We start from the raw sequence: 144,179 nt of genomic DNA, 5'->3' as shown, positions 1-144,179 counted from the left end.
ATGAAGAAGGAGGATTACCTTCAAATTCTTCAAGATAACCTAATGTCATCAGCCTGAAGATTCGGTCTTGGGCGCAGTTGGGTGTTCCAACAGGACAATGACCCCAAACACGCATCAAAAGTGGTAATGGAATGGCTAAATCAGGCTAGAATTAAGGTTTTCGAATGGCCTTCCCAAAGTCCTGACTTGAACCCCATTGAGAACTTGTGAACAATGCTGAGGAAACAAGTCCATGTCAGAAAGCCATCAAATTTAACTGAACTGCACCAATTCTGTCAAGAGGAGTGGTCAAAGATTCAACCAGAAGCTTGCCAGAAGCTTGTGGATGGCTACCAAAAGCACCTAATTGAAGTGAAAATGGCCAAGGGACATGTTACCAAATATTAGCGCTGCTGTATGTATATTTTTGACCCAGCAGATTTGATCACTTTCTTCTGTTCACCCATAATAAAGTCATAAAAGAACCAAACTTCATGAATGTTTTTTGTGACAAAGAAGTATCTGTTCCAATCACTCTATCAGAGAAAAATCAGAGTTGTAGAAATAACTGGAAACTCAAGAGAGCCATGACATTATGTTCTTCACAAGTGTATGTAAACTTTTGACCACAACTGTATGTATACTAAGAATGTAACAGTATTTGTATTCGTCTCGTACCGTTACGATACGGGCATCACGGTTCGGTGCATGCAGTCAGACCGGGAATACGTTTGAGTTAAAAAAAAAAAAAATGTTAAACAGTCCTCCTGTACCACAGGGGGCAGCGCCTTAACCAACAACTGACATTCCGGGAAAAAGAAGACAGACAAAACATACGAAGAAATAGTTATCATTGATCTCTACTAGGAAAGTTATGGTGACTATAAAGAGTGGGAACTATTAAATGCAGTTTTACTGACACTTTTTGAAGTATACTTTCAAATCACGAAATGTTCATTGTGTTTTAGCCCAAGTGTGAAATAATTGAAAAACGGAGTATTTTTGTACTATTTCAAGAGATGCTTTTTCAGTTTTGGAACAATTTGCTCGTTTTATTCTATTTTAGCCAATATAAAAATATATCCTATATGTGGCAGTGTAGGTTCACTGGTAATACTTTACATTTAACTGTGTGTAATCAAACATCGAAAATTGGAGTATTTTAGTTTTACAAAGTTACCAAGGTTGCCAGCTGGCGAGTGCTGCCTGACTTTAACTGTTACCTCAGTCGATCCCAACAAAAAAGGGTATGTTGTCTATTTTTGCACAAAAATTGTGAATTAAAGAATGTTAGAACAATGAAAACAAAAATTCACAATTTTGATGATTTCTTCTACTGTATTTATTCTGCACTTCTTAATTTTATTTCCACTTTCCAGCATATAGAGCTGCCCTTCATCTATTGTATTTTCAGTGCACACAAAAATCTGTTATATTTTAGTGAAAAAAATAGTTTTATTTTTAATTATGTTGAAAACAACTACCAATAAGATCAATTTAGGACAGGAATACATGTTATGATTAGATATTGCACTGACTGAAGGACTATAATAATTGTGATGAGTTTGGAATTTATAGGTCTTAACAGTTTTTAAATAATGAACGATGGATGGGTTTTAGATATTTTTTTCTTTTCGAAATTTACATGCTACAATCCTGATTTGGACCCCCTAAAAACGGTCCCACTTTTGTTTAAACGCTATTGTTGTGCTGAGTATTACTTCCTGAAGCATAGTGTTGGATTAATGCAGCTCCTAAAACTAGCTAACTGATTGCCACATAAACAACAATAAATCTTCAAGTTGTCCTTGATGTCTATTGCCCATCCCGTTTATAAACAACTGCTTGTAACAACTGGTGAAACCACTTTGTCTTGATACTTAGGCATATGAGTTATTTACAAACAGCACAAAAAAGCAAACCACACAGTTCAATTTTGCTGTCAGTTGTAAAACTGAATTACTGTACTACACTTGTTTTTTTTTAACCTAATAATGTGGTGAAAATCCCCACTGTGCACACACCCTTGCAGATGAGGTTTTATTCAAGGAGAAATAGAGTTGGTATTTGTTGGCGTTACACTAATCTCTCATATTAAAATGGGATTCCAGCACCCGAAAGTGCAAAAAAGTATGATTCCCTCACGTCTATTAAAAACAATGTTATGAAAAAATGGAAAATTGTTTATGACAGCCAGTGCCATCAACTTCAAATGTAGAAAGTAACAAGAGTGCCAGAAATCAAGTCTCTAAACACAATCATGCAGAGAACCAGAGCGTCCGAGCCAGCCGTGCTCCGCCCACAGCCCATACACCCCCGAGATGCACAGTGTCCGTTGGGCAGAATAAACCCAGCCTTTAGCTAATGACATCTCGTTTCGCTATAGTGGAATAATGCACTCTCATTTCTGGAGACTCATAACTTCCACACTGTTTAAAGGATTGTGAAGCTGTGCAAATAAAAGAAAAGCTAGCTGCATCATAACCAGTGATCAAGAACAAGCAATCCTGAACAAAAGTTGAGCGTGTGTAGCACATATTTAGTCAATGGCATGTACACACAACAGTATACATTTGGTCACTTATTTTTTTTACATTTTGGGCTTGGTGTTGCAGTCGTAGAACAATCACCTCTGCCCAGAACAGTATCTATACAAATCTGTTCTCAAAAATGCTGCACTATACAATTATTTAAATCACACTTCAACTCTGCCCAGAACATTATCTATACAACTCTGTTCTCAAAAATGCTGCACTGTACAATTATTTAAATCACACTTAAATAAAATCAATAGAGGCAAGTTTCCGAGGTACTTCCCCTTTACTTCTGCATGTCTGCAAGCAACTTCCGTTTTAGAATTTCTCCATCCAAAACAACAGCTGGAGCAACATTACTCATCAAAGTCCCTTAAAAAAGACAATTTGGAAATACTGGATCCATCTGGCATCATCACGACAGGGAAGGACAACATGTTCATGAAGGCAGATGTGGAACCAAGCTCGTGCCACCACAAAGACCGGGTGTTTTTGAAGCCATGCTGCCCCTGTGTTATGGAAGGTATGTTCTTCCTACCCTTGCATTTTTATGTGTCCGGTGCTCAAAAAAATACTAAAGCTAAAATCTTGCGCATGAAATGACTTGTTGCCTTTGATATTGTTATTATGATGATGACTGTAATTATGATGACTTTTAATATTATTTACTACAATTACTGTATCTGCTGCTAGCCTGTTGCTAATCAGAACGTGTAGATGGCAAAATTATGTCAACACATAAACGCAAGTGTTACAAGTTTTTTGTTCCTTTGCTTACAGGTGGAAAACGCTGTTAGGCAAGGGAAAATAAGTTGATGTGCCTCACAACAACACTTACTGTACGTTGACGGACATATATCGAGACTACATCGTTCTACCTTGGGGCAGCCGAGAGGCTGGGTCTGGAGACGGTGGCTCGCCTCGCAGCGGACCGTCAGCTTGATCCCGAGATCCAACAATGAGCTTTTTAACTGCAGCAACTTTAACATACGCTGTTGGAGCTGGAATTACTGAGGACAGCGGGACAAAGCTCGTCTGAAGGCTGTAATGTCGGGTGAAAGTTTGGCGAGGCTCTGGAACTCTGCTATCTGAAATCAAATTCTCGTACGCTATTTTTCCAATAACTTTATAAATTGTGATTTATACACCTGTTTTGTACATGCACCAATCGTTTTAAATAAAACAAGAAATGGTATCATGTTGTCCAAATGTTTTATTGTGATCAATAAATGCAATAAAAAAGAATGACATACTATTTTTCTTTAAATGTACATACCTTGTAGTATTTCCTTGTAAATACGAAATCAGTGTCAGCCCTTTTGCATTTGGCAAATGTAACATAATTTGTAATTTCACCTCATTTTGGTCACTCAAGTGGCAGGCGTATCGATCTACAGTATACCTCACATCATCACAGGCTGACAGGTTGTTAGAATTTTGTCCATGAATGATCAACGAAGTGATAAGAACCATCATTCAATCTCATCTACGTCTCATCTAAATCGTTCTGAATCCCTTTTTGGAGATTCCGTGGGTTCCTCTGGCTTTATTCTGGAGTTTTAACTTTGTCAACACACTGCTAACTTCAACCGCAACTCATGAGGTTTTTTTCTAAACCCGCAGTTCGAAGCAGAAATTTTCCAAGATGGCGTTGCCCATATTTCGCTCAGAAAACTTGTCTACTCATATATGGAATTGTTGAGGTTGAGTGCGTAATTGCAGCAGCAAAAGGCAGCGGCGAATGTCATTTGCTCAACGATTAAATAATTGTCTTGAATTCACAGTACCCTTTTGGAAGTAAAAGCTCAATTTGGTTACTAAAAATCCATTCAATTAGCCATTTACAAATAATTCATATAACTGTGTTTAAGCTATATAAAATAAATAAATTAAAAAAAAAAAAAAAAAAAGGATTGGATTGGATACTTAACAACCGTGTATCTCACTGGCAATGATGATGATATGATGACGATACCCAAGAAAAAGCAGAGGGGATTTCATCACACCAGAATACAGAGGAATAAATGAAAAGGAGTTTATTATTCATCACAACGTTGGCGTTGCGAAATAGTGAACACAATATATCCATTTGCGTCATCCTAACATCTCCGTCCTCTGTCATTGCCGACATTAAGTATTGAGTTTGTACCAATCCTGGTCCACACCTTTTGAATCTCAGCAGCTTTAAGATGGAGCTTTTTCATTCCATATTGGCTTAATGGATAGGGTTAAATTGCATGTCGAATAAGGGTTGTCAAAAGTATCAAAGTATCGATACTGAAATGTTGTATTGGGATATATTATTGCAAAAGTATCAATAAGGATTTGTTTTTGCACTACCACAGGTCATCAGACGTCGTGGGGAGATTTGATTTTACACTACTCTTGATATTAATGGAAGACAAAATTTGCATGTTTCTTGTTAACTCATCGGGTGCCATTAACGGCACTAGGCGTCCAATAATATTCACTGGTTTGCCCCTCCGAGTCAAAAGGGATGTCTGTCGTTGTCAATGGCGGGCAAAAAATTAATTTTGGATCACGTGTTAACTTTAGAGTAGGTATAGGTCACTTACTGTTGATTTTTGGTCACTTTTTGTACATTTTGGTCAATTCCTGTGGATTTTAGAGTATTTTCAAGTCTTTTTGTTCAGTTATCAATTCCTGTTGATTTTGGGGCATTTCCTGGTGACTTCCTGTTGATTTTGGGACATTACCTGGTGACTTCCTGTTGATTTTGTGTCACCTGTTGGTTTTGCGGCACTTACTGGTCATTATCTGTTGATTTTGGGTCACTTTCTGATGGTTTTGGGCCATTACCAGATTAGAAATTTTTGATAAATCTGTAAAACACAGCCAACCTTAGGTGAAATCAATAAGGAATTGCGTGAAGAAATTTTTGACTTTTCACTGGCCTTAAGGCCATTCGAGTCATGATTTACGACTTCACAGAAATGAATCACACACCGTAAGAGTTTGAGATGTTTGAAGTGATGTATAATTACTTCTTCAATTTCTGAGAAGAGGAAAAATGTACATGTGACAAATGAATAATAATGATTCAGTACTGTAATGTATTCCACATCAATCAGATCTGATTAGCGCAAACCATATGGCAATCCATGCATATGGCTACTACTACAAATGTGTATGCTTAATATCTAATTTTTAAAAAAGAGAGGGAACCTACAACGTGTCCTCCTATATCCCAAATGAAAAAATGTCTCCACATTGTAAAAACTAAGCCCAAGTAGCAGCTATTGTGAAGTTTAAGTGTGTTCTCCTGACTGCACAGGTTGTAAGTGGGACACAGGCAGACTTAAATTAAAGAGAGGGACAACAGTTGCATGCATGCACAAAACATTGAGGCTGGTTGCCTAGTCACAGCGGAACAAAGCGCTGCATCCTGGTCCCGCAGAGATGCTGACTCAACCCAATCCCTCAATTGCAGCCTGCAGTTGGCCTCCAGGAACACGGTCTGACCCACATAAGTCCATGTGAAGCATAGTCTTGCCAGTTTGTCATAATACCTTACTGGAAATGCAACTAAAACAATGGTTAATATGGGCCCTTTGTAAATTTGCCCACCCCATCAGACGTAAATTTATATAAAAATTATGTCAACTGTTTGTGCTACATCTGTACTACAAAAAGGTTCATTTGTGCTGCTATCATTTTTGAGCTATTTACAATTCTTTTATAGGTCAAGTGAGGTCAACCAGTCTCCCCAATATGATCTGAACTGGCAAAAATGGTGCCATTCGTTTGTGCTGTAAAATGTTTCTTTCATGCTGCAGTGGTTTTGTAGATACGGTGATTACAGTACCTTTTTACAGTATTGTGGGGACTTGGTACACCTCCTGGATGTCGTGTAGGTCCACTGACGGGTGAAGAGAGCGTGTAGCGGGGATAGGATGCTTAAAAAAGAAGTTTACTTTTTTTTTTTAAAAAATGGTTAAAATGGTTAAAAGTATCGCTGAAAATGACCCGGGAAGTCCTCTTGTTGAAATTCCCCCGGGAGACTGGAGTTAGAACAAGGTAAGAGTCTGTGCGAGGCTGCGATATGTGGAGCCAATCAGCTCACGATATCAATCCACTCTAATTTGTTCTATAGTTTGTCAATCAGCATAGGGCAGGTTGCGATTGTACGTAGCCAATTAGCTTTTGGATTACGGCCACTCTTATTGGTCGACTCGTCTGATGATAATAATGGAGAGGCTGCAATGGTGCGCAGCCAATCAACTCACGAGATAAAGCCACTCTTATTGGCAGTCTCATCGGTTGGAGAACCTGCAATGGTGCTCATTAGTGCTCTAATGTGTCAATCTCACAGCAGGAACCAATCACATGCAATGCATGATTGCCCGTGGGTATGTATAAAGCCCGAGTCATGTTTGCCTTGCTGCGAATCAATGTCTCCTGCGCTTCAAAATGAAACTACGCGTATTTTTTTCATTTTTATTTTTTGATGAATACTTTTTAAAAACCCTGCGATGCACTGAATCCTCTAAAAGTGAACCACGAAGTCGTGAGGCATCACTTGTATTATGTTTTTATTTGGTAATGATGTCAAGGTTGACCTATAAAAGAATTGTAAATATCTGAAAAATGATAGCAGTACAAATAAAACTTTTTACAGCACAGACCAACACAAACGCAGCACAAATAATTGACTTAATTTTTAGATATCTAATTTGCTTCTGATAGGGGACAAACTTCACGGAGGTCGGCATGTGAGCTCCACTTCAAAGTACGAACAATGATGTGACTTCATGAAAAACTAAAACCGGGGACTAACAGCAGTACTTAAGACTCTTTTCACGTGAGTCATGCAGTTCCAAGTTGAATTATCCATCGGAGCAAGAATCATTTTAATTTGTCTCAGGTTGGCTGGTCTTTGCAGCTTGCTATTAATTGAGTAAATTGCCTTCATTTTACCCTGAATGTACGGTACGTTTAATCGCCATACACTCCGCAGACAAAGGCGGGGGGAGACAGATGTGCGGCCACAGGCTTTGAGCCCATGGCTAGTGACCACACACAATCACCTCCAATTAACTCACACCAAAAAGAGAAAAACAGAGCAAACAGACAAGGCTAGATATTTTATATTTATAGGTGTACAGCCAAGGCTCCACTACTGACCCTTTCCATTCATGGTTCACCTTAGAGGGCAGTGCTTACACAATGGCTGTATCCTGGCAAGAGGTTAGGTAATATGCTATTTTGTTAAGACAATATTTGCCTGTGCAACACAGTTCAGGTAAGCTACCTCGAATGGCAAGAATAGTGTCAGTACAAATTTTATATTGAACCGTTCGATACGCCCTCTTCAATTCAATACGCTAAAACATTCGATCCAAATGATAAAGCTCCCAAAATGTATTTTCCGAATTTTTTTGTCGTCCCTCTCGCTAAAATGTCTGGCGCAGCTTTGCCTTGAAAAAAAAAAACTATGCCGCCAGCAGCCCCACTCCTCCCCCAAACTGCATGAAAGGTGGAAGCTGTGGCACACATGGATCATTGCTCGTGAGGAAAGATAGAAACTTAAGGAGGCGGCTTCCTTGCTTCAATATCGTACAGATCCATTGTTTGGCAGCATTTTGGGTGAGCTTGAATGCTATCCCCACTCGTACATATTAAACAGACTGTCTTTACGGATACGTACAACAAAGTCCGGCTATATCCTGTTGCCGACTTGGCTGCTACCAACAACCTCGCTATGACAACAGACATGTTAAGACCATGGGTAACAGAGAGCTAACTCACTGTTACATGATGAACAATGAGTGGCAAATTAAGAGCACTGTACTTCAAACTCATCCTGTTTATGAAAGTCGATTGTCAAATGCTGGTGTTGTGCAGTAATGAGCAGATGTGACTTCTGTGGCGTTTGTTAACTTTTTTTAATGCCCGACAACACTCGCATGCATACACTAGATATTATCAAATAGCAATCTAGATGTGCTACGTTAGATTCCCCCTAAGTCCCATGTCATTGGCTGCGTGAGCCCAGAGTGATCATGGAACACGTAGGCCATGTACTACATCAATGAATTAAAAACCGCCATGACTGAATGGAAGTTAAGCAGTGACTATAGATAATGCTACAAATATTGTTAATTCAGTATGTAACACAAATGGACTCTGACCACAAATAGGATGTTTTTCTCATGTGGTAAACATACCTGCTAAGAGAGTAATAGTAATTAACAGTGTGCCCCGCCTCACTTTACAAACTGTAAAGGTAGTTCTCAGCACTTTTGTACAGAAATTTCTTCAGATCAGTAAGAAGTAGGCACATAAATATTATGCACTATAATGCATGTTTAGTATATGATGGCATTGCTATTTTTGCTTGTTAGCAAAATAACAGAAAGAAAAAAAACACTTGTATTTTTTTGTTTCAGAGCATTAAATGTATTGAATCGAAAATTGTGTCCCTCGTATCGAAAATCCTACCGAACAATGTCTTAATGTTGCATCCCTAGTTGAAACTGCCTCCAACTGTAGAATGGAAGCAGGTGGGAAACAGGAGGTGAAAGGCTCATTAGAGCACTCCTCCCTGTAAAAATTAATTTACTGCTCTAGCATGTAGGGGTGGAAACCTCTTGCACTCGGGTTAGGCTTTAAAAGTACGGTTTAAATTGAATTATTATTATATTCACCGATTAAGATACATTTTCATTTTCCACAGCACAAGTGAGGAGCCCTCACGACACACTAGCTAGCTAGTTTGGATATGATAACACTGGGGAACACAATTGTTATTGTTTTAGGTCTAACAGCGGTTTTCAACTCATTTGAAGGTGAGGATTCCAAAACTGAAGTCTTTTCTCTATCATGTCAAGTTTATTTTAAAAACTGTAACTCATATATTACTGTGCACTCATTTTCCAGTCTCCCCCAGTGGTCCCTAACCTTTTTTGCACCACGGACCGGTGTGATGTGAGCCTTTTCTTTCACAAACCGTATGGCAGAAAAATGCAGTAATTATATAATAACAAGACTGTGCTAAAAACGAACGTGAAAAGCAGGGAAAATGTAACTCACTAGACATTGATCCAACTTTTTTTTAACAGCGGCCTCTCCTAAAACTTGACAGCAAATATCCTTAGCCGCTGGCATAATAAGTGAAAGGTTTCTTGGCTGTAGCATTACGGTTCACCACGAGGTATGATGCTTTCAGTGCATTGACTTTTGGTGATGAAGTGGCCCTCACTAATTGTTTCTGTCCTTCGCGTGCTCGCGCTTTTTTGTTTCAAAGATTCCAAAGGCTAATCCATTATTCTAGGATGCTTAGTCTCTATGTGCCGAAGCAGCTATGAAGGCGCCATTATCTCGTTTGCTAACTTTTGGCCACATATTATGCAGAATGGACTTAGCGTAGGCTCCTCTTCTGACTCGTCAGATGGCCTTTTCCTTGTAAAGAGCTGTCCAAAGACGTTTGTTTTCCAGTCATCTTCGCTAGCGTGTCGGCTTATTATTTCCGGGAACAAATCTGATGCACCTCCGTCATGATCGAGGACATGCGCACATAGATATAATTTTTTTTTTTTTTTAAATGCTAGCTTTTTTTTTCTACGACAACATCATATCCAATTTTATGATTATATCTATTGACTAATCCGAGCAAAACGACCGGAAGTACCCCGTCCGCCATTGCTGAGGTGTGCCACCCGCAGCACACAGCCAGCAGTAGGCAGCTAATGTTACTGTTTACACTGACTGACGCTAGGCTGCTACTGAAGAGTGTAAACATCCCAATAATGGCGGCCACCACTAGAGGGCTACGTCCACATATTTCTATTCGAACTAGCCAACAGAGTAGGCTGGAAGGTGTGTCAAGAGGCACAGGCCAGAAAGTGGTCGTTCATAAATTATGTATTATTTCTGTGTAGCCCAGTAGCATATACGCCACGGACAAGTACCGGTCCCTGGCCCAGTGGTTAGGAACCACTGATCTATCAAATGTTTACATTTGTGTAACTTCCCAAAAACTAGAGGTTACACTTAACATATAACAAACCAATTAATTAACAATGTATCTTACATCCTGAGAAGCTTTCTATGTGTGATATTGTTCTGAAGGACATGGTTCCTTCCTTCCGATCAATAATTCAAGGTGTTGTTTGAGCGGTGAGTAAATAGGATCCAGATCTAATCGGCTAACGTGACCTCCATTATGGCATCGCGAAGGTCATCGATTGGTGGCCGACCATCAGCATACCTCAAGTACATTCGGCAGCAGCTCATTTTAATAAGCCTCGTTGCTTGTCAATGGAGAGTTGAGTACATGAAGTGTACAAAGATGGATATATTAGCGCAGTAGCTTAAGTGAAACTATTTAAAGATTGTTTTAAGAGCGCTCCACAGCTAATGCAAAACATCAAACAGGTAATGAGTGACATCATATAAACACTAAGTAAAACAACTAACTGTTCTATTTCTTAGTTTGGAAGCTTGGAAGCTTATGTGTACTTTTCCATGCCAGGTTTAATCAGAGTTCTCGAGGAAATGGTCATCTGGACTCTGTAAGGAAAACTTGTCTTAATTGTTAAAACTAACACTAACAACCTGCGCTGTGTTCTCACAGGGTCGGCAGTCTGCGCCATTTTGTTGTCAAGCGCGGGAAGACTGAGGAGAAAAACAACATGAACTTGCATCAGTGGATAAAGAACAGAGGTGGGCAGAGTCGCCAAAAACTTTACTCGGGTAAGAGTAGCGTTACTTCAAAATAATATTACTCATTTAAAAGTAGTCACCCAAACAATTACTCAAGTACAAGTAAAAAAATAAATAAATAAAAAAGTATTCATTGAAAAGAATACTCAGTAACATTGTAACTGCTTACAATGACAGATTTTTTTTTTTTATTAATGGTATTGTTTTCTCAGCACAACTTCATCTATATGAACTGTTAGTATTATACTCTACTATATACAGTGGGGCAAATAAGTGTTTAGTCAACCATTAATTGTCCAAGTTCTCCCACTTGAAAATATTAGAGAGGCCTGTAATTGTCAACATGGATAAACCTCAACCATGAGAGACAGAAGTGAAAAAAAAAAAAAAAAACAGAAAATCACATTGTTTGATTTTTAAAGAATTTATTTGCAACCCATAGTGGAAAATAAGTATTTGGTAAATACCAAAAGTTCACCTCAAGACTTTGTTATGTACTTTTAGTTGGCAATAACGGAGCCCAAATGTTTTCTGTAACTCTTCACAAGCTTTTTACACACTGTTGCTGGTATTTTGACCCATTCCTCCATGCAGATCTCCTCTAGAGCAGTGATGTTTTGGGGCTGTCGTTGAGCAACACGGACTTTCAACTCCCTCTACAGATTTTCTATGGGGTTGAGATCTGGAGACTGGCAAGGCCACTCCAGGACCTTGAAATGCTTCTTACGAAGCCACTCCTTTGTTGCCCTGGTTGTGTGTTTGGGATCATTGTTATGCTTCAATTCCCTTGCTGATGGAAGGAGATTTTCACTCAAAATCTCTCGATACATGGCCCCATTCATTCTTTCCTTTACACAGATCAGTCGTCCTGGTCCCTATGCAGAAAAATAGCCCCAAAGCATGATGTTTCCACCCCCATGCTTCACAGTGGGCATGGTGCAATTCAGTATTCTTTTTCCTCCAAACATGAGAACCTGTGTTTCTACCAAAATGTTCTATTTTGGTTTCATCTGACCATAACACATTCTCCCCAGTCCTCTTCTGGATCATCCAAATGCTCTCTCGCGAACCGCAGACGGGCCTGGAGATGTACTTTCTTCAGCAGAGGGACATGTCTGGCAGTGCAGGATTTGAGTCCCTAGCGGCCGATGTGTTACTGATAGTATCCTTTGTTACTGTGGTCACAGCTCTCTGTAGGTCATTCACGAGGTCCCCCCGTGTGGTTCTGGGATTTTTGCTCACCGTTCTTGTTATCATTTTGACGCCACAGGGTGAGGAGGGAGGTGAAAGTCCGTGTTGCCCAAAGACAGCCCCAAAACATCACTGCTCTAGAGGAGATCTGCATGGAGGAATGGGCTAAAATACCAGAAACAGTGTGTGAAAAGCTTGTGAAGAGTTACAGAAAACGTTTGGCCTCCGTTATTGCCAACATAACAAGCCTACCTAACAAAGTATTGTATGAACTTTTGTTATTGACCAAATACTCATTTTCCACCATGATTTGCAAATAAATTCTTTAAAAATCAAACAATGTGATTTTCTGGGTATTTTCCCACATTCTGTCTCTCATGGTTGAGGTTTACCAATGTTGACAATTACAGGCCTCTCTAATATTTTCAAGTGGGAGAACTTATAATAAGTACAATAAGTGGTTGACTAAATACTTATTTACCCCACTGTACTAGTGTAACCTATTAAATGACCATATCAGGCCAAAAAGACCACCAAGAAAATTCATCAAATTCACACCAGAACAACACTACTGTATGAAACATTACCCATCCAAAGAGCATGTATGCCCTCTAGTGGAGAAAAAACATTGTTACCTCTGATTGGTAAAATGGGAGTCATGCGGTTATTGTTGCAACGTCTCATTGGTGAAACTGAAACAGCCACTGTCGGTATCTCTGGCAAAAATAAAGTAATATGTTGAATAAATAAATAACTAGTGTCGGCCAAAGTAGCTAGTAAGTGTATTGATTCTTCACGAATCTACTCAAGTAAAAGTAAAACGTGGTAAAATTACTCTAAGAAGTACATCTATCTCAAAAGGTTACTCAACTAAAAGTAACGGAGTAATTTTAATGTGTTACTACCCACCTCTGATAAAGAGGTTATACCTAGTATTGTTAAACTTTATAATCCTGTGACAGTGAACAGAAGAGAGCCTGTATGAGCTGCCTTTTATTTCAACCCCCGCTTCATATATACAACACCCCCCCCACACACACACCCCTACACCACCCCTGAATCCGATGAAATATGCACAAGGCAAACAGAGGTGGGGTTGATGCACGGACCTTGCTCCTCTATGACTAACCGCTACACGTCCAGTACCATTACTTATTCATAAGGCATGCCGTGTAAGTGCCGGAGTGGCCTTGCCCGCTTCCCTCCACCCCCATCAGGGTACTTTCATCACACCCCTGTTTACATTTCAACCACCATGAGAGGAGTGATAACAAAAAAGGATCTCCAATTAGTTACAGTGTCCAGAGTACTGGCTAGACAGTGATCATACTGGAGGTACTGATAAAAACACGAGCTGTGGAAGTCATTGGCCTGTGCTGGTAATCATCCAAGATTATTAGAGGAGATGAGTTGAATATTTTTTTCAGAGAGTCTCCCTGTTGGATGTAAAACTAGGCAGACTGAGAGCGGCGCAATAAAGGTTTAGTTAGATAAAAGACCCTGTCTAAGTAACGGGCTATTACAGGGATTATTTTGCTGTCGTGTAACAAAGTGCAGTGAACTTTCAGTGTCACTGGTGATGATAGACATCCAACCATGTGGCTCTTTTTTATCCTTCTGCTGGGAATTTAAATGAGTTTGTCACTAGTTGACGTTCAAACCATTTCAACTGGTAGGCGTGGCAACAAATGAACATTTGTTCAAGCAGTTCAAATGGATTGAACATCTATCGCTGTCAATGGTAGCCAATTACCTTAATTTCCCGAATATAACGCGTTTTTTCCCCCAAAATCAACTCGTCACCATTTTGTTTCGGTAATACTTCACTCTAATCGGCCGAATGATTTCGTCTGTTAAATTCAGCTTTTTTCACTCTTCATAAAGCACAGAATTTAATTTCTTGAACTCATTTGAGTCGACGTTAATTGCAGCTCCGCAACTCGGACCATAACAAACGTAACAACACAGACTTTCTGTGTCCGTCAACTATATCTGTCCCTTGGGAAACTCAAACCCAAATAACAATAGTTCCTATTGTTACTGTCGTGTTGACAGCGATGAGCTCTCGCGGATTTCCGACTTACGTTCTCACTTTCATTTTACCGTATCAATCCATGGAAGAAACATTTATTCATCATGATGAAACGAGCAAGTTATACAGCAGCCTTTAAAAGAAAAGTCACATCTGTTTTGTTTTCTCCTAGATTCTGGTAAGTTGGAGAAGTTGTCAAATCATACTATTACCGTAAATATTGTCAGTTTATGGTAATGTTTTGAACTAGCAATGTGCTATGCTTGTGCTGTGTTTCACCAGTCAGTAAAATGACATTTCTGTATCTGTACACGAGCTCTGTTTTCTTCTATTTATTGGTGCTAAAATTAGGGTGCTCGTTATAAACGGGTACAATAATTTTCCCTAGAGTTTACAAGTAAATTTGGGGTGCGCATTATACACAGGTGCGCCTTATATTCTGGAAATTATGGTAAATGCCTCAAAAGTTGAACAATTTATCAAATGAAAAACATAGCAAAATGACGAAACACTAAGAACTCACCAAAAATGGGAGTATCACAATTCCTCGAGGACAAAATACTAGGGTGCGCGAGGGGCAAAAATGCAAGTGAGGAGGAACACGACAACTGTCAATGCGAACCTCGCCGACCGTTGACAGCCACCAAAATTCGAAGCGCGTGCCCTCCTGGGGTGGCCAATCAGTGGCGATGATGTCATCCTGTGTGGACCAATCCATGCGGTGTCGATCAGCTGATGAGTAGTGCATGTCACGATTGGAGGGGAATCAATTTGGGAGTCTCAGCGGACAGGCGAAAACATGAGTTTAACGGCCCAGGCCGTCACACCCCCCACCTCAAAAACAATAATATACCCTCTCAATAGCCGTACATAAGCGTCCTAAGCTACAGGGGTGTATGCTCTGGAAAGAGCATCAGCAACCCTTTCAACCCATTAACTTTCTTGTGACAAACTTCAAGGTTAAAGTCCTGTACCAACAGTAGGGGTGTGACAAAATATCCAAATGGTGATATATCGTGACACTTTGTATCCCCAAAGATTATCGATGTGCTTCTGTCAAGAATCGAGATATGGTTTTAAAAAGGTGTCAATGTCTAAAAAATAGGGCTGTCAAAATTAACGCCTTAACGGGCGGTAATTAATTTTTCAAATTAATCACGTTAAAATATTTAACGCAATTAACGCATGCGCGGAACGACCCTCTCAAGCATTGCCGCGAACAGACTACAATGACGCCGTTTGAAGTATATTGAGAGCTCAGGGCAGAAACAGGCAAGTGGAGTGGACGCAGGTGTTACCGGCACCCGCCAAGGGGTCCGCTGTTATTTTCAATGTGACAAGCATTTTCAGATTGAGCAGTGAGGAAGAAAGTGGTCAAGCGAGAGAGGGAGCGAGAGAGTAGAGAAAGTGCGCAGTTAGCACAGGCCAGAGTGCTGTTTCCCCACATGCAACGTTTTGTTAACAAAAGTATTCACAAAACGCCATCTAACGCCTCTCGGTGTTTAAATGTACGCCGCCATGTTCCTCAGGAGGTAATCGGACGAACCAAGCCATCTGACGTCAATGAACTAACATGACTCGCTGGTCCAATAGGGTCCATAGCACTACCAATTTCCTAACAGGATGTATTGGTAATGCAGATATATATTGGCGCCACGCTATTCAATGGGTTACGCATTACCATCTCTTCAACAATTGCTATAAATATTGTGGCATGCAACATGGATAAGTATAACTAAAGATGATTATTTACTTAACACCATGTATTGTATTCAACGCAGAGAAGATATATGCTTTGCAGCAACCACTGTGACTCATGGTGCTCACATTCCCATCATGCATTTGGGCAGTTAAGAACATTCAAATCGCTACAGTATCATTTAGTGAAAGCACAACAAAAATAATATTCCTATCTCTCAAAAATAAAATAATGTTCACAAAAAGAAAAGCGCTCAATGCAAAGAGATCTGGCATTCCCAATCAAAATAGCTATGCAAAATAATACACTATTCAAACATTAAGTTTAGCTAAAAAAAAAACACTAGATGGCAATATTTAGTCACAATATACAAACTGAAAATTACTATAACTTGTACTCACATTTATCTTTTATGAATTAAAAGTCTTCCTATCCGTGGATCCCTTTCACAGAAAGAATGTTAATGTTAATGCCGTCTTGTGGATTTATTGTTATAATAAACAAACACAGTGCTTATGTACAGTATGTTGAATGTATATATCGGTCTTATCTTTCTATTCCAACAATAATTTACAGAAAGATATGGCATGTTTTAGAGATGGTTTGAATTGCGAGCAATTGTGATTAATTACGATTAATTAATTTTTAAGCTGTAATTAACTCGATTAAAAATTTTAATCGTTTGACAGCCCTACTAAAAAATAAATAAATAAAAAGGAACCAAGAAGTTGCTACCAAAATCTTCCACCATAATAATATCTCAGTTAACTCTAAGGCTGCATTGATGGTGCTCGACGCTCAATCCATTTAGACTAGAAACGTTCGTTCATTCGAAACCAGAGCATTCACAGTCATTCTGTCCGATTTTCAGGGCATTTACAGGTCACTTGCTGTTCATTTTAGGGCATTTACAGGTCATTTCCTGTTGAGTTTGAGTCACTGCCTATTTATTTGGGTGACTACCAGGTCACTTCCTTTTATGTAACGCAAAATAAAATGGGAAGTGACCCATAAAATACTCCAAATTCAGCAGGAAGTAACTGAAAAATCAACAGGTAAATGACCTTAAATGGCCCAAAATTACCTCATTGCCTGGCGTCGGCTGCCACTGATGGCCATAGACTTTCAATCCGTTTGAAGTGGGAGGGATGGCAGCGAATATTCGTTCATTCGCTGCCACCCTCCCACTTCAAATGGTTTGGACGTCTACTGGTGATAAACTCATTCCAATTCACAGCAGAAGCTTGTTTTTCTGTTTATTAGTCGTTTGTAGAATATCATAGAATGATTTCCTGACCAATGTATCGATAATCGTTGTATCGCCATATCGTCAGATCATCGTTATCGTGAGCTTTGTATCGCAAATCGCATCGTATCGTGAGGTACCAAGAGGTTCCCACTCCTAACCAACACGGACCCCTGCATCAGTCACTGGTTGTAATTCCGCTTCTGTCTAAGAAATTCTAAGGAGTTGTGATCCGTATACACGGCTATTGGGTGCAGAATGGACTCCAAGTACACTTCAGAATGTTGGCGGGCCAATAACAATGATAGGGCTTCCTTTTCAGTAGTGCTTTAATTGAACTGGCGGGCACTTATTTTTTTTAATTTTTATTTTTTTAAATAGCAAATGGGATGCTCAATACTTTTCGGGTCATCCTGCAGCAACACTGCACCAGCGCCACTGTCGCTTACATCAACCTCGAGCTTAAAAGGACAGGAAAAATTTGGAGCTGCCAACACAGGGATACTGCAAAAGAGAGCCTTGCAAGAAGAAAATGCATGTTGACAGGTGAGTGACCAAATAAACGGCACTTTGGTGCTAGTTACACTAGTGAGTGGGGCAGCCACATCAGCAAAATTTAGACAAAAACCACGATAATATCCTGCCATACCTAAAAACCCTCACAGCTCCCGCCTGGTCGTTAGTGCTGGATATTTTATAATGGCCGGAATTTTTACCTCAACAGGACGAACTTGACCTTGCTCAACCGGTTTTCCTAAATAAGTAAGTGTGGCCATCCCAAATTCACATTTGGCAAGATTCAAGGTAAGATTTGTCCCCTTAAATCGATGGAAAACCTTCTTCTCGAGTCCCTGAAGGTGTCCGGACCAAGTATTAGTGTCAAAATGGGAGGCTCAACTTACAGGCTAAAACAAGAATTAAATGGCCAAGGGCCTGGAAAAACACCTGGTTAGCTAATGAGCCTGGAAGGAACTAATTCATTTCAAATACTTTCCAAAATGAAGCCTAGACTATAGTCTAAAATCTAGTTTGAAGTCCAAATTCTAGTCCAAAGTCTAGCCTAAAGTCTAGTCTAGCCTAATCTTTAAGGTAGGGGTGTGACAATGTATCAAAAAGGTGATATTGTATATCGCGATACTTTGTAGCCCAAAAGTTTATCGATAGCTCCCACCAAGAATCAATATATAGGTTTTTAAAAGGTGTCACTGTTAAAAAAAAAAAAAGTTTCTAACTTGCTACCAAAATCGATTAGAAGTATTGTCTACGTTACCTCACTGACCATCATTGACGGAATGAGACATCAAATTCATTTTAACTTGATTGGAAGTCTAGTGACATCAATGGCGCGGAAAGTAGAGCATTCAAAGCCATTCTTTTGAGGGCATTTATAGGTCACTTCCTTGTCATTTTAGTATTTACAGGTTACTTCCTGTGGATTTTGAGTCACTCCCTATTCATTTGGGGACATTTTCGCATCACTTCCTTTTCAGTAACCCAAAATAAACTGGAAGTGACCTGTACATGCCCCAAAAATCAACAAAAAGTGACTTGTAAATGCCCCAAAAGGAAAAGGAAATGACCAAAAAACAGGAAATGACGTGAAATGCCCAAAAATGAACTCATTGCCTGGCATTGGCTGCCACTGACGGCCATAGACATACAAGTCGTTTGGATTGGGTCTACTAGTGATAAACTCATTCCAATTCACAGCAGAAGGATGAAAATATTCTTTTTTATGTTTATTAATTGTTTTGTAACGTATCCTATCCTCCGATTTATCAGTTCAATAATCACAGCCAGCCTATCCCAATTCAAATGGATTGGACGTTTTTCGATGTTAATGGCAGCCAATGAGTTAATATTGGATATTCATATTGCCACTTACTCTATAAACTTATTATGCATGTTGGTACCATTATTCTAATGAACTCAGACAACATAATGTCACCCAATTCAAGGCATGTTACAGACTATATTAAAATATGAAAGCATCGCAAAGCTAAACAGAAATCTCCATAAGTGAGCACTTCATTTAAAAACCACTGGCATTAAAGTAAGTGGGAGGATTCATTGTCGGAGAGTAAACAAAGCACTTTGACAAGCTAATACCGCTTCCTCCTGTTTCTGTAACACAAAGAAACAGATCACAAATGTGAAATGCCCGTGGCGTTTTACATGAACTATTCAATAGCAATCATCACCATGGTATTTACCATAGCGTGGCTATAATAATAGAGAAAAATATATTAAATGGTTTAGTTTACGTCACAGCTCACTAAGTGTGATAGCAAATATGAAAATTGAGATGAAAACAAAAGAACTAGAAACTGAATTTATGATGACACACTATGTTTTTTTTGTTGGTTAATTAAAACATTAAATATACTCATCTGTGTTTTTCAATTTAAGTAGATGCCGGTGTCCCAGATGAAAATCCACAAAAACGCAAACTCAACACAGGAAATCTTCAAACGAGATTACAGTTTAACCCAAAATTTGTCCACTATAGAGCAGACAAGGTAACCACTAGGGATGGGATCCTCTGGGTACCTCACGATACGATTATACAGCTCGCGATAACGATCTCACAATATGGTGATATAACAATTAGCGATACATGGTCAGGCAATAATTCTACAATATTGTACTTTATAAGTAATAAACAGAAAAAAGTGCTTTTCATCCCTCTGCTGTGAATTCAATTGTGTTTATCACTAGTAGACTTCCAATTAATTTGAACTGGGAGGGTGGCAGTTCATTTGCTGCAATCCCCCCCACTTCAAATAGATTGAAGGTCTATGAAGGTCAATGGCAACCGATGAGTTTAATTTTGGGGCATTTCGGGTCCTTTGCTGATGATTTTCAGTCACTTTCGGCTGATTTTGGGCCATTTCTGCGTCACTTCCTGATGATTTTGGGTTAGTGACCCGGGAATCTCCCCAAATGAATAGGCAGTGACTCCAACTCAACAGGAATTGTGCTGTAAAAGCCATAGAGTGAGATATGGGGAGGGTGGGTCAGAGCCCACCCTGGTGGCCTAAAGAATGCCATTGCATATAACTGACTTTCCAATTAATGAACTTAAAAGGGAAGTTCAGAATTTTTGACATAAGGCTTAATATTCAAGTTAGCAGGGGTTTAATCGGTGGAGTTAATTTGAACAAATTCCATGCAGTTTGTTAGTTATTACTTAGTTTCAGGGCTCCGAAGCGCGAGTCAATGGTCAACTCCACTGACCAATTAAGCCCCCACCAACTCTAAGATTAAGCCAAGTCAAAAATTCTGAGCTTCACCTTTAAATTAAAGACCTAGCCGTTAAAATGTTGTCTATAATGGTGTCTATAAAAGTCATAAAGCAATAAAACAAACAACAAAAATGAATACAATGAAAAAGAATCCTGCAAAGTATTCCACAACGGGTCAAATTTGTTTTACGAAATGATCATGTGACTAGCACCTCAGATACACTCTCCTTTGCATTTGCTTAACCAAAACTACACCTTAGGTGGTGAGGTGGATATTTAGAATTTATTTAATCCTAAACTTTTAAAAGCTTCAACAACAACTGAGTTTTAACCGAGGATTAAACACAAACAGTGTCTAATTTTGTGAAGTCCAAGTAAAATTTACTTGAAGCACTGGCAGATAATTTCACTTATTTCTAGTAAATTCACTCTGAAGACAAGGGAATTTAACTAGTTTTGAGGTGTGTTTTTGCAGTGTATATCATTATAAAATTAACTTACAATATATATTTGTAAGTTACTTTTATTGCTGACACTGAGTTTTACAGTCATAAACATGTTTTGCCCCCCCCCCACCACACACACACACACACACACACACACACACATAAGAAACTCCGCCTATGTTACCTGCCTTAAAATGAACAGAAAGTGACCTGTAAATGGCCCAAAAATCAGAAAGACTAGCTGTGAATCAGTGTTTTTTGGGCAGCCCTTTTAATTATCATCTTTTCTCAGTCTTAGTCATATTTTAGTCATCTCAAAATGTGTTTGTCTTTGTCTAGCTTTTGTTGACAAACACTCAAAACTCATTTCGTCTAGTTTTAGTTGACGTTTACTAAAGATATATTCGTCTTTAAAATAAAAATAAAAAAATGGTAACTCCAAAAATAAATAAATCAAAGTTTTCCAACTATAATGAATGAACATTGACAGACAAGCACATATTGTAACATCTAAAAGGACAACGCAGACCTGGTGATAATACACACTCAGCAGGAAAACAGTACATTGATTTCAATAAATTATACCCACCCGGACGCCACGAACTGTATGTAAAAAAAGTTGTCTGAGAGTTTAGGAGGACACTCGCCATTAGCATTAGCCTAATGCTAACGTGAATGCTATGCTAACACTACGAGTTACATTTAGTGTGTGATGAGCACTCAGCACAGACCTTTAAAGGCTACAGCCACATTACATATTCTCTCTGGCGAAGATAAGAAAATAAATCTTAGTGTGTGTAGGCCTTGAGACTGGACAGGACATTGCACTGATTGGGGGGAAAAAAAAGCAAAAACTGCAAAAATTGGATTAACCTTCAGAAAAATGGTATATGCACAAATATGTTTTTCTTAAAACCCAGGTTAAGGTATCAAATTATGGTCTCAAACTATGGTGAGAGTTTCAAAGTAAGGTTTAAAACCAAGTTTAGCATTTCAAATTAGGGTCTTAAACAGGGTTGCATTTTCACAGTAGTGTTTTATTAAAACAATTTACTTTCAAATTAGCGTCTTAAACCCTTCTATCAAACATTAACCCTAGCATAACACCAGGGTAAGGGATTCAAATTAGGGTCTTCATCTAGGATTAGTGTTTCAAAGTAGAATTTAAATCACAGTTTAGTTTTTGTAATTAGGGGTTCAAACCAGGGTTAGGGTTTCAAATTAGGGCAGGATCTTAAACTAGGGTTAAGGTTTGAAGGTACGGTTTAAAACCCAGTTTTGGGTTTCAAAGATGTGTTTATTAAAACTAGGGTTAAACTCTCAAATCAGGTGGTGGTAGCAACTTGTTTGTTCTTTAAAAAAAAAAAAAAAAAAACTGACACCTTTTAAAAAAAATATATCAATTCTGTGGAGGGACACATCAATAACCTTTTAGGACACAAAATATCATGGTGAATCACCATTCAGATATATTGTCACACCCCTAGTAACCACGACTAAGTCTTGTCTACATTATTTTCTAGGCGTAACACAAAACAGATTAGTCAAACTGGAAGTCAATGTAGGCAGTAGTGATACCGTCACAGAAAAGAAGTTGTCCAATATTGGAGTTTCTACTGTAACATTTGGCAATGCCAAAGTAATACATCTGATGGAGATAAGTTGTGCATGTTCACTGCAAAGAAAATATTCCGCTTGAGTTTCTCTCCTATAGGCCAATGTAGGTCACATTTTCCTCCAACTGTGCCTCTTGAGTGTCTCATTATGAGGCTAGGCTGGCCCAATCTCTGGATGCCACTAAACACAGAGCTCGCACTACCTCATGGGACGCACACATGTACTCCAACAGAAGTTGAGCCAGGGAAGCCTCAGACATGTTACCATACTGCATCACTGTCTGGAACCTGCATGGCCACTGTATCCCCAAAGCCACGCCTCATCGACCCTGCCTCAGGCCCGACCAGACCTGTGATCCAACCCAGACCCGGCTGACAAGTCTACTCTTCGTCCTCATCAGCTGCTTGAGATCTTGCTCCAGTTTTCACTAACCCCAATCGCTCTCATAACTACAGTCTCCAGCTTGAGAGCAGGCTTTGCCGCCTGCGTCCTTGCCATCGCCATCTGCTTGGTGGGCCAAAGGAAAGAGAGAGGAATAGCTGTGTGTGTCTGCCAGCCAGCAAAGCAGCCTCGCAAAAGGCTGCTGCATCCAAAAACCCTGCGCCGTGCCACAGATCCTTAACACGCTGTCACAGCGCAGTCCAGCGTGATTGATCTGCTCCATTTAGTTGTAGCAACCAAATCTAGAGGAGGCCTGGTCATTCTTTAGCCCCTTGACTGCCCTCGCATTACAGTCGCTGGGACTTCCCAGTTAGGAACCTGCCAGCTGGCTCAGAGACCTTAGATGCTTGTCTATTTTTGGGGTTTCAGTCCTAAACAAGACTTACATGTAAAATGATGATGCAGAGAGTCATCACTTGTGGTTCTCTTTTTAAGAAACAATGTATAACTGTCAAATTTAGTTCAAAGATGAGATTGTATAACATTTAAATAACTTTAAATATCTTTAACTCATTGCTTGCCATTGATGGCAAAAGACGAACCAGAGTTGCTTTAAAAAATGAACTGTTTTTACACTGACCACACAGTAACTTAGACACATTATCACTTCAGAAACTGCACTGTTTTAAGTATTTTGTGGATTATTAAAATCTGAAGGGTGGGACGTAAAATGTCCATGGCTGAAACGAAAAAAATGTTTACACAAGGAGTTTTCAGACCAAGTAAAGCATACTGCTTTGTGACGATGTGGCTTTAGCGTTGGATGTCATTTGAGGTCGACGTGATTTGTTGTCATAGATGCAACATTAAGCTGAAACGTAAGCCTTTAAACTTTAACTCTGACCACTGAGGCAGCCTTTTAGTTGAAGGCTAGAATTGAGAGGAGAAATGGACTCGTGAGGTGAGTGGTTGTAGGGAAAGTTGCGTGTCCTCACACGTCAATATTTAAAAAGATCAGAGCTTTTTCCTCTTCAACTTTCGGGGCATCCTTTAGGACACTTTGGACATGTTTTTCTTATACCAGCACACTCACCTCTCTCGCTCGCTCTCTGTCGTATATCCAGAGTCTGCTGTTAAAAGCTGTGCAGGCGCCTTTATCATCTATCCAGTTTTCCCTGACGGACAGAATAATGGATGTTAACATAAAGATGGAGGTCTGTTGAATGAATTGTAATTTATTTTCACTGTATTCTCTCCCTTTCTTCACCAGAGCTGGAAGACTCACTGCCGTGTGACAAAGAAAGCAAACTCTTGATCCGACTGAGGAAGTTGGAACGTGCGTCTGTGAGCCGTCCAAAGACCACCATCATGGGAATTTTACGCGAAAGCTTGGCTCGGAGGATTGTGGGAGTGCAGTGACAGTTGGGGGACTTTTCTCATGTGAAAATGACCCAGTCATGCCATAGAAAAACACACCACTCCAAACAAAGAGCAACCATGACCTGATAATAAGGCACTCTAAGTTTGATCATGTTAAAACGTAGTGGCACAACCCTATTTTTTTTGCCTTTTCTCTATTCAGAACGCGCAATGTGGCCCAGCATTGCTCGGGTTTGTGTAATGTGAACGTAATAGAACCAAATGGCAGATAAAACACTTTCATTAGAGATGCAGCTACAATGTAGTAAAAGGACACCATAAATATCAATATATAAATACCAATCGCTTTTCCATCACTGTGTACAGTATTCTGGCGAGCAACATTGAGAAAAAAGAGCAGCAGTTTTTATTTTTTACACTTGCTGCTCTTATGCGCCATAAACCACGCCAACCCAAGAGACAGCACCTTTATTAAACAGAAAACACCAGAATATAACAATGGCAACCACCATCTCAGTCATGGTTACCACAACTACTCATGAACAATTGCAGGCGTGACACATAATAAATAACAATCGCTACAGTGTGACTATCCAGCTGAAACAAATCCCTTAGTAATATTCCGGAAAATTGTAGTTTGAAAGCTTGAAAGCCAACTGTGACGTTGCAATCCCGAGAGATGCGTCTTTTGCACAAAAGACGGCATTGTTGCCTCCACAATCAGGGATTTTCCATGCTAATTTTTATGGCTGGGACGATCTGCTTTTGTCACGATCCGATCCGTATCCCGATACCCGTTGGGCGATCCGATACGCATGGCAATACTTCAACTATGGCAACATATCTTTGAAAATTTATGAAACCAGAGGCATGCATCTCAATTTAAACTAGATGCCATTTGAAATGTATTCTTTATATGGCGGAAAACACTGACAAAACTGAAAAAGCAGTTTCTGCTCTTGCACTCCTCTTTAAAAGAAACTGCTGTACTTTAAGCCAAAACAACTGTTGTTTTTGATACAACAATATGTCTATATGCTGCCATAGCAGATTCATGGTGCATGAAGCCCCCGAACTATTTTTAATTTGTCTGTTTTACCCTGAAAACCCCCGTTTACAGATGTCGCGCAACCGCTTTTGTTTCAACCCAGCCATAAATCGAAGGTAATCAATGATATTTATTATTCAAAATGTCTGTCATTTTTAGCTCAGAATCATTAATTGATGTCTTATATTTAGCTTAAAAAAAAAAAAAAACACTAAAAAATTATTCACTCACATATTTTGAACTTTTAAACTATGTCACAGTGAAAAAAAATGGCGTTTGGAAAAAATTCACGGATATGTACTTCATAACTATCGCTAAATTATTATTAATTATTAATAATTATTATTAAGTATTTTTTTTTTTATTACCGTTACATTTTCTCCGATATGTTAGATGATAGATAATAAATTAAAGGGTTTAAAAGGGTAAATATATGAAAAAGAAAATCTCAACCACTCCTTGATGTCTGCGGTTTCTGCATCGCGACCCTTGTTATATTACCATGTTTCACCCATAAAATCTCCAAAAAATCCAGCTGTGGCCATTCACAGCTGTGTTTTGACACTCAGTGATACATGCTACATGAAGTTTTTGGATCGAAACAAGGTAAGTACGTGATAATATCTCGTTAAAGTAATGGCGTCTGTAATTCTGCTCTCGCATACTGACACCTCCAGATAGGGTTTTGCTGTTTAATTTTATTTATTTATTTATTTTTAAACATCTCCTGTTCAAAATTTTCCCCCAGAAAATTGAGATTTTAAGCTTTCCAATGATGTATCACACATGCATATCGGACAATTTTGAAAGTTGGCTAAATTGGGGGTCTCAGAGCGGAACTTCAAGTCACCTGAGTGTTTTCCGCCATCTATTCTTTTTCCTTTTTTACATAGAATAGTGCATTAACTGCTGCAGCGACTGTTCCCGTGCAAAATAGAATAAAACCTTTTTAAAACAATTCACCTTTTACACAGAGTCCCGATCCGATACCGAAAAAAAAAAATGTTAAAAAGATAAATTTAATTAAGTGTTACTGCCCCACTGAATTATTTTTAAATAAGAATAACATAGAAAAATACTTGCCTTTATTAAATGCTTCATTAAGTCAGTCCACTCAAATCCGATAACGTTGCTGAGCACACTGACACACACAATGAATCTCCACTCACACTACCGCAAGTGTTTAAACAAGCTCAACGATGCGGCATCTTTCAAGTATAGCGCTCCCAGGCTTCTCTGGCAACATCAAAGCCTCAACAGCTGTCACTCATCGTTAACTTTAACAAGCAATCCGCGCGTGATCGGATCGGGTCATCTCTAGTTTGTTGGCTTGTGGCCGGCGCTGCGTTGACATAAAGGATTACGATATATCTCCAGATGATATTTTTTCCCAGCTCAACTAATTTTGGGAGTTTCCAATTAATCTTCCGTACCAAATGGTAGACAATTGCACGAGTCACTATGATCCAAGTCACAAGTAAGTCCCGAGTCTAACCTGCTGTGGACAATTCAAGTCAAGTCACGGGGTGATGTTTAGTCGAGTCATAAGGTTACGTCGAGTCAAGTTGAGTCGAGTCTTGAGGTCAAGTCAAGTCAAGCAGAGTCACAAGGTTGTAAAGACATCGTCAAGCGTCAAAAGGTCCAGTCGAGTCAAGTCGAGTCACAGGTTGTTCCATGAGGGCATGGCGAGAGCAGCCAAGGTGACCAAGCAGGTCACAGTTAAGTGGGAACCAATCCACGATCCAAGTTTTTCAAGTCAGCTTGTCAAGTCTTGACTCATTGTCTCATGAGTTAAGCTGAGTCATGTCTTGGGTTATTGCCTCAAATCGAGTCGAGTCTCGAGTCTCAGACCCTCCCAGCTCAAGAAAGTCAAATCCAAGTCTACATTTTTTTCTTCAAGTCCGAGTCATCAAATTTGCGAGTCCACTCGAATCAGAGTCCCTGTGACGCGAGTCCAATTGTCTGCTAAATGGAGACCCACAGAGATTAAAACCATCTAAGAACACTCTCAGAAACATTATGTACAACTGTGTAAAATTTCGCCAAAGTCCGCCCAGCCGTTTCGGAGTCCGTTGGGATCGAACACACACAGAGACAAAGTTCCCTTTATATTTTAGAATATAGATTCCAGTATGGTTAATTACTCCACCCCCCCCCCCCCCCCCCCCCAATTCCCTAGAATATAATCACGACCATTACACAAGCAGCAAGGTAATGCGAGCTCCTATTTTGACTTGGGTGATGCTAACCATGCTGCAAAGTAGTTTCAAGCGTATTTCTAACAGTGACATCTCATCACGGCGCAGTAGAAAATGGTCCTGAAGTTGAATGAGACTCGAACAAAAGCAGGAGGGAATTAGCGCATGTGAGGCGCATTTCCAGAAAGTGTTTATGTTCTTCTTAAAGCCTTTCTCTGGCAGAAGCGATTACATGAACGTCTCCTACTTATTTGTTTTCATCTGAACATTTGGCTGAGGGGTTTATCCATCTTGACAAGCACATAATATGGCTTTTGGTGCTGTGAGGGGAAAAATGAGCGAGATTGGAAAAAAACGAGAGAGCTGGAGAATCTGCGAATGTTAAAACACAGGCTCTATGGTGTGGTTTTATCACTTTTCTTGCTCTTCCTCTCTTTAACTGCACGCTAAGATGTGTTGAAAGATCACAATAATCCCCTCAAAATGACATTAGTCCTTACTTTCCTCTTTTGAGTAGGTGGAATGTATCCGAGCCAAATTATTGCAGACACTCTAGGGTGTTGGGAGTGATGAGATAAACACAAAGTTCCCAATGTAATTTGATTAAGTTGAAAAAGTATAAATATGGCATGTTTTCGGGATGCCATGCTAAGCCAATTAGAGACCCTACAGTAGTTAAATTTCACCTCATGGGATAGTTAAAACGGGATGGAAAAGGCTTAAAAGTCCTTGCCGGGTTACCTTTCCCGGTACTTCGACTACTAGCAAGTAGTGGTACAACAATTCCAGCTACATGGCTCAGGAAATCATTCTAGGGTAGTCTACAATACAACTAATAAACTGAAAAAACAAGCTATTTACATCATTCTGTTGTGAATTGGAATGAGTTTATCACTAGCAGATATCCAGTCCGCTTGAACTAGGAGGGTGGCAGCAAATGAAATCTTGTTCTTTCACTGCCATCTCTCCCACTTCAAACGGGTTGGACGTCTTTCGCTGTCACTAGCAACCAATTACATTCAATGAGTTGATTTTACAGCATTTCAGGTAATTTTCAGTTGATTATCGGGCACTTCCTGTTCATTTTGAGATATTTACGGGTAACGTCTTGTTGATTTTGGAGCATTTACAGGTCACTTCTCATTGATTTTGAGTTACTGAACAGGATGTCACTTGAGAATGTCCCCAAATGAATAGGAAGTGACTCAAAATCAACAAAAAATAAAGCTGTAAATGCTGAAAAAGGAACAGGAAGTGACCTGTGGTTTCAGTGCCATTGTCGGTGATACACGTCCAATCCAGTCAAAATTAACTGGATGTCAAGCACTGTCAATGGCAACCAGTGGGCTAACGTAAACACTATTCTAATGCAAGATTTTGGTAACAACCTGTTGGTTCCTTTTTAGAATGATATATCAATTCGTGGTGGGAGCATATCAATCACCTTTTGGGCTATAAAGCATCGCAATATTTCAGCTTTTCAATATATTGTCACACCCCCAGTGAACATCTGATTTTTTTTATCCAATGAATCTAACAATAATGGAACGATCCAGTCATTTTGATTATTTGCTTCTAAACACGTGATATACTGTATCTTTGGAATTAAGTGCCGTCAATGGCACCCCAAGAGTTAAAGACAACCAGATGATCTAGGTTTCCAATCCATTTTGACATTGATTAGACGTTAATCGCCTTCTATGGCAGTAGTTTTTTTTTTTTTTTTTTAAGGACATGTTCTATTCATTTTGGCTTATTACCTGTTAACTTCTGTTCAGCAACCAAAAGCCAAAAGTGACCCGGAGATCAATTCATTGGCTACCATTGAGGGCCCATTGACATCCAATCCGTTAGAACTGGGAGGGTGGCATTCGTTCATTCGCTTCCAACCTTTTCCGCTTCAGACGGATTGGACGTCTACTAAGGGTGTAACGGTACATGTACTTGTATTGAACCGTTTCGGTACGTGGTGCTCGGTTCGGAACGGAGGCGTACCGAACGAGTTTCTGACGTAATGTAACCCTTACTTTTCGAGGCTGTGAGTCGATTGGGTTACAGTTTCTTTGCGTAGATTATATTTACTCCGTCTTCTCTACTATAATGAGGACCACCACGGTAGGACAGTATAACCCAGAAATGTCAATGGCACCACAACGTGACCGCCGTGAGAACACAGTGAAACACGGGCGTTAAAGTCAATCAGCCAATGCACACCCCAGTCGCAATGCGGCCGCGTGTTAGACGCGTCCCAGAAGCGGCTCAACACGACACACGCGAAAAGAACGGCAGAGTTTATTATTTGACGCGAGACGCAACCCTCCTGCGTCAATACTACTACCGGTAGCTAGGATCGGGAAGACGAAGTCACTCGTGTAAAAATATGGTGGATCCGGTCGATTTACAAACTAATATGCAATTGTAACCCACTTTTTGAGTCCATCAGATCTCTCGAGTTGTAGATCGGGGCTCAGTTGACTTGTCTTTTTTGATTTACTGCTGTCTCCTCTCCTATAATAATAATAACCAACACAGCCCCGTGTTCAATACAAAACCCTCCTACCTACCACAACAAAACAAGTAGGAACTAATATTCACATAGGAACTAAAGTTATACTACATAAAATATACAAAATAAATGAATACTACATCACGTTTGTAAAATATAAACACATAATAAAATAAATAATAGCCCATTTAAATAAAATAAATTGAAATGAGCTAAAACACCTATAATTAAATAATAAGAATAATACACAGATTCTGCTTACACAATTTTATTAATTTCTGTGTGGCGCTTTAACTTGAGAAAATCCACCAATACAGCTTTTGAAAACCGTTCATGAAAATAAATAAATAAAAAAAAATTTTTTTTTTAAAGATTCACTGAGGCATTTCATTTGTAAAATACATGTTAAAATTTTTGTCATCGGGATTGCTTTTCTCTTTAGCACAGGACTACTTTTTTCTTCTTTCGGAGAGCAAGCTGACCAATACGCGTGGTCTGAAAGGCAAATTGTTGTTGGATTATCTTTAAATGCCTGCTACTTTTTGAGCAGAATTCTAGCTTTGTATAGGCTAATGTTCCAATTGTTGAAAGCACAAAGGTGTGTAATAAACAACTAGAACATTTATATGTTGCATTTTGTTTTCTTACTGTACCGAAAATGAACCGAACCGAGAGCTCAAAACCGAGGTACGTACCGAACCGAGATTTTTGTGTACCGTTACACCCCTAACGTCTACTAGTGATAAACCCATTCCAATTCACTGCAGAATGATGAAAATAGCTCGTTTTTCTGTTCATTAGTTGTTTGTAGAATATCCTAGAAAAGGGGTGTCCAAACTGGTCCTCAAAGGCAGTTGCGGGTGCTGGTTTTTGTTCCTTATAATCGAGGACAGACAGTTTAAGCAATGACATTTCTGCTTATACAGCAACTGACTGCAACCAACTAATTAACAGTATACTTGTAAGACACCAGAATGGTTAAAAGGTCTCGTCTTGGTTTTGGAATGAAATCTAGCACCCACTGTGGCCCTGTGTGGAATAGTTTGGACACTCGTGTCCTAGAATTATTTCCTGACCCATGTATCGATAATTGTTGTATCACTACATCGTGAGATTATCAGTATCAAGCAAGTTATTCCACCAGACTTTCATTTTCATTTGGATTGTCCTCGGACACAATGACTCAGCAACTTGACCACTACTTGAAACACATTTCAAAATAGAGCATTACAGAATAGTTGTCTCCCTTCTTACCAGTGAGCATTGCAGAAAGAGCAGCAAAGTGTTCATTTCAACTGGATCAAATAGAAAGTCTGCAAGGCTGGCGTGTTCAGGGACTCAAAATAATAGACCTCACTTTTTTTTCTTGTGCTTTCCTTCTACCGAGTTACCTGCCCTACTGCGTGTCTGACACTGTCCTTGCAACAGGCCACACAGGCTTGTATGAGTGTTTCTTTGTGTTAGCTCATCCACTTTCCTTGGTGTGCAGACATGTTGGATAATTAGCCGCCTTATCAGACTGGGACACGGCCATTCTCCCCTCTCTTGACAGGTCATGCAGCCCAAGACCAGCAGGAGGTAAGGAGCAGGGGAGGTGTTGTGATGATAAGGCCACACGAGAAGAGACAAGCAGCAAAGAGAGAGAAAAAGAGGAAGGAAAAGAGCCGGAGTTAGCGAAAGATGGAGCAGTTAAAAAGGGGGAGACAGCTAGGCCCCGCAAGGACAGAGCAGCTGCTCTGGCCTATCAGTTCTTCCATGAGATGTTGGCACTCATTAGCATAAATTCAAATGACAAATGTGGCCCGCTTTGGCAAAGACTAATTAATTCACAGAGGGGGGAAACTCACCAGAGTAAGAATTCAAATCATTCAATGCCAAAGGCTTGAACAAGTGCTGAGAGAGATGATGCAGACCACTATTGTGTTTTGGAATTAGAACCGATCCTTAACATGAGCTGAAAAGGTTTTCGTTGCGGTATTTACATGTTTTAAAAGTCAGTGTGTCATTGTACACTCAAGAGTTGCTTTTAAAATAATACTCTACTCCACATAATATGTCAACTTTGGTGTTATTGAAGTGACTGAATTCAGTATATTTCCTCATATGTAGACACACTCATGACTTCTTGATTTGTAAGAGGAACAATAGGCTGGAAAGGATTGCTTTGCTTTACAGTGACAGTTTATGTGCAGCAGCAGGGGTAGGATAAGAGCGCCCCCTTGTGTTAACATGCAGGTTGATGTAATAAAAGTTAGAGTTGAAGGAAATGTAAATACCATTAAAATGCACAACATAAATTCTAATTTCGTCTCACATATTGTCATGAAGTGATTGATATGATAAATAACAACATCCAATTTTTTGAATATTTCCACTGTACTGATTTAAAAAAAAAAAAAAAAAAAAAAAAAAAAAACATTCTCCAGTAACTTAAGAGGTTGGAAAATGAGCCAAATAAAGACGAAACAAAGTTCCAAGTAGTTCTTTTCATGTTTTGTTCTGAATCTAAATTGTTTTTTTACTAGTATCCTTCCAAAATAGCGAGTACAACAAGTTATGAATGGTAAGAAACAAGTTTAATATTTACCGTCAATTTGCAAGGTTTTTTTTTTTTTTTTTTTTTTACACCAGCATGATAACGTAGTGTTCACAATTATAAAACTCTTTTTTTCTTTTTGTAACCAAATGTTCGCTAAAATGTTCCGTTACAAGCAAATACTTACTGTTTGCGTTTTGATGCATTCTATTCTTGTTGTAGTCGATGATTTAATTTGACTAAAACAGTTTTGCCCACGCAACAAACCAAAATGAAGTCCATGTCTGCTATGTTTTTGCTGCAACAACAAAAGTAAATGAACAGGACGGACTCATAAATACAAATTAACAATTGGTAAACTTAATCTTTTCCAGAGCAGGTGAGGCAACATAACTTTGAACGGCCATACAACGATACCTACTCCACTACAACAGGCCCAGGCATCAGCAGTGAGTCTTTCTCTGTGTTAGTTTGATTATTTTCAATACATGACTTCATATTGATATTATAGGCTACAGAAATGCATTTTTGCTGGTAGTATGCCTTGGGAATTCTATAAGAAGAAAAAAGTGTACCCTGGCTTAAAAAAGTTTGAAAAACACTAGTCTAGAGAGGAAAGGCACATTTTAGTGGTAGATTTTACTCATTGTATTGTTTATTAAACAATCAAAAGGAGGAGAAATTTGCGTAATGCTAACTGTGACCTGAAGTAAACCAAAGTTTCGGTCAAGTATCGCCTAGTTGTAACGTGTGCGGCTTCTTTGCAATGTTCCTGGTCAACCATCCATCCATTTTGTATAATCCTCATCTTGTTCAGATGAGTTGGAGCATATCCTATTTAAGGTGAAACGTAGACCCACCACTGGTTGCCAGTTAATCACAGTTCTCAGGTCGTTGCGGAAGATGACTGCAGGAAATATAAAGCTTTATAACTCCACAATCATAATTCATCAAATTAGAAAGAAGGAACTTTACTGGAAGGCGATAGACTACTTTAGGAAAACAATCAGATGTCAAATTGAAGTTCCTAATTGAATATTAAAGTTCTTTGAAATTAAATGACATTATTCTTGTACTATGGAGAAAAGGTTATGGTAACAGGGGTGCATGAAAAATCATATTTTTAATGTTTATTGAAACCCATGATTAGGGGTGGGACAATATATCAAAAAGGTGATATATCGCAAAACTTTGTAGCCCAAAAGGTTATCGATATGCTCCCACCAAGAATCGATATATCGTTTTAAAAAGGTTTCATTGTTTAAAATTAGGGCTATCAAAATTATCGCGTTAACGGGCGGTAAGTATATTTTTTAAATTAATCACGTTAAAATATTTGACACAATTAACGCACATGCCCCGCTCAAACAGATTAAAATGACAGCACAGTGCAATGTTCACTTGTTACTTGTGTTTTTTGGAGTTTTGTCAGCCTCTGCTGGCGCTTGGCTGCGACTGATTTTATGGGCTTCAGCACCCATGAGCATTGTGTAATTATTGACATCAACAATGGCGGGCTACTAGTTTATTTTTTGATTGAAAATTTTACAAATTTTATTAAAACGAAGGAGGGGATTTTAATATAAAATTTCTATAACTTATACATTTATCTTTTAAGAACTACAAGGCTTTAACAGAATATTAATAATGTTAATGCTATCTTGTTGATTTATTGTTATAACAAACACAGTACTTATGTACTGTATGTTGAATGTATATATCCATCTTGTGTCTTATCTTTCCTTTCCAACAATACTTTACAGAAAAATATGGCATATTTTAGAGATGGTTTGAATTGTGATCAATTACGATTAATTAATTTTTAAGCTGTAATTAACTCGATTAAAAATTTTAATCGTTTGACAGCCCTTTTTAAAATAAATAAAATGAAATAAAATGCAATTTTTAAAAAAAAAATTAAAAACGGAACCAACAGGTTGCTACCTAAATCTTCCATTAGACTAGTGTCTACGTTAGCTCACTGGCTGACATCCAATTAATTTTGACTGAATTGGACGTCTAGCTGAAAGAGCATTTACAGCCAGTCTTTTGTGGGCATTTACAGGTCACTTTCTGTTCATTTTAGGGCATTTGCAGGTTACTTCCTGTTAATTTTGACCCCCTTTCTATTCATTTGGGGACATTCTCGAGTCATTTCCTTTTCAGTTACCCAAAATCAACAGAAAGTCACCCAAAAATGCCCCAAACGGGAAAATAAGTGTCTGAAAATCAACAGGAAATGGAGTGACATCCCCAAAAATGAACTCATTGCCTGGCATTGGCTGCCAATGTCAGCCAAAGACTGCCAATGAGTTTGAATTGTGAGGGTGGCAGCTTCAAATGGATTGGATGTCTAATAGTAATATACTCATTCCAATTCACAGCAGAAGAATGAAGAGCTTGTTTTTATGTTTATTAGTTGTTTTGTTGAATATCCTAGAAGGATTACTTGACTCATGTATTGCTAATTGTATCGCTATACCATGAGATTATCGTTATCGTGATCTTTGTATCGCAAATAGTAACGTGTCGTGAGGTACCCAGTGGTTCCCACCCCTACAGGGCAGTAGTGGTTGAAAAAGCCTTCTCCAGAGTACTGAATATATTGTATCTGATACCACAAGTGTCACGGTAAATGATCCATTAGAATGAGATTATAGCTCTCATGACTCTGTTCCCTGACCCAATTTGGGTAATCCTCTTGTTTTCTCTTTGCAGTGGAGTTAGAACATCTGGCCCTCATCAAGTTTATGTGTTCCTGGTCGTCTCGGTCTCTCAGCCTTCGCTTTGTCTACATCTTTATGTCTGTCTCCTCATCCTCCCTGGTCCAAAAGGCATGAAGCTCAGCCAGGTGCAACCGTTTGCAACAGCGAATCCCCCCCCCCGTTGAAGAGTTTAACAGTTGCCCGAGAGCCCTCCCTGCTAAAGCAGGCTTTTCCTGCACCATAATTACATCAAAACAGAACATGTTGTGCAGCGTGAGGACTATTTATACATCCTATCCCGAGAGCCAGCTTTCGCTCCTTCTGTTTCCAAGGAACATCTTTCGGCGCGTGTGTGCACAAGGTGGAAAGAGGCAGTGGTTAGCAGGAGCAATGTGATTCTCCAGGTGGCATGAGGGGGGCCCATTGCCACTGCCCATTACCAATTATCCCTAGACTCCTTTACACCTGAAAAAAACATTACAACTTGGCCAAATCGCTGGACAAATGTGCGGCGCTCTTGGTTTTGACAGCAGTGGACAGTTTAAAGGATTTGAAGCAAACCCCATAACCAACTGCTGTTTGAAAAGCCACAACTATTATATAGGGCTACTATTCATATCTTCAGGATCATTTCCACATTGGAACTGTTCGAAACTACAGCATGTTCCTTGTTGTGCAGATCTCAAAAGCATGCAATGTTCCCAGCACTGATGGGCAATTATGCAGTCATTTTATTTATTTTAGACTTGAGGCAATGACATATTCACATTCTCATGATTCGGAATGACGTCTAAATTGATACAGGTATCAACAAAGACGCATCTTCAGTTCTTGTCCCGATATGATTTCCGATACAAGGCTCACGATAACAATTATCTCAAAATATGGTGATATAACGATTATCGATATGTGGGTCTGGAAATAATTCTACAATATTTTACGATACAAGTAATAAAAGGAAAAACAAGCTTTTTTCATCCTTCTGCTGTGAATTGAAGTGAGTTTGTCACTAGGAGACGTCCAATTCATTTGAAGTGGGGGTAGAAACGAAGGAACATTGGTTCATTTGCTGCCACCCCTCCCACTTCTACACAATTGGACACCTATTGCCGTCAGTGACAATTAGTGCTGCAACGATTAATCGATTAACTCGAGTAATTCGATCTGAAAAAAAAAAAAAAAGACTTCAATTTTTCTGCTTCAAGTATTCCTTTAGTTAAAGTGGCATTGTAATGGTTTGTTTTGAAAGTGTTTGCATTTAGTTTTATTGATTTGGGTGGATACACTGCCCTCTAGTGGCAACAGTGAATATGACATAACTCATTTCACATGGCTGAATTCAGTTGCTCCTTGTTAAGACCACCATAAGCTAAGTTTTTGTTTGATCTAATGTTTTTTAATTAGGGCTGTCAAAATTATCGCATTAACGGGCGGTAATTATTTTTTTAAATTAATCACGTTAAAATATTTGACGCAATTAACGCACATGCCCCGCTCAGACAGATTTAAATGACAGTACAGTGAAATGCCCACATGTTAATTGTGTTTTATTGAGTTTTGCCACCCTCTGCTGGCGCTTGGGTGCGACGGATTTTATAGGCTTCAGCACCCATGAGCATTGTGTAAGTAATTATTGACATCAACAATGGCGGGCTACTAATTTATTTTTTGATTGTAATTTTTACAAATTTTATTAAAACGAAAACATTTAGAGGGGTTTTAATATAAAATTTCTATAACTTGTACTAACATTTATCTTTTAAGAACTACAAGTCTTTCTATTCATGGATCGCTTTAACATAATGTTAATAATGTTAATGCCATCTTGTTGATTTATTGTTACAGGGTGACCCAAAAAAAAGTTTACACTGTCATAATACAACTTAAATGCCATGTTTATTCATCTTAGAATTAGAATTTAATCACAAATTATACATTATTGTAAAGAACATGTACAGTACACTCTATTTTTCAATGTGTCCTCCCTTAAGTGTCACAACAGCCTCCAGGCGCCTGCGGAACGCTTGACAGGTCTTCTTTATGTAGGATGCTGTCATCTTTTCCCAAGATCTAACAATGGACCTCTCCAAGGCTGCCACAGAAGTTTGTGGCTTCTTACAGGCACTGTCCTCCACAGTTGCCCATATGCTATAATCCAGGGGATTGAGATCTGGACTCTGGGGTGGCCACATATCACCTTGTCAATCAACTTTTTGGTCCGCACAGATCGGGTTTTCCAGACCCAGGTTTTCGCGAGGCTGTTCCAGTATCTTTCAGCTTCTTTTTAACTTTGTAGACTGCACATCTGGATATTTTCAGATTTGCTGCAATCTCAGTAGGTGTCAGACCGCCACGCAGCAATTCAGGTACAACTAAAGTTTTCTTCATTTTCAGCAGACGCACAGGAATTGTAGAGACGAGAAATTACCAGCTACATTGAGTGACCTTAATGAATCACTTAAGCATGACAACCTATTTAGATATGTTTCAATGGCTTTTAAACAAGCAGTCAACTGAGTGTAAACTTTTTTTTGGGTCACCCTGTATAATAAACAAATACAGTCCCTATGTACCCTATGTTGAATGTATATATCCATCTTGTGTCTTATCTTTCCATTCCAACAATAATTTACAGAAACATATGGTATATTTTATAGATGGTTTGAATTGCGATTAATTGCGATTAATTACAATTAATTTTTAAGCTGTAATTAACTCGATTAAAATTTTTATTCGTTTGACAGCCCTATTTTTAATGCATTCGTAACTTAGTAGAATATTAAATTTAGCCGTTTTTTAATGAGAATATGTGTATGAACCATTTCTTAAGACCATTGTTAAAAAAAAAAAAAAAGTTTGCTCTGTAAGTTAGTCAATTGTTCTTTTTTTGTATACCATTTAAAGCTCAGCTCATGTATTTTATTTTTTTTCTGTTCCTTATCCGATTACTCAATTATTCGAACTAACAAGTTCATTGATTATTCGACTACTAAAATAATCGATAGCGGCAACCCGAGCAGCGAGTTTAATTTTGGGGCATTTTGGTCATTTTCTGTTCATTTTCAGTTGCTTCCTGTTAATTTTGGGGCATTTATGGGTCACTTCCTGTTGATTTTGGGTTACAGAACAGAGGGTGACCCAAGACTCTCACCAAATGAATACGTAGTGACTCAAACTCAACAAGAAGTGACCTGTAAATGCCCAAACATGAACAGAAAGCAATCTGTAAATGCCCTGAAAATCGGAAATACTGGCTGCGAATGTTCTGGTTTCGATTGAACAACTCTCACAGTCTAAATGGTTTGGGCATCTAGTCTTGTCAATGGCAGCAGTTCAGTTAACGGCGACACCATTCTAGTGGATCATTTTTGTAGCAACTTGTTGGTTCCTCTTTATTTTTTTTATACAGTAACTCCTGTTTAAAACAGGCAGGAGCATACTAATAATGTCTTGGGATACAAAGTATCACGATATACCCCTATTTCAGTATTATTCTGTCACACCCCTAATTGTATGTTCATGTTCCAGTGGCATTGATGGCAATAGATGTCCAATCCATTTTAAAGGAAAGGGCTGTCAGTGATTATCCCAGTTCAAATGGATTGGACGACTATCGTCCTCGATGGCAGCCAATGAGTTAGCTTTAATGTTGCTTCAAAAATTGTTAAGCAGTAGAAGGTTAGTGTTGGTTCCTCAGTTTTAGTGTTGTTAATTGTAGTATGTAAAAGATACTATGCGCCTGATTTAAAACCAGTTCAACTCTGGTTGGTCTATCACCGTAAATGGCAGCCAGTGACTTAAGCAAATTGTAAAAACCAAACCTTTATACTGTAAATATGGACTTGCTGTGAAATAAAAAATAAAGCCTTGCTTTATGACACGTCAACATTCATCGATGATTATACCGTTTACAAGTCCAACATTTTCTCGCCTTTTACAATGCTATGTTTAGCAAACCATTAGCTTTTCTTGGGAAAAATGAAATAATTAGAGACAAAGCCTACCTTCCTTGGCGCGTTCCATTAAGACGGCACCATCCACTTTCGACCAAAAGTAACGAAATAAAATATAATAATCATTATGAACTTCATAGAGGTGCGTTTTCTTACTCTTGTCGGTTTCGGTCTTTGCCTGCAAAAAAGGCTACTTCATTTGCAACAACACCATAAAAATTACATGTACTAAAATTCACTATCGGAAAAAAAAGATTTTAAAAATCTCGTCAATAGGTGATATTTTAATTCCGTGTCGTGTAATGTGATTACCTCAGGTTAAAGGTCATAACATCACCAATAAAAATGCATGTAATTTTTCTTTTATTTTGATCAAGAGAAAAATCATTGAGTTGAAAAGTTTCAACAAGCAACAATGTCTTTCCTTAAATTTTTGGGTGCCACTGATGGCAACAGACGTCCAATTCATTTGAACTGAGAGAGTTTGTAATCAATGATCATGTTTCAGTCACTCAGTGACATTGATGGCAATAGACCCCAATCACCAACGTCACACAATCACGTGCTCGCTGTATTGTGCCGCCATATTGTCCGTCATTGTGTGTCAGTATTGTCAATGCTCGTAGTTTCTAAAGGGGTGATTCACTTGCAAATTATGGAAGCCCCGGTGCTTTCAGACGCTGTAAACTCATTGGATGAGTTGCATAAAAGCCGTTATTTGGAAAAGCTTCGGTCGATCCAGTCGCCAGATCCATATTTGATCCTCAAAACGATGTTTCCTCCTGTCCCGTGAGTCAGAGCTCGTCCTGAGACCACAAAATTTCCAATCATACTCCAGTTTATGTCACGATGAGGAGTCGGGTACCCAAAATCGGCACCGGCCCGAATATAAACCGACATTTGGTCAGCTGAGCATCACCGTTGTCACGATTGTAAAATGAAACTTGATCGACAATGGGCCGGTGTTTGCCGAAAAATAGCTGCCCCGCGTGAAATGCCCCCCCTGACGGGAGCGCCTATTTATAACGATTTATTGACATGAAAACATCAAATGTTTTCATGGACGCTTTACAGTAATGGATTTACGACTGTAAGATCAGTTTTAAATAATTAAAATATATACAAAATATTAGTACTGTATTTTATTAACAAATCGTGGACTGGGCCACATAATCATCTTTGAACAGAAATGTATTAGTCTACAGGTTTTCACGACCATATCCCAGTGACAATCACACATAGGGTTGCCACCTTTCAGAAATAGAAATAAGGGACGCCTCCCACGCGCCCAAAGCCTTACGGACGAAAAAAAAAGGCGCATCCCCAAAACTCCTAAAATGCATAGAAATGTATCTATTTTTAGATGAGAAAAATGTATTGTGCACTATGTGGGCATGACAGTTTCCTTGCAGCAGACTGTTGTTTTTTTTCTGCAGGTTAGTGAAAACGAAGTTAAGAATATCGTAATTAACATTTGTGTTGTCGGCACTGAATCCGGTCATGTGACCAATTGAGAAGCCAAATTTCATAAGGGAATTTTCCAGGAAAGCTAACTTCCAGCAGCTGACTCGTCTGCATTCTCTATGAAGTCCAGCATTTTGTTGGTGACCCCAGACTCTTGACTGAAGTACTGGACAGCAAGGGGAAACATCTTCCTGCTCAATTTATTCGAGGCATCAGTCTGTATGGAGAATGGGATGGGTGATGTTAAGATCTTGAGCACACCACCCACTGCCTTTGGACCCAGGACTTGTTTCAACAGTGCCTCTTGCTTTGTTCTCCCCAAAGTCATTTTCTTCACCATTTTGGAATCACATAAAATCATCTGATTGAGCATGTGTCCAAAGTCATCACTATTGTAGCTCTGGCCACGTTTTACTGTGTGCTATACCTGTGTCACCTCAGCTGCAGTAATTTAGAAGGTAGGAGTGGGATGATGTCAAATTATTGCTTTGATTTTGGTATTACTATTAATCAATCAATAGATAGTATATATTCACAGTAGGACTATTTGTTCAGTGTTTATTTGCTGTTAATCTATTAGGAATAATTCCAAATGAGGATCATTAGTTAGCATAACAAAATAAGATGTTCTTTATGAGTACATAAATTCATTCCATATTGATTGATAAGAAATGCATGTTAAAAAAAAAAAAAAAAACATTCCTGAAAAAAACATTCCTGAAAATAATCAACCATAGTAGCAACTGAAATAGCCTAGCTATGTTCCCATCAATGCAAGATGTATAAAGGTAAAATATAGCCTATATGTTATCCATATACAAGAGCAAAATAACATACCAGATCAAGCTCAGGGGATGTTTCAGGTACAAAGAATTGTGACGAAGGCTCTTCTGGGATCTCATATTCCGTTTGTGGAGGTCCCCTGCAGCATGCTGTTTTACACCTCCGTGAGACAGTGCAAAAACTTTCCTGCCTGCCTTGCAGTTCGCTTTATAGTCATCATCAGTGACTATCAAGCCACGGGTTACCAGAGTCTTCCCACTCCAGTCTATTTTTTGGAGATGTTTCCTCTTTTGAGGATGACATGGGGTGTCCTTAGCATCTGGTGTTGAAGACATCTTTGTTTTGAAAACGCGCGGGGCGGTGCACTAAACAGAGCGAGCGATGTAACGAGGCAACGAACCCGGAAGTGGAGCGCAGTGCAGGGCAGACAGCAGTGGGCAGGCAGATAACTATCTTGCTGTCTTTAATATCTCCTGCCGGTTTTGTTCATTATTGTTGGCTCAGTGTTCACTCATGAGCGCAGGTGTGTGTTTCTCTGTGCCAGACGTGTATGGGCAGGGCGAACCGCTGCCCGCCCCTCTTCGCCGCCGGAGCCGCGGGTTGTGCGGGGTCGCCCCATGGGACAATTGTGAAATACGGAATAAACTGCGTTCCATATTGGTTCAATACGGAACGCAACTTTTAATTCCCAATTACGGAATGATTCCGTATTTCAAGGGACGGGTGGCAAGCCTCATCACACAGGTATGACATTTATTAGTTCAAGCAGAGTAAAATAATACATGTTCACGGTACAAGAAAGTCGTTTCCATGTGGGCGCTCCCGTCAGGAGGGACATTTCACGCAGGGCGGCTATTTTTCGGCACAACACCTGTTGTTGCGCTCACCTTCTTGCTGCGCAACCGTGGCGACGAGCTTCGCAGTCTCCGTCTAATGATGTCTGCGATCATGTTGGCATCATATTCATGTTTTAGCCGCTGTCTGACGGCTGTCGACACAAAGGCATCATGGACCGAAATAAACAAACCGTGCTGCTTTCGAGATTTGCCATTTTAACAATGGGCACACAGCAACTACTAAAATGACTGTTTATCTTCTCTGTTACTGCAACCAACCGCCACACATGCCTTCACCATTTTGATTAATCAACGTTAACGATTGTCAGGAAGGTTTTTGGGTTCGTTTACTAGGCGGTGATTCCTTAGACAAGCAGAAAAACACGCAGTAATAGGAGGAATGTACGAAGCGGTAATATGTAAACACGATGAGCTGACGGACAATATGGCAGCACCGGTCAGGGGGGCGGAGTTGTGACGTCACGTGATTGGGGTCTATAGGCGTCCAGTCCATTTGAATTAAGAGGGACTGGCAGCAATTTATAGATATTTGATATTCATTCATTCATTCATCTTCTGAACCGCTTATCCTCACGAGGTCGTAGGGGTGCTGGAGCCTATCCCAGCTAACAAGCAGGAGGCGGGGTTGAAGGAAGTGGTTATGTTGAATAAGTCCGCAGTATTTTAAAATAAGTAAATAAAAATGTCTGTACAATGAGAATATCGATTAAACTAAATAACTGTGCAGTAATCTTAACATATTGCTGTGGCTGGCCAGCATACGTCAATTCACATTGACGTCAAGCTTTGTGAACCAAACCAGTTTTCGTATGTTAATTGGACTTTACATGTCGCTTCTTTCATAATTCATATACGTACAAAATATACTGCGCTTTCGGCTGCTTCCACAAATAATGTTAAAGCAGACAACATAAAACAGCAAAACACTCATTTCAAGCACTTGCTGTCACAAATGCAGATGGTTCAATTGTATATAAATATGTCACTTAAGGCAATGTCTATTGCGCTGCAGACTACCAGTCAAAAACAGAAACAAGCTGTTGAATATAAATCAAAGAATCTCTCCCATTCTTCATGCCAGCACCTCAGGCAGCACAGAAGCTACCGAGCACAGTAAATATGATTGAGTTAGAATGTGGGCATGCTAAACCAACAGCACGTGGAATTAAAAAAGAAAAAAAATGAAGATCATGCCGCACTTATATTTACACTGTAAATGTTTGGCGTTATGAGATCGAACATTTTAATTCTGTGGGCCTGCTTGTTTTTGACAGTTCTGATGAAAACTTGGAAGCTCAATATTTCCCCTCAGTTTGGGTCGCTCCAACATGATAAAACACAGCATAATGAAATGTGGCCATGGTATGCTGTGCTTCGGGATGCCCTGCTGAGACGCACAGAGGTGGGAAGTCTAAGAATCTCAAGAGGGAATGGTTTCATAGCTATGCTGACTCTTTGGATTAGGAGTCTTTCAATGGGCATCGTCTGCTATCACTCTGACATGGTGTTGCTCTTGCCTTTGGCACATATCCATCCCTTCAGACACTCCTGCAACACACACATCATGCATCTAACTTGCCTTCCTCCGACCTCGCCGTTGTGTCTGACACAGCACCCATGATCCTTTGCCTGGCGGGCTGCGAGCTGCCAGGCTGACAGGGATGAGGCGTCTGACATGTGACGCCGAGAGACAGGATCAAATGTGTCATCGTCTTCTCAAACAAAGAAAGGAAGAAATGAGACATTCCTTTCTGAACCGTAAGACCTGGAACATCCTTGACACTCAATGTTTTTTTTTCTTGTTTAATCACGTTCACCGTAGGCTTGGTCCCTATAGAAGTAATGTGGGTCAATAGTCACATCTTTTCCTCATATTTTTATTTGTTCACATTATGGAAGGAATGAAAAAATAAGTACAAGGAATTCTTTACGTATAAAAATTTCCTGCAAGAGAATGACAACTTTGCCAACTGTTGACTTCATTATTTATTTGTTGCAACGGCCAGCTTTTCAAACTGTAGAAAAATAAAACCTCATAAAAAGAGTTGGTTATGTCAACTTAAAAATCTTTAGTTGGCATGACTCAGTCGTGGATCAGTATGAATAGACCCCCCTGAGTGGACCATCTAATACGGGTGGGGGGTTCAAGTGGAATTTTTTTGCGGGCCCGTCCAGACAACCGGCTCAGGCTGGCAGAAATATTTCAACACTTAAACACTATCCTACAGCCCCGTGCGTCATCTTACCTTTCTGTTTGACCCTCCCCTCGCCCACCCGGGTGCCCCCTAAGTTCTAAGTTCCCCCTGTCATGACTAATAGATTTTATTAAGTTCTATTGAATTAAGTTACTTGAAATAAAAAAATGTTATTCATACTATTAATACATACGCACATTAATACATATATCAATAATTTGTTAATTATTGAATTAGTAATATTGTCAGCTTGATTCAATGAGTTGAATTAACTTGCATGATCAAGTTTGTGTGCCAAATTGAAATTTCTGAGTAAATTGAACTTGAAATTATCATTTGTGTAAACTTCACTGTTGGTGCCTCCAGTTGAGCAACAAGGCAGTATGCCATGGTGTTTAGCTACCCCCATCCAAATTTAAAAATTACTTGACTTGAAATTTCAAGTTCTACCTTTTTTTTTAACAGTATAGTGAACTGGCAAACAGATAGCAGTCAGTTCAGCTAACAATATGTGAAAATCATATCATAGATCATATACATACTGTAGTAGCCTATTGAAGCCAGTTGAAAAATTGCAAGAAATTGATATTTGGGTCTCAATGAGGTTTTAAGTAGAGCTACACTATACAAAGGCAAAAAGGGGGAATGTGATTTTAAAAAAATACTTTGAAAAAGCAATTTATTGAAAACAACAAATAAACTGAAATAGGCTGTTTATCATCTGATCAAAAATTTAAGACCATCGCTCAAAAAATAAAAATCTCTCTACAACAGAACAAAACATTTTCTTAGTAGTACTTAGCAATGAGTAGCTCCACAATTCTTGTTAATTGCTTCAAAAAAAATCATTTGGGTCGCTTGATGTAAGTGTTTACAGGAGGCTAGTGGGAACATTGCTCCCAGTGGTAAAGATGGCTTCATGAAGGGCATGGACCGCCTGGCCATTTTCATAAACTTCCCCTCCCGAATGTTTTTCATGGGATTTGAATCATGAGGAAAATGCAGGATGGTCCAAAAAAGTGATGTTATTCTCCCCGAAGAAGTTCTTTGTTGAGCGAGCACTGTGAACTACAGCGTTGTCCAAATGGCATGTTTACATGTTGGTTTAATTTCAATCCTTTCGTTCCAAATCTGGACTCAGATAGCACATAGAAAGATACTACCATGCCTGTTTAAAGATTAAAGTGACACATTGCGGTAGAAAATGCTATGTAAGTAACTTTTACCATTGTCATTGTCCCAATAATTATTCTTTTTATTTTACAGTTTATTGCCCCCCCCCCCAACTTTGAAAACTGATCTCCACCCCTGTCCTGTATAATGCCCAATGATTAGCTACGGACCTTTAGTAATTCTTTGTTTAGCACCCAACCTCTGTATTAATTGTAGCGCTTTCGCATGGAATAAGCATATCTGCAAAAAAGTATTTTATTGACATGGTGCAGCGTGTCTCAGTAGTAGTCGTCCCCCAACCCAGTTGTTCTGGATTCGATTCTCTGCTCTGATAACCATGATGTCTAAGTATCCTTGAGCAAGATACAGAACCCCACGTTGCTCCTGGTGCTGCATCACCAGTAGGTAGATAAGGCTATAGTGTCAAAGCACTTTGATCGCCTCAAGGTGGAAAGGCAATACAAGTGTAACTATTTACAATTTACCGTTATGGCTACCAAGGGAATCCCTTTTAAATCTCTTATGGACTGACCAGACACCCATGGAGCTGTCTGAAAGTACATTGGCCTTCTGCAGAACCTTCTTTTGGGCTTTTTCACTTGACTCTGCCGTTTCATTTTCTTATTTGCTTTGTTAATTCTTCACAGGGTGCCATTCAAAGACTTCTGCTGGGTGTGGTTTTGGCCATTTTTGCCTGACTGCAACTTCCTCCCAGTTTTTGCTGAATGATGGCTGATATCCATGAACAAGTTTTCCTCCTACATTTTTCCATAATGTTCATTCATACTGAAGTTTCACTTGAAGTGAATTATAATCACACCTTAACACATGTACCATTAATTCTTTCTAAAAAAGCATTTGTACAAATAAAGACCTCCCATTTGGTAGGCATCCTGCCATCTGCAGTTGAGTAAATAAAGGGCCACCATTTACAGAAATTCAGCTCAGAATCTCCGTCCAATGTGTCCTATAGTGTCCAGAACTCTGCTCTGCTAACAGACCACACATCCACATGTCAGTTCTTTATTGTTCCTTCCACTGTGGTAATGGAAACAGTCAATGTGGCATGGAGGAGAGGAAGCGGGGGCCAAGGGCAGCAGGCCCCAGGGCCCTGGATGGTCCCTCCACGCTTGGCATCTCATTACTCTCTTTTACTAAGTCAGAACCTGTCTCTCTCACTTTCTGTCCACCATTATGAGGTAGGGAAAGCCGCACTATAGTTAAAACACATCCACTGAAATGGAAGGAAATCCCGGACATGTCGAGCACATTTAGAAACATACTTGAGGTTTCAGAAAAATTGGGATCACCTCATCTCAGCGTAACATGATGCCGCTTCTATTAAAAAGTAGAGGACTCCATATGGAAGCCATTGTGGAGCTTGTGCATGCACATCAAAAACAAAGCAACTCCAGTCTGGGCGCTAATGAGGCTGACCGTGACGTGCTTACGTTGTTTTCCTGGCTTAGGTAATAGCAGAGGGGTTTCGTCCCAATGGCGATTGCTGTAAGACTGCAAAGTAAGCTCAGCTTCCCCCAAAATGTCAAAAAATAAGTGATCAAATGTATACTGTTGTGTGTACATGTCATTAACTAAATATGCACTACAGCGTGCTCAACTTTTGTTCAGAATTTGCTACTGATAACTGGTTACGATGAGACTTGATTTTCATTAATTTGCAAAGCTTCACAGTTAGTAGCAGTTCCTGGCACGGGCTGGTTGGGCGGTCGCCCTTTGCAGCAAATTGTGAGGGGGCGCACACACGAGGTGCACTGGAGTCTTGTCTACCATTATAATTGGTGCTACCGAGCGTTGCCCCCTGCATACTGCTACTACAGTCTGCACTCAACAACACAAGAACGAGGTGGGATTTCATTAGGACAGTTAACAGTAGAGATGTCCCGATCGATCGGCATCCCCATCGATCGTGTCCGATCACGTCATTTTCAAAGTATCGGAGTCGGCAAAAAAATATCGGCCATGCCTTTTTTTAAATATATATATATACAGTGCCTTGCAAAAGTATTCGGCCCCCTTGAACCTTGCAACCGTTCGCCACATTTCAGGCTTCAAACATAAAGATATAAAATTTAATTTTTTGTCAAGAATCAACAACAAGTGGGACACAATCGTGAAGGGGAACAAAATTTATTGGATAATTTAAACTTTTTTAACAAATAAAAAACTGAAAAGTGGGGCGTGCAATATTATTCGGCCCCCTTGCGTTAATACTTTGTAGCACCACCTTTTGCTCCAATTACAGCTGCAAGTCGCTTGGGGTATGTTTCTATCAGTTTTGCACATCGAGAGACTGACATTCTTGCCCATTCTTGCTTGCAAAACAGCTCGAGCTCAGTGAGGTTGGATGGAGAGTGTTTGTGAACAGCAGTCTTCAGCTCTTTCCACAGATTCTCGATTGGATTCAGGTCTGGACTTTGACTTGGCCATTCTAACACCTGGATACGTTTATTTTTGAACCATCCCATTGTAGATTTGGCTTTATGTTTTGGATCATTGTCCTGTTGGAAGATAAATCTCCGTCCCAGTCTCAGGTCTTGTGCAGATACCAACAGGTTTTCTTCCAGAATGTTCCTGTATTTGGCTGCATCCATCTTCCCGTCAATTTTAACCATCTTCCCTGTCCCTGCTGAAGAAAAGCAGGCCCAAACCATGATGCTGCCACCACCATGTTTGACAGTGGGGACGGTGTGTTCAGGGTGATGAGCTGTGTTGCTTTTACGCCAAACATATCGTTTTGCATTGTGGCCAAAAAGTTCCATTTTGGTTTCATCTGACCAGAGCACCTTCTTCCACATGTTTGGTGTGTCTCCCAGGTGGCTTGTGGCAAACTTTAAACGAGACTTTTTATGGATATCTTTGAGAAATGGCTTTCTTCTTGCCACTCTTCCATAAAGGCCAGATTTGTGCAGTGTACGACTGATTGTTGTCCTATGGACAGACTCTCCCACCTCAGCTGTAGATCTCTGCAGTTCATCCAGAGTGATCATGGGCCTCTTGGCTGCATCTCTGATCAGTTTTCTCCTTGTTTGAGAAGAAAGTTTGGAAGGCCGGCCAGGTCTTGGTAGATTTGCAGTGGTCTGATGCTCCTTCCATTTCAATATGATGGCTTGCACAGTGCTCCTTGAGATGTTTAAAGCTTGGGAAATCTTTTTGTATCCAAATCCGGCTTTAAACTTCTCCACAACAGTATCTCGGACCTGCCTGGTGTGTTCCTTGGTTTTCATAATGCTCTCTGCACTTTAAACAGAACCCTGAGACTATCACAGAGCAGGTGCATTTATACGGAGACTTGATTACACACAGGTGGATTCTATTTATCATCATCGGTCATTTAGGACAACAGTGGATCATTCAGAGATCCTCACTGAACTTCTGGAGTGATTTTGCTGCACTGAAAGTAAAGGGGCCGAATAATATTGCACGCCCTACTTTTCAGTTTTTTATTTGTTAAAAAAGTTTAAATTATCCAATAAATGTTGTTCCACTTCACGATTGTGTCCCACTTGTTGTTGATTCTTGACAAAAAAATTAAATTTCATATCTTTATGTTTGAAGCCTGAAATGTGGCGAAAGGTTGCAAGATTCAAGGGGGCCGAATACTTTTGCAAGGCACTGTAGAAAAAAAAAAAAAAATATATATATATATATATATATATATATATATATATAAATTATTATTATTATTTTTTTTTTTTTTATTAAATCGTTTTCTAATTGTATTAAATGTTACAGACATAGTATGTTACACTCATCCAGAGTATTTAGTTTAGGCTTAGGGGAGGGTTATCAAAAATATCCCAATAACGGCGGCAATTTATTTATTTTAAAAATGTGTCAGGTTAAAATATTTAAAGCTATTAACATATGTGCTGCACGACCCTCTCACAAAATGTCGCGCTCAATCAGTAATGACGCCTTTTACCTATATAGAGAGATTAAAGGCAGCGCAAAATGAGTAGAGTGAGTTTTGGCAGCCTTTGGAGCATTTCTTCAGTTGGCTAAAACTTTGCAATCTGTCTCCCTATGATTAGAAATATCATGGGAAGCAATGTGGGGAAGCAAGGTGGGAATTGATCTTTGACTTAACACCTTCAGTTATTTCCCAAAGCAGAGAAGATATATCCATTGGTAGCACGACGCACAGTCATGGTTTTACTTCCCATCATGGTTCCACTTCCCCATCATGCATTGGGACATGGCTGCAGTATCATTTACTGAAAGCTCAACAAATACACTAGATGGCAATATTTAGTCACTATATACAAAGTTACAAGTCTTTCTATCTGTGGATCCCTCTCATAGAAAGAATGTTAATAATGTAAATGCCATCTTGAGGATTTATTGTCATAATAAACAAATACAGTACTTATGTACTGTATGTTGAATGTATATATTCGTCCGAGTTTTATTCATTTTTTTCTTAATGCATTGCCAAAATCTATACGATCGGGAAAAATTATCGGGAATGATTGGAATTGACTCGGGAGCAAAAAAAAAAAAGCAATCAGATCGGGAAATATCAGGATCGGCAGATACTCAAACTAAAACGATCAGGATCGGGTCGGGAGCAAAAAAACATGATCGGAACAACCCTAGTTAACAGTGTTATTAACCTAGGGTTGACTTTGATTCTTATTGAGTAAAGAATCTTGAATATTTGACATAGTTGTATTCTTCAAGTCGTTCAATAGACTAGCCGTTTAATTTACTTCATTTAGAGCCATGCTTTTATTTTGGGAAATATTCTTGTGAATTTATTTCCTGTTCATACGTTGGCTCCTTCAATGACAATAACAGTACGCCTTGGATAGTAAATTAAAGGTACTGTACATATATCGTAAACATTCCCTCACAATAGCAGGTGGAGGAATAGCTATGTTTTTGTGCCAGCTTTTTTTTTGTCCTCGATTGTTCACCCTCGTAATTTCATTGTCGTTGGCTTATCTTTATCGGCTACAGCTCATCACGTCAAATAATGAATGTGAACAGTAAATGTAGTGGCTTGACGGGAAATCGCGTGCAAATGTTCACTATAGTTGGTTTATAGTTAAAATGATGTGTTTTAACGTTTAATAAGGGAACCACATTAAGATGTCTGTCTGTTATTCACCAAATACAAAATGTATGTACATGTACGTATACACAACTGCATGTGAGCCCATTAAAGTATTCGTTTTCCAATCCTGTCCTCTCTAACCGGAGTCCCTGTGGTGGTCAACCCATCCGAGCCAATTAGACACAACTAGAATCTTCTACACCTTTGTTCATGATGTTAAATTCATATTCTTGTGTACTTACATTGTTGTGTACTTTCAACTGGTTTGATAATAAATGTAACATTCTTAAATACTGTGTTTTGGTCATTGGGTTGCGCTATTATGTGCTGTATTTTGTGGGTCAACCGTTATTGGATTTTGCCAATGTTTTTTTTTTTTTGTTTTTATTCTTTTTTTGCGCCAAATCATGCAGGCTAGGACTGCCACCGTTGACAGTACTATAAACAGTGTGGACACTGTGCGTCTCCAGAGTTGAGAGTGGTAAAGGCTGGGTTTATCCCGCCCATCGGACGCTGATGCCCCTTTCCCACTGAAACTAGTGGGTCAACGCGCGTTTTTTCCAAGCCGTTGCAACCCACTAGCAACTGGCATTTGGCACCTTTCCCATTGACGAAAAAAAAGCCGTGTCTTTTTTTTTTTCTTTTTCACGCGTCTAACCCCCCCACCCCTCCTCAGCCGTGCGTAAGATTATGTGACGTCACCACGCAAAGATGAACGTAGACAAGTGCGACCAAATTCATTCAGTTCAAGGAAGTAAGCAATGCAGAGCAACATGGAAGCCTCCTTTCCGTTTGTGTTCTCTGTTTTCATGCTTTTTACTGCCCTCAAAATGGTCGAAATGCAGCAAAGGATCAACACTCTGCTTGTGCTGAGGCAACGTAGGCGACGTGAATTATTCTTCTTCTACTAGCTTTATTGTTAGCATCAACGTAACTACGGTTGTGGGGCGTGTTAAATGGGAGGCGACTGGCACGTTGTTATGACGCATCACGTAGGAGGCTACGTCACCACGTAGATTAGGGTGTATACTGTTGACCCGGGGTTTTGCTTTCACACTGCATGACGATCAGAGCCGAGGTGATTTTAACGCGGGTCGCTTGGCGGGTTAATTGACACGGGTCGAGGCCGGTCGCTGCACATTTCCACTGCCACCGATGGCGGGCAATTCAATCAGTTGTATTCATATTTCGAGATCTGCTTGCTTTTAAAATTGCTGCGGTGGCAACATACAGTAGATGTTAATCGTGCAGATTTATAGTAGATAAGACATGCAGGGCAAGCCCTTGGCAGCCCAGGCACGGTGCCCCGCCTCCAGGGAGGGGGATGATGGAGAGCAAACAGCTAATAATTAATACCCTGATTACACAAGCTGCAACAACACGGGAAGACAAACCTACACACAGCCGGGTGGGAACCTGACCAAGACTGATAGCGCGGGAGCAGGCGAGTACACACACAGATGCACAAACACGCACCTCCTGAAAGTAATAAAGGGAAGCACTCACACAATTATCTCAATGACATCCACATTCCCACAGTTAAACCGTAGCACGGCGCAATAAACCCGTTTGTTGACGTGTTGTCCTGGGCTGGTGTTTGAATTTTCACAGCATACACAAGCCAGATTCTGCATTAGCGTTTGAAACAAGGATGCATTTCAAGTAAATCAAGCAAAAAACTGATCAATCCATGTTGGAAAAAAAGCATGAAATCTGTTTAGTTTGGATCAGTGGCGGATGATGGTCTTACAGTGAGGGGAAGCTCAAAGTTTTTCCAAATTCAAATTTGTTCCTTTTCATTTGATTCGTTTCTGTTCATGATCGAAGTCTCAGTAGATACCATAACACAAACGAGAATAAAAGAAGTTAACCACTGATTTTTATATGTTCACAATGAAACACTCTGTAAACACACACTTAACTTTAACGATGAGTGGTGAACGGGTCGTAAATGTTGGTCGTAAAATAAAAACCTTTGATTAAAAAAAAAAAAAGTGATGACACAAGTAGTAGCTGGACTACACAGCTAATATTAGTGGCAGATGACCAATTGAATTCTTAACAACAACGGAGTAATATTTTGAATTATCTATCCCTCTATAATTATATATGAATGTAACTTTGTGTGGGTGTGTCCATTCTCTATGGACAGCTGGGTGGATTTTGAAGAAATTTTACACAGTTGTACTTTATATTTCTGGGAGTGTTCTTAGATAGGTTTGATCTCTGTAGGACTCCATTTAATGTGGAAAATAAATTTAAAACTCCAAAAATTGGCAAAGAAAATCCCTGATTGTGGAGACCACAGCGCTGTCTTTTGGACAAAAGATGTGTCTCTTGTGATTGCAAGATTGCAGTTGGCTTTCCAACTTTACGGTTTCATGTACAAATTTAAATGTGCTGTGATGGTAATTGTGGCTTTGAATACTTCACAGCAAGATGCTGGATTTCAACAAAATGTACATTTTCTGAAATATCCTTGTGAGGATAAGCGGCTCGGAAAATTAATGAATGAATTGCCTAGGGATTCATTTTGGCTGGATATTCATACTGTAGCGACTTATTTATCACGTGTTGATATTCAGACTGTAGTGACTAATTTATCACGTGTTACACCCGCAATGGTTCATGGGCAGTTACGGCAACCATGACTGAGGATGGTGGTTGCCGTTATTATGCTCTGGGGTTTTTTGTTCAATAGAGGTGCTGTCTCTTGTTGAGGCGTTGAACCTTTAAGCCTTAGCAGGCTTAAAAGTTCCTTTAAATAATATTCTCCTATGTTTATCATTTATATTAGGCCTTGTGGTCAAAAGGCACTGTAAAAGGAATATACAGTACTTTAAAAATATTACTCGAAGCAACAACAGCAACAACGCCATAGTCAAATAGGTAGATCAACTCGACGGACATTTGACCTGTGATAACACTTGGGGGTGTGGTTGCCATGTGCATGCTCGGTAGCACTTTCATTATCAATTCGATGTGGAGGCCAAATCAACAGAACGCAGGGTTATACCAAGAGTACAATACAATTTTTTTTTTTTCTCCCGACAAACATCTGTTCCACATTTTTGCCCAGCAGAAATGCACAATTGAGTTGTTAAATTATGCATCAATATAAGGGATGTGGCAAAATATTGAAATGGTGATATATCATGATACTTTGTATCCCAAAAGGTTATTGATATGCTCCTTCCAAGAATCAAGATATTGTTTTAAAAAGGGGTCGCTGTTTAAAAAAAAAAAAAAAAAAAAAAAAAAAGGAATGAACCAACAAGTTGCTACTAAAATGTTCCACTAGAGTAGTGACTCTGTTAATTCAGCGGCTGCGAGTGACAGCTGTAGACGCCCAGTCCATTTGGGAGGAGCGAATGAACGTTTGTTCATCCTAAAGCAGATAATTCATTGCTAGTCTTTCTAATTTTGGGGGCATTTACAGGTCACTTTTTGTTCATTTTGAGCATTTACATGTCACTTCCTGTTGATTTTGAGTCACTTCCTATTCATTCAGGGAGATTCCTAAGTCCCTTCTTCTGTAACGGAACATCACCGGCAAATGAGCTGAAATGCCCCGAAATGAAACTCATTGGTTGCCACTGACCACCATATATGTATAATCCGTTTGATGCTCTCGCGAAGAATCGATATGTCGTTTTATAAAGGTGTCACTGTTTCCTTCAGATAGTGTTCATGCTTGCTCACTGGCACACTGCGGACAACGGTGAGCAACATCAGATGTGTACACGGAGGCCAGACACCAGTATCACGCCTCTTCAAAACTTTGGATCATGGCAAGTTATACGGCTTATTAAAAGTATGAAATTAGAGCAGCAATTTTGATTAGTTTACTTTTAATACAGTATAATTGATTTGGCCTACTTAAAATGAAAAAGACCTTGTTGTTCATGAGATGTGTACTATGTTACAGTGGGGAAAACAAGTATTTGATACACTGCCGATTTTGCTGGTTTTCCCACTTGCAAGCCATATAGAGGTCTGTAATTTGTATCAAAAGTTCTTTTCAACTGTGAGGGACAGAATCGAATACAAAAATCCAGAAAATCACATTGTATAATTTTTAAATAATAAATTTGTATTTAACTGCATGAAATAAGTATTTGATACATTACCAACTAGTAAATATTTCGGCTCTTTGTTCTTTTTTAAGAACCTCTCCTGTTTTCCACTCATTACCGGAAGTAACTGCACCTGTTTGAACTTGTTACCTGTATAAAAGACACCTGTTCACATGCTCAAACAAACAAACTCCAACCTCTCCACAATGGCCAAGACCAAAGAGCTGTGTAAGGACATCAGGGATAAAATAACAGACCTGCACAAGGCTGGGATGGGCTACAGGAAAATAAGCAAGCAGCTTGGTGAGAAGGTAACAACTGTTGGAGCGATTATTAGAAAATGGAAGAAGTTCAAGTTGACGGTCAATCTGCCTCGTTCTGGGGCTCCATGCAAGATCTCACCTCGTGGGGCATTACTGATCATGAGGAAGGTGAAGGATCAGCCCAGAACTACACGGCAGAACCTGGTCAATGACCTGAAGAGAGCTGGAACCACAGTTTCGAAGAAAACCATCGGAAACACATTACGCCGTCATGGATTAAAATCCTACAGCGCACGCAAGGTCCCGCTGCTGAAGCCAGTGCATGTCCAGACACGTCTGAAGTTTGCCACTGACCATCTGGATGATCCAGAGGAGCAATGGGAGAAGGTCATGTGGTCGGAGGAGACCAAAATTGAACTTTTTGGTCTAAACTCGGCTCGTCGTGTTTGGAGGAAAAAGAAGGATGAGTACAACCCCAAGAACACCATCCCAACCGTGAAACATGGAGGAGTAAATTTCATTCATTCATTGTTTTTTGGGGCTGCTTCTCTGCAAAGGGTACAGTATGACTGCACCTTATTGAGGGGAGGATGGTTGGGGCTATGTATCGCCAGATCTTGGCTGACAACCTCTTTCCTTCAGTGAGAGCCCTGAAGATGGGTCGTGGCTGGGTCTTCCAGCATGACAATGACCCAAAGCACACAGCCAAGGCAACTAAAGAGTGGCTCCGTAAGAAGCATCTTAAGGTCCTGGAGTGGCCTAGCCAGTCACCAGATCTGAACCCGATAGAATATCTATGGAGGGAGCTGAAAGTCCGTGTTGCCCGGCAGCAGCCCCGAAACCTGAAGGCTCTGGAGAAGATCTGCATGGAGGAGTGGGCCAAAATCCCTGCTGCAGTGTGTGCAAACCTTGTCGAGGACTACAGGAAACGTTTGGTATCTGTAATAGCAAGCAAAGGTTTCTGTACCAAATATTAAGTTCGATTTTTGTGATGTATCAAATACTTATTTCATGCAATGAAATGCAAGTTTATTATTTAAAAATTATACAACTTGATTTTCTGTTTTTTTGTATTAGATTCCGCCCCTCACAGTTCAAGAGAACTTATGATACAAATTACAGACCTCTACATGCTTTGCAAGTGGGAAAACCAGCAAAATCGGCAGTGTATCAAATACTTGTTCTCCCCACTGTATATGTGACAGTCCTGCTTTAACCATAGGAGAGTCCTGATCACACTATATCACTCCCGCATTAAAACTGTTCAGACAATATGGACACTCGATTCCTGTTCTTTGTGTCTGAGCAGATACACTGCAAAAACACACCTCCCTAAAACTAGTTAAATTCCCTCGTTTTCAGTGTAAATCTACACGAAATAAGTGAAATCTGCTAGTGCTTCAAGTAAATTTTTACTCAGATTTCTTGAAGAAAAATAGCTCGCGGAAAATTAGCTTAAAAGACATATCATATTTTAAGCAATAAATTAGTGTATTTAATCTTTAAAAAGCTTTGAAAAGTCAGGAAACGTTCTAAATTCAAGAATAGATATTGTTCAAAACATTATTTGAAAGCATTTTTCTAGACACCTGTCGCTCATTGCGTCACGTTGCAGAATGGCATAGAAAACAATTTTTTTGGTCTAATTAACTAATTAACTAGACTAGTTCTAAAATTAGATGTTACTTAATGTAGCGTTTGCAAAGATTGGCAGTGGAATGCTGTGTCAGTAAATCAGCAGAGGAAGATATTAATTAATACTGTAGCGCTTGCAAATATTGGCAGCAGAATGTTGCTTCAGTAAATCAGCAGAGGAGCCAGACTCACTTTTCTCCACCAATGAGAGCGTCGCGTTGCCGTATCGAAAGCACCAATGGGAACGTCACGTTGCCGTATCGAACACACCAATGGCAGTGTCGCGTTGCCGTATCGAACGCATCAATAGGAGCGCTGCGCTGACATATCATTGCGGCGCTAATAGAGAGTAGTCCTATTGGCGCTACAATACGTTTCTGTTGAATTTTATTTTTTTGCGCTTCATAGATTTTTTTTGTGCGCTGAGTGTGTGCAAAAAGTGCGCGATTGCGCACGCGAACAGCTTAGAGGGAACATTGATCATGAGGTACCCGGAGGTTCCCACAGCGAATCAGTAATGTAGTACAAATGAGAAAAACAGTGAACATTTGCTTTCCGGCTTGACTTCTATTGTATGCCCCTGAATTCTCTAAAAGAAATACATCAGCAAAATCTCTCTCCCTCCCCCAAAAAAATCTAAATTTGTGTAGTATGCGTTATTTAGAGAGAAAATAATCACTCAGTTGTGGAATGACCCATTTACAGTATTTTTTTCTCCCTCTGTATTTTATGGTATGATATTTCCTTTCAAAAACATACACGTACTGTATATACAGCCTGGGGTAATTTAGTTCAATCATAAAAAAATAAATAAAACAATGCGTCCCCATGGGCGTTGCTTAAATGGTGTGAGAAAAGATGTCTCACATTATCCTGGTGTCCTCAGGCAAGGCTGTGAATGAGACTCAAGTCAACCTTATCCCGCGTGTCCTTTTCCCGCTCCGCCAGTGGCGTACAACCATCATTCACTAACACGCGCTTGTTTGTGTTCATTTGTCTCTCTCCGATACCACCGTCGGCTTTGCCCCTTCGGATGTACTTGTGAAATGAATTGTCTTCGAGAAAGTCACAGCATCTGGCAGTGATTGCGATGCCACGGGTGGGATGTGCGAGGCTTGTTGAGTGTGTCACAAGGAGGACAGGGCTGATTAACCTTGCTGGTCTTGAGGGGAAGACACATTATGGTGAGCCAAAACGAGGGGTGGGAATCTTTGGGTACCTCACGATAGGATTTGCGATACTAGGCTCACGATAACGATAATCTCACAACAATTATCGATACATGGGTCAGGAAGTAATCCCCAATATTTTACTATACAAGTAATCAACAGAAAAACAAGCTCTTTTCTTCCTTCTGCTGTGAATTGGAATGACTAGTTGACGTCCAATTCTTTCGAACTGGGATCAAACGGATTGGACGTCTATGGTGGTCAATGACAATCAATGCCAGACAATGGGCTCATTTTGGGGCATTTCACACATTTCCTATTGATTTTCGGCAGTGTTGTTAATCTTACTGAAAAAAAGTAATTCATTATAGTTACAAATTACTTCTCCCAAAAAGTAATTGCGTTAGTAACTCAATTACCTGAATGTAAGAGTAATTAGTTACTTGGCAAAGTAATTGGTGATAATTACTTTTTTTTTTCCTTAAAAAAAAAAAAAAAAAAAAAAAAAAAAAAAAACATTGGCCACACACAAGTTTTTTGTGAAGGTTTTTGGTACAATTGGCCCGAGCCCAATTCTTTACCCTAATTTACCCTTTACCCTGAATCAACTGTTAAAAGTTGTTAAAATTGCTCCCATTATTGCATTTGTTCCCTTCTCTCTACTTTCGACATATGAAAGTTTTAAAACTGTTTCATCATTTAAAGATAGATTCAAGTCAAGATTTTGCCGATTTAGAAGTATTTTAGATAAAAAGTTACTTAGGTTCGCTAGGAAGGTTCTCTACAACAGAGCCGTCCTAAAAAGTCTACTGCTTTAAGATGGCGGCTGTCTACTAACGCATTTAGTGCCATGCAGTGTTGTTAATTTTACTTTAAAAAAGTAATTAATTACAGTTACAAATTACTTCTACCAAAAAGTAATTGCGTTAGTAACTCAGTTACCTGAATGTAAGAGTAATTAGTTACTTGGCAAAGTAACTAATGATATTTTTTTTTTTTCTCAAAAAAAAAAAAAAAAATAAAAAATAAAAAACAACACACACAGGTGACACAATGTGAAGCTTAAAGGGTTTGGGGGACAATTGGCCCTAGCCCAATTCTTTACCCTCCACTTAACTAGACACAAGGGTATTGCGATAACTAGCTAGTAACCTTTGCGATGTGTGGAAGTCATTTAAAGTTGTGAATCAATCGTTAAAGTTGTTAAAATTTCTCCCGTTATTGCATTAGTTCCCTTCTGTCTACTTTAAACATGTGTAAGTTTTAAAACTGTTTCATCATTTAAAGATAGATTTAAGTTAAGATTTTGCCGATTTAGGAGCATTTTAGATAAAAAAAGAAATTACTTCGGTTCGCTAGGAAGGATCTCTACATCAGGGCCTTCCTGAGAGGTCTACTGCTTTAAGATGGCGGCTGTTTACAAACGCATGTAGTCCTTAAAACATGTTGGCAATGCAGCAGTGTCTGTCATTTGCATCTAGTTCTATAATATGATATCTACCGTGTCATGTGAGTGTAGTTTGTCGGCTATGGCTGCAGTCAGGTATTATTGGAGCCACCTAGCATCGCGGTGTCAACGGCGTCTTCCCCACTCCTGCTCTGCTCTCGTCCCCGTGAGTCCGTTTCTCTCAGACTTTTTTTTATTCAAACAACTTAGTAACGCATAGTAACGCACGCCTTTCCCGCCTCAGTAACGGTAACGGCGTTGCCAAGATGAGAAAAGTAATTAATTAGATTACTCATTACTGAAAAAAATAACGCCGTTAGTAACGCCGTTATACTGTAACGCCGTTATTAACAACACTGATTTTCGGTCACTTCCTTTCCCTTTTGGGACATTTTCAGGTTACTTTTTGTTGATTTTGGAGCATTTACAGGTCACTTCCTGTTGAGTTTGGGTTACTGAAAAGGAAGTGACTCAAGAATGTCCCCAGATGAAAAGGAAGTGACTCAAAATGTAATTGACTAAATGTGCGCTAAAACGCGATCAACCTTTGTTCAGAATTAGCTTCTTGTCACTGGTTACGATGTGGCTTGTGCAGCTTCATAGTCCTTTAAACAGCGTGGATGCTGTGCTTCTCCAGAGTTGAGAGTGACATCGGCTAAAGGCTGTGCTTTTTCTGCCCAGTGGACGCTGTGCATCTCTGTGGGTCTATGGGCAGAACTTGGCTGGCCCGGACACTCTGCTTCTCTGCATGATGATTGGATGATCTGTCCGAGGCTCAATCCCTTTTTGATTGACAGTGAAATGAACGAATCAACGATCTTGTGCTATTAACATAAACGGGACACTTCCATTCTTTTGTTCTGAGTTGAACCGGAAACTTTCATCATCATGGTAGCGACACTTTTTTTTGTTAAAAACGACTAGCGAAAAATCAAGCTTATTTCTGGTCTTTTTTTTTTTCTATTGTAGCTGCTTGTGTATGGAGACCTGACTTCTGACACTCTAGTTTCTTTCTGTACCGAACAGCGGGTTCCGCTGAGCCCCTTCACAGTCACAAAGAACTCACAGGCTGACTTCCCCTTATTGAAAGACCAACATCCACCACTGGATGAAGACTATTTTTAGGTCAATGATGGCTCTAAAAATTCTCGACTACAAAAATAGTTGTCGATTAGTCGATTTATCGTGGCAGGCTTATGGCCCTCTGAAGGAAATCACGTGACTCCCAACAAAGATGAGTTTGACAATCCTGATTTGAAATATTTACATGGTAGAAAGCCATTTAGAAAATGTTCATTTGCGTTTAATGGTTACCGCTTCATCTGTCATGTTACCTAAGACTAGAAAATATACTTCCAGCAGAAAAAAAAAAAATTGTTGTCAATTTACCGGATGGAAACCTAAATGATCACAAAGAAAGAAAATCCAAGAAAATCCAATAAAGCTAAAAAGACATTTCTTTTTGTTATTTTTTTTTTCTGGAACCACAGCAGAGTTTCTCAAAGGAGCAATGTTTCACCATCCAGGATAAAGGGGGATGTGAACACTCCAGTCGATGGATTCAATGCAAAAAAAATGTTTGTTTTCATCTTTGGAATCAGGAAAATAAATCATTTGTACAGAGTCTGTTGTATTAATTAACAACACCCAATGTTCCCCCGTGGTTCCTGAATGCTTTGAAGATTTCTCCACAATAGAAGGAGAGACTTAACCATGTTTGCGCGGTGGGGGATGAAATCCTGTGATTGGATCACAATGCCACATGTTGTCTGATTGCAAGCGCAGCAATTGTGTCATAAAAAGCAAGAAAAAGAAGAGAAGCCTCTCGGGAATCCGATGAGGAAAATGCTGCCAAACTGCTCGCCGTGGACTAGTTAAGCTTTCCTCCTTCACTTGAAGATAGTGAGATCTTCTAATCCTCTGTTCATTGTCAGAGTTATGTGAGACTGGTCGACTACAATAGTATGTTTGACGGCAATGGAGGGAGGTTTGCCAAAGAGGGCCTCATAAGTTAATAGGCCGGTTTTGAAGCTGACGGTTAAATCTTGGCTAGCATTATCTAATTCAGCTTTTTTGAAGATAATCTTGAGAAAAAATGCAAATGAATGACAACATGACGAACAAGAGAGATGAACAACAGCAAAGGCCTTAAAGCAAGCGGAATTATCAGCGAGATGAAGCAGATTTATGTTGAGAAGCGCAAGGGCGGATATCCCAGGGGGGTGACACGTCCCCCTCTTTAACTAAGCTGCCCCCCCTAATAATTTGGGACACAATAAGTAATTTTGGAGCTGTAGACTTAATTCAAAGTAAAATCTTTTCAGTTCTCATTTTAGTTACGCAATAATATGCTATTTAAATATTAGAAATTTTCTCCCTTCTCTGAAAATGGTTTAGTCCACTTCACACGGGAGAGGCTGAACTCCGTACCGTGTGCCTATAGCGCAGAGCTGCAGGATCGGGTGAGACATTTACTCACAAACACAGTCACGCAAGTTCTATAATATCCCATGAACTAAAATCTCAAGGTTCAGACTATCTGTATCATTTCTCATGCATTCTTCAAACTTCTACTTTCCATTACTGATCAACTAAGCTAAAAGCTAATAATAGCTAAGCATAAGGTGACAGTCGGAGACAGAGGAGAGAAGCTGCCTATAATGATTTATTTCTGTCACTCTAAACAGCTAACAGTCTGGATATTGTTATCTGAAATAGATCAGATTTTGAATTTATTTCCAAGAAGGATTTATTATATTAGGTATTAATGGTTTTTGTCTCCAAGGGAAAGGAGCCCATCTACTACCTGATCAGTCTTAAGACCAGATGAAAATTTTCAAGAATTTGCATTTTGCACATTTGGATCTCAATGAAGTTTTAAGTAAAGCTTTAATATGCAAAGGGAAGAAGGGAAAGCGCGATAAAAAGCACTTTGAAAAAGTCAAAACAACGAAGAAACTAAAATAGGCTGTTTATCACCTGTTCAGAAATTTAGGACCATAGCTTTAAAAAAATAACAAAAAACTCCCAACATATTGAGGGGCGTATCTAGAAAAATACTGACGGGGTGATAAGAGGAGGGCAGGAGTTATTTGAGGGTGGCAAATATTTCATGATGGTATAATATATAATCGTTTCTTAGGACAATGATACGATTTTCTGCAACAATTCGATTCAAAGGCCTTGGGTTGATTTAATAAAAAATGATGAAGCCATTTAACCAATTTACTTAAATAAAAAATACAAATCACTTTTGATGTGGATGATAATTTTGTTGAACATTTTTTTGTTTTACAAAATGGCGTATCTTAAAACAATAATTTTGCATTCTGTTGGAATTACATTCAATTGTGCTTTACAAATTGATATAAGATCCAAATGGATTTATTCTTACTCCCCTCGTGTTAATACATGGCAGATGTGTACATATATTGAATAAAGGATGGCTAAGAAATCGTACATAGACAGTACAAAAAAGTCACCTTTATAAACTGTTATAGAGAAACTTGCTTCATATGTTTTTTACATTATTATAAAGATCCTAACTGACACCACTACTTGATTGATAGCAGTAAGTGTCAAATTTAAGCTTTCATCGGTGTCAGCTGGTCCATCAACTGGGGTGGCAAGCCTATCTTTTAGGGTGGCAGTTGCCCCATGATGCCACCCTGCTGGATTCGACCCTGTATATGATATATATAAAGACATATACTGTATATTATAACAACAGTACATACTTTTTAGAAACATTGCCACGAGTCTTATAACTAACTTCTATCATTGTCCCCCCCGATATTTTTTTTGGTTGTAAAACTTTACTGTTTATTGTCCCCCCCCCCCAACTTTGAAAACTGATCTCCGCCCTTGTGAGAAGGCATGAGAGTTTTGGACAATATTCTTCCAGGATAAATGTTACGTAGCCTTGAGAGTGTCAAAAGTAAACAAACTCTGCGGTGGATTTTGCCGCATAAAAAAGCAGCTCCTATTGGCTGGGTAATCTTTGATCCAGTGGATGACATGTTGCCTGAGGTAAACATTGCCCCGACACAAGCAGCCAAAAAAGAAAATGAGATCAAATTTTCTCAGAGAGCACTCTCATATGCAGGTGCCTGCTTGCCAACGCCAACCTTTACTCCAGCGAAGGAGAAGAACAAAACAGGAACTTCGTAGGTATTTTAAGAATAGTGTGTTAGTGCCAAACAACAGCCAAGCAGAGTGGGAAGTGGAAATTCAATAACTCTTCGCATCGGGGGTGGGAAAAGTGCAGCGGTTTTCCTGAAAGGCCAGTTAACTCATTCGATGACATTGACGGCGATAGACGGCGAATGCGCTTGAAATGGGAGGGGCTGGCAACGAATGATCACTTGATTGAGTGAGCAGGAATTTGAGTTTTTAGAACTGCAACTTGCTCAACATGCTAAACACAAAAAATTATATAAAATAAAATTACATTAACTCACTGGCTGCCATTGACTGCAATAGGCGTCCAATCCATCTAAACTGGAAGGATAGATTGGATGTCTCCTAGTAACAAACTCATTTAAGTTCACAGCAGAAGGATGAAACGTGCCACGTGAATGGACATCCATCATCGTCAATGGCGCTGAAAGGGTTAAAAAACATAATAATGTAAAAATGAATGAACAAAAGATTAAATAATTGGAGGAGTGAGCAGACTCTCACCTAAGCAGCCCAATTGAAAGCATCGCCATACTCGTTATAGTTGGACTCAATGGATAAAACAAATGAAAAAACTTATATATATAGATATATATATATATATGTGTGTGTGTGTTTATACGTATATACTAGTATATATTTTTTTTTTTTTCCTGACCTCATGACGCCAAAATTGAATCATCTTTTCCATTTCATATTCAAACATATCTTGCAAGATTGATAATAACCTGGTATTCGTTCTCAAGTTCTTAATTCCATTTATGATCTCTGTGGCTTTTGACCTCACGACCCCAAAGTTTAATCACCAGTTCTGTTTCATATTGCAACATATTCAGCAAGTTGGTTAATAACCCCTTTATTCGTTCTTGAGTTATCACTAAATTCCATTTCTGATCTCTGTGATGTTTGACCTTTGACAGCATGACCCCAAAACTGAACAAAAAAATATGAATACAGAGATTTTTGAATTGGAACTGGTTCAGTATATTTAAAAAATGTTTTGCAAGCAAGAATGTAAATTACTAGTTAGCTTTTTTTCCCCCATTGAACAATCGACCCTATGAAAGTGTTTCCGGTTGAACTTAACTGCCAAACAAAAGAGAGTTAGACAGTCCTATTCAGAGGCGGAACTTAGGGGGGTCCTTTGGGTGCGAATGGACTGGTTTGCGGGCATAAAATGGCCGTGGTTGACCACGGGGAGGGTCAAACAGACAGTTAAGATGATGCGCGGAGTTGTAATATAGTGTTTAAGTGTTACAGTATCTCTGCAATCCACATGGCTAGTAGTTTGGAGTGGCCCCCCCAAAAAAATTCCCACTTCCACCTAGGGTTGGGCATCGTGCATCGATGACATCCGGTTCTAACACTGCCGTTCGAATTGTTAAAAATTTTGATTCCATGTTTCGATAATCTGACAGCCTAGCGCAAAAACATTGCTGCCGAAAACCACAAAGAAGAAGCCACAACAAGCGTGAGTTTGTGCTTTGCAACTTGATTACAAACATGGACACGGTGCGGCGGCGGTTAAAAGTTGAATGAGATGAAAAGTTAAAATGATGGACGGATGGATAAATGGATGGATGGACTATTTTACGAATGTATATATATATATATATATATATATATATATATATATATATATATACAGTAGGTATCTATATATGGCGGAAAACACAGACAAGGCTGAAAAAGCAGTTTCTGCTCTTGCACCCCTCTTTAAAATAAACTGCTGTATTTTAAGCCAAAAGAACTGTTGTGCCTAATAGAACAATATGTCTATATGCTGCCATAGCAGATTCATGCCGCACTAACGCCAGTAACACACTAGAAACGTCAACGTCGCGTCATCGATCCCGCCGCGATAACGCACCAGTGACGCTCGGCGTCAATTTCCATAGGACGCGTTTCACGAGCAGTGCGTCTGTGGAGCGGCTCGATCTGTTCACGCGAGGATTGCAAGATCGCGCGAGAATAGCGGGTATTTAAAGGTAATAAAACAACAACACTTTGCCTTTCAGACCCCGCGTACTGGCCAGCTTTCTTTTTGAAAGAAAGAGGAAAAAAGAAGTGCTAAAGCAAAAAGCAATCCCAATGACAAAGATTTTAACATGTATTTTACAAATTAAATGCCTCAATCATTTTTTTTTCTTATGAACATTTTTCTAAGCTTTATTGATGTTTTTTCTCAAGTTAAAGCACCACGCAGAAATTAATAAATTTAATTGTGTAGCAGGATTTGTGTATTATTCGTATTAATTACCGGTGTTTTAGCTCATTTCAATTTTTTTTATTTATATAGTAAGTTACGATTGCATATTATTTTGAAAATCGACCGGATCCACCGTATTTTTACACGAGTAATTGTATTTTTTGTTGTTGTTACAGTCTCATTTTCTCCGATATGTTAGATGATAAATAATCTATCCAAACAATGAAAAATTGAAAAAAAAGGTTTAAAAGGGTGAATATATGAAAAAGAAAATCTCGACCACCCCTTGATGTCTGCGATTTCTGCATCGTGACTCTTGTTGTATGACCATGTTTCATCCATAAAATCCCCCTAAAATCCACCTGTGGCCATTCATGGGTGTGTCTTGACACTCATTGATACATGCTACATGCAGTTTTTGGATCGAAACAAGTACGCGCTAATATCTCATTAAAGTCATGGCGTCTGTAATTCTGCTCTCGCATGCTCTCGCCTCCAGTTATGTTTTTTAAACAGCAAAACCCTTTAAAAAAAAAAAAATGCCCTCCTATTCAAAACTTTTTTTCCCCCGGAAAATTGAGACCTTAAGCTTTCCAATGATCTATCACACATGCATGTTGGACAATTTTGAAATTTGGCAAACTTGGGGGTCTCAGAGCGGAACTTCAAGTCACCTGAGTGTTTTTTTGCCATTTACAAGTTAAAAATAGCCCAGTAAGAAGTTCATATAACTAAAAAAAAAAAAAATCAAGAAATTAAGAAATTAATAAAAACTATGCAATTTTTTGTACCCTGCCTCTTAGAAGAATCGGAATCAAAAATCGTTCGGAACCAGAATCGTTCAATCTCAAACGATGCCCAACCCTACTTGCCCCCCCCCACCCACACACACACACACACACACAATGGAAGATCGTCTTGAAGGGCCTACAAAAGTGTGAAGATGCCTGCGATCCTTTGTCCACGAGCACCTCATTACCCCTGCCCCGTTGGATGGTCCACTCGGGGGGGTGGGGGGGGGGGTGCTTTGGGAGACTATGACACAACAAGACGAGAATGTGATTCAATCTGATGAGAACAAGATGAAAATGCGCCGTTACTGTCATATGTTTACAATGGGTGAAATTCTCTTATTATGTATGTGTAGTTAGACAGCCTATATCATAGCAGTTTTTGGTTGTGTCACTCATGTAACGTGCTGCGCTCCACCATCCACACTCACCGGTGTCCTCTCCAGGCTTGTTTGTTTTGAAACACATGGTAAGATTTGCTTTCCTATCTTGCCAAGAGAGGATATTCAATGTTGCTTTAGCCTTTAAAGGTCTGTTCTGAGAAATCATCATACACAAAATGTAACTTGTAGCGCTAGCATAGCATTCAAATTAGCATTATCATCAACTCTAGCATGGGAAGCGTCCTCTTAATCTCTCTGACAATTTTTTGGCATTGTCCTTGTAGAGGCTCCAATATGTGCTCATCTCTCTCTGTTCATTCGAAATTGTTGGAAACCTTCCTTTATTTTTCTGACTAATTTTTTTTAAAAGTTTTAACAGACAAAAACATGTTGAGTAACTGTTGACTAAAACTAGACGAAATGTGTATGCGATTTCGTCGACTAAAACTGGATGAAGACGAACAGATTTTGAAATTATTAAAATATGACTAAAGCTAATAGGTATTTTTGTCCAAAAGACTAAGACAAAAATTAAAAGGGCTGCCAAAAACAACACTGGGCGGTTGTCCCGAAGGGGCCCACCAAAAAAATTTCCACTTGCACCCCACACACAGACATCGGACGATGGTCTTGAGGGGCCTGCGAAAAAATGTCCTCTAGCACCTCCCCGGGCCCTCCCGTTGGACGGTCCACACGAGGGGGGTCCCATTTATGCTCATCGGACCTTGTTCACATTTCTTCCGCCACTTGTCCTATTTATAACGCATTAAACATCTCTCTATCATTGGCAGTGAATGAGTTAAGTGAAGTAAGATTCCTTCTACAGGCCCCCAAAAAGTAAAGAAGAGTGGATGAGCAACTGAGTTATCAGCATGCTGTGGTAAGCTACTAGTGACATCTCCAGCAAATATAATTAATCACAAAAAGTTGCTGCAAAACATCACAAAGACAATAACAGGCCGGGGTTGAGGAGTGGCAAGGAGAAGGAGGTCGCATCTGAAACGGGAGCTAAGAATAGTCGTGTCTGCGGTTGTGTGTACATACATGCACATACGTATATGCTTATCCTTTCCCTTGTGGGTATCTGTTGGAGAGCAGAAATGCAGCCACGAGCCATCAGCAGCCAGGTCAGATTAGGTTGCTGTCGTTGGCCTTTGTGCTGATAAACACAGCAATGAGTGGCACCTCCCAACCACCACTTCACCCCGGTCATCCCACACTTGTCAGCCCTCCACCGGTCAGATAGGCTTTGACAGTTAAGTAAGAGATAAAGGGGAACGTCAGGCTATGTGTGTGTGGTTTACTTGTAACAGATGAGGGTCAGAGAATGAAGGAAGAGCCCTTGGACAAAGGGGAAGGGGAAATTGACTGGCGCATTAGTCGGTGTCTTCCTATCAGTGGCTTTAATGAGAAGAGACAAGGGATCTCTTGGTTGTGGGGATGACCATGGGAACGTGGACACACAGGAGCAGGACACAACTGTCCAAAACAATTTGCCTTCTTTGTCTCAATGCCCCCTCGCTGTTGTCTTCAAAACAGTTCCTCACTGAATTTAAAGCGTTCCAAAATTTACAGTGGTGTTCTGTAGAGTTGCCCGATATTAAAGGGTAGTTGATAATATCGGCCGATTAAAGCATTTTAAAATGATATCGGATAATATCGACATCAGTTTTGGGCCAATTTGCATGTTTTGTGAGCCATATTTGATATGGCAATGTCTTATTGGCATTTTACATTTGCACTTGGTCCAAAAAAACCTGATTCATCTTGTTTTACCGTCAGCGGTCGCCACAACAAATCACTTTTCTCCATCTAACCCTGTTCTCTGCATCCTCTGCTCTCACACCAACTACCTTCATGTCCTCTTTAACTACATGCATTAACCTCCTGTTTGGTCGTCCTTTAGACCTCTTGCCAGGCATATGTAAATTCAGCATCCTCTCCTCAGGACATGCCCAAACCATCTCAGTCTGGCCTCTCTGGCCTATCTCCAAATCCTCTAACATGCGCTTTACCTCTGATATGCTCATTCCTGATCCTATCCATCCTCGTCACTCCCAAAGAGAACCTCAGCATCTTCATCCCTGCCGCTTCCAGCTCTGCCTTCTTTCGTTTCGTCAGTGGTGTTTTCACCAGACCAAACAACATTGCCGGTGTCACCACAGTTTTATAAACCTTTCCTTTCATGTTAGCTCAAACCTGTTTGCACTATTGTGATTTAAAAATAATACTAAATGTAGTGGCACTTTTTCCCCATAACTTCAGTTGAAGTTGTTCATCTTTCTCAGAATGTTTATTTAGAAAACCTTGAAGTTGTTACATCTATCATTATTAAAGCATCCAGTAGGGCAACACAATACAATTAGCCATAATATATTAAATGCACGACCGCATATATCGGTATCTGATTTTTGGAGTTTTGGAGACAACATCGGGATATCGGTTAAAAAGTAATTATCGGACAACTCTAGTGTTCTGACTTATACGCTACCAGACTTGCAGTTTATAGAGATAGGAGCCTAACTTTGCTATGTGACTCATACCCTGCCAACCCACCCAGTTCAAATGGATTGGACGTCTCATGCTGTCGATGGGGAAACCATCATATTTCACACAATTTAATGCTTTACTCAGGGGTGTCAAGCTCATTTTTGGCCAAATTGTAGTTTTTGTTTGCCTTTGGGGAGCCATTATGTCAGCCAACTAGGGCCTTTTTTTTTTTTTTTTTTTCTAGTTATCTTTGAATCTTTAATTTTCATTAATGTCGCTATGAATTTGGTTCAAGTATTAAACTTGCTACTCTGTCTTCACCTACATCAGTCTTTGTGAAATCACTGTGTTGGCCCTTGCAACAAAGGTTGGCCCAGAATCTCTTCGGGAGTTCGTATCAGGGGTAGAGTTCAAGTTCGTCCTGTATAAACTGATGTAAGCATCAATTTGCTTTGTGTACTGGCACGCAGACATACTGGAACGGAAAAGGGCCTTCCCAAAACTGCACAAAGTCACAAGACCAAAGTCGTCCAAAATGTCTACAAATGCTGAAGATCACTTTGTTTTTGAAAGCCTTGTTAAAAATAACACAAAAAACATTCCTCATCACTCAGTCGTGTTCATTTGAGGGTTTTACGGTGTTCTCCTTGCAAGCCAATTAATATTTAATACCAAGCTCATCACCTTTTCACACTCATCACTGATGATTAGCTTTGCTGAATAAGCGTGACAGGATAGTCTGCTGGATAGATACATTCAGTCTGTCAACAAGTATCATTTCAGGCAAGATGAGACCCATGTCAAACACTGACTTTCTTTATAAAACGCAGCTGCATCTGCTAACGCTCTTATTGAACTGGCAGCACAAGAGCGTAACCTTCCCTCTGCGTCCCATAAATGTGAAAATTGTATGCTTAAGAAATATTAACGTCACATTCAATCAATCATTATTACCCGAGTAGGGGGGAAATCCAATTTGAGGTGTAGCGGTATTAGCAATTTTTAGCTTTGACAATGTCTGCATGTAGCACTTCTAAAGTGTGTAGAACAAAAAGAATCCTTTATTGCTTGTCAAAATATTTGGTTTATTTGGTCCTGAGGAAATGTTTTCAATTCAGTGAACTTATTCTCAGTGGGTGACTGTGGGAACTTTGGAAAAGCCTTTGTCTCCATCTATAGGCTGACCTGTAAAACTACAATTGAGTTCAAGTACAGCTTCACAGCAATTAAATTGTAGTTTTAGGCAAATTACATCTTTCTTTTATTAGGCCATTGATAGAGAAAGAGGTCCAATCAATTTTGACTAGAAGGATAGGCAGTGAATAATCAAAATGGATTGGTTAATCACCGACAATTGCGTACAATTAGTTAATGTATATTAAGCCGTTATGTAGTTTTTACAGAAGCGTATTGCTGCCACTCAAAAGAAAAAAAAAAAAAAAAGTCATGGTTTTTACATGATAATTATCGTTTTTACTTGATAGTCATCACGTTTTTACATATAGTGTCTCGTTTTTACATAATCTCCCTAATTTTACAGAATAGTTTTCACATATTTCACATAATTATCATGTGTTTACATGATAGTATCACGTTTTTACAGATGTTGTTTATAAATAATAGTTTAGGGTGAGCATATTTTGATTTCCAAAAAAGAGGACACTCGGCCCGGCCTCAAGAGACTTGAATGTTACTCGAAGTTCACTCAGATGCCTACGTATATATTTAAAGTGTGGCTCCTCCGTCTGGAAAGGACGTTTCATATATATATATATATATATATATATATATATATATATATATATATATATATATATATATATATATATATATATATATATATATATATATATATATATTAGGGCTGTCAAACAATGAAAATTTTTGATCGAGTTAATTACAGCTTAAAAATTAATTAATCGCAATTTATCGCAATTCAAACCATCTATAAAATATGCCATATTTTTCTGTAAATTATTGTTGGAATGGAAAGACACAAGATGGATATATACATTCAACATGCGGTACATAAGGACTGTATTTGTTTATTATAACAATAAATCAAAAAGATGGCAGTAACATTATTAACATTCTGTTAAAGTGATCCATGGATAGAAAGACTTGTAGTTCTTAAAAGATAAATGTTAGTACAAGTTATAGAAATTTTATATTAAAACCCCTCTTAATGTTTTTGTTTTAATAAAATTTGTAAAATTTTCAATAAAAAAATAAACTAGTAGCCCGCCATTGTTGATGTCAATAATTACTTACACAATGCTCATGGGTGCTGAAGCCTATAAAATCAGTCCCACCCAAGCGCCAACAGAGGGCAGCAAAACTCCATAAAGCACAATTAACAAGTGGGAAGTTCACTGTACGGTCATTTAAATCTGTCTGAACGGGGCATGTGCGTTAGTTGCGTCAAATATTTTAACGTGATTAATTTAAAAAAATTAATTACCGCCCGTTAACGCGATAATTTTGACAGCCCTTATATATATATATATATATATATATATATATTAGGGCTGTCAAACGATTAAAATTTTTAATCGAGTTAATTACAGCTTAAAAATTAATTAATCGTAATTAATCGCAATTCAAACCATCTCTAAAATATGCCATATTTTTATGTAAATTATTGTTGGAATGGAAAGATAAGACACACGACGGATATATACATACAACATACTGTACATCAGTACTGTATTTATTTATTGTAACAAATCCACAAATGGCATTATTAACATTCTTTCTGTTTAAGTGATCCACGGATAGAAAGACTTGTAGTACTTAAACGATAAATGTTATAGTTACAAGTTATAGTAATTTTATATTAAAACCCCTCTTCATGTTTTCGTTTTAATAAAATTTGTAAAATTTTCAATCAAAAGTAGAGTTAATATAATAATAATAAAAATAACAATAATAAAAAGAGTGAAAAGTTTTACGTGTATTTTGCATAGCTAAATTGATATGGAATGCCAGTTTATTTTGCATTGTTGTTTAACTGTGTCAGAATAGGGCCTCGTTACTATAGACTGAAGTGCTTTTCTTTTTAAGAACTTTTTTTTTTTTTTGAGAGAGATAGGAATATTATTTTTGTTGTGCTTTCACTAAACGATACTTATGTTTGTTGTGAAGGAGAAGCTTATGCCAATGAACGGCGCGGTCCAAAGAACGCCTGTGTCCACTCGCCTTTACTGTATAACATATACTGTATCTGTACATATCTTACCCAAAATAAAACAAGAGACACATAATTGCCACTAAAAGAAAGAAAACTTACCGAAATATGTGTGGCGCACAAATAGCAATTTGCAATGCATTGTGAATACAGCATAAACGTCTCACAACTACTAATTCTCCCACGTTTAGAAGACATGAGTATGGAACGGCGCTGCCCCCAAGCGGCCGGTGGCATTCTCTTCACTCTTAATGTCCATAAACAGCCTCATTGTAATGTTTGAGGCAATATGCCAGCGGGTCATTCATTGCAAGCGTTAATTGCGTCAAATATTTTAACGTGATTAATAAAAAAAATTAATTAACGCCCGTTAACGCGATAATTTTGACAGCCCTAATATATATATATATATATATCTCCATACAGTGTATAACATACATATAAGACAGATTCCAACTACATTTCCAATAATGCCTAGCTCACTGACAATTACCCTATTAGCGAGCACCGGTATCCGAGGCTAAATCAAACATTGCTATAAAAGTTTACAATCATCGGCAGCGCAACGATTAGACACCAAATGGGACTTTACAGATCACACCAGTACAAAGCTCCAACTGAAGTCAACAGTTGCCGAAAAGTAGGTTTAGCAAGTGCACATACCGATAGCATTTGAGCTCCTGTCGTTGCGAAGGTTTGTTTGTGAATGACACAGTCATAAAGCCTATCTGTTACAGCGCACGCTTGCGCAAATTTGTAGACAAAGTAGAATAAAGGTATTTTTATCTTAATTACTCTTCTGGGTACTTGAACAATTGATTATAAACATATTGATCGTAATAAAAGTCTTAACAACCGGGCAGGTTCTCTGGGAACACGTCACAGGCAGCACGGTACCGTAGTATTCTGTGCAAAGTGTCAGTGAATTTAAACACATGCTAAATGGTCCCCTTGTAAAATAATAAAACCCAGACATGTTAATGAATTTATAAAACCCCGCCGAACACCACGGACAGAATGTGAAAAGTGGACATGTCCGGGCAAAAGAGGACGTTAGGTCACCCTATAATATTTATCACGTTTTTACATGAGACTATCACATTTTTACATGACATCACGTGTTTACATAATAGTTATCATGTTTTACATGGGAATTGTCACTTTTTTTATATGATAGTATCACTTTTTTACATGATAGTAGCACATTTTCACTGTCACGGTCGGGGAACATAGAGGACCCAAATGCAGAGAAACAAGGAGGCAAAAACACAAAGTACAAACAAAATGCTGGGGATCACAAGGCAAGGTTAAAACAAAACTCTGGAGTACTAACATAAAACAGGAATCAAAAACTTACTTGAGCAAGGATCAGCTCGACGGCTTGGACACTGATATCGACACTGGGATAGACATAGACACAAGCGACAATGATGCAACAAAGACTGAAAGCACATGGGGTGCTTAAATACAGACATGGGGTAACGAGACACTGAGGCACAGGTGGTTGAAACAAGAGGCAACGGATTGGTCAACACACAAGGAGCAGGCCTCAACAGGTGAAATCCATCACATGACAAGACACGCTAGGGCAGAGAAGCAAACTCAAACCATGACATTCACATTATGTATCACATTTTTACATGATAGTATCATGTTTTTACGTGACAGTTATCACGTTTTTAAGTGATAGTCACGTTTTTACATAATTATGTTTTTTATGTGATAACCACATAATTATCATGTTTTTAGATTAATTACGTTTTTACATGATACAATCACATTTTTACATGATATCACGTTTTTATATGATGCTATCATATTTTTACAAGATAACTATCACAGTTACATCGTAGTTATCACATTTTTACATCCTGTAAAAACGCAATAACCATCTTGTAAAATCTTGATACTGGACTATATATATTTTTTTTTTGGGTGGCAGCATTACGCTTCCGAAAGTTTTCATTGACTGACACTCAGGGGGAAAAAAAATATGTTTATTTAAAACAAACATGTGAGATAGTTCAGGAAAATTTTAATACATTTTTTTGTTGTTGTAAGTCTGGAATAAATGCAAAGCAAAGAACAACATACAATACACAACGAAAGACAAAATATTTGTTGTCGCTATACATTTTTATATACAGTGTATGATTATATTTCAGGCCTTTATAGTGTGAAGATTTTTTTTTCTTGCATATTGTCTATGTTTACACGATAATTAAAATCCGGGGGCAGCAAAAGAAGACAAGTTAATCAAACGGTGTAAGTATAGACATCACCATGACAACAAAACACAGCATCGTCTCCAAAGACTGATACGGAGCGTTTCAACTCTGCTGTTGTGTATCTCAGCAGTTAATCAAGGTAAAAAGGACTGTCAGTAACAAATATAGTGCCATAAAATAGCTCAGGAAAGTTTGAGAGATGATTATAAACTGAGGTGTACATGAATGTCAAGCTTGATTATATTGTATTGTTAAGGTTTTCAGAGAACTGTATAAGGAAAACTGATATACACATTACAAAATATAACCTTGTGTTTGTGATCATTTGTAATTGTGATATGATTCCACCCACTGACATTCTTTTTACTAACTCCTGAGGAAATAAGTTATTTTGGTCCAGAAAAAAACTAACAAAATAAGTTTAGACTATTATGTCTGAAAACATGTACTGTATTTTATGTTATTGTTTATCCTTTATTTTAATCAAACATGAAAATACAATCAATTCTGGAAAAGACAAGGCCTTGTTCAGACTGGCAGCCAAAATAGGATTTTTAGTCCATCCAGATTGAAACTGGATGGCTGTTTTGTAGTCAAAACAGTCCCAAAGCACAGAAATTAGATTTTTGCGACATGGATTGAAACCACCTTTTTGAAGTTGGCCCCTCCATCAGACTCAAATTAAATTAAATTGAGAAAATGTTGTCACTCGTTTGTGTTACGTTTGTGCTGTATGACATTTCGTTTGTGCTGCTATCATTTTTGAGATATCTACAACTTTTATAGGTCAACCAGCCCCCCAATTTGATTAAAAATGGCAAAAAAAAAATGGTGACAAGCGTTTGTGCTTTAAAAATTTCCGTTGGTGCTACTATTGTTTTATAGATACTTATTGAGATATTAATTTTCAGTGTTGTTGCTCCCAAGTTCGAGTCCAAGTCACCTAATTTTGAAGGATACCTCGGCAATTTATTAATTACCTAGAATAATTGGCATTGAAGATGACTTAATTTATTACAAAAACATACTTTTTAAATTTCTTTTGACAACATCTGTGCACATTTTGTTTATTTTCTTGCTTCGCAGTCCCCCCACCATAATATTTATTTATATCTTTTTCATGCGTTTTTGATCATTTAAAAGTTACGTACTACATAATATAATTTTCGGTGCTTTCTTTTAACAAACATTTTTTTACAGCATAAACCAGCACAAAGCAGAAACGATTGACATTTTTTGCCATTTGTATTTAAAATGGAGGGCTGATTGACCTTAGATTGACCTATAAAAGAATTACCTAAAAAACAATAGCAGAACAAACAAAACTTTTTACAGCACGAACGATTGACATACTTTTTATTTGAATTTGCGTTTGATGAGGGGCCAACTTCATGAGTTATTGAAACCACCGGGAGGGAGGTCGTTTCATATCAGATACGGACAAGATGCTTCTCAGTCTGAACAGGTCAGATGGGTTTTGACTGTCCGAGACGTCGCTCTGTGCTGGGTGATGCCTTTATTGCTACAGCAAACCGTCAAATGTGTCAATAATGCGGCCCTGTCTGAACAGGCTATGATCTGATTTGGACACTTCCTAAAAATATTGTGAACAGTCAGCCCTAGAAGTCAGATTTGAGGAGGAATTCGTTTGGAATCAGATATGCCTGCAGTCTGAACACAGCCAAAGACTCAGAGGTTAAACAGTGAGGGATGATGGCGACCCTGAGAGTGTGAATATGTGCGTGCGTATGTTCTATATGGTCTCTACGTAATTGGCGGGGAACAAGCCTTGACGTCCATCTTTGCTCCAGCCCCTCCACCAAGCTTTATCCACCGTTTCCACGTCCCGGATGATGTCACCGGGTTCAAAGGAGATCTCGGATTCATCCTCTGTGGGAACCGCAAGATAATATGTTGTGAAAACCCACTAATCACACAGTCATTATGGTAAGTGGAGGCACTTTATGTACTCAGGAGAGGAGATTATCCCATAAGTGGCGTCTTACCTGCTTGGTAGTCGTACAGAGCTCTGACGCATATTTGTTGCTCAGATGAAACCTGGAGCGGATCGCAGAAATCACATTGTAATTCAAAAAAAGCATTTCATAGTTCAAAGGGTACCAGAGATAGAAAAACATGTAACTCTTAAAAGATAAATGTTAGTATGAGTTATATTAATTTGATATTAAAACCCCTCTTAATGTTTTGGTTTTTGTAAAATTATTTTAACTAGGTCGCCATTGTTGTTGACGTTGCAGGGCGGTGACGTCACATGGGTACGCTGCCAGCGGCAGGCAAATGAAAAAACAAAGGCAAAGTCGCTTATTAACCGGGAGGCAAGTTTCGGGAGCAACATCTGATAAATCTGAGAGAAACAGCAGGATGATCATCGATCTGGACAGCGCTTTTACGTGACAAAAATAAGGTAAGACGTCATTACGCGTCTCAGTAGAGGCAAACTGCATCAATGTTTTTGTTTGCTTTGATGTACGGGCTTCTGCAAAAAATCAAGCTGCTGTGTTTCACTGTATACCCTACCTAATGATATGTAAAGCACACGACAGCTCTGAATGCTAACTATCTCCATAATAATATTGGAATAAGTTGGATCACACAATAGTTTACCGTGAAGCTCTGCAAATATTATTTGACGTCATTCTCCTGATCCGTCACCAGAGCAGAACAGTGCTGTCACAAGCAAACTTAACACATGAACGCTACTCATCTTAACCGGTCTATCCTGTTAATTATCCTTTTGTGAAATATCGACAAGGCTGTCCTACTCATTAATATTCCGCTCGGGTTCAAATTGGAAGGGCAGAACCGACGACATGTTTATGTAGTTAACGAGTGACACTGTGGAAGGTCGGCAGCGTACCCATGTGACGTCACCGCCTTGCACCATCAACAACAATGGCGACCTACTTGTTGAAATAATTTTACAAATATAATTGAAACCAAAACATTAATAGAGGTTTTAATATCAAATTAGTAAAACTCATACTAACGTTTATCTTTTAAGAATTACATGTCTTTCTATCCGTGGTACCCTTTAATAGTGAATTTACAAGGTTCTAGGAGCACCTCTTGTCCATTTTCTGACATATCTTTCTCGTCGCTGTCTGCAATATTGTGAAGGTCATAACAGCCGCTTAGCTCCGGTGAGCTGATTTCTGCATCAGACGGGCTAAGCGATCTCCCTGAAAAACAGCAAAGTAGACAATTCAAATCAGTGCGCATTATATGTTAATATATCATACTTGAAACTAACCTATTCCATTCTCTTGTTCCTCATGTGTGAACCCATTGGTTGGCAGAAGCACAGTCTCAAGCTTGATAGTCTGACAAAGGTGGTCCTCATCTGAAATGATGATTTGACCTTCATCTTTTTATTAAGTAAGAATTTGTTTGGCAATAGAACACGGATAGTGTCGTGAGGACCAAAACAGGAGATACCTGTCAGCTCGGACTTTTCCTCTTTTTCTGAAAGATCAGCAGCTTCATCTGGGCTCTGACTGTCCTCAAATCTCTCATTGTGCTTTGTTTTGTCACTGAACTCTTTATCAACATGCAGCTCCTCAGTTGTTTCCTCTGGGGATGCAGGCTCGACTTCTTGCTCTAATTTTTCCTCCTCCTGCATTTGCTCCTCCAAGACAGCCTGGGCGAGTTCCTCAGTAGAAGCGCAAAGTTGTGGTTGCTCATCAGCTTCCTCTTTTACATCTTCTTCCTCTTCAGTCTTTTCTTCTTCATTCACCACCACTTCTTCCGCTTCCTCCTTCTCCTCTACGTCATCTTCCTCTTCATCTACTTCTAGAAGGACAGCTTGTGCTTTGAAGCCAGTGTCAGTATGTACGAACATAGTTGTATGGAGATCTGTTGATGGAGAAACAATAAGGAATAAAATATTTTTTTAGGGCTGTCAAAATTATCGCGTTAACGGGCGGTAATTATTTTTTTTAATTAATCACGTTAAAATATTTGACGCAATTAACGCACATGCCCCACTCAAACAGATTAAAATGACAGCAGAGTGTAATGTCCGCTTGTTACTTGTTTTTAGGTGTTTGGCGCCCTCTGCCGGCGCTTGGGTCCAACTGATTTTATGGCTTTCAGCACCATGAGTGAGCATGGTGTAATTATTGACATAACCAATGGTGAGCTATTAGTTTATTTTTTTTATTGACATTTTTACAAATTTTAATAAAACGAAAACATTAAGAGGGGTTTTAATATAAAATTTCTATAACTTGTACTAACATTTATCTTTTAAGAACTACAAGTCTTTCTATCCATGGATCGCTTTAAGAGAATGTAAATAATGTTAATGCCATCTTGTTGATTTATTGTTATAATAAACTAATACAGTACTTATGTACCGTATGTTGAATGTATATATGCGTCTTGTGTCTTATCTTTCCATTCCAACAATAATTTACAGAAAAATATGGCATATTTTAGAGATGGTTTGAATTGCGATTAATTACGATTAATTAATTTTTAGGCTGTAATTAACTCAATTAAAAATTTTAATTGTTTGACAGCCCTAATTTTTTTATTCTCATCAAGTTTAAGTTAAACAAGGCATTTAAATGAAAAGACTGTATAATGTTATGACTTTTGTGCCCGGAAAAATATCCTCATGCATAGGATCATGGATAACTACAAGCAGTCCCAGGGTTACGAACGAGTTCTGTTCCTACGCTGGCGACGTAACCCGAATTTCCGCATAAGTCGCAATTTACAATTTAAGTACCCTTAAATACCTACTAAATCTCAAAATAACTATCCTAAAACATGTATTATACGTCATAGTACTGTCCTTGCCAAAACGTTGGCGCTATGTCCTAGCTAGACAGCGAGCTAAGCTGTAATCTTTCTCCTCTGTCACACTCGGCCGCACAACTTCTTCGTGGTAGTAAATGTGTTCTGCATTATGTGTGTGTGCGCTCTTCTTCTTGTGCACAAATATGTTCTTTTTGTGTGTACATGCGCTCTTAACTCGCGTGCGGAAGTACTACCTGCTCTACGCTTCCTGCACCACAACAAAAGTCAACGTTATAATCAAATACACATTTCTCCAAAAGGCATAAAAGTCATATTAATAAAATAAAGTAAAAAATAAGATACTGTGAGGGACAGTAAGGTACTATTAACGTGACTTAAAAAAAAAAAAAACGACTGGCGACAAGATGGAGAAATTACGAGAAATCACGTAAGTCGTGTATGTCGTAACCCGGGGACTACCTGTATCAGGATGGCACAGGGCAATCATGGAATTTATAGCACTGGACTTTCTAACTTGTCTTTTGCACTCCAAAACAGATGTGTTTGAACCTTTTTCTTGACTACACTCATGACAATGTTTTTGCTATTCTGAGGGCATTTGTATAAAAAAATAGTATTTTCTCAATTGTGTAGTTTTCATTGTATTCTATTTTGTTGTTTTGCCCATTATTTGTTTTGTCTTGTCTTTTGTACATTTGCATATATAAAAAAAAAAAAAAATCATTAAAAAATGTAAAAAAAATAATAATAATAATAATTTAAAAAAAAAAGCCAGATAAGTGTATACAGGGCGGGGCTTTATTTCATTACCTGTCACAAAGGATTATTGTTGGAGTTGTCCGATATTATCTGGCCGATAAAAGCATTTTAAAATGATATCGGATAATTTCGACATCGGTTTTTCATTCATGGTTTTTGGGCCAGTATGCATGTTGCCTCAAAAATGAATGTAGAAGCCTTCTGCCTTTGTTCAAGGGCTGGTCACAGCTTAGCACAGCAGCTATGCTTATTGAGCTTTAGATGTGTCCAAACTAAAATGCTTGGGATTTGTTATGTGAGCAGGTGATTTGACCTAGGCATCACAATACAATAAACCGCAATATGTTAAGTCCACGACCGCACACGTATATCGGTATCGGTTTGATATCGGTATGGGATTTTTGGAGTTGGATAATCTTGGGATATCAGTTAAAAAGTGATAATCGGGCAACTGTAATTATTGTGATTATTTTACTAATTACTACGGGTAAGTATTTTTGTCAATATTTGACTAATTTATTGTTTATATTGCTGAAACCAAATATTTAAAAATATATATAAAGCAACTAATAATACAAAAGCGAATTTGACGTCTATCCTTGTTTTTATTCAAGATATTTTTAATCAACCCTGCCTCCTGCCTGCTGTTTGCTGGGATAGGCTCCAGCACCCCTGCGACCCTTGTAAGGATAAGTGGTTCAGAAAATGAATGAATGAATATTTTTAATCAGATAAAATGTAAATAGATAAAAACCTATTTACAGTTGTATTTCTTAGTTTTTGTTTTTCCATTTATTGGATTCAATACATGAAACAAGACAAGCCATATTTGTTTTGCTAATATTTAGATTTTTTTAATGTAAAAAAAAAAAAATAGGAAAACTAAATTAATTTTTTTAAATACAAAAGATATTTTTGCTCTTTTTTTCCTTTCTCAATTTTAAATATTTTGAAGTTATTTTGTTGTTGTTGTTGTTTTTTTTTTAATAAAAAATAAAGACAAATACTTAATGGAAAGCACTTAAGAGAACTCTTTTTCTTTGTTGTTTATTTAAAATATTTTTAATTAAATACCATTTAAATAAATAAATTCATGTCTCGTTGTTTTGTTCTTCTTGCTTTCCTAAAATATGACAAAACTATTTATATAATATATATATATATATATGTTACACATACGTATACACTTTACTATTGATGCTTTCAGTGCCATTGACGAAGATAGACATCCAATTGTGGTATTGTCATCCTTCTGCTGCCTTTGTGACAAGTAGGTGTCCAATCCATTTGAACTGGGAGGGTTTGGCAACAAATGAAATAGCAAATTGCTCATTCGCTACCAGCCCTTCCCAGTTCAAATAGATTTGACGTCTATTGCCATCCACGGCATCCAATGATTTAAAAAGGACTCTAAATAATATAAATTATCAAAATAGTTGTCGTTTAATATGATATTTGATTGGTTGCCAATTACGTGAATGATCGTGACAGTCCTATTGACGGCGATAGACGTCTAATCCATCTGGACTGATCGCCTCCCAGTCTAAATGGATCAGACGTCTATTGCCATTTAAGGCAAGCAATATTTTTACTGTGCCAGGCCTGTAGCAATATGGCTCTGTGTAGCAGAAGTCTGATTCAGTGTATTTGGCAGCGTCTGGAATGTTGTGAATTTGACTTTGGCACAAGCATCCGCACAACTTTTCATTTGTGAAAAGACAAAAATAGGTGACATGATTCTTTGGCAGAGTAGCGAGCGCGGGAAGTAGTTACCTTAATGAGCGTCACTTATCTTTTTGAAAGTTCGTTTTCCACAGTCGTCACCTACCCGTGTTAAGTTGTGGTATTTCAGGGAGGGGAGATGATGGTGGCTGTGGAGGTGGACCTTCAAAGCAGAAAGTTGAGAGCTCTTGATCAATTGGAGTATTCGGGGGAGAGGCTGGCAGAGCCCCAGGAAGCGGCTCAGAGGGTATGTTTCTTTCCAAGCTGAAGACTGGAGATGTTTCCGGATTAATGGATGGTGATGGTGCAGAGGGTTCCACAGGTGATGGAACTTCAGCAGGAGGCACTTCAGGCACCGGAGCTGAAGCTTGAGGGGCATTGTGACGTGGGGATGTGGGCGGTGACACGTTGTGGACTTTGGTCCTGGTGGGAGAAGTGACAGGACGAAAAACGGGGCTCGTGGGAGACGTGGCGTCAACGCGGGAGGGAGAGGCCCGTAAGAAAGGGGAGACCAGTGGAGAGCTAAGAGGGGAGGGTGGCGTGTTGTCCTCTGCTTTAGAGAAGATAAAAGCTGTGTCTGTAAGGCTGCGCTGGTATCGTCTGTATGGTTTGCCTGGAGGAAACAGAAAGTGGAAAAGTGGCAGTCTCGGAAGCAAAAACGCTGAAGCAACAACCGCTGGGGCAACTTTTCCAGAGTACTATCTAAGAGTGGGAACCTCTGGGTACCACATGATTTGCGATACAAGGCTCGCGATAATGCTTTAATTTGGCGAGACAACACTTATTGATAACAGAAAAACAAGCTTTTTTTCATCCTCCTGCTGTGAATTGCAATGAGTTTATCACTACTAGACGTCCAATCCGTTTGAAAAGGGATGTTCATCCGCTGCCACCTTGTTTGATAAATAACCCTGCACCTCAATACCCCCCTAAATCTCAGAATAACTATCCAAAAACATGTATTATACGCATTCATACTAATAAAATAAAGTAAAAAAATAAGATAGTGTGAGGAACCTTGGGTTAAATGCCATTGTAGTCAATGACTACTAGGGCTTTACTCACGAGTGAGTCGACTTGCTGTGAGAAAAGGGTTCTGTAGAAAGAGTAGGCGAGTGAAAGAGGGGGGATATCATGGGTGCTCAGAACGCCAGCGTTGCCTCTCTCAATGCGAGCCCGCTGTCCGAAATAAAAAAAAACAGATCGGGACACGCAAGAGGAGTCAGCGCTGAGGGAGAGGTAGCAGCAGCAGCAGCTACTAGAACTAGGTACTGATTAAATGACAAAAAAGAAAAAAATACTGGAGACAAATGGCGGACAAAACTCTGGCGTCGTAAAGTCGAAATCACGTAAATCCGGTACGTCGTAATCCGGGCACTACCTCTACCATCTTTTGAATACTTCAATGATGTGTGTATAAAGTAAACTAAATTAAACTAAAAATATTCACATTTACAAAACAAAGGAGCAATCTGAGACAATTACTAAGCATCGCCGTATTTGGAGCGTGGGCACTTCCTTTCCCCATGCAAAAAAAATTTCGTCACTCTTTCTCTTGTCATTATGTCACCTATCAAGCCAATTTGAGTTTTATAGGATTGTCGAATAGGAAGTTACTTTTCTGACCTCAGTGACCTTTGACCTTAAAATGTATTTATTTTTTTCTATTTCTTATTACAAATATATCCTTTTCCTTCATTTGTGCAAGAATATACAACATGTAAACATTGAAAAATGATTTAAATTTAAATAAGTGTCCAAATACCTTCATTCTGACCTCAACTGATTTAACACACTACAAGCTAAAGTGGTCACAGTGCGCCCTCCAGTGGACACAATGAGGAAAAATTAGGTCATGTTATTCACAACGTCGTTTCTAGTAGAATCTTTTACTCCCATTTTTTAATACATTCAAAACAAGCTATATAAATGAGCAAAGTTGATAAATGGCACATTTAGCACAACTCGATCTTCCAGTATTTGTGTGCGCGTGTATACAAACCAGCACGTGAAGATCCAGGACTGGTTGGACTTTGCGACGACGATGATGACAGCTGCCTGAAGAACTCTCGAGGGTTCATGGAGCGTTGGGACACTAACACTGCGGCCTCCTACAAAGACATCATGTCACTTAAAGGGAACAATTACCATTAAATATGGTGATTCTCAGTGACTTACAGCGGCCTTTTCTATGGACTCGCTCCTTCTCAGACGAGCTCTCATGTCTTCCTCGTGCTCTCTCTGCTGTTGTTCCTGTTGCCATGGGCACATACATATAGAATTTGATTTGGCAGTGAACGATTATCAAAATGGATTGGACGTCTATTGCCGTCATTGGCAGCTAATGTTTTTTTTTTTCGTTAAGTACACCTTATGCAGTGCTATTTTTTATGACGTGAATGTTTTGCGTCAATAAACATGTTTCTTAAGACACTAAGTTTGTGGTAATATCAACCACTTCAGCATATTTTTGTACAGTCACAAGAAACACAGTAAGTGGAAATTTTGGGTAACCTTGGAATGCCGTCACTTGTATTTGTAAATTCCTGTAGATGAATTACAGAAAAGGAATTTGAAAGAACTTTTGATTCTTTAAAACAGGACCGAAAAACTAATCAAAAAGGATTCTAGAGGACTTTTTACTTTGTTGAGAAAACTCACCCATCTAAATTTCTCCTTTCTTCGCAGCTCCTCCTCTTGTTCTGCTTGCTTTCGTCTGCAAAACATTAAAAGTCATCAAACAGTTGAATATTTCAAGCGTAGTACAGTTTAAACTTAGGAAAGCCTTCGTCCAGTATTTTCTCACCTTTGCTCCTCTATCATTCGCAGTTTCTCATTCATTTTTCGATCTCTCTCTTCTGATTCCTTTCGTTCCTTCAAAACACGTTCTCGTTCAAGCCGCCTTCTCTCATCCAAGGCCCGTCTCCTCTCCTCCTCCTTTCTCAGTTCTTCTTCTCGCTAACAAAATGAACAATAACGTACATTATAGTTACCCATGTATAGGGCAAGTAACCTTTTGATCATTAAAAAATAATAATTCGGCGTGGGAACCTCTGGGTATTTCACGATACATTTGTGATGCAATACAGCATATTGTATGCAATTGTATTTACTAATTTTTAAATTCAATTTTATTTTTTTCATCCTTTTTACTCTAGCTGTTTTTAATTTCTTGCACTTTATACTTTTATCTTTGCTGCTATGGTGTTATGGCCGCTACAAAACTAATTTCCCTGAGGAAACTCTCCCAAGGGATTAATAAAGTTTATTGAATTGAATTGAATTGATACATGGCTCACGATAACGATGATCTTACGATACGGCGATACAACAATTATCGATACATGGGTCAGGAACTCATTCTAGGATATTCTAAAAAAACAACAACTAATAAACAGAAAAACAAGCTCTTTCCATCCTTCTGTTGTGAATTGGAATGCGTTTATCACTAGTAGACATCGAGTTAGACATCTCTGGCCTTCAGTGGCAGCAAATGCCAGGGGCATTAATTTCCTGTTGATTTTCTGTCACTTCCTGTTTATTTTGGGCCATTTACCAGTCACTTCTTGTTGATTTTGGGGCATTTACAGGTCAATTCCTGTTGATTTTGAGTTACTGATGAAAAGGAAAAAGTCGATTTTCTCTTTTTATAGGTTGTTTTATTCTCTTACATGAACAGATAATGACACACAATTCAGGAACAAAACGAAAGCAATAATCACCTAAGATAAACATATTTATTAAGGAAAGAGTAATTAAAAAGCTGGGCGGCCAGGACAAATGTCCCCGAGAGCCCCACGCAGGTACCTTTGAGTAGTCCCGAACTCTTAACGCATACACTTTTTGTTATTTCCAACGCGAATAGGCATGTTAAACCATTTAGTGGATCACAAGAAAGTGGAATTTTACTAGGCAGCTGTGTTATCTGTTTATCGCTTTGCTTCAGAGAAGACACCGAGAGCTGTACAAATCTTATCTGGTACAAAATTATATAAAAATGAATGTACTAAGTACAATGAACAAAAATATGGGGAAAAAAATCTTTATACTGAACAGGTGACAAGTGACTTTAGAATTTCCGCAAATGAATAGGAAGTGACTCAAAATCAACAGGAAGTAACCTGTAAATGCCCTAAAGTGAATAGGAAGTAACCTGTAAATGCTCACAAAAGACTGGCTGTGAATGCTCTAGTTTCAGTGCCATTGCCGGTGTTCAATGTCCAATCCAGTCAAAATGAATTTGATGTCGAGCACCGTCTGTGGCAGTCAGTGAGCTAACGTAGACATTATTCTCATGGAAGATTTTGGGAGCAATTTTTTTTTTAACGGTGACACCTTTTTAAAAACAATATCAGCAATTTTTGACAGGAGCATATTGATAACCTGTTGGGCTACAAAATATCCCGATATATCATCACATTTTCGATAAATTGTTACACCCCTAATAACAATTAACTTCCTAAGCATTTGTGGACATCACATTTTGCATCATGCAGACTACAATATTAACGTACCATTATATATAATATACATACAGTACATATATATATACATACAGTACATATATATACATACAGTACATATATATATATATATACATACAGTGGGGAGAACAAGTATTTGATACACTGCCGATTTTGCTGGTTTTCCCACTTGCAAAGCATGTAGAGGTCTGTAATTTGTATCATAAGTTCTCTTCAACTGTGAGGGACGGAATCTAATACAATGATCCAGAAAATCACGTATGATTTTTAAATAATAAATTTGCATTTAATTGCATGAAATAAGTATTTGATACATCACAAAAATCGAACTTTAATATTTGGTACAGAAACCTTTGTTTGCTATTACAGATACCAAACGTTTCCTGTAGTCCTTGACAAGGTTTGCACACACTGCGGCAGGGATTTTGGCCCACTCCTCCAAGCAGATCTTCTCCAGAGCCTTCAGGTTTCGGGGCTGCTGCCGGGCAACACGGACTTTCAGCTCTCTCCATAGATTTTCTATCGGGTTCAGATCTCGTGACTGGCTAGGCCACTCCAGGACCTTAAGATGCTTCTTACGGAGCCACTCTTTAGTTGCCTTGGCTGTGTGCTTTGGGTCGTTGTCATGCTGGAAGTCCCAGCCACGACCCATCTTCAGGGCTCTCACTGAAGGAAAGAGGTTGTCAGCCAAGATCTGGCGATACATAGCCCCATCCATCCGCCCCTCAATACGGTGCAGTCGTCCTGTACCCTTGGCAGAGAAGCAGCCCCAAAAAATGATGTTTCCTCCTCCATGTTTCACGGCTGGGATGGTGTTCTTGGGTTGTACTCATCCTTCTTTTTCCTCCAAACACGACAAGCCGAGTTTAGACCAAAAAGTTCCATTTTGGTCTCATCCGACCACATGACCTTCTCCCATTGCTCCTCTGGATCATCCAGATGGTCAGTGGCAAACTTCAGACGTGTCTGGACATGCACTGGCTTCAGCAGCGGGACCTTGCGTGCGCTGTAGGATTTTAATCCATGATGGTGTAATGTGTTTCCGATGGTTTTCTTCGAGACTGTGGTTCCAGCTCTCTTTAGGTTATTGACCAGGTCCTGCCGTGTAGTTCTGGGCTGATCCCTCACCTTCCTCATGATCAGTGATGCCCCACGAGGTGAGATCTTGCATGGAGCCCCAGAACGAGGCAGACTGACCGTCAACTTGAACTTCTTCCATTTTCTAATAATCGCTCCAGCAGTTGTTACCTTCTCACCAAGGTGCTTGCTTATTTTCCTGTGGCCCATCCCAGCCTTGTGCAGGTCTATTATTTTATCCCTGATGTCCTTACACAGCTCTTTGGTCTTGGCCATTGTGGAGAGGTTGGAGTTTGTTTGTTTGAGCATGTGAACAGGTGTCTTTTATACAGGTAACAAGTTCAAACAGGTGCAATTACTTCTAGTAATGAGTGGAGAACAGGTGGGGTTCTTAAAAAAGAACTAAGAGCCGAAATATTTACTAGTTGGTAATGTATAAAACACTTATTTCATGCAGTTAAATACAAATTTATTATTTAAAAATTATACAATGTGATTTTCTGGATTTTTGTATTAGATTCCGTCCCTCACAGTTGAAGAGAACTTATGATACAAATTACAGACCTCTACATGGCTTGCAAGTGGGAAAACCAGCAAAATCGGCAGTGTATCAAATACTTGTTCTCCCCACTGTATATATATATATGGCGGAAAACACTCAGGTGACTTGAAGTTCCGCTCTGAGACCCCCAATTTGACCAAATTTTAAAATTGTCCTATATGCATGTGTGATACATCATTGGAAAGCTTAAAATCTGTTTTTTCTGGGGGAAAATTTTTAAACAGGAGGGCATTTAAAAAAAAAAAAAAAAAAATTAAACAGAAAACCCTAACTGGAGACGAGAGCACGCGAGAGCAGAATTAAAGACACCATGATTTTAATGAGATATTATCGCGTAGTTACCTTGTTTCGATCCAAAAACTCCATGTAGCATGTATCATCGAGTGTCAAGACACAGATGTAATTGGCCACAGCTGGATTTTGGGGGTATTTTATGGGCAAAACATGGTAATATAACAAGGGTTGTGATGCAGAAAACGCAGACATCATGGAGTTGTTGAGATGTTCTTTTTCATATATTTACCCTTTTAAACGTTTTTTTTTTTCTCAATTTTTCTTTGTTTGGAACGATTATTTATCATCTAACATATTGGGGAAAATGCGACAGTTACGAAAAAAAAAAAAAAATAATAATAAAAAAATTAATCGATAGTTATTAGGTAGATATCCGTGACTTTTTTACAGATGCCATTTTTTTCATTGTGATGTAATTTGTTTAAAAGTTTAAAATCTGCAAGTGAATCTTTTTTTTTTTTAAGTTTTTTTTTTTTTATTAAATAATAGACATCAATTAATGATTCTAAGCTAAAAATGACAGACATTTTGAATACTAAATATAATTAATCATCTTTGTTTTATGGCTGTGTTGAAACAAAAGCGGTTGTGCAACGTCTGTAAACCGGGGTTTCCAGGGTAAAAGGGACAAATAAAAATAGTTCTAAGTTATCTAGTTAATAGTAGGGCTTAATGCGCCATGAATCTGCTATGGCAGCATATAGACAGCAGTTTATTTTAAAGAGGAGTACAAGAGCACAAACTGCTTTTTCAGTCTTGTCTGTGTACCATATATATATGGTATGGTATATATGGTATGGTGTGTATATTATATATATATATATATATATATATATATATATATATATATATACACACACATCATAACTTATATATTATCAATTAAAAATCAAATCAAAATTTTGAAATACCAATTTTGTATACAAGTGTGACCTACATGACGAATCAAAATTTTGAAATACCAATTTTGTATACAAGTGACCCAATTATTATTAGAAATATATGTTTAATTGTTAATCATTACTGTATTGCTCATTTTCATACAGTTTTTTTATGACCTTATAATGTCCGACCTCACAAATAATGAAAAGAATATTCAGATTTTTTTTAAATTTTATTTTAAAGCTTCATGTGGCCCTTAAATATACTGTAATATGAAAAAATAGTATATATTTTTAATTAGTTTGCCTATGTTCTCTAATAACCATTGCATGTAGTTATTATGGTAAAATAAATACAACTAAAGTAAGATTGAATGCAATAAGTTATAAACAAAGTTTTTTTTTTTACTGCAATGAGGTCCAGAAATGCTTGTATCAAATGTAATACATTTGGCAATATAGGGTTAAATACATTTATAAATTGATAATATGTTAATAAAAAATAAACTATTACGATTGAAATAATCAAAAACATTAAAAACCTACAGTTATGACCACAAATAACACTAAAGGTGATATTTATTATTGTTTTAAAATGTAATAATATCTAGACGTCCAATTCATTTGAACTGGGAGGAATGACAATGAATGATCATGTTTCCGTGCAATTGATGGCGCATGGCAGCGAATGATCAACCAGTTAAAATGGATTGGACAATTAGAGCTGTCATTGGCAGCCATCTCTCATAAAAATACCTCTTCACGCGCCCAAAAGGAGTCTCTGTTGATGAGTCTCATCTCCATTGCAGCATTGGTTTTCCTATAGTTTGTGCCCTGAGAGAGAAATATTGTAAATCTCTGCCTCTATCTAGCGGTCAAAATGAGGACTACAGCTACTCACAACTAAGTCCTCCCTTTCTGAGGACCTGGAGCTCTTCTTGGCCCAGTGAGAATGAGGTTGGCTCTTGCTGAGCTCAGCTCTTATCTTCTCCTCTGTCACGTCATCATCTTTGTGTGCACTAATGAAGGCGTGCGCCTCCTATATGTGAACATGGAGGACAACAATTAGGGGATAACAAATGTGAATATAATGTTACGTAGGATAGCTGCTCATGCACGCACACCATCATCCCATAACACGAGCGCACAAAAGGGGCCTCTGGTGGTTTTCAGTTGGATAGATCTGAGGTTATGCAAACTCGGAGCCAAACTCTTGTGCAACTAAGGATGAGGGAAAATAAAGTCTCACTCGTTTGGCAGTTTGAGGATGTAAATGCTTACAGACAGTAGACGGAATAATGGAAACATATCAAAATCTCCTTAGGGAATAAACTTTTGTGTTTTTATGCTGGTGTTTAAAAGACATACAGTACATGTGTGTACATGACATTCATAGGAAAGCTGTTTTGTGACGTCACCTACACCCTCGCATATACCCGCTGATCAAGCATTGGTGAAGGCGCGGAAATCAGGGGGGTGACTCTAAGGAGCCTGGTTTGCGGGCATAAAGTGGGCATGGTGAGAGGGTGAAACAGAGAGGACTTCTGCTTTCCATTCAATTTTTTGGGCTTTATTTCTATTACCTGTTTCAATTGTTTTGTTTTGACTTTCTTTATGAACTAATGCGATTCTTATGTATCGTTTTGTGTTTTGGGATTTTTTTCGCCACTGCGTAGGTGGATGTAAAAATGAGTACAAATGGCATCGTGAAGAGAGGTGGGTATTTTATGATAACTGCATTTGATTGATTAAAGTATTAACATTCATAAATGTATCAACATTCATAAAATGTCTGCTAACATAAAGCCACCATAGACATCAAAATACTTGACCTGAAAGCTCCTTCATTCACTGCGCCCCGCCTGCCGTAGGGGGGCCGTGTGACTTAGCTTCATTTATTAGAAGTCGGTGGAGTGAAACTCTCACACATGCTTTTGAGCACAAAGCCGGATTTACATTTTAAAGGTACAAAATGTGGACTGGATACTAACAACAAGGATTGTCTCAGGAGTGATTTGTTTGAGGATTGAAGGTTATTATTATATTTTTCGTATCATATTGAAACGTTGTGAAAAAAATCAATGGGAGAAATTAGCCGCGCCATACCTCGCAATATTTACGTAATATAACTGCCAACTGCCCGGTTTTTGCTTTTAACCAAGAATTGAGACTGTTTTACGTCCATATCTATAAATAATTCGGGGATTTAAGCATTTATTCACAAAAATTTCAACGTAAAAACCTCATTGTTTTGCTTCGGTGGCCATGTTGAATTTTGTATTTCTAGATTTTATTTTAGACATTTCTCCGTCCATATTAAAAAATATTCAGTTTTTACTTGTTTTATTTTATGTAATATTTCAATCTAATAACTTTCAGTGAAACACCATGGCCCTACACCAACCCCTACGCCTACAGCAACAAGCAGATCTTCGTCTACTTTGACCCCGTGAACCTTTGGAAGAACATCTACAGCAGCTTCCACAACAATGGCTGTATAGTGCTCACCAGGTGTCCTGCATTATTCCAGCATTATTCACTTAATAAAAAACGATTAATCAAAACACCTATCGTTCTAAAACAAACATGTTTTTTAGGAGCCTGAGAAGCCGGATACAAGTTGACCCAGAAGGTGCTGGCGCGCTCTTCTATCAAGAAGCAGAGCTTCGGGCTCATCATGGCAGTCGTAAACCCCAACACGGTCGCCGGGCTGAGGCTCCTCGCCATGACCACGGGCAAGCAGGAACACAGTGACACGGCCTGGAGATGTTCCAGAGGACAAGGGAGAGTTGGAGACGGACCGGGCGGTCCTCAAGCGGCCATCTCTCCCCATGGCGGCCCACATGGCGGCCTTCTGAATGTCGCTGTAGGACTCCCTGATGTGCAGGAAGAACAAGAGCACCAGCTGAAGTTCCTGGCGGTCCCTCTTCAACTGTTTTGGTGCGAACTTCTCCAAGGATGTGACTTCAGAAGCGAGGAAGAACAAGGCCTTGGAGTGGCCAACCGGCAGGAAACGGAGCAGAGTAGAGGAGGGCAGGAAGGAGACAGCGAGGAACAGGGACATGTACAAGTCAAGGAAGCTGACCAGAAAACGCAAGGCATAGAAAGAGGCTATGTGATTGTTGAAAGACGAGGCTCACATCCTGGTAACACCACATCACTGCCTGAATCATATACATTTTATATTTATGTTTATTTAAATTTCATACTTGCACGTCACTTTTGAGATTTTAACTTATCCTGCACTGTAAAGGTATGCTCCACAATTTCAATGTATAACTGTATAATGATAATAAAGGGCTATTCTATTCTATAATAAGTTGTGATTGTATATAAAATTGATTAATAATCTATTCATATGTTATTTATAATTGATTCTGCATGTTTTCCTAGAGTATTAAGTTTCTGATGTTAAATTGAGTGGTTTATTAGCTGTTGAAAACAGTAAATAAAAAAATTAAGTTGCTATTTCGGTCAAAAACTTACATGATATGTTAAATATGGCTATTGATCCTGAAAATATAGGTGGTTATCTTTGCATTTGGAGATTTTTGTGCATCGAGAGTAAAATCTGAGAATTTTATAGCCATTTTTTAGTTTTGTTTACTTACAGTGCCTTGCAAAAGTATTCGGCCCCCTTGAACCTTGCAACCTTTCGCCACATTTCAGGCTTCAAACATAAAGATATAAAATTTTAATTTTTTGTCAAGAATCAAGAACAAGTGGGACACAATCGTGAAGTGGAACAACATTTATTGGATAATTTAAACTTTTTTAACAAATAAAAAACTGAAAAGTGGGGCTTGCAATATTATTCGGCCCCCTTGCGTTAATACGTTGTAGCGCCGCCTTTTGCTCCAATTACAGCTGCAAGTCGTTTGAGGTATGTTTCTATCAGTTTTGCACATCGAGAGACTGACATTCTTGCCCATTCTTCCTTGCAAAACAGCTCGAGCTCAGTGAGGTTGGATGGAGAGTGTTTGTGAACAGCAGTCTTCAGCTCTTTCCACAGATTCTCGATTGGATTCAGGTCTGGACTTTGACTTGGCCATTCTAACACCTGGATACGTTTATTTTTCAACCATTCCATTGTAGATTTGGCTTTATGTTTTGGATCATTGTCCTGTTGGAAGATAAATCTCCGTCCCAGTCTCAGGTCTTGTGCAGATACCAACAGGTTTTCTTCCAGAATGTTCCTGTATTTGGCTGCATCCATCTTCCCTGTCCCTGCTGAAGAAAAGCAGGCCCAAACCATGATGCTGCCACCACCATGTTTGACAGTGGGGATGGTGTGTTCAGGGTGATGAGCTGTGTTGCTTTTACGCCAAACATCGTTTTGCATTGTGGCCAAAAAGTTCCATTTTGGTTTCATCTGACCAGAGCACCTTCTTCCACATGTTTGGTGTGTCTCCCAGGTGGCTTGTGGCAAACTTTAAATGAGATTTTTTATGGATATCTTTGAGAAATGGCTTTCTTCTTGCCACTCTTCCATAAAGGCCAGATTTGTGCAGTGTACGACTGATTGTTGTCCTATGGACAGACTCTCCCACCTCAGCTGTAGATCTCCGTAGTTCATCCAGAGTGATCATGGGCCTTTTGGCTGCATCTCTGATCAGTTTTCTCCTTGTTTGAGAAGAAAGTTTGGAAGGACGGTCGGGTCTTGGTAGATTTGCAGTGGTCTGATGATCCTTCCATTTCAATATGATGGCTTGCACAGTGCTCCTTGAGATGTTTTAAGCTTGGGAAATCTTTTTGTATCCAAATCCGGCTTTAAACTTCTCCACAACAGTATCTCGGACCTGCCTGGTGTGTTCCTTGGTTTTCATAATGCTCTCTGCACTTTAAACAGAACCCTGAGACTATCACAGAGCAGGTGCATTTATACGGAGACTTGATTACACACAGGTGGATTCTATTTATCATCATCGGTCATTTAGGACAACATTGGATCATTCAGAGATCCTCACTGAACTTCTGGAGTGAGTTTGCTGCACTGAAAGTAAAGGGGCCGAATAATATTGCACGCCCCACTTTTCAGTTTTTTATTTGTTAAAAAAGTTTAAATTATCCAATAAATGTTGTTCCACTTCACGATTGTGTCCCACTTGTTGTTGATTCTTGACAAAAAAATTAAATTTCATATCTTTACGTTTGAAGCCTGAAATGTGGCGAAAGGTTGCAAGATTCAAGGGGGCCGAATACTTTTGCAAGGCACTGTATATAAAAAGTAATTGGGATTTTATAAGGGAACGACTTAGAATTTTTTGATGCCACTGCTCATGGAGACTCATACATGGCTAAGGTAGGTGCCTGTTTTGGTTTTAGGTTGTTAGCAGTCGGTTTTGAAAATATTTTAATTTGAGATTTTTGAAAGTAGGCCCCCAACGGAGCAGCCCCGTTTCCCGTGTTATGTCAAGTATTATGAAGTCTATTTTTTATTTATCTTCACTTTTATACATCAGAAAAATAAAAATCTGTGTTATTTCAATTCACTAACTCATTAGCTGCGATTAACGTCCAATCCATTCTATTGAGAGGGCTGGCAGCGAAACTTTAGATCAAATTGGATTGGTCTACCAGTGTCAATGGCATAGAAACATATTTACTCAGTGCCATCAATCCCAGTCAAAAAAAAATTTGATGTCTATCACTGTCAAAGGCAGTGATTAAGTTAATCAGGATTCTTTGTACTGATATAATGACATGATAAAGGCATTGTCTGTGCCTTTTAACAAGCATCTAAAAAAATGTTAGTACTCAGAGTACTGCCATCATGAACAGTCACATTACCCGGGCGATGAACATTGCTCAATAAGATTAATCATGTGTTTAAATATATTAGAAAAAAAAATCAGTAAATGTGATTCAATTTAAATTTATTCATACAAGTGAAATGAATGGTACCTAAATAACAACAAGCAAACAGTTATGATAGTATGAAAAGTAAATCAAGTGTATTTAAAAGTTAAAGACAAGTGAGCTGTGCCTCACAAATGCATTCTATTCGGAAAACAGGTTAAAAAAAATCAAAACAACTAAACAATAAAGTTGAAAGAAAATGAACAATATGCTTAAAGGAAGTGCTTTACTTCATTTGTTGCCATTAACAATTTACATTGACTGCCCTTGAGACAAGTTCGGCTCTGTTCGTATGATTCATTACACATAGGAGGTGTACACGCAGAACCAGTTATCAAAAACATACGTAAAGGTGTAACGTCATTGCTAAGAGCACACTGTGGATATCAATGTATGTTGCATAGCTGCTGCAATATTCTACATAACAGAACAGATATCTTCACCCAGAAGCTATCTTTTTACTCAGCAATGAATTTCACCTTGCTCTCACTCATGATAAGAAGAAAGTCGAATGCCCCTCAGATTGGAATTTTCTGCTAGAAAAATGCATCTGAAATCGCACAAAGTTTTTATCACTGCTTATGTTTGCCTTTTTTGACAGAGAATGGACAAGCATACACTAGAACTTGAAAATGACTCATTTTATTAATTTTCTAGTGTTTTTTATGTAGCAGGGGTTAAAAATTCGAAAAATAAGTGACCTTATGACAGGCTGTCACAATGTAGGTATGATGAAGTGAAAAAAAAATGTCATGAAAACATAGTAGTCATCCCATGCGCTCATTTTCTGTTTCTTTAGCCTTTTTGTATCGAGCTTCTCATCGCCAACCTTTGTGCCTGGATTGTGTCTGTTACTTGAGTTGAAACGTGCAACAATGGAAACATCTGCACCCTATTCACATGTAATCTTTCACTGAAGCACGATGAAACACACCCAGGACTCGCCTTGACCCAACTCCGCTTTCGACCAGCTGAGACATGCAGTACCCAAAGAAAGAAAGAACTGAGATGAAATATAGATAGAATTCAAGAGGAAGAATAGTTTAGCCGTGTTTTACTTTGACGTCAGTACAATTGCAATAACCTTTTATGGCCATTTTATTTTGTACAATTCAGTCAGGCCCACTTTTTGAGTTTTTGTTAACAAAACACTCACTCAGGTCAAGAATTCACCAACTATGTAAAGTCTCGGTTGCCCCTTGGAAGGTGTACCCAGAAGTCATTGTGCCATTCACAGGCTCGAAGACTTGTGGGTATACCTTTCAGTAGCAACTGTTACTTTACATAGTTAACTCACACTCTGCGTGAGTGTTCTGTCAATAAAAGTGGATAAAAACTGAGCATTTATTTGGCTGACTAAAAAGGGGCTTAACTCGTTTGTTACATCAAATATGCAGCTCAAAATATACAGTGCTGGCCAAAAGTATTAGCACCCCTGCAATTCTGTCAGGTAATGCTCAATTTCTCTCAGAAAATGATTGCAATTGCAAATGCTTTGGTAGTAATATCTTCCATTTATTTTGCTTGCAATGAAAAAAGACAAAAGAGAATGAAAAAAAAAAAAAAAATTAAATCATTATTATTTTACACGAAACTCCAAAAATGGACCGGACAAAAGTACTGGCACCCTCAGCTTAATACTTGGTAGCACAACCTTTAGAAAAAATAACTGCAAACAGTTTCTTAGAATACTCTGCTAGAATTTTAGATCATTCTTCTTTGACCAACTGCTCCAGGTCTCTGAGATTTGAAGGATGACGTCTCCAAACTGCCATTTTCAGATCTCTCCACAGGTGTTCTATGGGATTCAGGACTGGACTCATTGCTGGCCACTGTAGAAGTCTTCAGTGCCTTCTCTCAAACCATTTTTTAGTGGTTTTTGAAGTGTTTTTTGGGTCATTGCCCTGCTGGAAGACCCATGACCTCTAAGGGAGACCCAGCCTCTCACACTGGGCCCTACATTATGCTGCAAAATTTGTTTGTAGTCTTCAGACTTCATAATGCCATGCACACGGTCAAGCAGTCCAGTGCCAGAGGCAGCAAAGCAACCCTAAAACATGTTTGACTGTGGGGACCGTGTTCTTTTCTTTGAAAGCTTCGTTTCTTTCCCAGTAAACTCTATGTTGATGCCTTTTCCCAAAAAGCTCTACTTTGGTCTCATCTGAGCTGAGAACAATCTTCCAAAATGTTTTCAGCTTTGTCAGGTAAGTTTTGGCAAACTCCAGCCTGGCTTTTTTTATGTCTGGGTCCGAAGTGGGGTCTTCCTGGGTATCCTACAATAGAGTCCCTTTTTCATTCAGACGCCAACGGATAGTACGGGTTGACACTGTTGTGCCCTTGAACTGCAGGACAGCTTGAACTTGTCTGGATGTTAATCGAGGTTCTTTATCCACCATCCGCACAATCTTTCGTTGAAATCTCTCGACAATATATATATTTTTTTTCCGTCCACATCTAGAGAGGTTAGCCGCAGTGCCATGGGCTTTACACTTATTGATGACACTGCGCGCGGTAGACACAGCAACATACAAGTCTTTGGAGATGGACTTGTAGCCTTGAGATTGCCCATGCTTCCGCACAATTTTGCTTCTCAAGTCCTCAGAAAGTTCTTTTGTCTTCTTTCTTTTCTTCTTGCTCAATGTGGTACACACAAGGACACAGGAAAGAGGTTGAGTCAACTTTAATCCATTTGAACTGGCTCTAAGTGTGATTTAATCATTGCCAACACCTGTTATGTGCCACAGGTAAATAAAAGGTGCTGTTAATTACACAAATTAGAGAAGATTGCAATCGTTTTCTGGGAGAAATTTGGCATTATCTGACAGAATTGCAGGGATGCCAACACTTTTGGCCAGCAGAGCACTGTATATGTACAGTCATGTGAATAAATTAGGACACCCTATGTCTATGCCTGTGTGTTTTCTAATATATTTGGTCATATGGATATTTAATATCAATTTTAACAATCTTGAGAGATTCAATAGAACTAAACAATTAAAACTGAAAAAAAAAATTATCTAAGTTTCTGCAAAATTTAATTTTAAATAAATGCAATTTCTGTGACAGAATAAATTAGGACAACCCCACATCCAATCAATTAAAATGGCTAATAGCACATCAGATGCAAATGATTAGAACATCCTTTCCCACTGTTTTGAAGGAGGCTTGCTTTATTTAAACCTCACATTTAGTCTGGTGTGCCCCTTACTGTTGAAGTGACAGAAAACACCATGGTGAGATCAAAGGAAAGAAAGAAAGATTGTCGACGCTTATGAGTCTGGTATGGGATTCCAAAAGATCTCAAAAGAATATAGAATCAGCCATTCCACTGTCCAGAAAATAGTTTACAAGTGGAGGACATTCAAAACAACTGCCAACATGCCCAGGTCTGGCTGTCCAAGCAAGTTCACCTCGAGAGAGACCGCAAGATGCTAAAACAAGTCTCCAAAAACCCTAAAATGTCATCATGGGACCTACAACAGGCTCTTGCTACTGTTGATTTGAAAGTGCATGCCTCCACAATCAGAAAGAGACTTCACATGTTTAACCTTCATGGGAGGTGTGCAACTCTACAGTATTATATAAGCTGTACACAGACTACTTTTCATTGTGTCAAAGTGTCATTTTGTCAGTGTTGTCCCATTAAAAGATATACTTAAATATCTGCAGAAATGCGAGCGGCGTACTCACTTTTGTGATACACTGTAGACCAGGACTTCTGGAATAATGTTCTTTGGACAGATGAATCTAAAATTGAATTATTTGGACACCATAACAGAAGACATGTTTGGCATAAACCCAACACAGCATTCCAGGAAAAGAACCTCATACCAACTGTGAAGCATGGAGGTGGAATGTCATGGTTTGGGGATGCTTTGCTCCAGCAGGACCTGGCCTGCTCACCATCATAGAATCCACCAATAATTCTATCGTGTATCAGAGGATGCTCGAGGAACATATAACATAATCTGTGAAAAAATTAAAGCTGGAGCAAAACTGGACACTGCAAAATGACAATGACCCAAAACATACCAGTAAATCCACAAAGGACTGGTTGAAAAGGAAGAAATGGAGAGTCCTGGAATGGCCAAGTCAAATCCCAGATCTTAATCATATTGAGATGCTATGGGGTGACTTGAAACGGACTGTATATGCAAGAAACCCCTCAAACATCTCACAGCTGAAAGTATTCTGCGTTGAGGAGTGGAGCAAACTTGCTTCATACCGATGTCAAAGACTGGTAGATGGCTACAAAAAGTGTCTCACTGAAGTTATTTCAGCCAAAGGGGGTACCACTAGCTATTAGGTGGTACGGTGTCCTAAGTTTTGCCTTAGTTAGAATATGCATTTTTGTTGATATATTTGGTTTAATGAGTAAAACAATCTAAATTTTTGTTGTTTACCTGCAATTAAATCACTTTCTTTTCTAGAGATAAAGAAAAACAAGATCAGACATTGATATGTGAACATTTCTTAAAGGGATCCTCTTTTTTTAAGACAAGTAATTCTTAAAAGATAAATGTTCGTATGAGTCATAATAATTTGATATTAAAACCCCTCTTAATGTTTTTGTTTTAATAAAGTTTGTAAAATTATTTTATGTGATAGGCCGCCATTCTTGTTACGTCGTAGTGCGTGACGTCACGGGTCCCGTTGCCGAAATTCCAGCGTGTCACTCATTAGCTTTCCCAACATGTCGTCAGTTCTACCCTTCCTATTTGAACCAGATCTGAAAAGTGAAGAGCAGGACAGCACTGTCGGTCATTCACAAGACGAGCTTCGGGGAAAAATGCGTGCAGCAAATACCTGATATGACAAAACTTGGGCAAAACTGGTGATGCGAGAGAGTGCTGTTGGGAACTCCGGTTGGGAGCGAGAGTGTATGCTGTCCGGTTTTATTAGCAGATATTCAAGGTAAGCATATTGCGTTTTCAAACTTATCCCAATATAATTATGTAGATTGTAAGCATCCAGAGCGGTCGTGTGCTTTACACACAGGACAGGCCAAAGAGCTAACCCAAAGACCTAACTCCAACATTGTTGTAAGGTCCACGTCAGAGTCACTAGTGCTTTAATTATTTAGTATGATTTGTGGAAAACTCCCACGAAGAATAGTCAACATAAAAGATAGCAATAGTAATCCAAATCCGCGTTTTTACTCACTCGAAGATCCAGGAATTAGACCGATCCCATGACAATGTCGCAGCCGCGATCAGGCCGTGGATTCCACAAAATAGACTGATCCGAAAAGCCGCTGTGGGATCGACGAATCAAAAAAATGGACAGATCCGAAACCAATATTGCAGATGCGGTGGGACCGTCGGATCTAGACGAATCCCTTACTTGACTGAGGATCCAGGAAAAATGTTCGGGCGCCAGTTGTAACGCGTGGTGGGTAGGATACGTGCATACAGGTACCAAAAAGGGGGAGAAGCTTCCACTTATGCACATTTATTCACTAAAAATAATAATTCCACCTTGACCACTCACTTCACTCCCATTGTTTCCATTTGACTGGAAATTGCATCCAAAAGCAGCACATCGTGGCATTTTACTTCGCGAGTTTAGGCAGCAATAAGCAATTGTTGAACACGCTACACAATTGGAAAGATCCCAATGACGTCATCACTGCGAGCCCGCAAACCATGGCGCCAACTAACGGTCAAAATATGGGCTAAATATTATAAAATGTTGCCACTGATTTAACATTTTATGTGTTTCTAACAACATATTTTAGTACAAGAGAACAATTGTAGTTTATTAGAGCCTACATGTATTTAAGTATGTATGTGTAATGGGTGCATTGCACAGGAAACCTCCCTTGCCAAAGCTCCTAGCCTGAACTTTTTAGCATAGCAGTTAGCGCATTGGCCTGCTGTGCTGGACTCGCTGTGCGGCACTGGTTTGAGTCCTGACCTGGACAATGGGGACGGATCGTATCATGCGGCGCAGGACCCCCAGACCGGTTACATTGGTGCCGTGACCCAGATCGGTAGTGAAGGTTTCAAGGGTGAGTGTAACAGGTGCACACAGGTCTGTTGTGTGCGTCGCATAGTCAACTTCCCTCCCGATGCCTTCAAGAGCGTGTTGGAGGGTAGAGCTGCTAGCCTGGGCTTTTAGCCTAGCCGTTAGCACACTCTCCTTCCGTGGTGCAGTGCAGATTTGAGTTCTGACCTCGACAACGTGGCCGGATCGTAATGTGCGGGGCGGTTACATGCAGTTGGTTACATAAATACGTATGTATGTTTAATGTCAAGCTGACGTGATCGTTTCAAATGTCAATATGTGCATGCGGCTCCCAGTGTTGTCTTTTCTGTGGAAACTGGGTGAAGTGTTAAAGGTTGCTGACCTCTGTGCTAACCTATTGACTGTCATAGACAGCGATAGACATCCAATCCATTTTGAATGGGAGAGCCTGGCAGCAAATGATCCCATAATTAACGAATTCACAGCATAGGGATAAAAAGAGCTACATGATTGGACGTCTATCATCGTCAATAGCACTGAAAGAGTTAATGGGAATTCCCACTCTACCAAATATGCCAATTTAGCGGAAGTCTGCTGTTATTTTTGAGTCGGCTCTCTCTGAGTGCTCCTCTCTTTTAAAAAACTGAAGTACAGCATTAATTAAAACGGCATTCCAACAAATTGTGGGAAAAACTTTGTAGTGATACTTCCCTAATCGAATAGAATAGTCAAAAAAACATTTGCGTCAACAAACACCCATACAAATGCATACACACACACATTTCACACAAAAGAGGGCTGGGGGACTCAGACGGTTGCTCACAATGGGCCAGACATGACAAAACAACAACAAACATTCCACAGTGTCGACTTGGTGATGCCTTTATATGGAAACTCATAAACTTTGAGGTCAGTTGCCGTCACTACTAAACAAACAGCGATCAAGATGTAATGCTAACACTACTATAGCGCTGTCCGCTTCTGATGCGCCTTTGTCGTGCGAGCACTTCCTCTTAGGTGAGAAGGAGAAACTATAAATCTTTTAACGCCAAGGCTAGACTAAATCTTCTCCTAGTATCAGTGATGGCCACATACCACCAACACAGGAATAGGACAGGAAGAGCAGTCAACACAGGAAACTCACAAAACAATACCCAGTCAACTTGAGTGTATAAATATAGAGTACAAAGCAAGAAGAAGGAATTTGGGAGCCCCGACTGTTAGCAAAACTAAATTGATTTGACGCTCGAATTGAAAATATTTCAAAATGAAGAAAATCAACTGAACCTTGAAAAAGTGTTTGATGGCTGGAATGTGTCCGGCACATTCCGTCCTGCGGAATTCTTCCACATGTTCACCAACCTGCAAACAAATGCAGAATACAAATATTTACATTCCGATTTCCTGGCAAGAGTTCAAGAAGAGCGACACAAGGAATCATCATGGTATGACTTAACACATTCACTGTCATTGGTGGTGATTAGACAACCTGAGTTGTTCTAAATATGAACTGTTTTTACATTGACCACATAGTAAACCACATACAACATTCAAACTGAAAGAAAAACACATCAACAAATGTTCTCTCATAAATTCATAATTATCTGCCATTGACGACGATAGAGGTCCTATCCAGTTTGATTTTGGGGCTGCCAACCTTCCCAGTCAAAATGGATTGATTGTCTATCGCTATCAATGGCAGTGAATGAGTTCAATAATACAGCGGTGCCTGGACTTGCAATTAATGCAATTTAATTTTGAGTTTTTAAAATTGCAACCTGAAACAAAATAAAATGACATTAAATAAAACAAAAAATAGACAAAAATCAATCAATCAATAAATAAGATTTTGCTTGATCAATCTGAAAATAAGAATCACAAGCCTAAAAAAATGTTTTTTTTTTTGTTTTTGTTTTTTAATGTAAATACCGTATTTTTCGGACTATGAATCGCACCTGAGTATAAGTCACACCAGCCAAAAAGATGAGCAATGAAGACGATAAAAAAACATAAATAAGTCGCACTGGAGTATAAATCACATTTTGGGGGAAAATTTATTTGATAAAATCCATCACCAAGAACAACAAACATGTCATCTTGAAAGGCAAGAGGCTGAATAAGTGTACGGCATGCTAACGTTACTACATGACGCATAAACAACGAACTGAGATTGTACCCAGTATGTTGATGTAACATAGCTATTAAATGTTATTCAGATGACTATAGCATATAGAATATGCTAACAAGTTATGATGTAATAATGTGTAATATTTACACACATAAGTTACTCCAGAGTAGAAGTCGCACCACCGGTCAAACTGTTAGAAAAACTGCGGCTTATAGTCTGAAAAAGACAGTACTCGTTTTTACCCAGGCAATCATAGCGATTCGGGGTCCTCCTGTGTCTGAATTTCCCACTCTGCAAAGTCCATATTGTGGTTTTGATGCATGAAACTTGCTGGCCAACTCTGAAACACCGCCCACTTAAACCAAAAAAATGGGACAATGTAAGCCAAAGTTAAGCTGCTGAAGAATGCAAAATGTGTATTTCGTACATGACAATCAAACTTACCTCCTGAGTCAGCTAGTTTGAGCTTGCTCGTGAGCCCTTCGTATACAAATAAAGCCCTGTGGATACACAGATGTACAAAAAGTTTAGGAATGTGACAAAAACATGGATCTGTCGTGTTGACAATAAGGGTGGGAACCCCTGGATGCCTAACGATATAATACGATACTATTTGCAATACTAGGCTCAAAATAATGACGCTCTAACGATACAACAATTATCGATAAGAGAAAAACAAACTTTTTCATCCTTCTGCTGTGAATTGGAATGAGTTTACCACAAGTAGACATCCAATGCATTTGAAGTGAGCGGGTTCATTCGCTTCCATCCCTCTTACTTCAAACTGATTAGACGTCTATAGCTGTCATTGGGCAATGCCAGGCAATGAGTTCATTTTGGGGCATTTCGTGTCATTTCTTGTTTATCACGTCACTTGCTTCTCCTATTGATTTTGGGTGAATGAAAAGGAAGTGAATCAAGAATGTCCCCAAATGAGTAGGAAGTGACTCAAAATCAACAGCAAGTAATCTGTAAATGCCCTAAAATGAACAGGAAGTGACCTGCTTGTGCCCACAAAGGACTGGCTGTTAATCCTGTGGTTACAGTGCCACTGAGGGCCATAAACGTACAATCCAGTCCAGATGAATTGGATGTCTAGCGCCGTCAGTGGCAGCTAGTTCGCTAACGTAGACACTATTCTTAATAGAGGATTTTGGTTAGAGTTGTCTGATAATAACTCATTAACCAATAACCGATATCCCGATGTTGTATAACTCCAAAAATCCAATACCGATATAGAACCGATTCCACTATACTGTATGCACTCATTGACTTAATACATTATGGCTAATTGTATTGTGATGCCCTGGTGGATGCTTTAATAATGATAAATATAACAACTTCAAGGTTTTCCGAATGAATATTCTGTGAAAAATAACAAATCACAAATTACCGTGTTTTCTTCACTTTAAGGCGCAACTAAAAGCCTTCCATTTTCTCAAAAGCCAACAGTGCAACTCATAACCTTATGTGCCTTATTTATTGGTTAATCACAGCATGACAGTTCCTTTAGTGAAGCTCCATCTAGTGGATGCATAACGCAAGCCCAAGCACTACTACTACCACTACTATTACTGCGCTTTAACAACTTTAAAATAGACCATTCGTTGAAGGTGTGCCTTATACTCCGATGTGCCTTAAAGTGCGGAAAATATGGTATGTGTTTTATTGATTATCTTAGTGACTATTTCTTTCTGGTAACGCAGTGGTTATATGCAGTGTTAATCTTACTTTAACAAAATAATTAATAACAGTTTCAAATTACTTCTCCCAAAAAAATAATTGAATAGTAACTCAGTTACCTGGATTTATGAGTAATTAGTTACTTGACAAAGTATCAAGTTGCAAGAATTAGGATTCAAGTCAAGACTTTGCCAATTTAGAAGTATTTCAAATAAAAAATTACTTGGGTTCGCTAGAAAGGTTCTCTACAACAGAGCCTTCCTGAGAAGTGTACTGCTTTAGAATGGCGGCTGTTTACTAACCCCGGCGAGTCTATCATTTCGCATTTAGTTTGTCTATACATGTGCTATCTACTGTAGCATCATGTGGGCGTAGTTTGTTGGCTATCGGCTACAGTCAGGTATTATTGGGGCCACCTAGCACCGCGTTTGCAACTGCGTCACAACTCCCTTCCCTCCTGCTCTGCTCTTTCCGAGTCCGTGTCTCTCAGACTTTTCTCGCGTCATTCAACTAACGTAGTAACGCATAGTAACGCACGCACGCCTTTACATCCCCAGTTGCAAAGATGTGAAAAGTAATTAATTAGATAACTCAATACTTAAAAAAATAACGCCGTTAGTTATGCTATTATACTCTAACACCGTTATTAACAACACTGGTTATATGTGATACGTTTTTAATGAATAATTTTTCATTTATTGTTCATCTTATTTGTGCATCATGAATGCAAATGGTCTTTGCTCACTTAAAAAATCCCAAGCATCTTAGTTTGGAGAGATCTAGAGGTGATTCTATGCATCGCTACTGTGCTAAGCTGTGACCAGCCCATGTACGAAGGCTGCAGGCTTGTACATTAACTTTTAAGCCTACACACATATTGGCAAAAAAAACAATGCCGATATTTTCCTATATTATTTTAACGTTCCTGTTATGTCCACGGGTCATATTGACCCAATTTTAATTTTCGGAGTGTTAAACGTGTTTTGTCTTAATGAGGGTTAGTGGCATGTGTTTACAATTAGATTAAACATTTTTAATATTTCGTTTCTGACACACCTGAGCTTAATTTTTAATCATTTGTTCAAAATTGCACATTCCTTGGGTCAAACTGACAGAACAAAACCCGGGTAACAGGAGGATTAAATGCTTTTATCGGTTGATATTATCGGCCATCAGAGAATTTTGGACAACAATTTTGGTAGCAACCTGTTGGTTCCTTTTTTTTTTTTTTTTTTAAACAGTAACACCTTTTTTAAACGATATACTTATTCTTGGTGGGCGCATCACGATAACCTTTCGGGCTACAAAGTATTGCCATATATCACCTTTTCGATATAGGTATTGTCACACCTAGCTGACAGTACAACCAGGTCAGGTTGACAGCTTGAAAATTATCAGCGTTCCAAAATGTCATCACCATCACATCCAGAGAATAAGGACGCGTTTTTTTTATCTATCACTGCGCACGTAGGACGCGCATGTTTTGGACAAAACATGTGCGTTGCAAAACGTCTGCTAAAATCACTGACAAAAGAAGTTAACTTTCAGATTTATTGCACCCACTTTTGGCAGTGAGCACAAATACTTTGCTGAAGTGCAGCTATCTTTCAACATCTTTGCTTTGATGACAGCCAAAAGTGACATGTAGTGGAAACAGAAGGAAGAGCAGGTTGTGACATTTTGCAGCTGAAAACGTGTTTAGACGGCACACTTCAGTCTGTCAAACACACTCAAAGAGAGTCAACTAAGCATCAAAATGGACTAAATACTGTTATCGGTGAAACTGCAGTGTTTTCTCCTGACTTTTTTTCTATTAAACATAAGAAAATCGACACCAAAGCGCTTAGACAAGAACTCATTCATGCAATTCTGTATTTGAGTAACCGTGCAAGTTGTCTGGCAAAAATGATGAGCTGTCAAACTGTGAACACAAGTCTCCCTGTGTACATATGAATGTGTTCATCGGGGATCCGCCGTGTAGAGAAAGCATAAATCTTTATGTAACTCATTAATTTTGGCTGAGCACTCATTGGAATGTGCTCGTCTGTGTATGTCAGTAAATTTTTTCCAATGACTCCTGCGGGAATGTCAATAACATCTGGAGCTGCCTAGCGAGTGCACAAGGCCACCAGCAGCTATTATGGCGGGTCAAAGGTCAAGGAGCTGTGTGTGCGTGTGTGTGTGGATGAATGAGAAAGTGTTTAATAACTATTTTGTTTTATGAAACTACTGTTAGTACTACTGTTAAAAAAAACTGTGAGTGAATTATCAAGTTTCACTGCCACTGACGGCGATAAACGTCCAATCCTTTTTGATTAGGAGAGGCTAGCCAATGAAGTAACTGAATACACAAAGAAGATCTTATAGGTTTAATATTGTAGTATAATTAGGAGCGGGCATTTTAAACTCTTAAAACTTTCATTTTAACCTTTTAAATATTTTAAACTATTTTAAGTGCTACCGTATTATCATAAGAAAAACATTAAAATAGTTTTGTGGTAGCCTAGGTGTTAATAAAAATATAGTTGGTAGTTTTCGCTACAAAAAGTATACAAATGATATTTTTTGTTAGTCACTGTAAAATTCTGCAATTTAAGTTAAACATATGTGTAAAAAAAATATTTTTAACATACCTACTGAAAATAAATGAGAAATAGAGTAAAAAGAGTAAACTTTTGCTTTAAATGTACTTCAAAATGTAAATTTGATTAAAACTGGACATACCGTCGGGGGGGGGGGGGGGGGTATCATTTGTCATGTGATTACGGCTGGGTATTGAAGGGTATTGTGATTTTATAAAATATGGCAAAGGCATACTTTTTTTATTCTCATTTTTTCATGGTTACGGATGAACAAAAACAGGAAACAATGTTCTTTAACTAATTCTTTTTATTACATGCTACTGCAAACACTTTTCAGGAATTAGAGTAGCTAGCTGTGGCCATATAGCTAGCCATACTAAGTTGATGTTCATAACAACTGTGTGAAAATCAGTTTTTGTAAACAAATGTACGATAATAATGATTGTAGTTAAAACTCACTTTCCCAAATGAATAGGGTGGCTAATATCCATTGGCTATGGTTGCAGCTAGCTCCAAAATGAGAATCACATATCCGAGTGACCTTGACCTGCGACTTCACATAGTAAAATGGTGTATGAGAGAAAAAACTGAAAAAGAAAATAAATGAATTATCGGACAGCATTTCTCAAAGAGGTATGTTCATGTAATGGGTACACGCGGGGTGCGTGGAAAACCTTCCCTTCGATGACTTCATGTGGGTGCACTGGTGGCTAGGCCGTCACCTCGAGCTTAAGGCCTAGCGGTTAGTGCTGGTTGACATGTGAACGCGTCGTGCAACGCGGGTTCGAGTTTTGACCTGAGCGAGGTGGGATCGGAACGCGGTCAGTGCGGCGCGGCCAGGTTACATTGGTGCCGTGACCCGGATCAGCAGCAAAGGTTTTCGGGGGGTGAGTGTAACTGGTACACGTAGGTCCGCGTGTGTGAGCGGTGCGTGGAAAACATTCCCTCCGATGCCTTCATGTGGGTGCCCTGGCGGCTAGGTTAGTGTTTCTGCCTGCCGAGTGGATGCGTCGTGCAGCGTGGGATCGAATTGGAACACGGTTGGTGCGGCGTGGACACACCGGTTACATACACAATGTATTGGAAACTGAATGCTTTATTGCGATATGCTTATTGTGTCACTTCTTATCAAAATATATCGATATACTTTAACATTGCCCCACTCTATTGTCATTTTTGGAGTATAAACCGCAGCCACAAAATTTCCCAACAAAACTGTATTTGTTCACATATAAACTGCACTGGACTATAACCCACACCAACCACGTTTGCAATTTACATCAAAAGACATTCAGCTCATTAGCCTGTAAAAATCCATGTATAAACCACTCTGCAGGATTCGACACAGGAGACAAAAAGTAGCGTATTGTAGTATCAAAATTACAGTATTATATCTTAAGGGATTCATTAAGCACTGTGTGTTTTTTGAAAATCTGCGGCAGAGTTGGTTAGCCAATCTGATTTACATGAAGTCTTCCTGGGTTTAAATTGCTGGCTTCCTCCCACATTCCTCTCACGGACTCCAAGTTATCCGTCAGTAAAAATGTGACACAGGATGGTTGTTTGTTAATACGTGCCCTGTGATAGCTTAGATGAACTGATCCACAGCACTAATGAGGACAAGCGCTACAGAAAACAGGAGAATCTACCTCTGAATATTCTGTTCTCTTGAGCAGAATAATACTGCCTGTGGCAGTTTTGTCTTAGCTGTGTGGATGGAGCTCAACTTTCCACAGCTGACGTCACAAACGAGTTTAGACTGAACCCGCTGTTGCAAGATGCTGCACTCCGTTTTACTTCAACTTCACTTCAAAGTAGGGGTGGGAACCTCTGGGTAACTGACGATATGATTTGCGATACAACACTCACATTAACGATGATCTGATGATTTTTCAATGCAATGATTATAGATAACAGAAAAACAAGTTATTTTCATCTTTCTGCTGTGCATTGGATTGAGTTTATCACAAGTAGACTTCCAATCCGTTTGAAGTGGGTGTGTGGCAGCGAAAGATTCGTTCGCTGCCACTCTCCCACTTCAAACGTAGTCTATGGCCGTCAGTGGAAGTTAATTTTCCTGTTGATTTTTGTCACTTCCTTTTCCTTTTGGGGCATTTAAAGGTCACTTCCTATTGATTTTGGGGCATTTACAGCTCACATCCTGTTGATTTTGGGTTACTCAAAAGGAAGTGACTTAGGAATGTCCCCAAATGTGGCCATCAGCGGCAGCCAATGCCAGGCAATTAGTTCCTGTTGATTTTCGGTCACGTCCTGTTTATTTTGGTGAATTTACGGGTCACTTCCTGTTGGTTTTGGGGAATTTACAGGTCACTTCCTGTTGATTTTGGGTTAGTATAAAGGAAATGACTCAAGAATGTCCCCAAATGAAAAAGAAATGACTTAAAATCAACAGGAAGTAACCTGTAAATGCCCTAAAATGAACAGAAAGTGACCTGTAAATACCCACAGTAGATTGGCTGTGAATACTCTGGTTTCATTGAAAAAAAAAAAAACTAGAGACCTGATATAATTTAGTAGTTCTCTTCTAGAGGAAATTTTTTAAAACGATGCATTGATTCTTTGCGGGAGCATATCGATAACCTCTTGAGCTACATAGCATCGTATCACCTCTTCGATATATTGTCACATCCCAACTTCAAAGACGCAATTGAATGAAAAATCTGCACAACCAAAGTGAATTTGCTCCATCATGAATCCAATTGAAGCACACGCTTATAAACCACAAATTTGTTCCAGTATAAGCAATGATTCTGTCCTTATACGGCAGTAAAAACCACGACGATAACACTAAATAAAAACTTGTTTGTTTGACCGACAACAGCTCTAGTGTGGATGTTTGTGTCTGGGCATTCACACAAGAACAGCCTACAATAGCTTAATTAGCATCCTGATATAAAAGGTCAGCGTGAGCACAATGAACAAAGGGTGGTCAAAGTCAATCGGTGTCTATGTGTGTGTTTGTACAATTACTATATTGTTTGCTCAACTGAGCAAGCTGCATACAAAACGCTTGAAGAAGCATGATTCTTCTCACATATTTTTCATTTTATTACTGTGCTCGTAGTTGTTTGTGTTTTTTATTGAGTACACTGATTTATAGGACAGGATAATACTAATAAACTTTTACACATCAGCACTGCAATAAATCTTGCCAATGGTACAATTACATTTCATAAAAACGTCTTGTTGACAGATGCTGATTCATTGTTATTTGATATTTTGGAGGCTTCAATTTGTGGGTGTAAAATAGTTGACAAACCACTTATGGACTGCAAAACAATGTCAGTTGTCTGATCATCTAAAGAGTCAATAAGCCAAGGTGTAAAGTACAACATTGATCATGTTGTTGTTCATTGACAAGAGACATACAGTAATTGACGTTTGATAACAACAGCATTTTGACTTTGCACCCACTTTAAAAAGTTAATAACTGCATGATCATTCCTCTGTCATTAGCAACAGTAGAGCAAATTCCACCTTGCATTCTTCACAAGTCTCTCACAATCTTAACTAATCTCATGTTTCTAGAGATCAGCCATTAAAACAACACACACCACTAATACATGAGTCTTTATAGTATCCAAAATTATGACTCCAATCCATTTTTATTTATCCTCACAACCTGAAATATTTTAAAAGGTCAATGCTGACAAGCTGCAATTGAGGTCAGTCGTGGTCAGAGGTCAGTATGTGTCTGAGGGAGTCTTAAATCCATGTCCGCATTCTCCACCTACAGTCAACAAGCTTGTACAAGAAGACACAATGGGCCCTATTTTGCAACGCAAATCTCGACTGATGCGAGTATACGCTCAGCGTTTTAGACCAGATCTTAGTCATTTTTTGGACACGTACAAGGGCAGGATTTGATCGCCTATCAGCATGAACCCCCCCAACTCTTTTGCACCAGTCATCAGGCTTTCTCATGTGTCCTTTTAAATCAGCATAAGACTGTGACTTAGTTCATGAAAAAACACCATGTATTAAGGGTGGGAACCACTGGGTATCTCAATATACGATACGATTTGCGATACAAGTCTCACGACAATGATGATCTCACAACATGGCGATACAATTATCACTACATGGGTCAGGAAATCATTCTACAATACCCAATATGTTTAGTCACTTCCTGTTGATTTTGGGGCATTTCTGTGTTATTTCCCGTTGATTTGGGGGGATTTATGGATCACTTCCCCCAAATGTCCCCCAAATGGATACTCAAAATCAACAGGAAGTAACCTGTAAATGCTTTAAAACAGGGGTGGCCAACCCTGGTCCTCGAGAGCCGCAATCCAGCTTGTTTTCCATGTCTCCCCACTCCAACACACCTGAATCAAATTATCAGGACTGTTATCAGGCAATTGCAAAGCTTGCTGATGAGCTGATCATTTGATTCAGGTGTGTTAAAGGAGGGAGACATGGAAAACAAGCTGGATTGCGGCTCTCGAGGACCAGGGTTGGCCACCCCTGCTTTAAAATGAACATGAAGTGACCTATAAATACCCTCAAAACCAGGAAGACAGGCTGTGAATGCTCCGATTTCAGTAGCATTGGCAACGCTAGACGTCCAGTCTATCTTTGAAAGATTTTGGTACCAACCTGTTGGTTCCGTTGGTTACATTTTCTTTAAAGTCATAAGACTGTTATCATGATGACATGACACCTGTAATGAACAGTGTTGGGAGTAACGCCGGTATAAATAACGCCGTTACGTAACGGCGTTATTTTTACAGTAACGGAGTAATCTAATTACCTTTTCCACCTTTGCAACGCTGTTACCGTTACTGACGGTCAAAAGCGGTGCGTTACTTACTCTGAATAAATTGAAGAAACTACCAGCCGTGTCGAGTCGACTCTCTGCTCTGTTGATTTGTCATCCGAGACTTGGGGTGCGTTCAAGTTCGAGAATAGCGCACGTACTTCTGACTCCAAGCTGTTTGTCCCTGCTCATTCAATTAGACAATGCTTTCCAAAGTTTGGTAACGTTTCTGTGTTTGCTACACCTGATGCTAGCCTCGTTCCCATCTCCCACTGTCAGCCAGCAATAATTCTGCTTCCATCTTGAGGATGGCAGACGCTTTGAACGTAAATTGTCGGGAAACGAGCCTACCTGAATGCAGCCCCTCGAGGGATGCGATGGAAGTGATTGTGATTGGCTGAGGGTTAGAGTCATGTGTTGTGGTAAGCCAATCAGAGCCGGTGATTTCACAAGCAAACCGGAACAGCGCATGCGGCAAACACACACTCAAAACAGATGCACAGGGTCGGGATGGCAGAGCATTCAGAAGAAAACTTGTCCTTTAAGAGGTCGAGATATAGACACTATTTCAAGTTTGTCGAAATTAAAGGAAAGAACCTGCATGTAATGTGTAATTTATGTCCCGGGGCAAAGCGTTTGTCGACATCTGTGGTAAGCAATTCAAATCTGCTGAAGCACCTAACATGTTAACTACCTGTCTGTTCTTCTCTATTCCACTGACTCGAATACTGCTCAGGAAATTTCAAATTCTTTGACATACAACAAGTTTTTTTTAAAGTAACGGAAATAGTTACTTTCCCTGGTAACTAGTTACTTTTACTATAGAGTAATTCAGTTACTAACTCAGTTACCTTTCGGAAGAAGCAGTGAGTAATGTAACCAATTACTTTTTTAAAGTAACGTGCCCAACACTGGTAATGAATATGAATGAGGGCTTATAGCAGATGTAATTCAGTGTCATTTAATATACGATGTTACTTTTGATGCAATAATGTGATTTTTTTTCATGTCTTTGTGTTGGGATTAGAGATTAGGAGCTGTGTAAGGGATAGGACACTTAACATTTGTTAAAGCATTCATTAATGTTCATGACAGTGTCATGTAGGGTTGGGCATCATTTGAAACTGAACGATTCCTTTCGATTCTGGTTCCGAACGATTTTAGATGCCGATTCTTTTAAGAGGCCGGGTCCAAAAAAAAAAATAAATAAATAAATAATTTAAAAAGAGGCAGGGGAAAAAATTGCATAGTTTATATTCATGTCTTAACTTCTCGATGATTTTTAAAATTATATGAACTTCTCACAGGGCTATTTTTAACTTGCATATAAATATCAGTCTTTGAACTTAAATATGATGAAGTTTCTTTCCACAGGATTGCACTTTGACAAAGATGTTTATTTTTCAGAAGCTCACGGAAAAAACATTGACACAAATTCTTTTGCCATACATGTACCTTAGCTGGGAGCTACGACCATACATTAATATAAATTCTACTATTGATTATAATTTGATGATCTTTTAATTCTGTTGATTTTAACGAAGACAGCAACATGCTACATAAAGTTCGTAGCTGCTTTTATAAGCTATATAGACGGAGAAGTTTACTGCTTTAAGATGATGTTTACCAATGCCGCGGAGACTGTCATTTCGCATCTGGTTCTATATACATATGATATCTACTGTAGCCCGACGTAATAATACAACTTATTCTGGTACTATTCCATCCATCCATCCATCGTCTACTGCTTAATGTGGGTTCGGTTCGCGGGGACAGCAGAAGACAGACGTAATTTATTGTTTTACTTACCTGGTTCTGACAGCGCAGCGTGTCATATACACGGCGCTCAGCTATGCACTTGGCACTTGTATTCCATGAAGCCGGTGGTGTTTAATCATATTGGTCGTGCAGCTACGTTTGCATGATATAGTTGTATTGCAAATGTTGCACTGAGCTGACTGGTCTTTTTTGGGTTTTTTTTGTTTGTTTGTAAAGTTGAGCCTAACTTTTGAGCACCGCCACACCGTGTCCATGGTTGTAATCAAGCTGCAATACACAAACACACACTTTCTTGTGGCTTCTTCTTCGTGGTTTTTGGCAGAACATAGACATAACATGGAATAGAAATTTAAAAATCCTAATGGTTACAGGAGCATCGGAGTGTTAGAACCGGATCCAATCGATGCCCAACCCTAGTGTCATGTCATAATTATGACTGTCTTATGGCAGTTTTATGATGCAGAGTTCAAATAAAGTGTTGCCTTTCAGTGACACCTTTTTAAAGTGATATATCGATTCTTGGCAGGAGTATATCGATAACCTTTATTATCGCGATACATCACCATTTCGATAAATTGTCACACCCCTACCACCATACATATGATTGATTTTGCAAAAGGCAGCCCCAAATTAATGTTTTTGTATGAAGAAATGGAAAAAGATTCTGACAGCTCATTCATATTGTACAAAGTGTACATACGAAATCACATGCTCCTATTTGGACACTGGCATCATAAAACAGTAGATTTGTGATTTGTGTGATTGAGTGCATGCACGACTGAATTTCTACTACTACTACTACTACTACACTTGGCTCACTTTCATGTCTGCAGTTACATTCGTTCATTCACCCCCTCCAGTCAAAATTGATTGGATGTCCAGCACTTTCAATGGCAGCCTATGAGTTAACAAGGAAGTGATCCAAAAATGCCCCAAAACCAGCAAGCAAGCGACACCAAATCAACTTGAAGTAACCTGGAAATGCTAACAAAAAAATCAATAGGAAGCCCCCCGGAAATGTTCGAAATCAACAGGAAATGACCCAAAATTGAAGTGAGTAAGTAAATAAGTATCTTAAAATTACAAAAGAGAGAAGCAAAATTAACTCGTTGCCTGCCATTGACAACGGCATACGTCCAATTCACTTAAACTGGAAGGACTGGCTGTGAATGCTCATCTTTTAGTGCCACTGACACTGCTAGCTGTCCATCCTAATCGATTTTTATTGGTAGCCCCCTCCCAGTCAAAATGGATTGGACGTAAAGCGCCGTCAATGGCAGCCAGTGAACTTAATTGGCCACAACTAGTCAGGCCCATATAAGATTTAACTGCCATAAATATGGCCCCCCAACAAAAATGAGTTTGACACCCCTAACTTAAATAAATACGCCATCATGTAGTTTACTACAGTAATGGAGATGCAAAGCACACTCGTTGAACATGATGGAAAAGCAATTGGCTATAATGAACAAGTATGCATGAAATATCCTAGCGATAAATCAAATATATCCTTTCATTAAGTATTATATTACTTCAATGATGGATTATGTTAAAACTTTTTGCCAAGTTTAAAAATGTGCCAAGTTTAAAATCCTGTAGAGCCCATTTGAAGTTGTATATTTAAATAAAAACAACTGCTGTGAAGAAGCAACCATGACGATGCAACTTGCAAAATACCCACCCAAAATACACAGTACATGTAAATGTAGCTTTGCTAATGGGAAAAACAGAGTCATGTGCCTGCGTACTCCAACCACACAGCTTTAGACTGCGCCAGCTATGACCTCAGAAGAGAGGAAGACGAGAAGTGGGAGAGGCCAAAATGAGGAAAACACCATGATGTCACCACATTAACAATGATAAATAAAACGTGTGAATAAATGGCTTACACTGACAGACTCTGAACAAATAAACGAGCATTCATCTTGGTAAAAAGAACATGAATGCAATACTAAAGTTGTCCCGATTACATATTTTTGCACCCAAGTTTGTCATCCCTTTTGAGGATCTGCCGATACCGAGTACCGATCAGTTTATTTAATCAATTATTTCAAAATATACATTTTTTTGGTTTCTTTTGACAATAACCTCGTCCATCCTGATTATTTTGTTGCTCCAGAGCCATTAAAAAAATCTCAAAAACAACCTTTTTTTCACCTGATTCTGATCTAAAATGTTTGGTACTGCTAGACATGTTTGTTTAGGGATGTTCTGATCTGATATTTTTGCACCCGAGTCCGAGTCACCTGATTCTGAGAATCTGTCGATACCGAAAAGAAAGTTTTTTGTTTTTTTTAAAGTGCCAAACATGTTACTATCCCACCGTGCCACCTTCACAATGTGAATTATTTTTAAACAAGAATGTTGTAAAAAAAAAAAAATAAATAAATGCTTATCTTTATTAAATGCTTCATTAAGTGAATCCACTCACACTTTGACGCTCACGCTGCAGAGAAAAGTCTCTCACTTGCAAAATGAGTTGCTACAGCACACTTGCACATACAGTCTAACAATGGTTCTCTGGCAAGATCAGAGCTACAAACTTGTCAGTCATCGTTAACTTTAAGTACTTAACGCAAGCTGGAAAGTTTGGTCGCACTGCTTAGCAGGGGGTATGTAAAATGCTGTGGCACAGTATGAGCATGAAGCAGAAAAACAAATATATTTTACATATATTCTATTCCGATCCTCTGAAAAAAAATCTGAATTCCGATCACGTGATCTCATCGGGACAGCCCTAGTATTGGTTTCCTTTGCCGACATCTTTGTTTGTTGCTTTGTAGCCCTTAAATTAAGAAAAACCCGATCTTTCTCACCCGACACTTCTAAAAAAAAATGACTTGCTCGGACCCGATTTCCGATCACATGACCGAATCCCCATCCATAATCTTATTTTATTGCTTGGAGCTCTTAACTCATTCGCTGATTTTGACGTCGAAAGGCGTTAAATTTATTTGAACTGGGAAGGCTGGCATTGAGGGATCATGTTTCACTGCCATTGAGGGCAATAGATGTCCAATCCAATTTTACTGAGGGGGGCTGCCAGCCTTTCCAGTCAAAATGGAATAGATGTCTATTGCTGTCAATGACAGCCAAATAACTAGAATTTAAGAACCCAATCTTTTTCACCCAGTTCCGGTCTTCTAAAGATGACGTGATCAGGCCCTGTTTCCTAGCACGTGATCGGATCCGGGACATCCCCATGCAATACACAAGCACATGTGCAGAGTAAGCCAGTAACAATGAGGATAGTTTGTTTTGGACTAAAGTGTAATACATCCATGTCAAGTACACTGCCTCGATACGATTTCAATATGAACATAACAGAAACAGATGGTGAACTGTAGCATTAGTGTTGGCATACAAAATATCAGGAAATCAAACAAAGAGAAGCCCGGTACGCTAACACTAGGGGTGAATGCTATGGACTAACGCAAGCGGTTAACGCTACAAGTGAGCGTGATGGATTTGGACAATAGTAAAACTGCTCCTGATAGCCAGGCCACAGGCATTTCGAAAATAGCATTAGTCGATGCCATCAGCACCTGTGACAGCGGCTCTAACCTTGTCGAAACGGCTGAACTTAATGAGTGGATTGGGCACAGGCTGCATGGAGCAACTGGTATGTCGCGTTATTTTGTATCTCTGTGTGTGTGTGATTTCTCTGATAGTTCTTATGATGGTAAAGCACTCAGCATAAAGTATAAACCAACAGTGTAGCCTATAATACAGGTATGACCGTTTAATGGCAACAGCTATTTTTCTGTATGTGCTTGCTTTATTCTGTGTCATTACTACAATCATAAAATCTTAAATGTTTCATTGGCATAAGAGTAGTATAGCTTAATATGTGTGTGTGGGGGGGGGGGGGGGGCATGTGTGCGTGCATATATTTCTAAAAAATGCTCTGGAAAAAACAAAATGTCTGAAACCTTGAAGTAAACACTTGTGTTGAGTAATTATGTCACAGGAGCCATTAATATTAAGTTGTCTGTTTGAAGTGCACTATTCAAGCTGTAAGTCATTTGTGTTACAATGACATTTTTGCACAGTGGTCATATTGAATATTTATTTAATGTTGTACATCGTTCAAGTCATACAAGCTGTTATAAATGTTCATTCTTGAATGCTTATTGTTTACAAGATATTTTTATATACTAAATGACACTGCATGTACAATTGGTAAATATGTTAAATTGAAAGAAGGTAAATACATCTGCGAGAAATTGTTAATTTATATTTCAAGCATTGATTCAGATTTTCAGATTACATAACAGTCCGTTTGGGGGAATTTATCTTCATTTACAGTTATGGTTAGGTAAATCTGCTCAATTTTCCTTGATACATATTTAAGGCCATGTCGTCCAGCCCTAACCCAGAGGTTTCCACCCCTAGTCTGTTGTGACTGATTGATTACATGTAAATGAAAAGAAAAAGCCACTGAAAATGACTGCCAATCCATCACTTACTAAAACATCTTTTATTCACTTGGATGCCTTCGTAAAGTAACTTTAGACGGTTATTCCTCCCACTTTCAAACCTAGTCACCCCTTAGTCTCGGTTTAGAGCCAACCTGAGATCTTAGTGCTATTTTTAAACTTCAGTCTACCTCACTGTCTGTGTTTCATTGGAAGTCCGAGACATCCCCAACTCCCCCAACTCAGTACTCATTTCCTCTCCCCAAACATGGGCAAAAGAAGTCCTGCCAAAATCCTTGTCTGTCTTTCCTCTTTTTGTCTAGTGTGTTACTCATGAAATACCCCCTGTGTCTCATATAGGGTGTCTGCTTGGCAAGCCCAGCAGCACATGCATTCCTTTCTGGACAACACAAAAATATGGTTTTGAGAAATGTGAACAGTAAACTTAGACAACAGAGGAATGGGGCTAATGTATTTTTTAAGTTATGGTGGAGACTCCAACAGCACGCATCATGTCACACGAGATTTAATTTAGAGAGCATCAAACTCATTTCTTCTTCCCTGTGGAGATTCTGTTTTTTTTTTTTACCTCAGAGAGACACAAGTACAGAATAGGCATATGCCGGTTACCGATTTCAAGGTTTACCGTGTTATGAAAACGTCACCGTTTCAAAACCACTAACCAAACTCTCTTCATCCAAATCACTATAAAATTCATGTAAATCTTCATCATCCAAAAATAAAAAAATAAACAAAGAATGGAACTAATATAAACTATGAAAGTAGTGTGACAAATATTGTATAATAATGGATGTGAACCATCTGAATCAAAGCCAGTAATGTTTTACTTGGCTCTTACAATCTCTTGTATGAATGAGGTGATGAAACGTGAATTTCAAAACATGTTTGCTAACAGATGTTAAAACGTTGGAAACTTGGCTGCCAAAAAGCTGACCTAAATCCAGTGAGTGACAGCAAGAAGAGCAGAGAAATTGCAATGACTACAAAGGCCGAATATGCAAGTAAATAGTTTGAGGAGACAGAAAGAGAGGGCCTCTTAGCATCGTGTCAGGTGCGCTCCAAAGATGGCCGAAAACAGTAATTCTCACAAAGCAGAGACGAGGGCCCCTTAGAGAGAGTGTCCGGGTAAGTGGAAACACACCACTATGGATTTCCAGAGGACTGATCAAAATGATGAAATGTATATCATGTTCGTAAAAAGACAGAAAATATAACTTACATTTAACTCATCCGGGAAAAACATCAAATACTTGTTAGTGAGCTAAACATTCTTTAGCAACGTTAGTATTCACTTTAAAAGCTCACTTTCAAAGCCATTGTCAGCCGTTTCAGATTCATATTTCAATGCCATTGACAGCAACATTGTTGTTTTCGCCAGTAGTGATAACGAAAATATTTTGTCAAGGAACAATTTTTTCATGACAATGACGTGACGAGCTAAAAACGTGTCTTTGGATACTAAAACGTTACGAGACAAATGCCAGTTTTCGTCTTACGAGACGAAAACGAGATTAAAATACGCCATCGTTTCTGTCATATATTCACAATGTGTGACATTTTTTTATTGTATGTGTAGTTAACCTGCATTGTATCAGTGTTTGGGCGTGTCACTCATGTGATGTGCTGCGCCAGTGTCCTCCCCAGTCTCCAGACTTGCTTGTTTTGAAACAGAAATATTTGTTTTCTCATCTTGGCTAGAGAGAAGATCCCATGTTGGTTTAGCCATTAACGGTCTGTGTTGACTGATTATCACACACACTAAATGGAACTTTTAGTGCTAGCATAGTGTTCGCGTTAGCCCTAGCATTTAGCGTGGTGCGCATTGTCTTAAACTTTTAGACAACTTATTTTTTGTTTACATAAAGTTTGTGGCGCGCAGGTGGGTTTAATTAATTGAAAACAATGTAGGCTACTGTTTTCTTGCTGAGTGTGTATTATCATCACGAAGAGGGCAATGTCCTTGTAGACGCTATATTATGTGCTCGTCTGTCAGTGTTCATTTGACAGGTTATTGGAAACCTGTATTTATCTGTTTTTGGACTCAAATGAAAACATTTTGTGTAATTTTTGACTAAAACTAGACGAAATTTGTCTGCGTATTATTTGCCTAAAACAAAACATGGAAATGGAATCGGAACCGGAATCATTCAATTTCAAACGATGCCCAACTCTAACTATGACTGACAAATATTTTTGTCCAAAAGACTAAGACAAATTAAAAGGGCTGCCAAAAACAACACTGGTCACAGCAATATACGTCCAATCCAATTTGACCGGATCTCCCATTTAAAGTAGATTGGACATACATTTCTTAACACGATCATACATTACAAGCTTTGAAGTAAATGCAATTCAATGTGCAGTCAATGTAGTCAATTAGTTTCAATGAATATGAAAAATGATTCACTGCAACTGCGTGAATAAATTTTAAGAACTGTAACATGCCTCCGTAACCCAAAAGTGCTGCGGTCCACCCATTTGTTCACAGGGACTGATATGCATGATATTTGAATGGGTGGAGTACATAACATCGTACCCTGGAGACGATTAACCGACCACAGAGGCTATTTGAGGAAAATGGTAATTTTTTTGGAGGGGCAGGGATTACAAAATTGATGCAAGATTGTAAGGAAGAAGCGCATGTGAAAAGTACAAAATGTAGAATATTGAACTGAGTGGGCTGTAGCATTAAAAGGGCTTGTCTGGAATGCTTTGGAGAGGATGAAATACTTTTTTTTTTGGGGGGGGGGGGGGGGGGGGGTTAGTGATTGAGAATGGACAAGGAAAAAAGTGCCAACTTGAATAGATGCCATTTTAGAATGTGTGTAAACATGATGCCGATAAAAATGTGATCTAGGAGTTATTGATTCAAGTCAAGTGGCCAATTGTGAGGCTGTGCATGCCAAGCTGGATTGTTCAAACAGGGGCACTAGTGTTTTTGCACTGAGTTAATCCTCATTTAACAGAGAGGCCTGTGATTGCGTAAGAATAGCTTCGCATGGACCAATTAGACAGCTAACACATTTCTTTCTGAGTAATCTAATGAGAATGTCATATTTGTTCTCAAAGCACAACAGAGCATTATGTCATCGTAGATTAATTTAAAACAGGATCAAATATCTCTGGCTAATAACAGATAACTCCCAAAATGTAAGATTTTTCAATCAAACTGCCATGCATGTTTTTGGCATCTGGGTGGAAACCGGTAACCATATATGCGTATATTCCATATACTATCTGCTAGACATGTGCCGATAACCGGTTTAAAGGTATACCGTGGTATGAAGACATCAAGATTTCAAAACCGGAAAAAAATACGGTATTAGCTATTTTTCATGTCCCAAAATGCAGGGAGAAATCCCTCGCTCGCAGCTGCAAGGCTCAACTCTCCCCCACCGGTTGTTGTTCAGTGTCAGTGAATCAGCTGTGCTACAAGATGGCTGGAGGAGGTGAAACTCCTGAACTTTCCCTCCCCATCGAAGAACTTACTTAAGCAACAAAAAAGTTACAGACGGCCACGGCTTAGAGTCTTCTAGAGAAGTCTACTGCTTTAAGATGGCGCCAGTTTACTAGCGCGGGAAAGTCTGTCATTTCGCATCTAGTTCTTGGTATATGATCTAACACGGCCGTAGTCTGTCATTTCACATCTAGTTCTAGATATATCTGATATCTACCATAGCCGTATGTTGCCGTATGTTTGCAGCAACTAGCAACTGGGCGCTGTTTGTAGTGGCTGACGGCCGCAGTCAGGTATTATTGTTTTTTTTTTTTTTATCTAGCGGCATGAGTTGAACATGATATTTACTCTCGGTCCGTTCCTCATTGCGTCCTGAAGACCGCGCTGACTGTGTTTTATTTCCGCTTTACCTGGTATAAATAAATAATCGGAATTTGGATGTTTGTGAATCGTTCTCGCAATTTCCACGGCTGAATCGCAAATAATCTAAGAATCGGAAATTTCACACGCCTCGAGTAAACACTGTCATGAACGTTTCCCACCAGCTACGAGAGTTAACTCCTGCGTGTTTAGTGTGTCTAGCAGTGGTAAAACATGTTTATTTTCCTCTCTGACAACTAACTGTCTGTGTTGAGAAAGAGAGTGTATCATGTAAACATGGTACGAGTCTTACACACGTGTTTTTTATGGAAAATAATTCAGTTATTTTGTTTTGATGGCAATAATGTTGAGCAGTGGCTGTGAGTTTAGGCTCATCTAAAGGAATGCATTTATTTTAATGTAAATATTTAGTGATATATATTTTTTTAACTGTTAACATTATACTTATTTTCCAATTTGCTAATGTTTTTAAAAATAACAATCCTAATCAATGATAAAAAGTGGAAAAGTTTTTTTTAAAGCCAAATATCTCAACGTAACACATTTTAGAGCTCTAACTGCAATACCATGATACCGTGATATTTTGGTTTAAGGTTATCATACCGCCAGAACCTCACACCGGCACATGCCTACTATCCGCAATGAATATATTCCACTTATCAATCTGGGAAAGATCCAATTGAAACCTGTTTCATCAGAGGAACCTTAAAAAAAGAATATTTGGCTGCTAATTGGACGATGGATCTTCTTGACACACTCATTAAAACATCGTTTCCCTTCAAATAAAATGATTTTAGTGATGTTCTTTGCTCCTCTTTCAATGAAGAAATGATGTGTATTTCAGAAAAAAACTTAGGAACTTGACTTATTTACAAAAAAACCAAAAAAAAACTTTTTCATTCCACCATAACACGGGTCGGGAACCGGCCGGCCTGCTTGACATGAACAAGCTGTGATGAACTGATGGTGCATTCACACATTGATCTTGGACACTTCAAATGAACGTCGCAATAATATGCTTCATTGGCGGTCCTCCCGCTGCATGGAAATGGTTTGGCCACTCTCAACTCAATGCCGGGCAAACTGGAGTATATAAAAAATGTGTAGGGGAAAATTAAATCATGAAAGTGAACTGCATGGTACCCAAAGTCAGCCATGCGTGCTATCGGTTTCCCTTCCATGACTTTTTCGCCTGTTCAATTGTCGCCCCTTCCAGAAAAGCGAGTCACACGAAATGGCTGCCCTGCGAGGCTACGCCTGTCTTAGCCACTGTTATGAACACATCCCCCTGGTTGTCCCTGGTTGTGGTTTCCAATTCTAGGAAATATACGCAATGCCACACCATTTTTCTGTTTGTAATTTTCCAAGTGGTGAGTGTGCAACTGAGCAACGATTTCAACATCCCATGTAATTATGTAAGGCTATTATTGTTGTTTCCTCAAGATTAATTCAATGACAACTTTGCGACTGCTGGTAAACACTAAGCGTGACTTCACTCTCGCTCCAATTTGATGCGTTCAAATGCGTTCATGAAAAAAACAGACTCCGACAAGCTGACAACAGAGCACAGCCTCTTTCCCCTGATTGGCTCACCATCAGAAGGTGACCAATACACATAAAGTCGTAAGACGTTCGTGGAAAAGCAAAAACATCGTTTGCCGTCAACAAGAGCTTTTTGTGATATTCTTTCCCCTTCTTTAAACGAGGAAATTAAGTGTTTTTCAGACAAAACATGGGAAATTGAACTATATACAAGACTACTTTGCACTAGGAAATTATATTTAACCCGATACCTGCTTCCTGGTCACTACTGCAGGCCCTGCCTCTTTTTTCTGACTGGCTCAGGCATCAGATGAAGAGGTTGGACAGTTGAGGTTTGCAAGACGGTACTGCATGATAAATCACTGAATCAGGAAGTACAGTCTTGCTTGCAAGGCTAGGAAACCGGGATACCTTTAGAAAACCTGTGTATGCAGGAAGCTGGGATAAGATCTCAAAACTGTGAAGCGGACATTCTAACCAGTCAACCACCGTGCTTCCACTTTGAATCGGATAATACTGCACCTTCAAAAGAGGAAATGGGAGATGAGTGGGAAAAAGAAGTGATAAACTCTGGAAAATTGCAGGCTTCTGGGATTACACTGGCATTTCCTGTACATGGTGTCCCACACTGCACACACACATCCTCTGATATAAGATAATTAAACCATCTAATCTTTAGTCATTTCCATATAAACAAGCGATATATCTTCACTTCTCCCAAAACTTCCCTTCCTCCTCCACCTGCCCTCTTCTCCTCCAATTTTTGATCATCCTCACATTCTCTGAGGACCACCCAGCATCATTTCTCACATGTGGTCCTTTTCACCATACCTTGTTACTCAAGTGTGCATTCATTTTATGACCCTTCTCTCACTGAATCTGCCTTAACAAACAAGCTAATGTTCCCGCGCGGGTCGCCACGACAACAGAGATCCTCAATCCCACTAGGAGCAAGTTGACAGAGCTTCATGGTGACCTTTTTTTTTTTTTTTGATAAGTGGCCTACGAGACTAGATACTATTTTGGATGACAGAATCTGTTGGGAAGAGATGTCATATAAAAGAGTCATAAAAAAACTGTTTGCAAGCACAAATAGACATACACATACGAAACCACATTCATTTTCCTGCCAATGTTTGGAGAAACTATAAAAATAAAATATAGATAACAATAGCCAATTGGCAAGGTTAGATAATCTATTCTCTGTCTAAAAGACAGTAAATCATGTTTTCTAGCAGAGGGCCCCAGTATTGCTCTGCAAAAGGGAAGTCATAAAGTTATATTACTGTTGATCTAAAAGTGCAACAGGCTATCATGGGTAGAAGGTACAACATCCAGGAATTATGTCTTTTACATTAGAGGTGGGAACCTCTGGGTACCTCACGATAAAATTTGCGATACAAGGCTTACGATAACATTGATTTCACAGTTATTGGTACACGGGTCAGGAAATCATTTTACAAAACAACTAATAAACAGAAAAACAAGTTCTTTTCATCCTTCTGTTGTGAATTGGAATGAGTTTATCACTAGTAGACATCCAATCCATTTGAAGTGGGAGGGTGGCAGCGAATGAACGAATGAACCCTCCTACCTAAAATGGATAGGACGTCTACGGCCGTCAGTGGCAGCCAGTGCCAGGCAATGAGTTCATTTTGGGGCATTTCACCTCATTTCCTGAAATGGACCACTTGGATGTGTGCGGAAGTGATCGTTTTATTTATTCAATTTTTTGAATCCCGCACACTGAAAATGAGTGACTTCCAGCTCCAGTCTCGGGTTGAGGACGAATGCAAATGTGATGTCACTCGGGTCAGCATTTCACAATCCAGCATTTCTTTATAGCATGCAGATGGACTGCGGATTCAGCTGATTTTGAAGATTAATTTATTTTTTGGATCACGCCAGCCAAATGTGCAGCAAGGTTTTTTTGCTGCACCAGGGAAAGACGTGTTAGCCAAAACAAGTCCGACAACCAGGGGACCATTGGACTCACGAGGAAGTGAGCAAACATCGTGTTTTGTATTATGTCAAATACAGTACTGGGATCATGGCACACGTTTAATACGGAGGTGGCTTGCATTTTGTAGCTGACAATGTAATGGTGTTATACTTATATAGCGCTGCTCCTTGTCCACCGAGAATGCCACTCGGCCAACGACCCGCGGCTTGTCACACACACCCCTTGGACCTCTTCGCTCGTGCGGTTCTCCAGACTTCTAGCCTCCTGTGCCCTCTTCGTGTGCCCGGCAATAGACCACTATCTTCGGGTTGGGCTCGGGCAACTACGCGCTCCTCCAACGTCGGCCGGTTTGGGTGGCAGTCATTCTCCAGCTGCTTCCCTGGTAAACAGACTCTCCTCCCCGCAGCAGGGGAACGACGAGCTGTAACTTGCTCGCCGCCGGTGGGGTTGCTGATCCGTGAAGACAATCAACAACCCTGCCGCCGTGTGACATGACCCAGGGTAGTTATGTGTGATTTTTTGCTTCGAAAGGCAAGAATAAGACTTGGAAGCGCCGCTCGGTTCAGATTAGCATATCTGCTAGCCGTCACGCCTCCTGGTTTGTTTACGCTCTCCGAGGCCGGGGCAGGGAAATGACAAAAGCTGGACTAACTACGGTGGCATAAAATATCATTCAGGAGGTGCAAGAATTTGACAGTAATCTTGCCCTTTCGTACTGAATAAATGCATTTTTAATATTCCATTTAGCACAAGACTGTTATTTGTCATGACATTTATTTAGCAATTGGGGAGAAACGCTTAGATAAAAAGAATTTCCTGTAAAAATATTGGAGTAGACAGATTGAAACAATGACATGTTGCTGCTTTCTTCGTTGCATCTTCCTCATTCTGAATAGTTCCCCCTCAATAGGCTGAATTTTAAATCGGATGAAATCATGACCCTGCCGACGTCATCCTCCAGCTGGGACGCTAGAGCTCTACAATGAGAGGCAGAGGCTAAAGGGCCGATTAAAAGACGAATTTATCGTCCTCTGCACTTTGCCAAATTGTTGTATATAGTCTAATCGTCTCAAAATATGATTCTAATTCACATAATAATGTCATTTAAGATGTTTTTATGCTCTTGCAGGCACTTTAAGGCTCTGCGCTGAGTGATCATCACACACTAAATGTAATTCGTGGTGTTAACATAGCATTCGATTTAGCATTAGCAATAACTTTAGCGTACCAAGCGTCCCCTTAAACTGTTGTAGTTTTCATTTCGTTGGCGTTGACTATGGCTTACAGTAGTAGTAGCCTACTCCGTGCATCCGGTTGCAAATGAAACTATTGGAAAACCCTATTAAAGGTGACGTCCATATAGACGCTACAATATATGCTCGTCTCTCAATGTTCAATCGAAATTACTGGAAAACTAATTGTTTTAATCTATTTTGTGCAAAAACATTTTGTGCATTCGTCGACTAGACAAAAACTCAAGACAAAGACTAACACATTTTGAAATGACTAAAATATGAATAAGACAAATAAGTATTTTGCCCAAAAGACTACGACGGAAATTAAAAGGGCTGCCAAAAACAAAACTTGTCCCCATGTTGTCTGTTATCTTACTGTAATGTTGACAGAAAAGCTCAAGAAAAAAAATGTGTTTACTCTCGGACACTTGCATTGTTTGAGATTTGTCGTAAAGTCAGCTGTTCCTAACTTTGCCGAAGCCATGCAGGATTCATTCACCTCAAAATTGAAAGTTTGTTTTTTTAGACCATAACTTGTATAAAATGGTTACGTTAAATACATTTGAGTAAGCCTGCTTTGTTAAAAACGGATAACTGCGATGCTTCTCTGCGGGAGGAACTGGTCAGCCGCAAAGATAATTGCCTATTACACTGCTTCGTCAACCTGTCATTTTATTTACTACATCAATCAGGGCTTTACCTTCAAAAAAGACTTTGGGAAGATTATTTAATTACATTGTTTGCTTTATAAAGATCTGAAACCTTTCAAATTTGAGGCAAACATGCAAAGCAATCCCCCGTTAAGTCATATATTGACCGAATTTTACATATGAGCCCAAGAATATGATTTTTAGATTGTGATCAACCCACAGATCCACACACAACATCTGTGAGGAAACACGCCTAATTAGGATTGAGACCTACCATTATCCCACACACCTTCGTCTCAGGAGCCCAGATGAATGTAATTAGTCTTTAAGACAGAAAGTAGTTGTTTACTGATTACTGCCGCCTCTGTTCTCTCACTTCAAATAAACTGACAAACAGCTATTACCGCCATCAATCATTGTCATTCTCCTCCAACATGCCACCCACAGAGGAGCTCAAACAAGCCGCTAACAACACTATTAAAAGCTGTGGCAAAAAATTACAGAATCAGCTGTCCTTGTAGATGTTCATTAGGGGTTGGAACCTCTGGATATCTCACAATACGATACTATTTGCGATACAAGGCTCACGATAACAATGATCTCACGTTACCTATGCACAAACTGTCATTTGCACTATCATCCGGTCAGCCATTTGCCTTCTTGTATGAGTACTTCATATTGTCATATACTACATCACTACTTGCTGCTAGTCACTTTATCTATATCTATTACAGATATAGATGTAAATATATAAATAAATGGAACTTTGTCTGTGTGTGTGTGTTCGTTCGCTATGGACTCCTGGAAATTTTACACAGTTGTACTTTATGTTTCTGCGAGTATTCTTAGATGGGTTTGATCTCTATAGGTTTCCAATTAGTGCGTAAAATTAATTAGAAACTCCAAAAACTAGCATAGAAAATCCCTAATTGTGGAAACAACAACGCCATCTTTGGGACAAAAGAAGTGTCTCTTGCAATGTCGGAGTCAGCTTTCAAACTTTACATGTACAAATTTCAATACGCTGTAGCTTTGAGTACTCCACAACAAGACGCTGGATTTGAAAAAAATATGTACTATTTTCCAGAGTACTACTAAGGTAAGGCTGCAACAACTAATCGATTAAATACATTACAATCTATTAATAAATTAAAACAAATTTGCTAATCGTTTTTTGCCGGGAGCAGTCTCGTTTGGGTCCTTGTTTGTGTGTAGTGTGAGGCTGCGTGCGTGCGCCGGTGATTAGAGCAGCACCTAACTACAATCAACTGATTACACTTGGAAGACACCAGAGAAGTGAAAAAGTATTCATCTCGTTTGGTTGGAATGAAATCCAGCTCCCACTGCGGCCCTTTGAGGACCGGTTTGACACCCCTGGATTACAGCAAGAAAGAAAGAGTTCACTGCTATACACAGGTTTGGTTGCTGAATCAATAATATTATGAAGTGTCGATAGTCAGATTGTCTTTTGCACTGTTAGATCCAGTGTGCATCTGTCAGAAGTGAGTAAAAGAAGTCAATTGTATTGTTTTTAATCTTTGTTGATGAAATGTTAAAACTTAGCACAGAGCGCTAAGCTAGTTAGCGATTATGCTAATCAGTGTCTTAAGTGTCCGTTTTTATTGTGTATTGGGGAAGCATATTTAGCACTTGAGTTATCATTAGATAGTAAAGTCTCATTTCTTTTTACAAAGAAACCATAAACTTCCTGCGCACACACAAAAACTCCCATTCAAACTGTAAAGTGTCATACAAGAGAGTGTGCTTTGAATTTGGATTGTATTCATGTTTGATAAAGAAAATTGATTTGTTACAGCCTGCGTCCTACTCATTCGATTTTGTTGTTTAGCTAGTTTCAAGAAAATAAATGAGTCATTGAAACAATTTATATCAGCGCTTTACCCACAAGAAAAATCTATCAGTCAATCAGCAGCACTTTTTTTTGAATGAACAGGACTTTTGTCTGATTTGTGTACTGAGAAATTCTTTTTATGTTTTATACTCAGAACCTTTATTATAAACTTTAACGAGTTTTATGTACTTAAAACAGTACAGATGTAGACTACAGTTAAGTCAGGAAGCTAAAATAAAATATTATTTTTGAAGGAAATAGTCATCCATTTTTTCTTCATTGTTACTTCCAACACACCTAAAACTACTTCAAGTTAAATTGTGAGGGTCATTGAAAAAAACGGACATTTATCCGATTAATCGTCTGATTAATCAATTACAAAAAAAAATTATCATTAGTTGCAGCCCTATATGAAGGGATTCATTTCGGTTGGATCTATAACTATACTTGTATATAAATGGAGCAGCCTGTGGGGGTGTTTGTTCCCTATGGACCTGAACAGCTGGGCGGATATTGACAAAATTGTACGCAGTTGTACTTAATGTGTATGGGAGTATTCTTAGATTGATTTGATTTATGTAAGTCCCCCCCCCCCCCCCCCCAAAAAAAAAAAGAAAAATTCGTAACTCCAAAAATTAGCAGAGAAAATGGAACTTGATTGTGGAGGCTACAGCGCCATCTTTTGGGAAGAGACGTGTCTTTTGCGACTGTAATGTCGGAGTTGGCTTTCAAACTTTACGGTTTCATGTACAAATTTAAATCCGCTGTGATGACACATTGTGGCTTTGGTTGTGGTATTCAAACAACAAGACGCTGGATTTTTAAAATTTTCGGATATATTAATCAGGGAATTATTTCAGCTGGATATCCTGATATCTATAAAGGCGAGTTTGTCTGTGTGGCTGTCTATTGCCCCTTTCTCACTGAAACTAGTGGGTCAACGCGCGTTTTTTCCAAGCCGATGCATCCCACTAGCAATTGGCATTTGGCAACTTTCCCATTGACAAAAAAAAAAAGCTGTGTCTCCTCAGCCGTGCGTAAGGTTACGTGACGTCAACACGCTAAGATGCGCGTCGACAAGTGCGACCGAATTCATTCAGTTCAAGGAAGTAAACAATGCAGAGCAACATGGAAGCCTCCTTTCTCCACGGATGGAAAGGAGCTGGCAGGTCTCATCATCTTTCCAATGCTGGGACATGTTGTTCAATGTGGTGCGCTACTGGCTCCTTCTTCTTCTACTAGCTTTGTTGTAAGCGTCGATGTAACTATGGTTGTGGGGCGTGTTAAATGGGAGGCAACTGGCACGTTCTTATGACGCATCGCGTAAGAGCCGACGTCACCACGTAGATTAGGGTGTTGACTGTTGACCCGGGGTTTTGCTTTCACACTGCATGACGATCAGAGCCAAGGTGATTTTAATGCGGGTCGCTTGGCGGGTTGATTGACACGGGTCGAGGCGGGTCGCTGCACCTTTCCCACTGCCACCAAAAGCCGATTGTTAGTGGGTTGACATGGGTTTTTTGGCCAGTGGGAAAGGGGTGTATGTTTTAGTGTATTATGGACGCCAAAACGGCTTGGCGGATTTTGACGAAATTTTACAAAGCTGTACTTTATGTGTCTGGGAGTACTCTCATATGGTTTGATCTCTGAAGGCCTCCATTTAGTGCATTAAAATTAATTAGAAACTCCAAAACCTAGCATAGAAAAATGCCAATTTTCACTTTTTCACCCGAGCAACACCAGGCCATACTGCTCGATAAATGTATCCAGCATACAAAAAAAAAAATCATGGGGAAGCTAACATTTCGAGGTTTCTTATGTGTCAATTTAACAAACATTGGCCCAAACAACCCAGCGCAAATAGCATGCCGGGAAATGCCGGGCCATATTGCTAGTTCACTTTACAGCCTTTTCATAGTCGGGTCAGCTCAGTGTGAAGAGTGGTCCACGGCAAGCGCAAAACAGGAGAAGCCTGACACAGACACTGTCAGGAAGTGAAAAGTGGCAAGCATATTTACTATAGTCCCAAGCACCACTGCATTTATTTTTTTATTGTTGCTCAGGAAAACACCGGCTTTTACTATTTCAAGTAGAGGTAAAGACTTACTAGTTTCGGTGAGAAGGTGAATAGTTTTTTTTTGTTGTTCGTGATACGTGAACTACATTTCCACACATCTTTTAGGTGTTCATCAATGTGCACTGTCCCTATTAAATAAATGAATAGATAAATAAATAAATGAATAAATAAATGCACATTGAAGTACCATTTAGCTTAGCAAGGAGAAGTATGACAATTATTTATCAAGTATTCCAGAGCTCGCAAAACTTCAAAAAACTGCATTTTTCAAGGTTTCGTTGGCTGTGATTTGTTTCTGCCGAAACAACCTGATAGCACAGATATAAGTACGCCTGCACCTCTGCTATTCGATGCGTTGTTGACGTAAGCTTGGCGGCGCTCTGAAAATAGAACAAGGCTCTATTCTGGGCCCAGTCACTCGGCCCAAATTCGTTCAAACTTGACCTTCCGCCCAAAACTGCCATCCATTGCTCACTTTCACCGAGAAGTCCGCACCCACATACACAATGAATGGGTTGCCGCTGAACCCTTCACACTAGGCTGCCGCTAATTTGAAACAGCCTGTGTACACTGTAACCTATGTTATTATACTCGCCTTATTGTAACTTTAGCTTTTATTTTATGTGGTGCAAATTATGGCGAAGCTTTAAATCTCGTTGTACTCTCTACAATGACAATAAAGGCTTTCTATTGTATTGTATTGTATTCTATTCTATTTACCTCAGAACAATCACCTCAAAATGCATACTGATAGTGTTTTCGGTTTTCTACTTTGTTAAATTGTCGACAACTGTGAGAAATCATTAACATGATCAGTGTGGATTTCAACATGTCGGCCTTTAAGCAAAGAGTTTAGAATGACACACCAGCTCTAGTGTCATGCATGTAATGCTCTGACAGGTGGATTCATAAGGAAGTGAGACAAACCAGAACGTGCATTGTCACAAAATTGTTCCCTACACTCTGTTCCCCCTCGAGTGAGGAAATTACCTTCGTGTGCACACGCAAACGCACTGATGTTACCGTGTTTGGTCTCCCTTGCAGGTGTGTGCTCATCTGATCTGTAACTTTAGACTTCTCATGCTTAATCATGCATGAACATGGAAAATCTAACACACAAATGCCACAGCTCAAAGAAACGCTCTGGTGTGGAGATGATTAACATCAACAAAATAATTCATGAGGATTTGCAAGATGAATAGGTTCAACAGCTGTCCTCAGTCATGGAGAAATTGTTAACTTATCAGCCGCCATTGACGATGATAAACGTCCAATCTATTTTGAATGGGAGAGGCTGTCAGTGAATGATCGCTGCCTGTCTATCGTCGTCCATGGCCCTGAAACTTGAGGTCAAACTAATCAGTTGCCTGAAATCATCTTACCAGAAGTGACACAATGCCGCAAACAATTCTCTCAGCTGATTCACACATACGCACATTTTTCTAGGATTGACTAATCCACCGTTGGACTGAGTGGTTTACACTTGGCAGGAACGCGTCTTTATTGGCTGCTGGGTTGAAAATTATTACAATGTGCAGACCAAACCGCTTTCCCAGGAATTCCAGAGACATGGAAAGTTGAAGACAAGGAACTGCTACAAACCTTACGACATGCGTGAGCCAGTTCCTTTCTGGTTTTGTGGAGTATTGATAAAGGATTGAAATGTAAAATTTCCAACATAGTAATGTGACAGTGAAAATGCTCTGTACCCTTAACTGGATTATGACTAGGGATGGGAATCGAAATCCGATTCCAATTCGGAACCGGTTCCGAGTGTTTCAATGCCTCGACATCACAATGAAAAAGCCTTAATGATCCCTTTAACGATTCCTAAAGACGCGTATTGCGTCGTGACGTGTGTTGTTGTCCAGACACATCAAACTAGCATGGCGCCAAGAACCACTCGCTCCAAAGTTTGACTACACTTCACCAGGAAAGAGTGTGAAAATGAAAGGTTACGACGGGTAAGCACGAGCATTGCAGCCATAAACATAAAAATGACAGCATGTAGGTTCAAACGCTCGAAAGTGTGTCTTCACTTCACGAGGAAAAATTACAACAAAGCGACTTGCAGTCATTGCAAGGTGGAGATAACTGCATTGGGAGGGAATACGACTGCGCTGTCCTCACAGAGAGGCTAAGGCTCAGTCCTGGCTATACAGCTAGCTAAACTCCCAAATGACGATGCAGAAGACGTTGGTATAATTTGCTAACTTTATTCAACCATCACTTGAAGAGTGAAACTAAGAATAGAAATGAAACAAATCAATTTCGTCCCCAATAACAAACAGGTTTGCATCAACGTAAATCAGCAATGATTAGCTGCTAATAACAGTATGGTTAGCATTCGTTCGCTAGCATTAGCACATCGTTCAAACCACTACACAACTGGATTTAAGTGTCAGATCGTGAGTGGAAACACAACAACAACAACACAAAAGATGATACATACAGGCGTTGCCTCTGTAGATATTAACATTAACAAAGAACGTAGGCTCGTGGAAGTGTTTCCCTCTCTCACTAACTCGCTCACTCACTTGGATGCGGCATTTCTTCTTTGGGTGTAAGCGCGCTCTTCTTCACGTGAGCGCATTCTTCTTTGCGTGAGGAAGCGCAAGGGCGCCCCCACTTGAGCGTGTAAGCGCCACAAAAACTAAAAGGCATTCAATTCAATGTAATGGTAAAATAATACACGTTAACCCAGCAGTCCCCAAACTGCGGCCCGCGGCCCAAATACGGCCCGCCTCCACATTTGGTCCGGCCATTTTGAATTTTTTTTTTTTCTCAATCGTGTTATTTATTTTCTGGCCTTTTCCTTGAAGAATTCAGAGAGGGTTATTTGGTTATTATCTATTTCATTAATAGTGTTTTTATTATTAATTATTATTATTATTATTATTATTATAAAGAATCCAGAAAGGGTGATTTGATTGTGGCTTTCTGAAAAACAATATTTTTTTACATTTATGCACTTCTGCAATCGTCACACTTTTTCTGTTACAAACTGACCCCGGCCCCTCATCAGAGAAGGGAAAAGTTATGTGGCCCTCACAGGAAAAAGTTTGGGGACCCCTGCTTTAACACATATTGCCAAAGGCAGAACAAAAACCTATCTGCCAATATATACCAATATTTTTTATTTCTATTAGATAAATGTTTCAGTAAAATGTTACACATTCTTTTGTATTTGCCACTTATTGTCACAGTTAACATTGAGGCTTTGGGCCTCTTTTGATCTCGTTGTGAGTTTGTAAGGTTGTGACTTCTGATTAAACAAACTCGATGCCAATCAAAACGTTTGTTCTTGTTTTTCCCCAAATTCGAATCGATAAGAGAATCGATAAGGAATCGAATCGTTAAGCAATATCGATAATGGAATCGGAATCGTAAAAATCCTATCAATTCCCATCCCTAATTATGACTACTTCGATTAATTGATAAATCAATCATCAAATGAATCGACAAGAGTTTTGATCGTTGATTAATTGTTCAGAAAATTTGTTGTCCGAATTTTCACTTCTGAGCCTATATAGTAAATACATATGTACAGTATACATATGTAGTATAGCATAGCATAGCATACCATATCATAGCATCGTATCGTGTAGTATACAGTATAGCCAGGGGTGCACATAAGTGGTCCGCATGCGCGCATGCGTACTGGACGTAGACAAACGTGCTGGCCCTCAACGGCTTCCATATGCTTTTGCGTACCGATGGCTGACCACTGTATTTGCGGCGGACACAAGAAAATAACTTCTCAAAATGTCAAAGAGGCAGGCCACACTGAGGAATTACTTCCGTGTTCCCCCACCCCCGTCAAAAGACAGACAGATGACAGAGACGTCACCGGAGCTACCGGAAAATAAGGACTTTTGCTGAAAAGTGGCTACAGGAAGTACCATGGCTAGAAGCAAATGATGCTCGCACAGAAATGCGGTACAAAATGTGCCGTGAGAATCCCAATGTCGCCGATAAGAGCAGCGCATTTTATGTAGGGTCAAAGAATTTCAGCCATCCAAACTTTGAAAAGCACGAAAAAAAACAGAGTGGCAATCAAGCAAACTATCGATGTCAAACAGGACCCCACTCGCCCTATGGACAAGCGGCGGAATAGGGCGGAATAAAGGTAATGAACAGCGACATGCACTGACAAACGTGTTTTTGCTCGCATTTTACAAAGCTAAACATGCACGTTCAATGAGGTCTTTTGAGGAGGACATCCCACTTTTAAAAAGGCTTGGAGTTAATGTGGGAGCTGCATAATGCCCTTTATTTTGAATTGGTGCTTTTTATTTCTTTACATTTCACTTCAAAGTAATGGCAATTTTGTTGTGCCAGTTGAGGTTAATCAAGCATTAATTCTTAATATAATTAAGTTAATTGGCTCTAAGTAAAGCTTGTCATAAGTTTATCGCATCAGGCGGGTCGGCTCTCAAGCTCAATGAGGACCAAGTCACATCTCCAGGTCCTCCTCTGAGAACCTGGGCAAAAACATTATGTGCACCCCTGAGTATAGCATTGCATAGCATAGCATAGAATAGTAAATATTCTAATTTATGTAGTTTTGTTTTACATATTTTATTGTCTTTTTTATGTTTCTAAGTCTATATGATTTTTTTTTTTTATTTTTTTTTTTTACATTTTTACAACCGAAAAAACAAAGAAAAAAGTAAATATTTTCTTTTTTAAAGAGATATACAAATATAGAAAAAAATCCTTGTGTGATTATTTTTAACATAATTAGCCTATGAAGATTATTTTAATTTTGAACCACACTTTTCAATACTAGTATTGGTTATTTATAATGAGTTACAACTGTATTAACTGTAATATTTGGGTGTTGTATGTGTGCCTTTAGACATACCGGGTTGATGGCCAGCCAAGTAGATGATACATACTAGTACAGAACAAATTGTTTTTAACTCACACATTCACAATTGAGTCAGTTCAAGTACAGTGGTAAGAAAAATTATCTGAACCTTTTGGAATTTCCCACATTTCTGCATAAATCATCATCAAATGTTATCTGATCTTTGTCAAAATCACACAGATGAAAAACTGCTTTAACTAAAACCACCCAAACATTTATAGGTTTTCATATTTTCATAAGTATAGTATGCAAACAATGAAAGAAGGGGGAAAAATAAGTAAGTGAACCATCAGATTTAATATTTGGTGCCCCCCCCCCCCCCCCGCCCCTTTGGCAACAAAAACTTCAACCAGACGCTTCCTGTTGCTGCAGTTTAGATCAGATTCCATTTTGCCTCCACACATGACGTTCTGTGTTACTCCCAAATAATTCAAGTGTGGTTTCATCAGTCCACAAAATATTTTGCCAAAACTTCTGTGGAGTGTCCAAGTGCCTTTTTGTGAACATTAAACGAGCAACAATATTTTTTTAGACAGCAGTGGCTTCCTCCGTGGAGTCCTCCCATGAACACCATTCTTGGTCACAGTTTTACATATAGTTCATGTGTGCACAGTGATATTGGACGGTGGCAGTGATTTCTGTAAATCTTTATAAGACAATCTAGGGTTCTTTTTTTACCTCTCTGAGTATTCTGCACTGAACTCTTTGCGTCATCTTTGATGGACGGCCACTCCTTGGGAGAGAAGCAACAGTGCCAAACTCTCTCCATTTGTAGACAACTTCTCTGACTGTTGATTGATGAACATCAATCTTTCCCATCTTTATACAAATCAACAATCCTTCATCGCAGGTCTTCAGACAGCTCTTTTGACCGAGCCATGATGCACATCAGACAATGCTTCTCATTAGGACATTTCTTACCAAGTGTGTGTTTTATAGTGGGCAAGGCAGCTTTAAACCACTCATCAGCGATTAGGCACACACCTGACTTAAAATGTTTGGTAAAAATTGGTTTCGATTGCTCTTTAAGTCTCCTTAGGCAGAGGGATAACTTTTTTTCGCTCCCTTCTATCATTGTTTGCATGCTGTCCTCATTAAAATATAAAAACGTATAAATGTTTGGGTGGTTTTAGTTAAAGCAGACACTGCATTTTCATCTCTGTGATTTTTACAAAGATTGGATCCCATTTGATGGTGATTTTATGCAGAAATGTGAGAAATTCCGAAAGGTTCAGATACTTTTTCATAGCACTGTAACATGATTTTTTTTGGAACGTGCACAAACACACTCAAACAAAATCCACATTGGATGCCAGGAGCTGAGATTTTAACAATGAACCTCAAAACCTTAAAGCAGTAATGTGAAGTAATTTCTTCACATGCCAAATAGGCTCACAAGTAAAGTAATTAAATATTGTCCAACAAATAAAGCATGAAAAAATAATTCATATGTTGTATATTTGACAAAATAATCGCGTTTCCGAAGTTCGAGCCTGAAAGGGGACGAACCCGGAAGTGATACGTCACACCGGGAACGCGATGGCACCTCCGTACATACGGACGCCATACAGAGCCCTTCAAACAATGATTCAAACAGCGATATAAGCGATAGATCGAGCGCAAGGGAGGAGATCCAAGTTTTTGAAGAGTTGGAGGAAGAAAAGGAGCTTGGAATTTTATATTGGACCTAACATGTATTAGCCAGACGCTAATCAGGATGCAAACGAATGTGCCTAGACTACCTGACATGGAATGGATACAAGACACATCAAGATTACAACATTGGTAAGATATAGGCTGTTATTATTTTCATGATTTGAAGATGCAGGCATTTGCACATAATTTTATGTTTTTGTCTATCTGATGACATTGTTAGAAAAAATAATAATCAGACTTCATGTTCATTTTGGCAGATCCGGCAGCTCTCGTGCATATAAAGTAATAATATAAAAACGTTGGGGGGGAAGAAGGAGATGAGTCGTTGTTATATCTTGACCGAGTGACCCACACGACACCTTTATTGGCTCTTACAACTTTACTCAACGTCTTGCCAAGTGACTCTAAACAACAAATTTTCTCTCTTCTAGTCAAGGAGTAAGGCACAAACAATAACACATCTAAATGACATGCGTACCCTCTACTGGTGAACTCCCGTATTACAACTAAATAATATCCACTATATAACAGTCGTCGATGGCTTTCTCCACTTTATTGTGGCAACAATAAGAAAACAAAGTGGCGTCTAATGGCGTGAGGAAATGTAGTTTTTTCACACAAGCGAACAGATTACAAAGCACCACTTCAGTGTTGTCCCGAGACTACATTTCCCATGATTCACTGCGTGACCTGCGCGCTCGCTGATTCACTGCGAGATTGACACAATGCCAACACGCTAAATTGTCAACTGTCAGCGGCTCTCGCGACACAAACTAGAAGGCTATCAAGCGATCACCGTGAAAGAAACGCCGAACCGTACAAATGCAATGCAATGCTAGAAGCATGAAGGTGGAAATACATAATACAAATACAAATAAATGTGCACAAACTCACCGGCGGTGTGTGTCTCTTACTGCAACGTGATTTACCGCGACGCCAACCCGCTTATGTGCACATCCACAACCCTTTCCCGATTGACAGTGGATTAACCCTTTCGGACAAGATCGTAGATGACGCACACTTTAAACACGCTTAACCTAGCGAACGCAACAACAACTATGATCGGGGATTGCCACGAGTTAACTTTCGGCTAACGTCGCTAGCTTATACTGTTCATTCCACAACAGTTGGCAGCTCTGCTTTGACAAAGTCATCAGTCATCTATCCAAAAATCACACTTACTTTCTGGCAAATCCTTGATCATAAGCAGACCGGTTAAGGAAGCAGGCATCTTCGAAGTGTTTGCAGCAGAGAACACTATTCGATGATGGCATGAAATTCATTCGCTTCGTGCGAACGAAAGATGTCCATTTACGTGCTCTGCTATCCTTTGGCCACTCATACAACTTTTCGTTTGAGTGAGAACAAAACATCGCCAGACACCGCCGTGGCATCTTACCGAGAAGCAATGCAACAAACAATACTGTTCTATGGCACACTTCCCTCGCACTTCACGGTGTCACGTAATTTCCGAAGATTTCCGAAGATTGCCGAAGAGAAGCATTTTCATTGTCAAGGGCGTTGCTATGGGTTAAACAAAGAATCTGGAAGGGTCGCGTTAAAAAAAATAATGAAAATATGCTTATAACTGTTTAGCCATTGATATGATTCAAAAACATGGTTGGCCAACCTAACTTCACATTACAGCTTTAAGTCTGATATATTAATCATTAAGTCTCACACACACAAAAAAAACAATTTCTGAACTAATTCAAAAAGAATGAATCCTTTTAATTCTCATTTGTTAATCATTAACTTGTACAGATGTGCTTCATCAAGTGTCCTGTGATGTGCGTAATTAAAGATGAGTCATGAGACTCGAGTTGCTTCATTGTGCGAAGAAGCATATGCAAACCCATCCCTTGTCATAACCTGCAACCCGACTAACCTGACACCTGCACGTCACCATGGTGACCTATCAAAACAAACACTTAGCTCTCCTTCTGTCCCACACTCTCAAGTCGGAGTGGGAACCTCTGGATACATCAAAATACGATACGATTTGCAATACAAGGATCACGATAACGATGATGTCATTCAATTATTGATACATGGGTCAGGAAATCATTCTAGGATATTCTACAAAGCAAACATATAAACAGAAAAACAAGCTCTTTTCATCCTTTTGCTGTGAAAGATTGTATCACCAGTAGATGTCCGATCCGTTTGAAGTGAGAGGGATGGCAGCAAATTTTGGGTCACTGAAAAGGAAGTGACTCAAGAATATCCCCAAATGAATAGGAAGCAACAAGAAGTGACCCGTAAATGCCCACAAAAGAATATGAATGCTCTGGTTTCAGTGCCATGGACGGCACTAGACATCCGATCCAGTCAAAATGAAGCGCTGTCAATGGCAGCCGGTTAGCTAACATAGACACTATTCTAATGAAATATTTTGGTAGCAACCTGCTGGCTCCCTTTTAAAAAAAAAAAAAAAAAAAAAAAAAGTGACATTTGATTCTTGGTGGGACCATATTGATAACCTTTTGGGCTACAATATATCACACTTTTTCAATATACTGTATTGTCACACTCCTACACTGAAACCCGTTTCTCTCCGCATTTCCCATTCATCACACACAGCTTCTCCTCACGTGCGTCCACTCTTTTTAATAACCAAAAGTAGCCCAAATTACGAGTTGTATCTCAGCCAAGAACTGCAGAACATGTGCGCTCTTGCGGGATTCAAACACGGATGACGCGCATCTGTTTTAGAAGTCTCCCAACTTGTTCAGTTTCCTTTCTTCAGCGCATTTGAGATCATCTCTTCCAAGATCCACGTCTATCATCATGTAGGCGAGCGAATCCCATGTGGAATGTATCGATGTTCCACTCAGCCTCTCATTGAATTGTTTGGCTTACAACCTACCGACTGTGAAACAATTCCATGAACACAAACATCTCCAATATGCCCAGAGGACACAATGCCATGACTCATCTGTCAAACAAGATACTATGGCATACTGTACTTATTTAAGATCAGTTCAGTTGTATTAACATTTTAAATCCAGTACATCTGCATTTAATCTATCGGCCAATCGATCGGGGCTGATGTAATAAATTATGGGGCATCGGTGATCGGTCAATCACTAAATATATAACTGAACTTGTCTGGTGATCGCGTCTCCAGTCACGTAGCCACTTTAGCCCGCTAACATTTTGGTCTAGTGCTGCAACGATTAATCGATTAACCCAGGTATTCGATTAGAAAAAAAATATTCGAATTAAATTTTCCTGCCTTGAGTATTCGTTTAAATTAAAGTGGCATTGTAATGGTTTGTTTTGAAAGTGTTTGCCTTTAGTTTCGTTGATTTGGGTGGGTACACTGCCCTCTAGTCTGCCTCATTTCACATAGCTGAACCCAGCTGCTTCCTGTTAAGACCAACATAAGCTGTTTTTCTTTGAGCTAATTTTTAAAAATTTTTTTTTTTTTTATGCATTTGTAATTTAAAGGTATATTTAGACATTTATTGTGGGAATATGTGTTTTAACTATTTGTTAAGAGCATTGTTAAAAAAAAAAAAAAAAAAAGGCATTTTATAGCATTTAAACTAGCGGACTTTTGCTATGTATGTTAGCCAAATGTTATTTTGTTGTACATATATCCTCATTTATTTATTTTTTTATACCGTTTGAGGCTCAGGTCAGATATTTTAATTTTTTATCTTCCTCAATCGATTACTCGATTATTCGAACTAACTAGTTCATCGATTATTCGACTACTAAAATAATCGATAGCTTCAGGCCTATTTTGGTCACTGACATACGTGATCATTAATATGAGCATTTAAGACCACATGTTTGGGTGTTTTCATATTTTCGCGGCCCCAGCATAATGTTTACGATTGTAATGTCTGCCATTCTTTGCTACGTTATTAAGGGAAATAATGAAATTTGTATAGGTGTTCCATTTAATCGATGTGTGGTCATTGTTTTACGGTCTGGAAATGGTGTTATTAATCTGTCTTTCTTTTGTGAGTAAATTCAGTCAAATAATACCTGTTTGGTTAAAGCTCACATTTGGCTAACACTCAAACTGTTTCAGCAGTAAAATGTATTAGGATCCTAGAAAAAAAAGTGACGAGGATACACGTCCAATCATATGGCTCTTTTATCCTTCTCTGTGATTTTAAAGGAGTTTATCACAAGTTGACGTCCAATCCATTTGAACTGCGAGGGTGGCAGCACCAATTAGTTAATTAAATATTTTAGAAGTTTGTAATTTTTTTAGCTTTTTTAGCTTTTAGCATTGGTGTGTGTGTGTGTGTGCGTGAAAGGGTAAATGTGTGCTAATATAATGGACTTTGGGCACTGTAACAATGTAGATAAAGGCACTATATGAGTACTGTCCACTGTCACTAGCTGAATAAAAAAGTTCGAGAGCCAAATTTCTGACTAATACGAACAGTTGGTGCCATCACAGCTGGATTTTGGGGGGATTTTATTGATGCGCCATGAATCTGCTATGACAGCATATAGACATATTGTTCTATCAAACACAACAGTTTTTTTTTTTTTTTTTTTTTGGCTTAAAATACAGCAGTTTTAATTTAAAGATGGGTGCAAGAGCAGAAACTGTTTTTTCAGTCTTCTCTGTTTTCCGCCATATATATATGCACAGAGAGTTTTATACTACACATTTATATTTACACATGTACACTACTGAAACAAACTTTATACTATATAATCTATATCTATGATGTTGGGATAGCTTTATTCAACAACAACAAAACATGCTGCTTAATTAATTTTTGAGGGATTGGTTCGGTACTCGGTATCGGAGGAGCCTCATACTCTCGTGAATATGTTATCTGGACATCCCTACAAATAATATAAGCCTCACGTTACTTTTGGGGGCAGTGAGTCATGCAGTGACTGCGCTTTGCGTGCGTAATGGACGATCATCACCTCTCCAGTTTGCAAACTTAAATGTCTCATTTTAAATGTAGGACAATTGAGTTGTAAAAATAGCCCACGTTGCGTGCACAGTTTTGCAGTGCAACACTTTGCTCATAGGATTAATCAAATAAAGCCTCTAATTACGCAACGGCTCATGGAGACGTCAGCGAACGCCTCATTCGGTAACATGAAACTTACAACACAAAGGGGTTGCTATGCATTGAATTCAACGGAAGGTGTTACCAGTTCGTTGAGGAGCGATGGTTGAGGATGTCCTCCTTGGCCGTAAGCAGTGACAGGCTGTAAGTGTCAAGGTTCACCGTACGCATGCTCATGGTGCCTTCAAGTGTCCAAACTTCGTCTCTTCACTGGTCCCCCGCTTGTACTCGGGGTGCGACTATTTGCTGGGATCCACAGCGGGGGTAAAACAACCAGGGTAGGTGGAATAAAAAGAAGAAAACAGTCCACGAAAGGTTTACACGCAGGTTGCACGCAACGTGAGTTCAAGTTTCAAAGTGGAACGATCCGTCGTGCAGAGGGTGCGCACTTCCAGCGTGGATGAGATGAGTGTGCACACTCTACCGGGCTTTGTGTCAGACCGGAGAGGGGGCAGCGCAATAAGTTTGCAGCAAAAAGCCCCACCTCCTGTTGAGTGAGTGGAAAGCCGAATGACTTCAGTGGCTGGGCACACCGTCCAGAGTCATCTTAGCAGGGAAGCAGTTTCTTGCAGCAAGTTTTTGATTGATACTTATTCATATCAATTGTTAACTCATTGGCTGCAACTTAGGTGGATAGAGGACCTAAGTTGCTTTAAAAATGAACTGTT

At 39.1% G+C, this 144,179-nt stretch overlaps 1 protein-coding gene across 2 annotated transcripts; it reads right to left on the bottom strand.

The window, feature by feature from the left end:
- Positions 1-74,740: 74,740 nt before the first annotated feature.
- Positions 74,741-143,932, bottom strand: si:dkey-40c11.2 (drebrin-like protein A). 2 transcript variants are annotated; one of them, XM_057831410.1, is made up of 16 exons: positions 143,597-143,932; positions 103,950-104,005; positions 103,748-103,860; positions 102,665-102,739; positions 90,453-90,590; positions 90,308-90,385; positions 85,060-85,211; positions 84,915-84,969; positions 84,432-84,506; positions 84,256-84,364; positions 82,360-82,866; positions 78,444-78,860; positions 78,259-78,366; positions 78,072-78,187; positions 76,994-77,045; positions 74,741-76,877 (listed from the first exon to the last, which is right to left on the bottom strand). In XM_057831410.1, the coding sequence occupies exons 1-16, from the start codon at positions 143,686-143,688 to the stop codon at positions 76,741-76,743; spliced, it is 2,280 nt and encodes a 759-aa protein (XP_057687393.1). In that variant the 5' UTR covers positions 143,689-143,932; the 3' UTR covers positions 74,741-76,740. The 2 variants fall into 2 exon arrangements, with proteins under 2 accessions (XP_057687393.1, XP_057687394.1); XM_057831411.1 differs by having other exon boundaries at positions 78,259-78,348.
- Positions 143,933-144,179: the final 247 nt, after the last annotated feature.

The sequence above is a fragment of the Corythoichthys intestinalis genome, chromosome 3, assembly GCF_030265065.1.
Source record: "Corythoichthys intestinalis isolate RoL2023-P3 chromosome 3, ASM3026506v1, whole genome shotgun sequence".
NCBI classification, from domain to species: domain Eukaryota; kingdom Metazoa; phylum Chordata; class Actinopteri; order Syngnathiformes; family Syngnathidae; genus Corythoichthys; species Corythoichthys intestinalis.
This window is presented reverse-complemented; position numbering and strand designations above follow the sequence as displayed.

Excerpts from the sequence above, each read along its gene's own strand:
- si:dkey-40c11.2 (XM_057831410.1), bottom strand. The coding sequence starts at position 143,688 with ATGAGCATGCGTACGGTGAACCTTGACACTTACAGCCTGTCACTGCTT. Across the intron at positions 90,386-90,452 it reads CAGAAAGGGAGGACTTAGTT|GGCACAAACTATAGGAAAAC; the intron begins GTGAGTAGCTGT and ends TTTCTCTCTCAG. Across the intron at positions 76,878-76,993 it reads TCTGTACGACTACCAAGCAG|AGGATGAATCCGAGATCTCC; the intron begins GTAAGACGCCAC and ends CGGTTCCCACAG.